Below are 120,354 nucleotides of genomic sequence, written 5' to 3'. Positions count from 1 at the left end.
ATTTTTCAAATTTTTCCCGTTATTCATATTTTGGAATTGTGGGCCATATCAACTGAAGCTAAATTATGAGCAGCTTGCAGTATTAAGTAAAGAAAGGCTGCTACATTTCGTAGATTTGCGCTGCAATAGTCGTGTAGGTACTCAAGGCTAAATATTCAATCTCCAATCTTGCTTTCTATCATGTTTAAATGACATACCAGTGCTTGAATACACTCTCTTATATAACAACATTTAAAAAAGAAAAAGAATAAGTAATGCAAAGTCAGTAAAAAAGAAAGGATAACACTAAAGTTGATAGTTGTAAGAATATTGAACATTTTACTTTCTGTACTTCAAAAAAACACTTCATTAGTACATTATATTAGGAATGTTTTCAATTTAAGCAATATACAATGCTCAACTGCAGCCGCGGCCATGATGATGGTAACAGCAAGGACGGAGGAACATTGCATAATAAAAGGTATTAATGAGTATGAATATAATAATATATCGAATAACAAAGTTAATATGTGACAAACTGTTGCATTTACAATAACACAAGCACATAAGCGACCACCAGATCTTTGAAATGTCTCAAATAGATATGTATGTCCGGATACATCTAAGTTATGACTGTGTTATGTCGGCCTCAAAGAATTCTCATTTCTAGAACAATAATTGAATTTATGCTAAACTTTGGGTCGAGGCGAGCTGGAATCACTTTACCACGTAATACTAGTATGCTATTCTGTGATACTAGTTTCAATATTTATGGTGAGTAATTCTAATGAAACAACTATCATGGCATAGTTTCATTTTTTGTTAAGTTCTTTATTTAAAATTTAGAAAATAAGAATCCCTAAAAAAAGCCCAACACGGCAAAATTGTAAATTTTACAGGCACGATTGAGCCTGTTCATGAACGGTACTGTAAAGTGCAAACTAACGTCCACGCCCCCTAGCCCGGCTTAATCAGAATTTAACATTGAAACATGAAATTTAAAAAAATTGAATTTAGAAAAACATCCGCAGATGTGTTCATACGACGGTTATCATGGAACCTTCAATGTGACACTTCCGTGCCATTCCATGAAAAGCGGCATATGGTCCCCCAAGTAATAAAATGCATCGAGGAACACTACAAACACTACACGAGCATTGACGCAACGAACTTTTCTCGGTTTTGTATAGGTATTTTTGATAACATTATAGAAACATTTCTTTACATTCAGGCTTCAGTGATGAAGTGGTAGAAATTCCAATCGATCCTCGGGATTCTCTTGATCTTGTCCAACAAAGATTAATTGAATTACCGGCAGGTGACACTGACTGCTCCCTGCCCATGATTGACGCAATAAATAAAAAGATTAAAGACATCGACGTGTTTGTTATCTATACTGACAATGAAACAGGGTGAGTAAAAGTAACAAGTTTACACAGTGAGCTTCTTTTGTTTCATTCTAAGTTATTCGAGTTTTTTTATGGAAGAACTTGCTGTGAAAAGGACTTAGAGATATTAATGCATTCATGCTAGGCAGTTGTCAAACTTATTTCTTGCTCCAGAAACAGTTGTAGCATTTTGGGGAATGAGATGAATTTTAAGATCAAATGTTCCGCATTGTCTTTAACTTAATTGGAATCACACAATTCTAATTTGGTTTTATTTCTAGGGTCGGGAAGTGTCACCCGTTTAAGGCACTAGAATGCTACAGGGAATACTCGGGAAAACGTGATGTCAAGCTAATTGTATGCGGAATGTCTGCAACAAGATTTTCAATAGCCAATCATGATGATCCTTACATGCTAGACGTGGTAGGATTCGATTCAGCCGTTCCATCTATCATTTCCAGGTTTGCCATTGGTCAGATATGAAGGATAAAAGGTTGCAAATGTACGACGCTCAATACTATCCATCCATTACAAATGATTAGAAAAGTTTATTTTTTATGTATTTTTCTCCAGTTAGTTTGTCAATGGTCATTCAAAGTTTGCAATTGATATGTGTTTGAATTTGTGTTTTTGAAGAAAATCAGCTGTTGAAATTATCCTATACGACGGTCTGAAATAGAAAAAAATCGTTAATAGTGCGAAAAATGGGAAAAGTGCGGGGTACGATAACTTACCGCATGAAGTTTTAAAGTTTCCCATCATAATCGATGTTTTGTTTTCATTGATTAGTTTATGCTTTAAAACAGGAATCATCCCAAGTATATGGCGAAAAGCATTTATTTCTCCGATACCAAAGGACAATAACAAAGACAAACGTGTACAACTAAACTATAGAGGTATTAGTCTGCTGTCAGTTGTTAGCAAAATGTATTCAGCGTTATTAAAAATAGATTACAAGAGCAAAATCTACTTGCTGATGAACAAAACGGTTTCCGTTCTAAAAGGTCATGTGAGGAATATGTATATACAGCTTGTACCATTATTAGAAATAGACTTACAGACAAACAAGATATTTTGGTACGTTCATTGATATACAGAAAGCATTTGACTTTGTTCATAGAAATATTCTTTTATACAAACTTCTGTCAAAAAATATTAATGGTAAATATTATAATTCTATTAAGTCAATTCTAACGGACACATTATCGTGTGTTAAACTTAACGGTATGTTAACAGACTTGTTCATAACCGTGTCAATGTCAGACAGGGAGACAGCAGTTCTCCCACAATTTTCGCATACTTCATAAATGATCTTGTTGAAGGCTTAAATCGTCTTAACAAAGTTGTTAAGTTTTATGATGATATTATATGTTGTTTATTATGACGATATTTTATTGTTATTTGAAAATGAAAGGGATATGCAGAATATGTTAAACTATATTAATGATTGGTGCAGAAAATGGCGACTAACAATTTATGAGTCGAACTCAAATGTTATTCATTTTAGATGCAAAGGAAAAAGTCAAAGTAATTTTACATTTCACATTGGTGCATCGGATATTTTGTTTACATCTGCTTATAAGTATTTGGGTGTTTTGATGCATGAACATTTAGATTTTTCGTACTCTGCTGATATTCTTTGTAAATCAGGTGGTCGAGCACTAGGTCCAATTATATCTAAAATTCAGAAATAAAGATATAGGCTTTAAAACATATACAAAAATATATTACTCTTGTGTTGTGCCTGTAACTGATAATTGTTCTTCAATATGGGTTTTAAAAAACTTCAAGAAACTAGATATTACACAGCATAGAGCAATCAGATATTTTATTGGTGAACATAGATTTGCTCCGATACTAGCAATAACTGGTGATATGGGGTAGATTTGTCGGTTAATATACTGAGACTATGGAATAGACTTGTACATATGGGTGATGATAGACTCACGAAGAAAGCGTTTTTGTATGATTATTTTACTGTTGGAAATACATGGTGTTCAGACGTTAAGCACATTCGTCAACAAGTTAATATGTCACATTTGTATGACAACAAACTTCCGGTTGATTTAAACAATATTGAAGACTTTCACTATACAAATCAAATTGGTCTGACAATATTACAAATGTGGCAAAACTGAGAACATATGTTACATTCAAACAAGACTTTGAAACAGATAAATATCTCATGTCTTCCTTAACTAAAGTAGAAAGGTCGCATTTAGCGGTATGCTTCCGCTCAAACTAGAAACAGGACGATATGTGGGATTACGTGTTGATGAAAGAATATGCACTCTTTGTACTGACAATGTTGTTTAGGATGAAACTCACTTTGTATTGAAATGCTCTAGATGCAACGATTTACGTGTTAATTTGATTTCCAAATGTAAAGAGAGTAGCAGTGACTTTGACAATATGTCTGATATTCAAAGTTATGTGATACAAAATCAATATGTAAGCGCTCCAAAGTTTATTGTAGAAAGTATGAAAAGAAGAAGGTTATATCTTTATAAATGAACTGATGTTTTACATAATAAAAATTTACTTGAAATTTTGATATGCTTTGCTTGATTATACAATTCTCATATACGGAATTTTAATGATTGACCACTGTATTTCCGATTAATTTTTCTATGCTTTACATGTTTTATTGTTAATCATTTATATGAATTGTATATAGCTTAAAGTGACTTATATGCCCAACGTACCCGGGTGTTATAATTTGTTACATGTATGATTATTATATTTTACATAACACAATGTCACTATAATAAAATTTACTTACTTACTTACTTACTGAATATGATTCTCCACCTTTTTGGAAAAGACCCAAACAAATTACATGATATCAAATTACAAGATTTTTTTTACTTGCAGTACATGTAAAATGCCGATTTATTTTATTTTTATTTGTTTCTTATTCTGTTTTCTTTGCGTATTGATTTTGTGTATGCATGATAATATTTCTAAACATAGCATTTCGTACCGAGCAGCCCGTTTAGCTTTTAAGGTCTAGGATAGGCCCACTCATTTTAACCACAATAATTTTCAGATAGTTATCTATAAATAGAATATATAGTCATATATGATTTCGTGGCGAAAATTTGCCGGAATTCCACCTAATAAATATTTAACATAAGATACTAATCATCATTTTATATTTAGCTTTGTTTTTTTCAGTATTTTCAGATATTGTTTTGATGTGATTGTACTATATATTTTTGTACAGTATTTTTCAGTTTTCATTTTTTACTTTTACTCTGGTAGTAATATATGATTGTGCTTTTATCTTCTTCTTTTGTAACTGACGTTGTTTATTTGTAAATACGGTACACTGATTGTGATAACTATACAGCTAATATGTGATTCTACCATGCTGTTAAAATATTTAGTTAAAAGGTTGTTGATTTATCTAAAACCTATGAATGGTTCTTGATCTGTGAAACTATTCTACTCATTTTCTTTTATCGTTGTTTTATTTTGTAAATTATTAAATGCTTTGTTGAAATGAAACGAGTTTGTTTGGTTTTTGAATAAACATGGAAGTTTGGTACTTACAATATGGAAAGATTCCAGAAAAATAAAAGAGAAAACTGCGATTATATCCAACCGTTACACTGGTAAATCGTACCAGTAATGTAGAGTTATCATAATTGAGATTTGGCAATTTTGTCTATAAGCTTATAGACACACTTTCATAACCGTTATTGGAATCAACCAGTACTGAGCAATAAGTGTTTCTTGTTAAAGGTAACAAGGACTTGCCAATGATGGGGTTTAAAAGCAGTGAGGCTAGCGATCATTAGATTACTAGTCCGACGCGTTAACCACTCGGTCATGCCGCCTCTTTCAAGTGCATGTAACTATATAGGGGTCGGTTTAGGGGATGACGTCACGAGCAACGCGGATGACGTCATTATTCTATTTTTAGAAAACGGTTTTCCCCCAATTGATTTTTGTGACGCAATACGTATAATTATCTGATGATTAATAATATCTGTATGACTCAATGGCCGATCCTTAATTCAGCGATTTTTCAACAGTGAATCATTGATAGCGTCCCTACGTTATAGCGTCATCTTCATAACGTCCCTATCGATTTTATTCAGCGTCCAATGAATTTAAACTTATCGTCCCTACGTGTAGCGTCATTCAGGATGAATCATAGCGTCCCTATTAATTTTTAACGTTATTCTTCGCGACGCGTTATTCATCTTCCAATGAAATTAGATGTTGTATACCTACGCCAATAACGCTAAAGTGGACGGGATTTTTTTTTAAATAGCGTCATTTAGCTACAAAGTTCAGTAACAATACTACGTTGGTTCCTGGTTAGTGATTTTAACTGGGAGAATAATTAATATATAGGGATTAACGAATATATAAATCTTGTAAGTAACACTTATTTTTTATGTTTTCATCGTAAATAAAAATTAGCAAATTGTTACATTTATTTCGCAAAAAAATATTTTGCAAACATCGTGTTTTCATTTGTGCGAATATAAAAAAAATATTTTACTGAGATAACCATAAACGTAACTTACCGAGTTTTATATCCAATTATTCGCCTATAATAACTTAAAATAAATCCGTTTAAATTTTACGCTATTTTATTTTTTTCTTCTTTTTATACATTTAAATTTCATTTTTATTTTAAAGTTTTTCTTTTTATTCCACTTTCCTTATCATCTACCCGTTTCAAATAAAAAAATAAAACATTTATTTTAAAGTTATTAAGTCGCAATTATAAAATGTTAAATAATATAAAATCACTATTTATTTATTTATTTATTTTATTTCTAATACTTAAAGTATTTGATCGCATTTATTAAAATTTTAATTTCAATAGTGCAAACAGTAAACATAATACATACTCAACTCCGTTACCCGATTTTTCAATCAATTTACTTTACTAGAACTATTCATTAGAATTTAACTATTAATGTATCAAACCGTCATAATCTTTTCTTAAAAATAGCCGTTTATACTAAAATTACTTTATTACATTAGTTATTATACCTATGTTATAAAAAATATACTAGCTATAGCGCGACCTTAAATTTAGAGTTTTATTACCGTCTAATGCTAAAATCGATAACTGTGCAGCGATTGCAGTTATTGGATGAATATAGGAACGTTACTGCGTTTCGGAACTAATCGATAAATAGTCTTATAATTTAAGTACTAATATAGACTCACGCGATGACGCATTCTTTTAATGATCCCTCATTAGTGAGTAACAGTTGACTCACGCGATGACGTCGTAGGGCCGGGGGGGGCAGAAAAAGCCGTATATACTAAAATTACTTTATTACATTAGTTATTATACCTTCGTTATAAAAAATATACAAGCTATAGCGCGACCTTAAATTTAGAGTTATATTACCGTCTAATGCTAAAATCGATAACTGTCCAGCGAATGTTTCACTAACAAAGTTTGCACTATTACCCTATGCTACGACCGGATGTAAACAATACGTTCGCACAGGGCATGCGCGGTGGTTAAATCCCACCCATTTTATTCGATTAAATTCTAGAACAACCACTACTTTCGGTTTCAATTTTGCTGACAAAGAACAGTTTGAGTCAACGTAAGTGTTAATTTTAATTTCAATGTCCAAAACTTTGCACTACACGGCAAAATTTTCATTACATATCCGTATTATCATCGTCATGGTAGTTTTTATTCCAGTCGGTCAAAATGACGGTACACATTTACATGTAAACAAACAGATTTAACTTCTCAGACAATCTAAATAAGGAATGGACACACGGTAAACTCTGTTGCAACGTAAAGTATATTCATAAACCTGTTTGAGAAAAATTGTCTCCGTGTTCAAATAAATTTCAAATACTGGAAAAAAATCAGTCTTTTACCGATACCCTGCAACAGAACCTTATTATTCTGATGAATTAAATTGACTTTATAACGCTCGTATACAATTATTTATTGATCGATTTTCATTATATTTATTTTGTAATACCTATCATTCAATATGCAATCAAACAAAACCAAGTTTTCCTACATTCAAGGAAACTGTTAGTTAGGACGAGCTTTTAAAACGAACAGGTAGCAATTTACAACACGCTTACCGAAACTCCAACATGGCGGCTCATTTGCATAATTTATTCATAAACGCAGGAGCATAGAACTTTGTTAGTGTGTTTCCCGGATGTAGTTATTGGATGAATATAGGAACGTTACTGCGTTTCGGAACTAATCGATAAATAGTCTTATAATTTAAATACTAATATAGACTCACGCGATGACGCATTCTTTTAATGACCCCTCATTAGTGAGAAACAGTTGACTCACGCAATGACGTTGTTGTATCGGGGCCTGGGGGTAGGACCAGGCATTCTGTTAATGATCCTTCATTAGTCAGTAACCGTTGACTCACGCGTAATACGTCATATACTAATATAGACTCACGCGATGACGCATTCTTTTAATGATCCCTCATTAGTGAGTAACAGTTGACTCACGCAATGACGTCGTTGCAACAGGGTCGGGGATAGGGCCAGGCAGTATTAATGCTTGAACACAATTACATTGTATATTATTCGTCTAAAATTCATTCTCTTTTAGAATTATTGAAAAATCGAGTCATTTAATAATAAGTAGCATCAATTTGACTTAAGAGCATTCAATACAATTATTAAATGCCTATATTTTATATTACGAATATATATAAATATTTACTTCTATTTTTGATGTTATATTTTCCGTATTCAAAATCAGAATGAGAAATATTTGGATTTTTTTATAGAATAATATTTATGTAAGCAAATAGCAATTTACCTAATTTAAGCAATTTTAACAAGAGTATCTCACCTGTAACAAAACAGTGTGCGAATACAGCACACAGTCATTTTCGGACTATGGCTATTGTTATTAGATTGTTATGTTAGTAATTTTGTTGTAAGGCGGTAACTACAAGTTGAACTAATTTTATCGATTACATGTTGTAGTCTCGCCTTTTTATTGTTAGTCTCGCCTTTTTACGTCTCGGCTGTATTTTTATATTTCTTCGCTGTACTTTTATTTGTTAAGATTAAATAAAACATGTTTATACTAGCAATATTATGCTTTTAAAACATACATAACATCGAAAAGCGCTCCGTACAATTATGTAAAGGAGAAATTTACATCCTATAGCCTTTTAATTATTTTTACATAAATATGTATAATAATTTTGTATTCATTCAAGATGGATAACGAAGTAAGAAAATTGATACAAGATGTACTAATAGTTGGTGTTAATAAAGAAGAATTCCTTGACTTTTTTGAATGTCTCGGGTTACAAAATCACCCGGCTGTAATTGAGGCATTGAACCAAATGTTACTAGAAGAAACAGTCGTTATTCACTTTATTTATTTATTTATTCATTTATTTACTTATTTATTTATTTATCTATTTATTTATTTATAATCAACCGATATTTCCTATGCTGTATGTATATTTATTGATACATACGATATATTTTCAGACGAGAACAAAATATTAACGCGCTACAGATAGAAAAGGGCGCTGCCGTCAATGTTAGCAATGCGATAAAAGATTTACGCTGAAAAACTTCGGAATGTAAGCTTTATAGAAATTTATTTTTTATTCTTAACCATACGAAATATATACAAGAGCCGCAAAATCAAGTTGAAAGTATTATTAATTTTAACTAGTTAATTGTTTATAGAGTTATAACAACCAATATGAAGACAACTAAAAAAAAACTATATTATGTTAAAAAACTTACAATTAATTCTCCGTCGAAGGATTTTTTCTGAAAAGATATATATACATGTATATAACAATTTTTATACAGCGACAAATGATAAAACATATATTAAAGATCATAAATTTATACGCTGTTTAATAAACCCTATAATTTAATTATTATCCGTTATCGTTATAATTTTTCATCATGAATTATAAAAGAAATAAATAAATTCCTGTATTAATACTGGAACACAATTACATTGTACCTACGCGATGACGTCGTTGCAACAGGGCCGGGGGCAGGGCCAGGAAGGGCCAGGGCAAGGCATTCTCCCCAAGTCTGCATCCTAGTAGTAAAATTTACTAACGATTGTTTCAGAACTAATCGATAAATAGTCTTATAATTTAAATACTAATATAGACTCACGCGATGACGCATTCTTTTAATGACCCCTCATTAGTGAGTAACAGTTGACTCACGCGATGACGTCGTCGCAACAGGGCCTGGGGGTAGGGCCAGGCATTCTGTTAATGACCCCTCATTAGTGATTATTTACAACCAATTAAGTACAAAGGTTTTTATCTTATCTATAAAATTCTAGCTTAGTATAAAATTGTGCACCACATAAAAATTGGTACCATTTTATCTTCTATCATGGCACAAGAACCAATATCTGATAATAAACACGGGCATTGCAGTTATTGCAATACTTGTTGTTTTATTGAGTGTAGCAAATGCTACACTATATTAAATTATCAGGGAGAACTGCATAACTGTCCCGATGGGGAGAATAATAATGACAATGACAATGATATTGAAGTGTGTAATGAATGTGATAACAGTAATAATGTGGAAATGTAACTTAGATAAAAATATGGAAAAAAACATAAACAATAAAAAATATTAAAAAAAACTTAACAAAACAAACTGGAAATCTCAATACAACATTTACCTAAATAATATGTAACATTAAATGGAATATTTTCTTTTTAGCAAAAAAATGGAGCAAATAGATTGTGCAACAATGGTTCCACAAAATATGATGTTTTACGAAGACAGACTTTCTTTTGAAGAATAACTACATGAACAGTGTTTATATATTACAGTTTTTAACAGAATTTAGTCATGACAAATCAGAAAAACTCCAAGAAACTGAAACTTAATATAAAAAAGCCGTACAATATAACTTTTCGCAAATGAGGAAATCTATGGAAACCCCAACCAAGTTTGAACTCAATACTGATAAAGGAATTTTTATCAGTGTCTAAATTTAATGAGCAACACTACATTCATATTCGTACCTGGACGGACGGGAAACCAACAAGAAATGGACTATCCTTTACTGAACAGATGTGGTGGGAAATTCAGAGATATATCTCAGAATTAGACAGTAACATTTTACAATTACAGCAGGGAAATCAGAATATAGACTATACCATTTTGAGAAAAACTGGTACATCAGTGTACAAAGTAATTACCCTTTTGTGAACATAAGAAGGTATTGGACACCACCTGGAACAATAAATATTCATCCAACAAAACAGGGACATATACTGTCCTTTGACATGTATAATAAAATGAAAGACTTATTTATGATAATGCAATGTATACCTAACTTTAATGAATTTCAACCATGTTAAATGCAAACTAACCATGCAAATGTATTCGGTGCATTATCTTGTTCTGTTTGTAATCCTTCAGGAAATAAAGATCACTAACTACAAATCATTGTTATTGTCTATAAAACTTATAATAATATATGAATCATATAGTCAACAAATAGCCCGTGGGTTGTGACTCAAGCGTGGGTTATGATTCGAGCGTGTCCGATATCTCTCGTAATTAAGTAATTTATCGAGTAGCTAATAGCTCGTAAATTTATAACTCGCATAATTCAGCCTATAAGTACTTACTTTTTTTCTTTCTTTCAGAAAAGATCTTTCGACAGGGAGATAATTGTAATTATTCAAAATTAGTTACTATTTGTCAAATATTTTTGTATGACCGATAAGTACACAACAGAGCCATTTATTAAATTTATTGTCACAGAAAATTTAACAGTGAATAAAACGTTTACAACAATAGTAAATCAATATGCTACAAGTATTAGGTATTACAACTTAATCTAATAAATCTGTGTGATCTTTATATCATTAAAACCCAAACGAAAAAATCAAACACATCGAATTTACCGTACATTTGATAAAAATTTATATGAAATATATAATAACTTTGACAGAAAACTGTTTACATAATTACAGAAAACTGTACAAAATGACATAAATCTGTCTTTAAAATGACACGAAACTTGATCAAAATTTATATGAAATATATAGTGAAAATGACCAAAAACTGTTCTAACATTTACCAAAAACTTGTTTGAGATTCGACTTTAACGCCCGTGCGTGTCTTCTTAAAGGATTTATACCCCCATTAGCTAACATTTTAGTCACAAGCGCGATAACTTCTACATGGTTGGAGGTAATATTATGTAACATATTTAGTTTTTCCAATGTCGTCCCGTCTACAAATTTGAATCGTTACGTTAGGTCCGCTCACGTCAACGTACAGCAAAGCTGTTTACGATGCGGCAGTTCATTTACCAGGGCAAAGAATTTAAAGATTCATCAATCCAAATGCCAAGGTTCAGTTACTTATACCTGCGAACAGTGCCAGCTTGTTTTTAATACCAGCCGTCAACTTCAAATTCACCAGAAACTCAAGCATAAAATGAATCCCGGAAAAAGACAAAATGAAGATAACAACATTACATTACCGGCCAAACGGCAACGTAAGGTTGCTTCTAAACCGGAACCGAATTTATCACCCAGACCCGAACCCATTACCTACAAATGTCGACTTTGCGACGCCAAGTTTCAGCATCGAAAGCAGTTGCAGGTTCATAGCAACAAGCAACACGGACGGATAAAAGGCGGTGCGAGTTTAAGACCCGTACCTAACTCCTATAAGTGTCGGCAATGCCCCGCCATTTTACCGAATAGACAGGCAATGCACGCGCATAACGTGAGTCGACATTATCAAACAGGCGCCGGATTACACCGAGAACCATTCCAACAAGGCCAGGAACCCTGGATCATCGAAAACGGTGCAATTGATGAGGGTCTGTGGGATTGTTACAGGACCTATAAAGCTCTGATTTTGGAGCGTTTTAAAGAGGGTACCGTAGAATCCTTAAATAATACTAGTATACCAATGTTTCCCGGTATGACTGATATAAGTCAAGAATATTATTTGTTTCACGCGATGACGTCGTCGCAACAGGGCCGGGGGGGGGGGGCAGCTCCAGTGGATCAAGGCATTCTCCCCAAATTTTTGGTAAATGTTATGAAATATATAATAACTTTGACAGAAAACTGTTTACAAAATTACAGAAAACTGTACAAAATGACATAAATCTGTCTTTAAAATGACACGAAACTTGATCAAAATTTATATGAAATATATAGTGAAAATGACCAAAAACTGTTCTAACATTTACCAAAAATTTGTTTGAGATTCACAAAATAACACAAATCTTGATTCAAAATAACAGAAATTTTGATAAAAATTTATATGAAATATATAATAACTTTGACAGAAACTGTTTACAAAATTACAGAAAACTGTACAAAATGACATAATCTGTCTTTAAATGACACGAAACTTGATCAAATTCATATGAAATATAAAGTGAAAATGACCAAAAACTGTTCTAACATTTACCAAAAATATGTTTGAGATTCACAAAATAACACAAATCTTGATTCAAAATAACAGAAATTTTGATAAAAATTTATATGAAATATATAATAACTTTGACAGAAACTGTTTACATAATTACAGAAAAAACTGTACAAAATGACATAAATCTGTCTTTAAAAATGACACGAAACTTGATCAAAATTTATATGAAATATATAGTGAAAATGACCAAAAACTGTTCTAACATTTACCAAAAATTTGTTTGAGATTCACAAGATAACACAAATCTTGATTCAAAATAACAGAAATTTGATAAAAATTTATATGAAATATATAATAACTTGACAGAAAACTGTTTACAAAATTACAGAAAACTGTACAAAATGACATAAATCTGTCTTTAAAATGACACGAAACTTGATCAAATTCATATTTGAAATATAAAGTTCAAGTCCATGGCTTTTATACATTAGGAAAATTGCCGGACAAAAAATAAAGTATGAAAATTAACAAAAAAACGCAATAACACAAAAATAAGGCAAGGCAGAGTAACCGGTTTTTGCACTGCACTTCTTCTTAATGAGATCTATCATCCTATGAAAGTTTTCAAGTCCATAGCTTTTTTAGTTCAAGAAGGGGGTGAAATGGCCCGGACAAAATTAAAGTATGAAAATTAACAAGGGGGCAATAACTCAAAAAAAATAAAACTGCATGAGTACTGGTCCTTTGTGCACTGCCACTTCGATTATGAAAGAAAGCATGCATACAAGTTGAAGTCAATCAGACTTATAGTGACTGAGTTATGGCTCCGGACAAGCTTTAGGGGACGCCGACGACGACGCCGACAACGACGCCGACAACGACGCCGACACAGACGCCGCCGCGACACCGCCGACAAAAATAACCCTATATGTCACCTTTTCAAGGCGACACAATAAATGCTCTGTTGCGTACTTATTGGTCATACAAAAATATTTGACAAATAGTAACTAATTTTGAATAATTACAATTATCTCCCTGTCGAAAGATCTTTTCTGAAAGAAAGAAAAAAATAAGTACTTATAGGCTGAATTATTGCGAAGTTATAAATTTACGAGCTATTAAGCTACTCGATAAATTACTTTAATTACGAGAGATATCGGACACGCTCGAATCATAACCCACGCTTGAGTCACAACCCACGGGCTAATTTGTGACCTAAGATTTCAAATTTTTAATAACCAAAAACAATAGATTTCCTATTAGTGATCTTTTTCCTGAAGGTTTCAAACAGAACAAGTTTTAATCACCGTTACATTTGCAGGTTTTTTGCTTTTAAAAGGGTTTGAAATTCATTAAATTGGGTATCCCTTTTCCCAAATCATAAATAAGTCTTTCATTTTTTATAAAATGTCAAAGGACAGAAATTGCCCCTGTTTTTTTGGGAAATGAATATTTATTTTTCCCAAAGGGGGCCGCCAAACCCTTCTTATTTTCCCAAAAAAGGGGTTTTATTTTACACTGTTTGTACCTTTTTTCCCTAAAAAGGTAAGTATTTTTTGATTTCCCTCCCTGAAATTTGGGAAGATGTTACTTTTAAATTTCCCGAATATTTTCTGAATTTTTCCCACCAAAATCTGTTCAGAAAAGGGATAGTCCAAATTTCTTGTTGGTTTCCCGTCGTCCAGGTACGAATATGAATGTAGTGTTGCTCATTAAATTTAGACACTGATAAAAAGTGCCTTTATCAGTATTGAGTTCAAACTTGGTTGGGGTTTCCATAGATTTCCTCATTTGCGAAAAGTAAAACATCATATTTTGTGGAACCATTGTTGCACAATCTATTTGCTCCATTTTTTTGCTAAAAAGAAAATATTCCATTTAATGTTACATATATTTTAGTTCCCCGGTAAATGTTGTAGTTGAGATTTCCAGTTTGTTTTGTTTAATATTTTTTATTTTTTATGTTTTTTTTTCCATATTTTTATCTAAGTTACATTTCACATTATTACTGTTATCACATTCATTACACACTTCAATATCATTGTCATTGTCATTATTATTCTCCCCATCGGGACAGTTATGGGCAGTTCTCCCTGATAATTTAATATAGTGTAGCATTTTGCTACACTCAATAAAACAAAGTATTGCAATAACTGCAATGCCCGTGTTTATTATCAGATATTGGTTCTTGTGCCATGATAGAAGATAAAATGGGCCCTACCAATTTTTATGTGGTGCACAATTTTTTAACTAAGCTAGAATTTATAGATAAGATAAAAACCTTTGTAATTAATTTGGTTGTAAAAATCACTAATGAGGGGCATTAACAGAATGCCTGCCCCTACCCCCAGGCCCTGTTGCGACGACGTCATCGCGTGAGTCAACTGTTACTCACTAATAAGTGGTCATTACAAGAATGCGTCATCGCGTGAGTCTATATTAGTATTTTTAAATTATAAGACTATTTATCGATTAGTTCTGAAACAATTGTTAGTAAATTTTACTACTAGGATGCGGACTTGGGGAGAATGCCTTGCCCTGGCCCTTCCTGGCCCCTGCCCCCGGCCCTGTTGCAACGACGTCATCGCGTAGGTACAATGTAATTGTGTTCCAGTATTAATACCAGGGATTTATTTATTTCTTTTATAATTCATGATGAAAAATTATAACGATAACGGATAATAATTAAATTATAGGTTTATTAAAACAGCGTATAAATTTATGATCTTTAATATATGTTTTATTATTTGTCGCTGTATAAAAATTGTTATATACATGTATATATATCTTTTCAGAAAAAAATATTCGACGGAGAATTAATTGTAAGTTTTTTAACATAATATAGTTTTTTTTAGTTGTCTTCATATTGGTTGTTATAACTCTATAACACAATTAACTAGTTAAAATTAATAATACTTTCAACTTGATTTTGCGGCTCTTGTATATATTTCGTATGGTTAAGAATAAAAAATAAAATTCTATAAAGCTTACATTCCGAAGTTTTTCAGCGTAAATCTTTTATCGCATTGCTAACATTAAAACGAAACTTTCTCGGCAGCGACCTTTCCTATCTGTAGCGCGTTAATATTTTGTTCTCGTCTGAAAATATATCGTATGTATCAATAAATATATATACAGCATAGGGAATATCGGTTGATTATAAATAAATAAATAAATAGATAAATAAATAAATAAGTAAATAAATGAATAAATAAATAAATAAATAAATAAAGTGAATAACGACTGTTTCTTCTAGTAACATTTGGTTCAATGCCTCAATTACAGCCGGGTGATTTTGTAACCCGAGACATTCAAAAAAAGTCAAGGAATTCTTCTTTATTTACACCAACTATTAGTACATCTTGTATCAATTTTCTTACTTCGTTATCCATCTTGAATGAATACAAAATTATTGTACATATTTATGTAAAAATAATTAAAAGGGGGGTTAATAGGATGTAAATTTCTCCCCCCCCTTTACCCCCCCCATTAATTGTTACGAAACGCCTTTTTCGATGTTATGTAGTTTTAAAAACAATAATATTGCTAGTATAAACATGTTTTATTTAATCTTAACAAATAAAAGTACAGCGAAGAAATATAAAAATACAGCCGAGACGTAAAAAGTCGAGACTAACAATAAAAAAGGCGAGACTACAACATGTAATCGATAAAATTAGTTCAAACTTGTAAGTTACCGCCTTACAACAAAATTACCAACATAACAATCTAATAACAATAGCCATAGTCCGAAATGACTTGTGCTGTATTCGCACACTGTTTTGTTACAGGTGAGATACTCTTGTTAAAATTGCTTAAATTAGGTAAATTGCTATTTGCTTACATAAATATTATTCTATTAAAAAATCCAAATATTTCTCATTCTGATTTTGAATACGGAAAATATAACATCAAAATATAGAAGTAAATATTTATATATATTCATTATATAAAATATAGGCATTTAATAATTGTATTGAATACTCTTAAGTCAAATTGATGCTACTTATTATTAAATGACTCGATTTTTCAATAATTCTAAAAGAGAATGAATTTTAGGCGAATAATATACAATGTAATTGTGTTCAAGCATTAATACTGCCTGACCCTATCCCCGACCCTGTTGCAACGACGTCATCGCGTGAGTCAATTGTTACTCACTAATGAGGGATCATTAAAAGAATGCGTCATCGCGTGAGTCTATATTAGTATATTATGACGTATTACGTGTGAGTCAACGGTTACTGACTAATGAAGGATCATTAACAGAATGCCTGGTCCTACCCCCAGGCCCGATACAACAATGTCATCGCGTGAGTCAACTGTTACTCACTAATGAGGGGTCATTAAAAGAATGCGTCATCGCGTGAGTCTATATTAATATTTAAATTATAAAGACTATTTATCGATTAGTTCCGAAACGCAGTAACGTTCCTATATTCATCCAATAACTACATCCGGGAAACATTCGCTGGACAGTTATCGATTTTAGCATTAGACGGTAATATAACTCTAAATTTTAAGGTCGCGCTATAGCTAGTATATTTTTTATAACGAAGGTATAATAACTAATGTAATAAAGTAATTTTAGTATATACGGCTTTTTCTGCCCCCCCCGGCCCTACGACGTCATCGCGTGAGTCAACTGTTACTCACTAATGAGGGATCATTAAAAGAATGCGTCATCGCGTGAGTCTATATTAGTACTTAAATTATAAGACTATTTATCGATTAGTTCCGAAACGCAGTAACGTTCCTATATTCATCCAATAACTGCAATCGCTGCACAGTTATCGATTTTAGCATTAGACGGTAATAAAACTCTAAATTTAAGGTCGCGCTATAGCTAGTATATTTTTTTATAACATAGGTATAATAACTAATGTAATAAAGTAATTTTAGTATAAACGGCTATTTTTAAGAAAAGATTATGACGGTTTGATACATTAATAGTTAAATTCTAATGAATAGTTCTAGTAAAGTAAATTGATTGAAAAATCGGGTAACGGAGTTGAGTATGTATTATGTTTACTGTTTGCTCTATTGAAATTAAAATTTTAATAAATGCGATCAATAAAGGATATTGAATGAGTGTAAGTTCAATACTAAATTTATTGCACGAGTTGAATAGAATTATATTATGCGAGCCTCTGGCGAGCATAATATTATTTAATTCAACGAGTGCAATAAATTCAGTAATGAACTTACACGAATTTAATATTCTATTTATCACATACCAAAAATAAAGACCGTTTTAAAGTGAAATAAGAGTCATTTTTTTATTGACGCGCCTATAGTATAACGCTAACATTAAGCGCGTCTTTACACTATGTTTGTATAACGCTTATGACGTCACGTCAAAATATATGCACGGCCGTGCAATACCATATTTACGGAGTCGCAAAATCGGCACGGGTGTCTGATAAAATACTTTAAGTATTAGAAATAAAATAAATAAATAAATAGTGATTTTATATTATTTAACATTTTATAATTGCGACTTAATAACTTTAAAATAAATGTTTTATTTTTTTATTTGAAACGGGAAAAGTAGATGATAAGGAAAGTGGAATAAAAAGAAAAAACTTTAAAATAAAAATGAAATTTAAATGTATAAAAAGAAGAAAAAAAAATAAAATAGCGTAAAATTTGAACGGATTTATTTTAAGTTATTATAGGCGAATAATTGGATATAAAACTCGGTAAGTTACATTTATGGTTATCTCAGTAAAATATTTTTTTTATATTCGCACAAATGAAAACACGATGTTTGCAAAATAAATTTTTGCGAAATAAATGTAACAATTTGCTAATTTTTATTTACGATGAAAACATAAAAAATAAGTGTTACTTACAAGATTTATATACTCGTTAATCCCTATATATTAATTATTCTCCCAGTTAAAATCACTAACCAGGAACCAACGCAGTATTGTTACTGAACTTTGTAGCTAAATGACGCTATTTCAAAAAAATCCCGTCCACTTTAGCGTTATTGGCGTAGGTATACAACATCTAATTTCATTGGAAGGTGAATAACGCGTCGCGAAGAATAACGTTAAAAATTAATAGGGACGTTATGATTCATCCTGAATAACGCTACACGTAGGGACGATAAGTTTAAATTAATTGGACGCTGAATAAAATCGATAGGGACGTTATGAAGATGACGCTATAACGTAGGGACGCTATCAATGATTCACTGTTGAAAAATCGCTGAATTAAGGATCGGCCATTGAGTCATACAGATATTATTAATCATCAGATAATTAAACGTATTGCGTCACAAAAATCAATTGGGGGAAAACCGTTTTCTAAAAATAGAATAATGACGTCATCCGCGTTGCTCGTGACGTCAACCCCTAAACCGACTCCTATGTAGTCATGTATTTCGAAATTGATGTTAGAAATTAACCATAGCTAGCTGAAGATGCACGAGGCTACCGAAATAGTCCATGCATTTTTTCTAGGGATATGGATAACATTTACTTAGTTTCCGCTTTTTCTTATGCGTAAAAAACGATTGGCAATTTTCCATCCTGGAAATAAATAAGAATATAACTGAGGTTAAAGCGCAATACGATACGAAACAGGTGATCCTTAACATCATATTATTCTTTTCCGAAACAATGCTGGGACTATTCCAATACCAAAATCTATACTCTATACATATTTAGCAACATGTAAAAGTGTAACTAGCTTAGAAATGATGTAGAATGGCTCATGTATATATATATATTGTTTTCCTTTGTCGTGTGCGAAAAAAATTGATCTAGAATCTGAAGTTTTATTGGTTTTCCAGAAACTGATATTTACTTAAAAATGAGGCAATGGGTTAAAAATCTGGAAAATGAGAAATCCCTGGAGATAAGAATGGCTATAATTGGTTTAAATCTGGGTTGATTGAGTCCGTTTTTGAGAGATAATAAAATGAGCAACATACTTCACGCCCCTCTCTAGCACCGGCTCAAGCGTTGTTCATTAATAGAATTTAAACCAATCTTTGAATGTACGCCTCATCTTATATTTAATCTATGAAAACATGGATATGCATCAATAAAATCGTATGTGACTAATGAATAAATGTAATGACTTTTCTTTGATGAATTAATACCCTTAATATTTACTTACTTTATGAAATCAGCTTAAAGCATCTCATACAATTACGCAGAAACTTATAAACGAAACGATATGAGTGTTGTAAACATATGCATTTAATCTAACTCTAATAAACAAAGGGCATATTGTAGATTTTGTATAAAATGACACGATATGTTTTTGCCTGTGCTTTCATAAATAATATCATACAACATTTGTCAGGTACATTTTTGACGCATTGGGAAAATAATGCATGTAAGTATTTCACGTATGTACTTTAATCATGGTTAAAAATCGTCGAAAACATATTGTGGTTTTGGTTTTCCAACGCTTGTCAATTTCACTGAATGTTTAAACAAACCATACAATTAAAATTAAAGTAGTGTGTAATTATACGAAAACCAAAACTTTATCAAACAACGATCCCCTACTTAAATCGTCACTGTATTGTATTTCCTTGTGGTAAGAGATACTTTGAACAACAATTCATTCTAGATATGTATCACTTAAGAGGAAAGGTCATCTCCGCATTTGCATATACAATGTAACTATAAATACATTTTAAAAAACCCAATCGTTACTGTAAATAAGTATTCAAAATCATAATAAAATCGTGCACTTCTATATTTAATTAAATTAATAACGAACTCTAAGCACTTAAAAGGCCATGTCAGTGTGATATAAAACAATCTTAACAAAAAGGGAAGATTCATATACCTATGTAATATTAGAAAATTAACGTACTTGAACATTTATAATTCTCCATCGGACAATGAGAAGTTTGTTATTGTTTTTAAGTTCTTGCGATACAATATAACAAAATGCATTGAACATAAGATATTATAAGAGGAAACCAAAACATTTATATTGTCAATCAAACTTGACAACGTGGACACACACCCAAATTACACGTGTCACATGCATGTCAAACTTTTTTAAATAATGATAACAAGGCTTGGCTCCATTATGTAGTATCAATGTAATATCGTAAATATATGTTATATGCTTCGTTTGATAATATAGTCGTTAAATGTGATGGTACATAATTATTCAGCTATAAATACACCATGGTAAACCCAGATGTTGCCATATATAACTAGTCTATTTTAAACAGCAGAAGTGTTCATTGAAAATTTAAATAAAAATATACATTTGTAAATAAGAAAAAAATCATACTGGTTGGAGAGAAGACCTTGACACAAAATCACAGATCAGTTTGCAATATGTTAAAGACATTGTGTACAGATTTAGAAACATTTATTCCTTTCATATAATTTTTTGTATGATAGGTACAATTTAATGACAAATTCAAAAATAAAAGTACAAATATATGTTGACGTGTTGGATATTTTTGTAAACTGACAGTTTCCAACTTTCCATGATAAGCGTATATCTAAAAACTGCAAAAAAACAAAAACAACAACACACACACACTTTCGCATGAAAAATAAAAAAGATATGACTGTCACAGCTTTTATTCATAGCTGATGAATTTAGACATAGATAACTTTATCTTTTTATTCTGTTTGAAACAAAAAAATGTCAATATTTTTCAGTGTTATGCAGTACTTCAAAACGAAGATTGGATGTTAAAGTCATAAATATATAGCTATAAATACACCATGATGTGTTACCATAAGATGAGCAGCATTAAGACATTTGTAAAAAGGGAAAGAGAAGAGAAAGAAAATATGAAAATGGATACGGGTACTTCTATGAAGTTCTTAATGAGATACCCAAAACATATTTCTTTTTACTATGATTGTAGACAAGTCAACAACTGAGGTCTCAACTAAACAAAAACAAGACGCTGGTCCATATAAAGGACAAAGTTAACTTTGAGCAAAAGTATAAAATTACTATATAAATAAATTAAAAGAGCTCCACTGAGGTAAAAATGTCTAAGACTTGTTCATTTTGCAAACGTAAAATAATTATTCTGGAAAAAACGCATTGGGGAAATAATCGGAAAATTTGAACACAAGTTAACCTACATTAAATGGTACACAAATTTCAGTTCTTTCATGTAAACAAATACTCAGTGATGTCCTGTGTCTGTCCTGCTTTTATTTTACCAGGTGACAATGCGATTGATAGTTGAAACACTTAATTAAATTACCAGGTGACCATGTGATTGATTGTTTAACAACTATATAACAAAGTATGGTGGCTGATTTACGCCATGTCATATTTTCGCTTTGTTACCTAGGAAATGCGAAAATGCGAAAACACGAACGGACGACGAAGTTCGCTTTTTCGCATATTCGAGGCAACAAAGCGAAAATACGTCAGAAGGAGGGCGAAAATACGACACATAAAATCTGTCGTATAATCGCATTCCATCTGTCGTATTTTCGCTTTTTTCGCATTGTTTCATTTTCGCATTGTCGCATTTTCGCATTGTTAAATTTTTGCATTTTCGCTATGTTACTTTTTCGCATTTTTGCGTTCCGGTTGCACATGCGCATGGAGGCATCAATCTGAAAATACCTAAACGTTACAGCTAATGACATTTTTTGTACCATTAGTTTATTGTTTCCCTGTGTTAAGTACTAAGAGAAACACGTTATAATACAATATGATCTTTATTGAATTTTTTACGAGTTTTAATGGTTCTCCTTTTATTGATATTCGTGCAATATTGGGAAGACGGAATGGCCACAAAGAGATCTTCGTTTTAAAGACTTAATATTTAAAAATGATTTTAAATATTATTATATAAATTTTAAATGAACTTAATCAAACATGCCATCTGACTCTATGTAATCAAATCAAGTATGTCTTAAAAACTCTAGTACTAGAATAACAGACATTATAAAATGTTTTCCTGTGAAAATATACCATCTACGTGAATACAATATATCTTATATAGGAATATTAAATAATATATCATTGTGATCAGATATTTACAAAACTTTAAAATGATGATGATGATGATGATGATGATGATAATAATAATAATAATAATATTAATAATAATAATAATAATAATAATAATAATTAATTGATGTCTCCATGCGCATGTGCAACCGGAACGCGAAAATGCGAAAATGTAACAAAGCGAAAATGCATAAAATGTAACAATGCGAAAATGCGAAATAGCGAAAATGTAACAATGCAAAAAAGCGAAAATACCACAGATGGAATGCGAATAAACGACAGATTTATGTGTCGTATTTTCGCCCTCCTTCTGTCGTATTTTCGCTTTGTTGCCTCGAAAATTCGAAAAAGCGAAAATACGAAGAGACGTCGTCCCTTCGTGCTCGAAGAAGCAAAAATACGACATGGCGTAAATCAGCCACAATAACAAAGCGTATCTCGTGGCATTGCAACAGGAGACAGTCAGTGACTTTTCAAATAACAAGTTTGAAATGCAATTCAACTGTACGCAAATAATAACAAGTTTAATGGATGCATTGCATTCATATATATATTTATCACACAAACCGCGGCGCAGGAGTGTAATAAAGTCTTTTAATACACTTGTTACTATATATAGTAACAAAATTGCCTATGATTTCAAATAACATTTGATGGGAAAATCGCTAAGTATCTGCTTATGTTAAGTTTCTAAAAATAACTTGCAAAAATAAATAATGGGAAACCAAATACTATTAAAGGTTTAGAAAACAAAAATAACTTGCAAAAATGAAAATTTGGGAAACCAAAAAAATAGAATTGAAACACTATTAAAGGTTAAGGAAACAAGAGATGCGCGCATTACTTAGACTATCTGTGAAAACAGAAGGTCCGTTTTTGATTATGTCAGGGCTACAGCCAGGAGAAGTTGTTTCTCAAAAACAAAAATTGTTCGAATCTTTGAAAGGAGGGGATAAACAAGTATGTAAAAATTATATATTCTGTTATAAGCATGAAATGTTTTGCCTTCCAAGTCTGATGCAGGGTCGCAATTTTAAATTAAATATTCTTTAGCTATATAATTAAAACTTTTCAGATAGCTGACTAACATTTACAGCCATATATCGCGGAATGGCAAAAATATAAATAAAACGAGCGAGGCATTCAATAAAGTCTGACCATAAACATATATGTATGAATATCATAATTAAATTTTTCAAATAATAATGGATGCATTGCATTCATATATATATATACGTCATACATGCAATGAATAAATAAAATAATAATAATAATAATAATCGAATGTCATTTTAAGTGGAGGCCCTGATAAGCTTCCGTAATAGCTCACGTAATTCAACAAAGTTTTTTTGCAATGACTAAAAACTTCTACGTATTACGTATTAATCATAACCTCTTCATGGAATGTTTTACATATTACGTATTAATCATAACGTCTTCATGGAATGTTTTTGGTCAAAACAAGAAGAGACAAGTTGACATGACGTGAAACGTTTAGATAAGTGGAGGCCCTGATAAGCTTCCGTAAAGATCATCTAAATAACATTTATTTTATTCATTTAATTAATATTATGCAAATTAAATGATAAATCATTTCAAATTCGCTATCAAATTGTCTTGAAAAGTGTCGTATCAAGAGATGCTTACAATATGTCCAATTGGTTCAAGAACTACGGAAGCTTATCAGGGCCTCCACTCATCTAAAAGTTTCACGTCATGTCAACTTGTTTCTTCTCGTTTTGACCAAATACATTCAATGAAGATGTAATGATTAATACGTAATACATAAAACATTCCGTGAAGACGTTATGAGTTATACGTAAAACGTACAAGTTTTTAATCATTGCAAACAACTTTGTTGAATTACGTGAGCTATTTGTCAATGCGAGTTACGTCTTTGCGTCTTACTAAATATTTCAGCAAAGTCGTGAAATCAAGAAGTTTCGACAGGATTTTTGTCGAAGAGACAAAAGGTTCAAGCAAATCGAGAAAAATGCAGTTGCAATGCCTAAAAGCTTCTCATATTTGTCAGTTAATTTTATTGAGAAAAGCAAAAACATCTTATCAATGCGAATAAAAATAAGTTGACTTTGCGCAAAACATCTCACCGACTGTAGGCCCTAATACGCTTCCGTAAAGAACAACTCAAATTAATACGGCAAAGCGTAAGGTTTTCTGTCAACCCTTTTAACTTTAATTATGGTAACAATATAAAAAGATTGAGTCTACAAAACACTGTTTAAGTTAAGTTAAGGTCGTTTTGTAAAATAATGATGAACAGAACGCGAGTAAACGTTCACTAACATATGGTGGCATATTTCTGCCAACAGATAACCATATAACTAACTAGTTAGTTAGTTAAGAGGTTAACTAGTTACGTAACTAGTGAACCTCTTAATATTTAACTGATAAAACAATGAAAGAATGGCAGTTGTAGGCACTAGCATGCATTTATTTCCCGTTATGATCTTTTGTTAATGGAAAAAAATTAACTAGTTACGTAACTAGTAAACCACATAACTAACTAGTTAATTAACCCATTACTTCATGAGCATTTTGTGAAAAATGGCTGTTTTCATTGAAAAGTCTCCCGTTACAAGTTCAAATTGCTATAATACTATAAAAACTGCTTCAACACTAATCAAACTTGGCACAAATGTTGACTGGACCATTGCCCTTGCAACAACATGCTCAGGCTTAAATTTTCTGTTACCATGGCAACGAGGGGACATCTCAAAATTGCCAAAAATCACTATTTTGCGTTGATTTTTTCCATCATAATTGATTTCAAAGTGCTGCAACTTCTCAATGGATTGAGATAGAGTCAAATGCTTTTCAGCGTTGGTTACACGTTACCTTATGATCAATCTGAGGTCATTTATAGCCTCTCACAAGTCCAAAATTTTCTTGGCGATGAGGGGGACTCCGCCCCCTTCAAACCCCCCCAAACAGAAGGGGGCACATCCCCCTTCTGGCAACCCCCTGATGTATCTTTTGGTTGGGGGCCGCGCCGAAAAAGTGGTCACTTTTTTTAACAACATTTCTCAAACAAAAACAAGTGTTGGGGGCCTAAATAAGGCATTTTTTCACCATTTGAGACAACGAAAAGGGGGGGGGGGGTGAAAAAGGCGTTAAAAGGCGTGTATATGAAGTAATGGGTTAAGAGATTAACTAGTTACGTTTAACTAGTTACGTAACTAGTTAACCTCTTAATTAATTAGTAAGTTATCTGGTTATCTGGTGGCAGAAATTTTCCACCTTACTAACAACAGAATGTTTTAAGTTAGATTATCAAGTTTTCATGACATTTGAATAAGGCATGTTGTAACGTTATGCACAGTTAGATTAGGTTTCCATTGTTGCTGAAAAATACGGAATGTTAATGGTAACATTTGCCCGCTTTTCTTTTGATACAGATAAATGATTTTATTAATTTATTAATAGGTGCGCAACAATGAAGATGGTTACGTACACAAGTTAGACGACTTAAAACGCTTACAAAGGTTTCTCATTATGGGAACTGAAGGCGGGAGTTATTACGCGAAAGAACAAACATTAACACGGGAAAACATCGAATGTCTCGACAGGTATTATACTCATCTTCACTTATGCTACATAATTATACTTTACGAAATTTTTAAAATGAGTTCAAATATGCCTGAAAAATCTATCCTCTATCCCCCAAAATTTATGCTATATCAATACGGAATATGTCATTTGTCTAATTCTGTCATCTACCTGAATGACTGTATGCATTATCAATATTGCTAATTAATACAAATAAACCGATAGTATATACTATATGTCAGTGAGAGTCAGTGAGATTTATAATAATTCATTTAATTTAAGTGAAAGTCTATTGTTCATTGTATGTTCATAATTATATTTGTTACTTATCTCACTGTTAACAAAAATTAGATTTTTTTTTAAAAAGTTATTATGATGCAAACTTCGTTAACATGTTTTATGACATTGCTTTTTGAAATGTTTAAACCCGATTAAACAAAGAATTTTCCATTATTTTATTAATATCACCTTTTTCTATTTCAAGGCATTTTGACTAACAAGAGCCAGCTGGGTGATTTCTTTTTAAATTTTGTGTATTTAGAAAAGCCTTGAAGTTTCATTACATAAGACTGAATTTATGCGCATTTTTACTAAGCCATTACTATAAGCTATTATTGCAGTTTTGCATGCTAGATTAAAAGCAATAAAATAGGAGTATCCGTGACCGGGTGGTTACTTCGTTGACTTTAAACCTCTTGGCCCTCTTGGCTTTTGGCTCGAATCTCGCTAAGGACTTTGGAATATTACATGCAAGGAAGTTATCCATCAAGATAATTAGAACGTCGGCGCATCTAGTATTAAAGTGTCCGCTTATGCCTGAAATAAGCCATGCAGACCGTCTGAGGTTTCGTCATGTACATTTTATCAATTTCTTAATTGTTCTCGTATCTCAAATATTATTGTTCAATGAATATCACACATGCTTACATTGATGTCTCGGTGAATGAATGTCAGGTATAAGTTTAACACTGTTATTGTTTTCTGCAGACTAATAAAAGATGGTAAAGGTCTACAAGCCGTTAATGAGATAAAAGAGGTCAGTGTTAACAGACGTAACGTAAAGCAGAATTCTGTATTACTTGCATACTCGATATGTGCAAGAAATAACGATAAGGACACAAAAAGAGCCGCATACGCCGTAATATCCGAAGTGTGCCGAATACCAACACATTTGTTCATGTTTGTCAAATTCTGTGAACAAGAAAGCAAGAATGACATAAAGGATGCAGGTATGGTACTGAACAAGACACACTTTGTTTTTCTACTCACATTACGGCTATCTAAATAGGGGAAATAGTTTGCATGCCAATGGCAAAAAGGCGTGATAATTCAATATTGAAATAATAAAGCATTTAATGCCTCACATGCTTTACATTTTTGTATATAATTCTGATATTTAACTGTTGGATTTGATATAAATTCTACAATTTTGTTTTTAATTTCAGTCTTTGTGGGATCAGGATGGGGCAGAGCACATAAGAGAGCTATCAGTAAATGGTACACAAACTTTGTAAATCAGCCCGAAAAACTGGCTCGTTTGGTCTCAAAGTTTAAAAATCGGGAAGGTTGGACTCATAAAGATTTGTTAAGGGTATCACACACAAGTACTCGAGACAGATCAGTTGGCTTTATTTTAAGGTACATGTAGTTCTATACTTGTTGATTTCTGACAGATGATATTAGATTATTTCATTATGTGATAATGTCAAAATAGTTTAGCGCATATTTACAGTTCATTTGTTACTAAAGTAAATATTCAATCGAGGTTAACACATTAAAAGAAGTAGAAGAAGTAAAAATAACAAGATCAAAATATTGATGCAGAAACATTGAGATTTGAACAATTGCGCTGACAATTTCTAAAATCATGCAAAACTTGTTGTGCACTTTCATATGAAAATTGTAAAGGAATGGTGATATGATTTGTGAAACGATTTTGATCGGATAATAGTACCAGATTTATTAGACTCCTGTATTTTTTCTATTTATCTGCATTATAGGTTCATTGTCAGAGGATTGGAAAAGGCGCGTGAAATGTATATTGACAATGCAATGGACACGGACAATGATACTATCTCACAACTTGACAGACTTGACAAACTATTCACAGCTTTTGAAAAGGCATCCAACTGTTCAGACGTGCAGGAACTTTGTTCTTTGGTCCGGGAATACGAGCTCACATGGGAACAGTGTAATTCCGCCTTGTTGAAGAGTAAAGAGGTCTGGATGGCTTTATTGCCTCATATGCCGATAGAAGCAGCCGTACGGAATCTTGGAAGAATGACAAGTTATGGACTGTTTACTGATAAAAGTGACAGCGAAAAACTTGTAATTATTTTAATTTTTTTAACAGTTAAGAGATGTTGTACACTAAACCTTTAGATATATTAAAACTGTTTTGTCAAATTGTAAAAATAGTCATTGGTTGTTCTTATTCGATGTTTAATATTTATTTAGAATAAAATTGATCAAATGCGATTTTCTTTCATAACAAGACACATTATCAAGTATATAAAACAAAAAGGATATATCACAATGGGCATAAATATAACACAGTTATATAAATTTGTGCTATAACATTTATGTTTTAAATATTTTAGATCCTAGAAAAGATTCTATCAATAGGTACTTTGGATGAAAGCGTTGCCCGCACAGAAAGTAAGATAGACACCGATGATTCTGAGGCCAAAGGGGATCAGAGCAGAGTTAAAGCTAAAAGGAAAAACTTGCTGCATCCGTTCAAAATATTATTGGCAATAATTACCTACAAAGCAGGTAAATTTTTATTTTGTTATAACTTATTATGTACACTTTTGCTAGATATAACACAAGCAGTATAAAACGCAATTGTTTATCTTCCATTACCCAATTTTACAAATACATGTGTATCACACACTTAATACACGGAAAACTAACATTCTTCTAGTTGCGTGTTTTGAAAGCTATATGAGATGTTATTTTTAATTGATTTAGAGGCTTTGTAATATGGTCATGCATTATTTCAACGCAATGGCGATTTTTGCCTTTTTACATTTGACTGTTATCATTGTTTAATTACGTATCTATGACACCTCACATGTTATTGGTTATTTAGGGAAAGGTGACAAAGGAAGTCTCAAGTGGATTCCAAACAAGAACATAATCATGGCATTGGATACAGCCTTTTATCAGGCCTTTGAAGGTGTTGAGCCCACGGGCAAGAAATTTTACCTTGGTGTAGATGTTAGTGGATCTATGTCACAAGGAGTTTTAGGAATTGAGTATGTCAAAATTACAATCTTGTACCAATACTTATCTAAATATGTGATTTGGCTTTACTATTTAAGTAGTTTTTTTGTAGCTTCATAAAACAATCGTTCTTTCAATGTTTTATACGAGGTCGAAAAATATCAACATCTATTTAATTAGTTAGAACAAACAATGTGAATAAATATAGAAAAGTATCTTAAGCGCTTGGACTAGTTTCCAAAATCACGTAAAATAATCTTATATGTATTTAGCCCAAAACAGAAATTCACCGCAACAATAGCGTTTTCCACCGATTCTCCACTCCCTTAAAAACGTTTCATATAGTTTCTCAATTGTTAACATAGACAAAGAAGGAAAATTTAAATTATTGAACAGAATTTTTTTTAACTTAGCATTTTCTAAAATATCAAAATTGAATCATTTGTTTGAGGAAAAATGGGTCGTCCACGATCATACTTTTTGAGTTATATGCCTTTAAAATGATTGTTTTAGGCACTTTTTTATAGGTTTGTTTCAAGTATGATTCTCTTTAATCATGCAACGTTAAAAACATTCTGTTCGCTAGTTAATTCATTTGATCTTTGTCTAACATAAAAGATAAAGAAACTATAGAAAACGTCCTAACAAGGACAGTTTTTATTTTGACATCGGTAGAGTTTATTTCTGTCCTTTTCATTTCTCTTCGTTATTTTATCAGGAATATGACGTGCGCAACAGCTGCAGCGGCCATGATGATGGTCACGGCCAGGACAGAACAGAATTGTATTATTAAAGGTAAAGTATTTGAATAGTTTAATTCAATATGTTTCCATGTTTCATATGTGTAAGAATTGTCTATGAGATCATTTTAAAATATGAAGTTTGGGGAACTTGTACGCTACTATTTATATGCACAAACCAAAAGTTTAAATCCCGTCGAAGAAACCATGATGAATAGCAATATGAATGACGTGGGTGATTATATAATAATGTAGCATAAGACATATGTCACGTAATAATCTTAGAATGCCTCGCTCCATTTAAAGATATAGTTAGATTTGATGATAAAATAATATTCGAATATCGAATACATTCGTCAGGAACCTCGATCAATGATGTAATGAACACCTAAATAAATCAGAAATTTATTCTCTAAAAGGAGAAATCATTATATTTTATATAGTTTGTTCTTTAAAAAAAAAACAACAAAAAAAAACATGATTAATGCGCTTAATTTCCTATTTACATTTTTACTAGTTTGTAAGTTATAGTACACGAAGAACCAATATTTATACCTAGAGAACATATATAAATAGTCTATTAACACAACAGAGTTTATTAAGACGAAATCACATGCAAGTGAAAGCATGTCCCTACTAATTGCTTCAACATTGCAAAAATGTCTTTGTACCTAAATTTCTTCATGTACTGCAAAATTAATTATAGTATTAAATATACCATTTATACCAAAGAATGGAAGAAAGGGTTTTGATTTAATGTATAATTATTTTGTAACGTTTTGAAAGTATGTATTTATATTGCTATGATTCGTTTTAAAGGCTTCAGTTATGATATGAGAAATATTGGCATAAAGCCAACAGATAGCCTTGCAGAAGTTGAGAAGAAAATGAATGTTATACCTATGGGGTCAACAGATTGTGCGAAACCAATGCTCGATGCCATGGAAAATAAAATTAAAGACATTGATGTGTTTGTGATTTACACAGACAACGAAACATGGTATTTGACTTAAACCTACTATAATATTTGATATCGAAGATAAGTAAATAAGTCGAAATATTGACAATAAAGAATTAAAAAGTCATCTATCAATGATTCAGTTTAATATCTTTTTGTTATTCAGATGGGACAAATAATTTACCTCTTGACATATATTACAGTAACTTTATTATGAATGATTTTTTATAGTGCCATGATAATTGTAATCGTCAACATTATTGTTAATTTCCTGGAAATTAAACTTAAATAATGCATGAAAGATCCAACCATACATTCCTTAACAAAATAGACATCCATTTTGTTATATTTTGCTTGATTCGTTTACAATATTTTACCTGAATTAAAAAAATCAAATTTATAGGTTCGGCCGAATTCATCCATGTGAAGCTATCAGACAGTACAGGAAGTACTCCGAGAGACCGAATGCCAAGCTGGTTGTTGTTGGAATGTGTGCCACAGAGTTCACTATTGCCGACCAAGACGACCAGAACATGATTGACGTAGTAGGCTTTGACTCTGCTGCACCAAGACTTCTTTCAGAATTTGCATTGGACAGAATATAAAAAACTGCACATTATACATATATTTTTAAATGATTATTAAATGAATCACATTCTATGTCAAATAGGTTAGTAGTTGACCATGTGTTCATTTTGCGGCATATAAAAAACTTTACTTAAGAAGGAGCGATATGTAAATAAGTTTACTAGGAAGAAGTATGAAAAAGAAAAATGAAATGCAATGAAAATGAGGAACAATATACTTTTTGTAGTATTACGATACACTCTATACTGAAGAAATGTTTGAAAATACGTATGCTGTAAGTTAATGCTGTTAATATCTTAAAATTGAACTTGTCACGTGTGTTAAAATGGGGATGCCAATAAATTACCTTAAAGTTTATAGATCTTGATAAGTCTACTTATTCAAGATCACTCAATGAATCTTTTACTGTAGAAAATGTTAATGACTATTCTGATTTCAAATCGTTTAAAGAATTAGTGGTTATTAAATATAAGTTTGAATATAGAAATCAACTCCAGTTTCAATTTAAAAATGTAATTATTTTATTTGAAAAATATACAACGTTTCGTCTCAAAAGTCTTCATCAGGTATGGTTATTAAATCAAAGTTGCATAACTCGATAAATAAATACTGGGTATTACAGCTTATTCTAAGATCAGGTTTTTCTATAAAAAAAGTAAAAAAATATTATAAATAGATGTACATTAATTAAAAGTAGTTCCACGTTAGATTAACTTAAACTAACAATATCATTTGTTGTTAAATAACTATATTTTTGATGTTTTGTTTTGTTGATGTTGCATACCATATACATTTGTATATATGTTTTGAATAAAAGTCCTCCACTGTATGAAAAAATGTTTAATTACTTTATTTACATGTAAATACTTTTTTGAAGAACATTTTGCCATAAATATAATAGCATAATAATTTGTAAATATATGCTTTAGCTAATTGTCTTGAACATAAGAAAAATATAAATTGTAATATGTTGCATTGATTGTGTAAATAAATACTTTACATCGTGTACATATTTGTTTTTTCTTTGTTAACTATAAAATATGAAAAACAAGATCAACAAGGAAGCACGGCATTCAATGACCCCAACAAAGGACGTCAAACAGGACAGAGTACACTTTCTTTTCTCTCTTTCATACATACTATGCACTTAATAGTACTATCAGTTTTTCTTAGTACTCATTTTCTTCTTTCAAAATCTTTTATAAAAAGATCTTAACATACAAATATACTTGTCATAATCTGATAACATTGATTTGACATTATTTTTTATGTATTCATTACATGTACTATGATTTGAATGTTTGTATATTTTGATTGAAAAATAAAAGAGAAAAAAAGGACAGAGTACACGGGCAAAATCATAGAAACCTACTGTGTAAGCAAAGATGAAAACTGATTAATGAAAATCAATTAAAATACATACAAAAGGACAAGGGCGGTGCAAGTGAAATAATTTTAAATGATCGGCAGTTTTTTTCTGTATTCAGATGGACATTGTCTCTCAAGTGCATGTATGTTTCTAAATAGCTTTCATGAAACGTTCATTCTTGACAAAATGTTCTTGAGCAAAATGACGAATGTGCACGAGCAACTTCCAAATTTAAACAAATTTAAATTATTATCCCGCTATTTCAGAGCGTTACAAGGAAAACGCTGAGTTATAACAGGCACAATTACAAATTCAGGATTTTAATACGGAGTTACAAAGGCAAAATTTACACGGACAGAACAAATTACCTTGCCTATATTTTTTTCAAACGGCCCGCATATTAAAGTAGTCGATAATGTTGATTAAAACAATCGCAACTTTTCGGCCCTTTCCGACACAATAGTATGAATGAATACACAGAACGGATACGGTATTTCGGTGTAACCTACGGTTAAAAAACTAAACATGTAAACAAATAGTAATTTAATACTGGAAGTTTTTGACAAGTTTATTTCCAATATATCAAGTAAACGTCCCCATAAAATAAGTGAATTCATACATAAAAAAGTAAACAATATATTATTTATATATTTATCATAATGGTTGTAAAAACCGAAATTACAAAATGCAAACCAGTTGACATTAAGTCGGATTTGTTTAAAATTGTACATCAGTGGGCAAAATTATTAAAAAGTGTTGTTAGACATATTTTAAACCATAATTGTACCGAAACACTTTATGTTCCTTTGTATGTTAAATATATCCATTCGTTTTACATTACACTATGTTTCTGTTTACATGTAGAACGACTTTCAATCCGATAGCCGAGGACGTTCCGATTGTGTTTAAAACAGCTATCGATTTACAAATGAAAATTAAATTTTGATTAATAAAGCATCTTATAATAGGATTATAATGGCTGGAATTCAAGAGGGAAACGTGGTGCCTCAGAATGAGAGATTGTTTGAATCGAGGAGTAATCCACAGGTGTGTAAACTTTAAATGAGTATATAAAATCGAAAATAGACTTAAACTAAATTTTCTAGTTTTATTTCCATCTTTAAATATTTGCTCAAATTATCATGAAAATATAAAAAAGGTAAAATATTTGGTTTATTTTTTCAAACACCAATAAATTTGCAATATTTACTGACCTACATTACCATTTAACAAAAAATGTACTTTCGTTTTCGAATCCGTGTCAAAACATGTTTAAATCTGAAACAATTTCCAAACATGACAGAATATGTTAAATTGTATGTTTATTCGCATTATAAGTTATCATTAAAATATATGCATTCATTTCTTATTGAAACTTTATCGAAAATAAATATCTAATTACCTCCTATTCTTTACATAAAATGTGAATTTGGTAATATCTTTACAATTAATGCTTTTTTGAACTTACAATATTGATTAATCTTCATTTGAGCATCATATTTATGATATAAAACCATAAAAATTAAAGTTACAGGATCTTTCGAGGCACATTTTGCCTCGGAATAACATTTTTATATTCTTTAGAAATGACAACGTGTGTTTAATATTGTTGAAATAGCATATTAAGTGTATGTTAGATGTTTTACAGCTTAAAAATGTAGCGCTGAATGTGTAGTAATGTGTTGTTAAGGTAGCAAAATGTAAACAAAGTTGTATTGTGACGTCCGTACACAATACTAATTCACTATGACTATACTATCAGAACTGAAGATGCAAACGTTTATGTATATACCAAATGAGTATGAATTTGGAAACTGTAAAAATAAATCAAGAAATTAACAGATTTAATTATCTTTAGAAAGAAAAATGATCATAGTATGTTTATAGCATGATTTGTCTCTAAATCGCAAGGTAGTGCTGAAACAGAAAAATCAAACAATGTGTATGTCCTTTTTTATTGAACATCATTTGTTGTTCGCTATCAGTTTCTCTACTTGTTATAGGGTTTGTAAGCGAACAGCAAGGATCCTGGTCAGACTGCATGGATGCGCAGGCTGGTCTGGATCCATGCTGGTCGCAAACGCACTATGTTGGTTTTGTCATGGCGAGGCTTATATACTTTAATAGCTCATATGGGTAATACTGATGGTGGTTCAATAGATTGTTTAATAAAAAAAACGTTTTGGTTTGATACCGAGTGGAGCAAATTGTTTAGCCTAATCATTTGATCATACGTATTTAATACTGTATTGTAACTGTATTGTAACTTGTTTTCAGATTCCGAACAATGTTGGAGGTTTTGAATACAAACTTGATGACATGAAACATTTACACAGATTTCTTATCATTGGGTCTGATCGCACACATTATGCCATAAGAAAGGAGCTAGAAATTGAAAACAAAAACACGATTAAAAGGTATGAATGCTTTTGTTTTTTTTAATAATATGCCACAAACAGAAGAGTTTGACAAGACTTATTATTTTTTTATCTGTTTCAGGATTGAAAAATGTGTTTAGGTAAGTCAGTTTCGGCAGATAATATAGAACAGTTTCGTTCATATCGATGCCATGAGTATAATCACCGCTTTACTCATATTATGAAATTCTCTTAACATAATTGCTAGAGATATAAAATATGTAAATTTTAATAAATTGGTGCTCTGTTGTGGAAAGACAAGAAATGAAAAACGTTTGTCTTATATTGCTTTTTTATTGCTTTGTACATATAAAAAATTTAATCAAAATTTCCCTATTCACTGCAAAATGTTTAATATATAAATTTTGCATGCTTATGTTATTAGCCGACTTTTTTATTAAATATATTTTACTTTTGGTGTTGGAACGTTTTCAGACTGATACGAGAAAATAACGGGGCGGAAGTTGTCAAAACAATCAAGGAAATCAGCAAAAGTAGGAGAAATGTACGTCAAGATGCTCTCTTGTTCGCATTCGCCGTTTGTGCGAGGTCAAACGACACGAGTACTAAACGTGCAGCATATGCAGCACTGTCAGACGTCTGTCGAATACCAACACACCTTTTTATGTTTATTAACTACTGCGAGGAAGTGAGCAGCGAGGAACCGTCAGACACTACAGAAGAAAGAGAAGCCGGTTTGTATGCTATTATTTCTTTAATCAAAGCATGAACGATAGGATAGTATGTCAAATTGCAAATAATGGGATTTTTTAAAAACTATTATTTCAATTTAGCAGTTGTGACAGAAACTTTATTTTAGATAAAAATCCACAAGCACTGATTATAAAGATTCTACCAGATGATTTGATTCGGATTCAACAGTTACTATTTCCTATTTTATGTTTGTTAGTGTCTTACTTTCTGTATCCAATAAGGGAAAGTAGTAAGCTATTATGATATCTTTGTAGCATGTGTTGCGAAATACATGATTATTATTTTTGAATGTATTGTTTTTGTCTGAAAGGAACCACCGGATGGGGAAGGGCACATAAGCGAGCAATACAATCCTGGTATACAAAGTTTGAGCAGACTCCTGAAATACTAGCTCGGCTTATAAGAAAATACGGTAAAGGCGACAAATGGAAACATAAAGATGTCATTAGGTTGTGCCATGCAAAAACGGATGACAATGTTATGAAGTTCATATTCAGGTACAAACGACATAAAACATTTAAACTTAATTCTGCTTCTTTGAAATAGTAAAATAACTTAATGTTTTTCATAGATTAAAGCATAACGGCCTTTCTTCTGTTTGTACCTCTAAAGACGTAACGTTACGTCGGTGCATGGAACTAAATCCAATCCTGTATTCATGTTCACAATCGTACTTTCTCATGTCTATCATATGGAACTGCAAAGGATTAAAACAAATACGAAAATCTCGCGCTGAGATGTTTCGGATAGATGATCGATTTTCTTTGATGTAAATAGTGTACCTGAAGAAACGTGAATATTTAAGTATATGATAATTTTGGGCACTCAACATTGATTATTTTCTTTCAAGTTAGCAGAGACAGATAATCTGAAAAGGGTCGTCTTATCTTGACTACCTACACAAGTAAAGAGACAAAACCACATTTTTGGGGACAGTTACACTATAAACATTAATTTGTATATCTATCATTTATTAACAATCATTTTTTATATAAATACATTTTTATTTCAGCTATATAATCAAAGGGTACCAAAAATCTATGACCGAGTTTTATCAAATCATTTTGGAAGCCTCAGATGAGGAAAAGGCTAAGCTGGAAAATATACGCGATTTGATTACAGTTTATGACGATGCCTCTCGGTGTCAAAATGTTCAACAACTCTGCCATATGATTAGAGAACATAAACTTGCATGGGAGCACTGCAACCAAACGCTCATTAAAAACAGAGATGTATGGCATAACCTCCTTCCTCATATGCCTATAGAGGCCTTAGTTCGGAATCTTAGCCGAATGACAAAGTATGGATTACTTACAGAAAATAGCGAAGATGAACAAATGGTAAACTGAGATGGTTCCTTACCTATCTGTTTTCCTTTCGAATATTTTATTCAATGCTTAATATACATTAAGTGTTATTTTATGTGGGGTATTGTGTGCAGCTTTTTTCAATGTCGATAGAACATAAACCATTACTTTTTTCTTATATGTATTGAGATACAAAACAGAGTGCCTGTAACAGGTCGAACAAATTGTAACAAAGAACAACCCTAGATATAATAAGGAAGAATCAAATATTAATATGGTTTAAAATCTTCTATATACTACTTGTATAACAAAGGTATGATTATTTCAGTTGCAATATTAAAATACAAACATGATTATTGTCAAAGTAATGAGGTACAATGTGTATTTGATTTCAATTCAAATGATTTTGATAAAAAATTGTCTCCCACAAAGGTACTTGATAAGATAAGATCTATCAACATTCCATGCGACCCTAATAGCAGTCAGGAACTTCATGGAGGACCATTATCTGTTGATGAGGAAATGGAGGATGAACATCCATGGGGAATGGGAATGAGTTGCAAAAACTACCTTCATCCGCTGAAATTGCTTACTGCATGGCAAGCCTACAAAACAGGTTTATTTTTTCAAATAATCTTTAAAAGATTTTATGGCAAACATTTATTTTTTGTGTTTAGAAAGAGTTATGCAAATCTGAGAAATATATACTAACGTATTCATTTGGACAGTATAATTAACACAAGAAACATGTGCATGACAATAAATCTAAAATATTTTTTCATGTACATGATTATGTTTTACAAATAAACAACTATAGAATCAGAAACACATTCAAATTTATTTGAAATGTTTCAAGTTAATACTGTTTACATCATCCTGTTAAGGGAACGCCTCGAACAAATTGAGACTTTCATGTTACACGTTGGCTTCTTTGACATTAATATTAATAATGAACAGTAATGAAACATAGTTACTAGTAATTGTTTCACTTTAACACATTTATTTTCTTGCATGTACGTATTTAATAATCAATAAATCAGTAGCATATTCCTTTAACAATACAATAGCACTTGCTAGATATTAAATGACGAACACAAACATTTATACGCCATTAACAAAACAGAACAGATATAAAATGTTTTGGTATAGACTATCCAGCATTAGATAAAGTCAATTACGATATACGATATTGTATAACGCAGATAGTTAAATGGAAATGAAGCATGATACTTAAAATGCAAAACTAAGCATCAGTGAAATATAAATAAGACAGGGACGATATTGCAATATTCTTTAATTAAGAGAAAAATAGCACGCTTTAAAATTCACCAATTAATTACAATAAAAAACAAACAAAACAAACAGATGAATTAAATAATTTCAGGACATAGTGAAAGACGTGACAGTCAATGGACACCGAATCAAAAGGTAGTCGACGCTTTAGAAGAGGCATTTTACAAAGCGTATTCTGTTATTGAAAGAACCAATAAAACATTCTACTTAGCAGTCAATACCAGTGTTTCAACAAAGACTTGTATGTATGATAGTAGGTAAGCTATTCAGTTTTAATCACGAGTATACAAATTTTTAAATTGACTTTTTTTAATTAACTACAGCCGGCGCTAAGAAGTATTTTACCAAAAACAGCGGTATGCATTTTTTAAGGCACATTTTGCAGCTTTTTTACTTAAAAACCGCTTATGTGACACGATAAGTTATGTTTTGAACATTCCATTTAGAGTTTCATGTTGAAAGTAATTTGAAACAATCTTTTTTCGCAATTATCAATTACTTTATGAGCGGTATTTTTTCTTAATATTTATGTTATTCATTCCCCATTAGATGATTGTACTCAATCAAATTAAGGGATACAACGATTTTTTTTTCAAAGTATAACACATTCGATGGCTGCTGCTGCAATGCTGATGTTGTTTGCAAGAACGGAGGAAAACTGTATTATAAAATGTATGTTCTTTCATTTTCTGTTAATCAGTATACACACAATAGTCGAATTTGCTTTAATATTGCAGTTTCGTTTGAAATTCACATATAATGACACAAGAAAATGTATCGTTTATGATTTCTTTAAAAGAAAGGTGATTTTACAAAGTATTGCATGCATAGATACATTAATGAATTTCAAAATAAAATGAAAATGGTGATTTAACAATATCCAAAAAGGAAAATATAGCACGATTAAATTATACCATAAGTAAAGGTTTTTGTTTGGAAACTAGGTAATGTATTTAGAGATGATTTTCAATCCAAACCGCAAAAAGCAAAGATGCATCATCAAGTCAATTAAAAAAGCGGCTAATATGAGTGCATTTTTTCATTATAATAAAAAGCTATTATTGACTTATATTTATCTTATTTCATTACAGCATTTGGTGGTGAAAGGGTTGAAGACCTTGGTATTTTGCGAACGGACAAGCTTGAACACGTGGAACAAAAAATTAGAAATGCAAATCACCCACGAGTTAATGACTGTGCACAACCGATAAAAGACGCAATCGAAATGCAAAATACAAACATTGATGTGTTTGTTTACTACACAGATAGTGAAACTTGGTAAGAGTTTTCGTAGACAAATCCAATCAATGCGAGTCCGTGATATTCTTTCATTTGCTTTATCTCATCGTTGCCTTTTAGGAATCTCCAATTTTTCGAATTTAAATCGTAGATAAACTATGGAATATTGTTAGGTTTTGTACCAGATTTTAAAACGTAATTGCCATGTGCGGTTAAAGTTGAAACATATTGTTTGTGTTTTTGTTTTTAGTGGTGGGAATGTGCATCCGTATGAAGCCCTCATACAATACAGAAAACACTCTGGAAATTCAGAAGTTAGACTGGTTGTATGTGCAATGAATGCTACAGATCTCACTTTAGCAGATCAAGAGGACCCTTTAGTGTTGGATATTGTCGGGGTTGACGCCAACACCCCTTGGGTCATATCGGAATTCGCAAAAGGACATATATAAGACAAAGACACATCATAAATCATGGCCTTCTTATATCATATACTGTATATACTTTTAGGTTACTTTCATTGATTATGTTAGTAACAATGTACCCACATTATGAATAGTTTGGCACAAAACCTATGTTATTGTAAAATAAGGTAAAGGACTTCTACTTATTGATTATCTTGTTTTGTGATATATTTGACTGCTGCCATGAATTCCTCGAACGCAATGTAAAGTTCCACATCTTTAATGATATTGCTGTTGAAAACGTTGGATTTCATTAGATTGTGTTTACATTTGTATTATTCATATACACAGCATCGGCAAATTGTAGAATGACTTCTTGATAAGTACTTTGGCTATGTAAAACGGCTATGTACTCCGTGTTCTTGCAACCCTTGAAAGCAGACAAAGCAACTTAATAAAAATCTTGTTTGTACTAATAATTAACTTCCCTAATTGCCATTGTTAATTATATAACATTGATTCATTTAGATTTCTCAACATACCGCTTGATTTGTAGGGTTTGTATATAATACTCAGTGTGTGTTATAACATCTGTAAACAAGGGTTTTTACTATTCCTATATGTACGAAGAACCGGGAACTATATGTTCTTACCACCATTTGGCAATACAACCATAGTATTAAGATTTGTATGAAAACATTTCTTTTTATATTATGCCGTACATGTGAATAAGGGAACAATGAAACGGAATGATAATTAGTCATCGATATCAGTGTATCAATTGTTAATTTGCATATTTGATCTTTTATCCGCTATCATTTAGTTGTTTTTATTTCGTTCAGTTTGTATCCAGTATTAAGGTTCCATAATTACCGCCATATCAGTTTTGTGTGATTTATAATTTTAAATATGTCTTTAATCTTTAAGAGATGAGTTCAGCAATTATATATTATCTATCTCTTCTACGTAGCTGACATTTATCACTGCCATTCATGAACAGGTGCATTCAAATTTATTTCACAACATTTCATTTTTACTGTGTTTTGCAATTATTAAGGCTTTCATATTGTCTACTTCTTACGTGAACAAGAATATGAACAATACAAGATATGTTTGTAAAACATGTATGCCCCCTATCAGCAGCTAATTAGTCATGTGATAAGGTTATTATGCATGACTTCTGACCCAGTGATCAAACAATTAAAAAGGATTATCAAGTATCTACTGGTCATGACCTTAACCTTTGACCCCTTGACCCAAAACTCAATAGGGGTCATCTACTGGTCACGACCAATCATCATACAAAGTTTGAAGTTCCTAGGCCTAAGCGTTTTTAGTTAATTGATCAGAAACCGTTTTTACCTTCAAGGTCAATGTGACCTTGATGTTTGCCCACTTGACCCCAAAATCAATAGGTCATCTGCTGGTCATGACCAATCACCATACCAAGTTTGAAGTTCCTAGGCCTAAGGGTTCTTTAGTTATTGATCGGAAACCGTTTTAACATACAAGGTCAATGTGACCTTGACCTTTGACCCCAAAATCAATGAGGGGCATCAGCTGCTCATGACCAATCACCATGCCAAGTTTGAAGTTCCTAGGCCGAAGGGTTCTTTAGTTATTGATCAGAAACCGTTTTACTTACAATGTCAATGTGACCTAGACCTTTGACCCCTTGATCCCAAAATCATTAGGGGTAATCTGCTGGTCATGACAAATCACCATGCCAAGTTTGAAGTTCCTAGGCCTAAGCGTTCTTAAGTTATTGATCAGAAACCGTTTTTACTTACAAGGTCAATGTGACCTTGACCTTTGACCCCTTGACCCAAAACTCAATAGGGGTCATCTGCTGGTCACGACTAATCATCATACAAAGTTTGAAGTTCCTAGGCCTAAGTTTTTAGTTAATTGATCGGAAACCGTTTTTACCTACAAGGTCAATGTGACCTTGACCTTTGACCCCTTGACCCCAAAATCAAAAGGTCATCTGCTGGTCATGACCAATCACCATACCAAGTTTGAAGTTCCTAGACCTAAGGGTTCTTAAGTTATTGATTGGAAAGCATTTTTACCTACAAGGTCAATGTGACCTTGCCCTTTGACCCCTTAACCCCAATATCAATAGGGGTCATCTGCAGGTCATGACCAATCACCATACCAAGTTTGAAGTTCCTAGGCCTAAGGGTTCTTTAGTTATTGATCGGAAACCGTTTTTACCTATGAGGTCAATGTGACCTTGACCTTTGACCCCTTGAACCAAAATCAATAGGGGTCATCTACTGATCATGACCAATCATCATATCAAGTTTGAAGTCCCTAGGCCTAAGGGTTCTTTTGTTATTGATCGGAAACCGTTTTTACCCAAGAGGTCAATGTGACCTTGACCTTTGACCCCTTAACCCCAAATCAATAGGGTCATCTGCTGGTCATAACCAATCACCATACCAAGTTTGAAGTTCCTAGGCCTAAAAGTTCTTTAGTTATTGATCGGAAACCGTTTTTTGCTTACAAGGTCAATGTGACCTTGACCTTTGACCCCTTGACCCCAAAATCAATAGGGTCATCTACTGATCATGACCAATCACCATACCAAGTTTGAAGTTCCTAGGCCTTAAAGTTCTTTAGTTATTGATCGGAAACCATTTTTCCTTACAAGGTCAATGTGACCTTGACCTTTGACCCCTTGACCCCAAAATCAATAGGGGTCATCTACTGATCATAACCAATCACCATACCAAGTTTGAAGTTCCTAGGCCTTAAGGTTCTTTAGTTATTGATCGGAAACTGTTTTTCCTTACAAGGTCAATGTGACCTTGACCTTTGACCCCTTGACCCCAAAATCAATAGGGGTCATCTACTGATCATGAACAATCACCATACCAAGTTTGAAGTTCCTAGGCCTTAAGGTTCTTTAGTTATTGATCGGAAACCGTTTTTGCCTACAAGGTCAATGTGACCTTGACCTTTGACCCCTTGACCCCAAAATCAATAGGGGTCATCTACTGGACATGACCAATCACCATACCAAGTTTGAAGTTCCTAGGCCTAAGGGTTCTTTAGTTATCACTCGGAAACCATTTGGTCTACGGACCGACGGACCGACGGACCGACGGACCGACGGACCGACAAGTGCAAAGCAATATACCCCCTTTTCTTCGAAATGGGGGCATAATAAGGGGCACACATCTGACATGTTGGTTATTTAGCAATGTCATCAATGAAACTGTAAACGTGTAAAAATTGTGGTGCCTTGATTTTAAATGAGTAACATTTGTTATTTCAATTAAATTTTCATGTAAGCGGTCCATGAAGAGTAAATAATATGTAAGACATAAATATGAGCAATTTTTGCTTTGAAAACTAAAGCTTGCATAGATATTGTTTTTTGAACTTGTGTCTGATTTCACAAAGACTGCATCTGATATAATTTGTAAACATGCTCCATTGAAAGAAAGATCAATTACTGTTAGACCCAAACTTCCATGGTACTCTGGATATCTTAAGCAATTAAAACAGTACAAAAGATCAATAGAGAAAATATACTTAAAGGACAGGTCAGATCTCACAAAAATAGTGTACAATAATGTAAGAAACTCCTATACTGCGGCAATAGCATCAGCAAAGGATGGGTTCTATCAGAGTAGAATTGGAGAGGCTGAAGGGAATGTGAAGAAGTTATATAGCGTGACTTCAGACTTGCTTGGGCGTTCGAAGGATAACCCACTTCCACCTCACACCAGTGAGACGGCACTTGCAAACGATTTCTTGCGTTACTTTAGTGACAAAATCCTTAAACTTCGTGATGATCTGGATAACATAAACACAGAAACATCATCTTCAGTGATTGATAGTATTATGGCATCTGATGTACCATCAAGTGAAAATATCATGAACAAATTTATACCGCTAAATGAAAAAGACATAATCAAACTTGTGAGTGAATCAAAGTCAACAACATGTGAGTTGGATGTTATGCCAACACCAAAGCTGAAAGAAAATCTTCATTTGATTGCACCTGTTGTGACAGAAATCGTAAATCGGTCATTGTCTTCTGGTGTTTTTCCAGAGACGTGGAAGGGCGCTATTATTAAGCCCCTTTTGAAAAAGAAAGGCCTTCCCTTAGAATTGAAAAACTATCGGCCTGTATCAAACCTGTCATTCTTGTCGAAAATTCTTGAAAAAGCTGCAATGAACCAAATTTCAAGCCACATTGAGTCCAACAATTTGTTACCATCTTACCAAAGTGCATACCGTAAATTTCACAGTGTTGAGTCTGCTATGATGAAAATGTACAGTGATTTGCTAGAAACAGCTGACAGCCGCCATGTGACAATAGTTGTAATGATTGATTTAAGCGCCGCCTTCGATACTATCGATATACCAATATTACTTGAAATCCTACAGAAAGACTTTGCCATACAGGGTATTCCATTAAAGTGGATCGAATCTTATTTAACCAACAGAGATATGAAAGTTGTCATTGAACAGTCTTCATCGGATACTGAGCCACTGAGGTTCGGGGTTCCCCAGGCTTCTTGTGCTGGACCGGTGATATTTACTCTCTATATAGCTGCCCTTAACAAAATAGTCCAGAAATATCCGGCGGATTTGTATGGATATGCAGACGATCATAAAGTGGCATTTAAAATTAAAGCTGGTGACCATCACAGCGAAGAAATCGTTCGCCAAAAACTAACTGACTGTCTTAATGATATTGTGTCATGGATGACTAGATTTAAGTTAAAAATGAACAATAGCAAAACAGAAATCATCATTTATGGTACAAGACATCAGCTGAAGAAATTGAACATTTCCAGTGTCAATGTTGGTGGGGTAGAAGTCAATTGTGTTGACAATGTGAGAGACCTTGGAGTACAGATGACCAGCACTTTAAGTTTTGACATCCATATTCAAAAGAAGTGTCAGATTGCACACATGCAGTTAAGAAATTTGAAAACAATCAGAAAACATCTCACTCAGAAATCTGCAGAAATCCTTGTTCACGGTTTGATTCATTCACATTTAGACTTTTGCAATGGATTATTCGCTGATATTCCAGCCTATCAACTTGATAAATTACAACGTGTGCAAAATTATGCTGCTAGAATTGTCACTGGAGCTGCTTACTATCAATCCAGTGCTGAAATTCTTAAATCACTCCACTGGCTTCCAATTCGAGCAAGAATCATGTACAAAGTTATTGTGACTGTGTTTCGTGTTGCAAATGGCACCGCTCCATTGTATCTTCGTAAATTGTTCACTAAATGCCAGAGTCAGTACAGGACAAGACTGAGATCCTCATCATCTAGCCACATTCGGTTTGATATACCATCAACAAATTCAAAACTTGCTGATAGATCCTTGGCCATTGTGGGACCTAAATGGTGGAATTCATTGCCAGACTATCTGAAGGACATTACCAATGAAAATCAGTTTAAGGCCAAACTTAAAACATACTTGTTTGGACTGTTTTTCAACTAGAGTTGTAGATTGGCTGTGCCATCGAGACTGGGTTTGGGAGTGTCTTGATCAAGCATATGTGTATATAGTCTTAATAATGTACAGCGCAATCGAATATTTAATACATTTTTGCGCTATATAAATGTCTTGTATTTGTATTATTTATTGTTTTAATATATTACCTACACAATTGGAGTTATGTTGCAAATAACTACAACTGAGCACAGATTAATAAAATTATGTTTGGAATATGTAACATATATTGTTGTAGTTTGATTCTATGAAATTTGATGATTAATATTCAAAATCATCTACTCTATCAAAATTTTTAAATATTTGTCATTATTTCTATCCCTATCTGAAGTTTTTTTTTAAGAGTACGCGTAAACATATCAGTGCTTATCTTTATAGCTGCACATCCTTCTATTATTCAAAACTGTATTGATTTCACGTTTCAACGTTGTCAATTTGCAATGTATTGTACTACTAGCATATCTTATATTTAAAGTGACGTTTTTCTCATTCTTTCATTGTAAAAAGTAGTTATGTACTACAGTTTTACTCTCACGATTGAAAATAATTGATAATGAAATATATGTATGATGACAATATTAAACTTCCTTAACTATATGTATAAAACGACTGCCCCACTCTTTTGTATAAAATGAAAATCACATATTTTTACAGATAAAATATGTGGGTCACGGGGACATTGACTATTCAATTGACGTTTATCATTAAATTGAAAACACTATGACAAAATGTAAAGTTATGAATTAAACCTGTATTCTTGGATGGACATGATGTTATTTTAAAACCACATTTGGATACCACATTTGGATCTCATGTATGTTTATTAACAATTACACAGTTTCATACATATTCATTTGCGAGTTTTATGTATTAATTAATGCATTTTTAAAGTTATGTTTGATATATTTCCATGTGCTAAACAGGCTGTTCAATATGATTTACTTGTCTTGTTCAGTTCGCTTGAAATCTCAATAAAAGTATTTGTGTAATTATGCACACCTCATTTAATACACTTATTTACAGAAATGAGCATGAACGATTTTACGTTAAAATTCCTTTTTATTATCATCACCATGCACAGTTACTGTAATAGTTATTTAGTTTATAAAAGATCGCAAGCTTAAAATCACGTCAAAAGGGCTTTTACATAAACCCGATGGCAAGTACATTTCGTCCAATTTCTTCATTATTCTCTTGAATGATATTGTTGAAATTACATTGAAAACCCTTCTTTATATTTTACTTTGGCTTAAACCTTTAACATATTATGTTGATTTGATATAAAACACTGGTAATAAGTTCTTTTCTTTAAATAATCAGTACGATACCAAATTGAATATTTATTCACAAGAACGGGGATTTGAAGCGATTTGTTATCTCAGTTATTATCTCAGTTAGGATAACGTTAACAATACATGCAATAGAAATGTTTGACATTATTTACACAAATTAGCGATATTTGCGTCATTTACAAACATCTTTATTCAAATGCTCTGAACTTCCTATTATAACTTTTGACCATTTTGCTTCGCCAATTTGACTGGAATAATTATGTGTTACAGATATTGAAACGTTTGTAAAATGATTCTTATAATAAAAAATGTCCAATTTGATTGCGAGATATCAAGTTTTCGGTCATCAGTCATATAAACTGGACACTCAGGGATAACATATGCTTTAACATATGCATAAACTACTAAACTTTTGCTAAGCACCATAAATTCATTTTTATATAATAACAAGTATAAAACAGATTTATTTCCATTGTTTTAAAAATTTTGATTTATCAATGTTTTGAGATGGTTCCCAGACATGAAACCGTGTTGACTTATCCGTTACAAAACCGTCTAGGTAACATGGAAAGTATGCACCCACATATTTTCATGTTTTTGGGATGTTTAATCATATGTATTTTGTTATATGGTGACATTCCCGGCTAATTGTCATTCGGTGGCTTATATTTTCTTACATCTGTCACTTCGATATGGCGAATGCTACCATAAGGCGGCATTTGAGAGAAGCAGAATTATCGAGGGTTGTATGGATGGTGCAGCAGGGTGGCACCTTCTGCCAGGCCCGTTTGGAATGGACCATGTAGCATACACTGTTGACCATGCAACACTGTGGACACGTTCGGTTCACTGATGAGTCCAGGTTCTGACTAGACTTCACAGATAGGCGTTCTAGAGTCTGGTGAAGACGAGATGAACGGTTTCAGGCTGCAAATATTGCTAAGCATGACCGCTAGTGAGGTGGGTCAGTTATGGTGTGTGTGGGGGGGGAATGGCTTGGAAGGACGAACCGATCTGGTTGTGCTTAATAGAGGCACATTGACAGGTCAGCGATACATAAACGACATCTTAGACAACAAGGTTAGGTTGTATGCTGGATCAGTCTAATTGACAATAATGCTCGCCCCATAGGGCCAGTGTTTTCCAGGACTGCCTAGAGAGGAAGTCTATTGAGCGCATGGACTGACCAGCTCGCTTACCTGACATAAATCGTGGAATAAGCTGCAGGTTAAAATGTCAACCCGTAAGCTGTAACCCGGAACCATCGAGAGCTTGGAGCCATGTTAGTCCAAGAATGGACCGCCATACCCGTTAGAACGATCAGAAACCTAAAAAGGAGTATGAGAAGGCGCTACCAAGCTGTCATTGATAGTCACACACAATGTATAAAGTCTAAAACTGTTACAAAAAAAAAGAAGAAAAAAATCACACATTTTGAAAACACGCTGCATGTTCTGAAATCTTCAAAGAGGGCGACAATCCACTTCTCTAGCACAACATCAGTGTAAAACTATTTTATAGGGTTAAATTTGTCCTTCAGTTGAATTGATAAATAAAGTTTAATCTGTTAGGTCACAAAACAAAAGAAACTATATTCAGTTTGAATTATAACATTTATTGGTTGTTGAATTATGAAACATTATTGATGAAAGTCTTAAATTTATAGCATGTTAAGATGATATAATGATTATATAATACTTGCATTTCAACAGTTTTTGATGTTTGTTATTATCGGTTATCAGCATTTTCTTAACGCAATACTTGTCTTACACTCCATGTAATGCTGACTTTCAAAGTCTTTGAGGGGCGTCCGTGGCCGAGTGGTTAAGGTCGTTGGCTTCAAACCACTTGCCCCTCACTGCTGTAGGTTCGAATCCCGACAGGGACTTTGCATTCTTTCATGTGAGGAAGGTAACCAGCTTGCTTACTTCTACTCAGGTGCCCGTTCATGCCTGTAATAATGCACGGAAGGGCTTTTCCACCAGTAAAACTCGAACGTCGCCAAATGACCTATACTGTGTTGGTGTGACGTAAAACCTAATCAAACAAACAAACAAAAAACAAACAATCAAAGTCTTTGATACTGTATATATGCATTTGCTACTTATATATCAAGGGAGGCAAGTCTGTCAATATCTTAAAATTTGTTATTTTAATATCAAGGGTTTGAAAAGAATGAAGCTGAACAACACTTAATATATTCCTTCTCCCTTTCTATTATTTACAGACATCAAGATTAGTTTATCTAAAATAAAATAAATTTGGGCACGATACATGTTCTTTCAAAATAATTATAATATCCGTATAGATATCCAACAAAAAAGTATAATGTTAAATTGTAAACAAGAATGTCATTCAAAGGAACACAAACTAGAACAATCACAAAATGTGATTTGTACCCCCCCCCCCGCAAGACTGTTTCGGTAATGAGGAAGTTACTAGTAACAGAATACCTTGTAAAAGAATTGAAATAGAGTTATGGTTGTGGGCAATTAAAGATAGTTGGGTTTTTGTATGTTGCATTTCCTTTTAATCTGGTTGATGAAGTTTTATTGAATATAATCTGTAAAAAGTCCAGAAAAAAAGTTATGCTTCTTGAGCACTGCACTTCCTTTCATTGCGCTTGACCTTTGTATGAAGTTGCATTGAATTCTAAACATTAGTCTTTAAGTTATGCACCGGACAAGGAAAAGGAACAAACGGCAATCACTGTACAAATACTGATGATGGAGTTATGGTAATTGTACACTACACTTCCTCTCATTGCGCTTGATCATTGTATTAAGTTGTATTAAATTCCAACAACTAGTTTTCAAGTTATGCACTGGACAAAAAAGTAACAAAGGACAATAACTGTAATTAGTCTAAATAGAATTATGATTCTTGTGCACTGCAATTCATCTAACTGACCTTGACCATTGTATGAAGTTTCATTGAATTCCAACCATTATTTTTCAAGTTATGCACTGGACAATAAAAAGTAACAACGAGCAAAAGCTCTTAAATGAGTCAAGAAAGAGTTATGGTTTTGTGCACTGTGCTCTCTCTCAATATGTTGACCATTGTATGAAATTGAATTCTAACTTGTAGTTTTCAAATTATGCTCTGGACAAGAAAAAAACAATGGAAAAGTAACAAATGGCAAAAACTCTACAATGACTCTGGACAAAGTTAATGTTCTTGTGCACTGCACTTCTTCTTATTGTGCTTGACCATTGTATGAAGTTGTTTTGAATTCCAACCAGTACTTTTCAAGTAATGCTCCGGACAAGGGAAAAGTATCAAAGGGCAATCACTCTATTATTTGTCAAAATGGAGTTATGGTTCTTTAGCACTGCACTTTCTTTTAATGTGCTTGACGAAGTTGTATTGAATTCCAGCCCGTAGTTTTCAAGTTACGCTCCGGACAAGAAAAAGTAACAAAGGGTAATAACTCTGTAATCAGTCAAGATGGAGTTATGGTTCTTTTGCTCTGCACTTCCTCTCAATTATATGAAGTTGTATTGAATTCCAACCATTAGTCTTCAAGTTATGCCCCGTACAAAAAAGCAATTTGGAAAAGTAAAGAAAAGGCCCAAAATGGACTTTGTAAATTACTTTAAGATATAGTTATGGGTTCGGTGCAACTTGCACTTTCCTTTCAATGTGTGTCTTGATTTGTTGAAGTAAGTTTGTATTGGAATTCCAACCATTAGTCTTCAAGTTATGCTCCGGACAAAAAAGCTATGGACAAGTAAAGAAGGGCAATAACTCTGTAATTACCTTAGATAGAGTTATGGTTCTTGTGAACTGCACTTCTCCTTATTGTGTTGTGCTTGATCATTGTATGAAGTTGTTTTTAATTCCAACAAGTAGTTTTCAAGTTATGCTCCGGACAAAGAAAGTAACAAAGGGCTATAACTATGTAATTAGTACAGATGCAGTTATTGTTCTTTTGCACTGCACTTCCTCTCAATGTGCTTGACCATTATATGAAGTTGTATTTAATTCCAACCTTTAGTCTTCAAGTTATGCTCCGGACAAGGAAAATGCAACGGACGTCTGGACCGACCGACCGAACAACCGACTGACCACAGGGTTACTCCTATATACCTCTCAAACTTCGTTTCGGTGGTTAAATTAAGAGTAGAGATTTGAAAGTGTTTCAGAAAAAGAAAAATTGTTCTGACAAAGTAGACAAATAATTATGTCCAGAAACACCTTCAAAATCCATCAATAATTAGCAGATATTAGAAATAAATAAATGAAAAGAAGAATTGTTGTGTAAATTTAAAGCTTTTTGTTAAAGGGGTTTTCTCTATTCCAAAATTTTTAAAAAAGAGTTTTTTAAAAACAAAAGGGGAAATTTGGGGGGTGGACTTTTAGGTAAAAAAGGGAAAAAAGGATTTAAAAAAATTTGTTGTCTTCCCTGAAGGGGTTTTAAATTAATTTACGGAACTATGAAACGAAATAAATGCGTGGGGCAGATAACAGAAAGATTCTTTAAAAACAGCAATAACAAAAAAAGGGGATGTTCGAAAAAAAATACTTTGTTTTAAAACTGGGGAACTTTCAATTTTAAATAAAAAATTTATTTTTTTTTTTAAAAAAATTTCCCAGGGTAAAAACAAATAATTTAATTTAAAACCATTAAAATTTTTCCAGAATATTTTTTAAAGGGATCAAAACAATCAATTACGATTTTATCAAGGCACCAATATAAAGTAGCAATGGAATCCTTCATATCACTTTTTATTCTTGAAGACCAAACAAAGTTCGTGAGCAGTTAAATTATAGATGTAGCAGCATCGCAAGAGGAAAAATACTTCATGAAGAGATGTTACCAATGTTTGAATCCATTATCACTACCCAAAACGAATAATGTTATAACGTATACATAAATTATAAGATTCAAATTCACACATGCACGATCTTGAAAACAAGTGTCCTATGGAATGACTTGATCGAGATTTTAAGTTACAAATACTTGATTTGTTTAGTCACACTATATTTTAAACTCTTTTTAAAGGTCTTAACATAAACAAAAAACGAAAACAACAGACAAACAGAAACAAAAAACAATAACATCAACATTTACTATAAGTAATAAAACAGAAAAGAACATTATAAAATTATAAGTAACAAGATCTGTTACCCAAGTGGCGTACGCCCCCGAAAGGTTTCTTAAGCTTGCAGGTATTTTGAAAAGAAAAGAGAATGAAAGTAACTACTTGCTTAATAATTAATATTGTTCTTTGTTTAACTGTACCTGTAATTTCTAATTGTGATAGCGTGAACCTTCAAAATATACGTATGACCTTGACCTTTGAAGGGGCGTCCGTGGCCGAGTGGTTAAGGTATTTGACTTCAAATTACTTGCCCGTCACACCTGTGGTTTCGAATCCCAACAGGGACTTTTGATTCTTTCATGTGAGGAAGCTATCCAGCTAGCTTACGGAACGTCGGTGGTTCTACTCAGGTGCCCTGTCGTACCTGAAATAATGCACGGAACCCAAACAAACAAACAAACAGAAGGGACGTGGTTCCTGGACGCAACAGAATGTTGTTATGAGATAGAAATTTGTGCCAAGCTATTTCAAAATATCCCACAATGCATGCCAAAGTTACAGTCTGACCATGATTGTTGTGTAAGTGGGGACGCACAGACGGACATGAGCCTTAGCTGCGACACATTGTCTTGATGTGGTAGACATGTGTGCCAAGTTATTTTAAGATCCTTCCATGCATGACATAGTTACAGTCCGGACACGATTGTATGTACCTATTAATTCTAATTATGATAATGTGAAACTTCAAAATGTTAGTGTGACCTTGACCTTTGAGGTAGAGACATAACTCTTGGACATTCGATGTATGACAAAGTTACAGTCCGGACACGAATGAAGTAGGGACCCACAGACGGACGTTCTAACAGGACAGTTATAATGTGGCTACTCTATTGGTTTCTCTATTGTTCTTTTAAGCCACACAAAAGAAAATAGCCACATAAAAGCATTACGGAATGGATGACATCAAAGAGAAATAACAGTTCCCGTGAGAACGGATGAACAGACAGACGGACGTTCTAACAGGATAGTAAACATGTGGCTACTCTATTGTTCTCTCTATTGTTCTTTTTAGCCACACAAAAGAAAATAGCCACAAAAAAAACATTACGGAATGAATGACATCAAAGAACAGTTACCTATTATCCCGCTAGCCACATAATTACTGTCTTGTGAGTGCGGACGGATGGACAGACAGACGGTGCGGTTTTAATATGCCTCCATTCGGGGGCATAAAAATCCGACTTCAGTATTAAGTCCAATTTTCTTTCACCCCTACCCCCTTTTATTTATAATTCAAATATTTGCTTTTCTAACATGATTTCACTCAATTTGCTGAAAAAGTCTCTTCCAGATAACACTTTCTTCTCGTTTTGAAACCAAACTGATCTTTTTTATTTCTTTTGTTTCGTCATACTCCTTATTTACTCTCATACAACTTGTTTCCACACAATTATGCTGTTGATATTTCCTTAACACACAATTTCTTGCAAGTTGATTTAAATATAAATATTTCTGCCTAAAATATTTAGTAATTGCCCATCCCCCAGATTGTAATTGATATTAGGCATGAACTCCCCTACTAAATATTTTGTTCCCATAGTCATTTTAAATGTATTCACACAATTGATGTGTAAACAAACCGCTAAGCTTAAGCGCGAAACCTTTATCTATATATATAGAGCAGACGAGTAGCTATTCTTTCGGGCATTAGCTCTACATTAATTTTATGTTGTTTAACCTAGTTGTTTCATTACATTTAGTTGTGTTCACCCGTTGTCAAACACGTAACCGTATTCAAAATGGCGGAAATAGTACAATGGAAAGAAAGCCGGAGTAAAACATTAGTTAGTGACATTCAACAGACCTACATAATTTAACCAGTTTAAGGTAAAATCTAACTCATTTCGTTTTATACTTTCGTCAATTATTGTCATTATTTGTTAAAAAATATAGCTACAATTGATTACAGGTGATATAAACCCGGAAGAAAAATGTATCTATGTCTTTGAAAAATTTCATATTCAAGCATTTTTACTTTTTAAACCCTTTTATAATATAATTTACTACGAATGAATTATAACGAAAAATGGTAGGTATGTCACATTTTTAACTATTCAAATTAAACGCATCAGTGAAGTTAGTATATATCGGGTTATCTCTTTATTCGTTAACGCATATGTACAATGTGTATCAATTACCCTGTTTGTAATAGTCACTGAAATATATTTGAAAAGAAAACGGGCACAATTACAATAACGTTCATATAGGAATAGATTTTAAAACATTTTGGTGATTCAACTACAGGTTGTATTGTAGCAAAATTATAACGGTTATTTTCTATCGTTTCTATAGAGCTAAATAATTCATCCAAATTTCCAGGGTCGGATTCGACAAAGGTTCATTCTTGCACCAAAAGTTAAAGAAAATTCAATATTTTATTTTTTTCTCAAGAATTTAAATACGGCTTTAGGATTTTTGTCAGTTAACAATTATCTGTATTCTTACTATACAGAAATACTACAACACATCTTTTTCTTTTATCTAGAAATTTGGAAAATATACAATGTAAATATAATTTATGTAGATGGTTTGGTTTAAACATATTTATTTAAGCTCGATTGCGAAACAAATTCTTGCCACTTATATCAATCACTATTGAGTCCGCTTCCTGGAACCAACCAGTACTGGTGTCATATGAAGAAACATGGTCGTGACCCGAGTAAGGTTCGAACCCATGATCTCTGGCTTGAGAGGCAGACACCTTTACCACTAGGCCACCGCTCCCCTTAAAACATAGTTCAAACAAAATAAGTTGTTTTCTTAAGAAATATAAAAGCTGTTCGAAAAGAATTGCTTATCACGCTGTAAAAATAGATATTTTAAGTGGAATTATAATTGTTTAAAGTAATACTTCGCTGTCGTATGACACTGTTTGTTGGTTGAAAATGGAATTTGAATCCGGCCTACAGTTTGTTGAAAATGCACCAACATGATACAGACCAAAGCGTGCGACCGCAATAGAAAACAAAATAAATCAATTAGAAAGATCATAGGTATACGACACGTGATAAAGCACAAGTGGTAGGTACTATATCAGTATCAAGTGAATTATTTATTCAAACGAAAATAATGACTTGTAAGAAAGGTTAGTGCTAGAGTACTTCATTTGTTAACAGATGATCAAAAGAGGCAACGGGTTAAAATTGCCAAAAGACATCTGCAAATATTCTTAGCATACGGCCAATCCAATTAAGCTAATGTAGTAACTAACTGGAGATGAAACGTTGATTCTCTTTTTGAGTTAGTATGAAAAGAAAGTAATGAAAGTAATAAAATATGGGCCATTAGAAACTGCAAAAAAAATATTATTGCAAAACGCCAAGACGGTTTTGTACGCAATTTTCGTTTTAATTAAAGGCATTGCAATTCAAGTTCCTGTCAAAAGGGGTTAAATCACAACAGGAAAATACTACAAAGACGTTGTGTTGAATAAACGGAAAATCTACAACTAAAAACGACATCATGCCACAGGGCTCAAAGGCGTTCGTCTGCTTCACGATAACGGCCAGGCAAAAACCTCTGCAATAGTTTCCAACTTTTTAAACAAGAGCAAGTCAATGTTTTCCCCAAAACCAGTGTTTGCTCCCCGAAACTTTTTTTCTCCTTCCAAATCTGAAAAAATTCCTTGCTAGTCGAAAATATTGGTCAAGACAGGACTGTTGTCTAGTACCCTAGCACTATACCAAAATCAGCGAATCCTGAGGCTTTTCGAAAATTGATTTATCGTCTTAAATTATGAATTTCAAGTCAATTAGAATGCTTTGAAGGTATAAAGATAAATACGACTAAGTAATACGAAAATAATGCAAATTTCTTTTCGAACAGGTCTCGTATCACAAAAAACGAATATAAATAATTTTATTCTTATTTCAACTTTTTCTATTAGTGTAGATTAAACGTCTTGTAAATAACATTTATTATTTGTTAAATATTCAGATCGGTATTATAATGTCTACGACCGGGACAGAAAAACATTGCAGACTGTGTCTAATGCTTAGCAAAGGAGGAACAAAGGCATGCTATCATCTCCTATTAAAACGTGTTGAAGAACTTAGTCCAGTCGATCACCAACCATACCCATGGACGGTCCAACAATTTTTGGAAAGTAAAAAGGATGCAATAAAAAAATCGAAACTTTCAAAGGAAAAGTTTGATGTCCTCTTTCCAAGACACGGTGTCACGGAACTTACAAAATGGGATTTATCCCTTTTTTGCAAAGTTTTAACATTATACTGCAACTTAAAACTTTTAATCCGACAAGATATAGAACAACTGTTAAGAATGCGGAACGATCTCTGTCACATGAATGAACCAAGCGTTACTGACGTACAGTTTAAGGATTACTTGGAAACTATACAAGTGACAGTGAGTCGAATCATGCAGGATATAAACAACCAAATGGTAAAGTCTGAAATAGATAAGGACATGGATCAACTAGAAAATGGACCTCTGGCGCTCAACGAAACGCTAAGGGAAATGCGGACATTCTATTTAATGGAATTTGATATAAACAAAAAGTTGGAACATGTAATAGACGGTACGTTTTTGGTAGATAGTTTTCATGATGTTTTAAGAATTAAGGTTAAATAATACGATCCGCTTAGTTTTAAAGTTTTCGATATATAGCGATCTATTGCTCGCTTAACTTTTTCTTGAAACTCATGTGTCTAACTATATCATGTTTTAAATAAAATTCTGCGATTGCCAATCGCTTATTATTTTTTCTTTACAAGTAAATGAAACTGTTTTGAAAAAAAATCGAAAAGCTTGACGACAGACTGGAACTCATTTATAGCAGGCCCTGACTTGAAAGATAGCTCAACACTAGTTGCAGCGAGAAACAATTTCTTACTTCCCGGTAAGATAATTTTTTATCGTGATAAGGTTACATTAATATTATCGATATTCACACAATTTAAACTTAATCGTGATTGGAAAAGCGTTTTCTTGTTTGTTGTTTTAATTCTTTGAAGCAAACGTTCATTTGCAGCATTACATCTTTCTATTGGTATCATTTTTTTCCTTGATGCTTGTTCCTTTATTACAGTATATAAAATATATAGTTCATTAAAAGTAAAGAAAAAACAGAATCCCCAAATAATGCTCAAAACAACAAAATTAAAAATGGTGCAGGACTTGAGTATATTTGATCTTCAATTCTCTTCGAACGTTGTCTTTAATAAGTGTTGTTACCCTATTTATTAGTTTTAAAATGTAAGTCAGTGTAAGTATGTTTATTTGTTCGCCTGGTTATATGATTATTTAAGTTATCAAATTATCTATTAAGAATCATCAAATATTCCCACATGTAGTTCCTTTTCTGGAATAAAAACTTCTTGATAATACATCAACATTACTATGGAATCTTAAACTATGATAACTTAAAACTTGTACAAGTCATAGTGATAAAAAATAAAGATAATATATTATATCCAATTCAAACAGACAACCCACATATAAAGCAGCTAATTTGATTGTTTCAATACGATTTATACGCTGGAAAAATATTGTCGTAATGGCACCTGTCAGCCCGTCTATCTATCTGTAAGCAATTTCGTGACGTTCTGTATCTTTTGAACTGATGGATAGAACATTATAATTTATATAACAACTTGGCAGAAATGTTAACCAGAATGAGACGGTGTGCGGAGTGCAAGTTTAAGCTGGTCACACAGTATATTTAATTTCCAAATTCCGTATTTGGGCTGTATTATTTAAACTGATAGAAGGAAATACATGTATTACTTATAATGATATGATGTGCAAAACGCTGGTTTGGGCTTTCTAAAATTAAAATTGGCCCGCCCCGGGGGTTACTTGATTTATATGGACATTATATACAGGACAAGGAATTTAACTTATTATGTTAGAGTATTATGCCCACAGCTTAAAATCTTGGCATATAGTATTGGCTTGTTGACCTTCACGAAAATTATATAAATCATGTCTTGGGGTCAATATTTGCCCAACCCCGGATTTGTATAGTAAGAAAACATTTAACTCTTATAGTGCGAAACTACTATGTGAAGAGCTCAGATTGTCGGCATGTAGCATTGGCATGTGGACCTCTACAAAACTTATATACACCATGTCCTTTTGTTGATATTAGCTCCTCTTTTAGGATAACTTGATTTATGAAGACCTATAAAGGAAATTACATTTATCTTATTCTTAAAACTACAATGCACAGAGCTTAGCTATCATAGATTTCATCAAAATGGACATTAATTAAGCCCATTTGGTCACATTGTAACTTCACACGTGACAGTTATTAACATTTTGTGGTAAATTTCAACCACCGTTTATACAATCAGTTACTTCTGATCAATTAGTTTTTGTAGACTTATATGCACAAATCTTGAATTATATCACTCCTAAACTACAAAGACCCACTACTTGGATATTTTCTTAGATATTTGCATTAATATTTAGTTTTCTAAAACGTTACATTAACCATGACCTTGGTGTCAAAACTGACCTTCCAATGGGATCACGGATAAAAAACTTCAAACTGAGCATTGATTTGGTATTATAAGGATAATTTAGATAAAGGTTTTTTTTCGGTCAAGCTTCTCAGATAAATTTTCATTCGGACCAATATTGCATGCGTCATTGCGGTGCTCCTGTTATATTTTAGTTTTCATTTTGCAGGATTGGATATTTTTCTGGATCTCAATAATGTAAGTGAAGACGAAGAAACCAAAATGTCTACCGTGTTAGAACAGTTGTTTGAGGAGGTGATCAATGGAGACAATGATTTCAGATGGCAAACCTGCGAATCATTGTAGACTCGGGGAAGCAGTCAAAAAAATTTCAACTATTCTTTCAAAAGGCTGGAAAAATCAACATCTAAAACATGATCATCAATTCATATTAGATGCCCCAAATTTCAGATCGTTTGCTGCTTTGTTTGAGAACAAATACAGGGACTTTAATAAGCTTACATATCTAAACGGGGCATTAAAGACTGTTTCAAGGGGAGAGTTTTTGCGTTTTTAAAAAACTCCCATTTTAAAAAGAGGGGTTTTTGGAATGTTATAGTTAAAAATAAAGTAAGACGTTTTTTTTAATTAAAATGTAAAAAAATATTGGTCTCTTGTTTGGCTATTGATAAACGAATATTCCTATAAAGCACGTTTCCTTAAAATTAAAGTCTTACTTAAATGATGTTGATAAAGCAATCAATCTTTCATATTTTAGCTTGATAGCTTGATAGCAAAATCGGATAAACAACTCTTTTATGTCCAATGTACAATAAGAAAGAGTACATCATCTCGCCTATAATAGTTGACTTAATATTATTTACAGCATACATAACAAGTAATAATGAACTACATGAAAATATTGAAGAAAGTATTGTTTTGCATTGACATCAATAAATTATGTGCAAAAGTTGCTGTCATTTCTGTAATTTTAGTTTCCTGTGTCGAAGAGTTTTTAACAAAGCACAACATCGACTCTGTTAACCCAAATGATAACGAAGACATTACCCCCGATGATAGCAGACATACACTATCACTATTAGCAGAATATGTGAGACCCGAAATCAGCGAATCACCCGGAGCAATGGGCAACAATGAGCTTGAAACTTGCCTGCAGTTAATTAAAACAGAACTGAAGTCAGAATTCAATGCACCGCATTTATCTATCATAGCAAATTGCTCGTCGATTGTTGATCATGAATCTTACAGTAGGTATCTTATTGAACATTATGATGTTCTATTAATGAATGATTCTTATGCGTTTGCAAATGTAATGAGAATTTTATCATTGCGAAATAAACGTTTTGCCAAATGTATGCTTTTTGAATTGATCCAATTGATTAAATTATAAATTGTGATGCTATTAAAAATAGATATGTGCAGCGACGACAAGGTTGAAATACCGGGGGGACAAGAACATAGGCAAACAATAAGAATAAGTGATCATCAGAGTTCGAAAGTAGATAAAGAAAAAAAAGAAAGTACTAAAACTTTGATAGATGAAAAAGGCGAAGATGTCGAGAGAATCATTAAGGGATTGTCTTTGAAAGAGATAGAGCCAATGACTGGGACACGTGTGAAACAAAAAGAACACAGTGGTGAAGAGACAGAAATTTCGGGTCAGGCAAAAATGTATGTTTCTACAGCAATACCCATAGCGACTTCAGCAACGGATTCGAAAGAAGCTTCTGTAAGTAGGAAATCTAAAATTATGTTTCAAATATAAAAATGTCATGTTAATTGAAAACATCTGCCTTACATTACATTTTATGCATAAAATCGATAGCAAGTTTGTACTATATCATTTTATAAAACGCTATTTCTAGTATCTGATATTTATTATGTTTGCTTTATCAATACAATCATTCAGAAACAAATCATTTGGTCATTGTGATTCAATTCCTATTTAACTTAGCCATATACTGACTTTTTACAAATATTAAATTTATAAGAATGATATTTTCATCAAAAACATTGTTGGCAAATCCCAGAACGATACATTTTTATTATTTTTTTATGAATTCTATAAAAAATTCTATTAATTACGTAAAATACTTGATTATCTTAAATACTTCAACATCTCTTTACCAATATTTGTTTTTTATTAAATCAGGTAGAAACTGAAGGTGCCTTACACAAGAATGCGTTACATGCAATCTTGTATTCATTGAATGCTATATTAGTATACCTTGAACTGGCCAGTCTTACGTTGATTGAAAGGGATCGATCATTATTGGTAACATTACTTGAACATTTTCTTACCACTTATTTGATTAAATATTTACCCTTTTTAAACATTTTTTAAACAAATTTTTGATCAATATCTGACTTCAATTTAAACAAGATATGTTTGTAAAACATGTATGCCCCCTATCAGCAGCCAATTATTCATGTGATAAGGTAATTATGCATGACTTCTGACCCAGTGATCAAACAATTAATAAGGGTTATCAAGTATCTACTGGTCATGACCTTGACCTTTGACCCCTTGACCCAAAACTCAATAGGGGTCATCTGCTGGTCAAGACAAATCATCATACAAGTTTGAAGTTCCTAGGCCTAAGCGTTTTTACTTAATTGATCAGAAACCGTTTTTACTTACAAGGTCAATGTGACCTTTGACCTTTGACCCCTTGACCCCAAAATCAATAGGGGTCATTTGCTGGTCATGACTAATTACCATGCCAAGTTTGAAGTTCCTAGGCCTAAGGGTTCTTTTATTATTGATCCGAAACCGTTTTAACATACAAGGTCAATGTGACCTTGACCTTTGACCCCAAAATCAATAGGGGTCATCTGCTGATCATGACCAATCACTATGCCAAGTTTGAAGTTCCTAGGCCCAAGTGTTCTTTAGTTATTGATCAGAAACCGTTTTTACTTACAAGGTCAATGGGACCTTGACCTTTGACCCCTTGATCCCAAAATCGAAAGGGGTAATCTGCTGGTCAATGAAAAATCACCATACCAAGTTTGAAGTTCCTAGGCCTAAGCGTTCTTAAGTTATTGATCAGAAACCGTTTTTACTTACAAGGTCGATGTGACCTTGACCTTTGACCCCTTGACCCAAAACTCAATAGGGGTCATCTGCTGGTCATGACCAATCATCATTCAAAGTTTGAAGTTCCTAGGCCTAAGCGTTTTTAGTTAATTGATCAGAAACCGTTTTTACCTACAAGGACAATGTTACATGACCTTTGACCCCTTGACCCTAAAAACAATAGGTCATCTGCTGGTCATGACCAATCACCATACCAAGTTTGAAGTTCCTAGGCCTAAGGGTTCTTAAGTTATTGATCGGAAAGCATTTTTACCTACAAGGTCAATGTGACCTTTCCCTTTGACCCCTTAACCCCAAAATCAGTAGGGGTCATCTGCTGGTCATGACCAATCACCATACCAAGTTTGAAGTTCCTAGGCCTAAGGGTTCTTTAGTTATTGATCGGAAACTGCTTTTACCTAAGAGGTCAATGTGACCTTGACCTTTGACCCCTTGACCCCAAAATCAATAGGGGTCATCTACTGGTCATGACCAATCACCATACCAAGTTTGAAGTTCCTAGGCCTAAGGGTTCTTTAGTTATTGATCCGAAACTGTTTTTACCTAAGAGGTCAATGTGACCTTGACCTTTGACCCCTTCACCCCAAAATCAATAGGGGTCATCTACTGATCATGACCAATCACCATACCAAGTTTGAAGTCCCTAGGCCTAAGGGTTCTTTCGTTATTGATCGGAAACCGTTTTTACCTACAAGGTCAATGTGACCTTGACCTTTGACCACTTAACCCCAAAATCAATAGGGGTCATCTGCTGGTCATAACCAATCACCATACAAGTTTGAAGTTCCTAGGCCTAAGGGTTCTTTTGTTATTGATCGGAAACCGTTTTTACCCAAGAGGTCAATGTGACCTTGACCTTTGACCCCTTGACCCCAAAATCGTTAGGGTCATCTACTGATCATGACCAATCACCATACCAAGTTTGAAGTTCCTAGGCCTTAGGGTTCTTTACTTATTGATCGGAAACCGTTTTTTGCTTACAAGGTCAATGTGACCTTGACCTTTGACCCCTTGACCCCAAAAATCAATAGGGGTCATCTACTGATCATGACAAATCACCATACCAAGTTTGAAGTTCCTAGGCCTTAAGGTTCTTAGTTATTGATCGGAAACCGTTTTTGCTTACAAGGTCAATGTGACCTTGACCTTTGACCCCTTGACCCAAAAATCAATAGGGGTCATCTACTGATCATGACAAATCACCATACCAAGTTTGAAGTTCCTAGGCCTTAAGGTTCTTTAGTTATTGATCGGAAACCGTTTTTGCTTACAAGGTCAATGTGACCTTGACCTTTGACCCCTTGACCCCAAAATCAATAGGGGTCATCTACTTGTCATGACCAATCACCATACCAAGTTTGAAGTTCCTAGGCCTAAGGGTTCTTTAGTTATCACTCGGAAACCATTTGGTCTACGGACCGACGGACCGACGGACCGACGGACCGACAAGTGCAAAGCAATATACCCCCTTTTTTTCAAAAGGGGGCATAATCAATCAAAGTTTGGAGAAATTTACAAGGAGAGTTCGAAAACAATTACTTGCTTATTTCGTATTGAATAGGATGTTTTAGATTCAAGTTCAATAATTTTACCATTCCCTCGAAATACTCAATTATCATAAAAATGTTCGTTGATTGATCCTTTTCCGGGAAAGTTTGCATTCCGTTAACAAACCGAAAAAAATGGTAGATCTAAGCGTCAGACTTGTAAAGTATCTACGTGCAACGAAGATTTTATAATTTCTGAAAGTCTTTTAGTTCATAAAGGGCTAAGCTACGATCTGTTATTTTAATCTGGTAAATCGGCACCATATATTTGTTCCATGAACATTTTTTCTTTCTTTTTTCACTGATATCTGCATTTGCTAAGGGGAGAAAATTTCTTCATCAATCAATTTGCACTCAACAAGCGTTTAGCAATTGCTAGTTTGTAGCCCGTATCTTAAATAATAACATTTCGATTTCCGTCTGCTGTGTTATAGAAAACAAAAGAGGAATTGTAAATATCAGATTCTTCAGCAAATATTTCCTTCAAAGAATAACTAACCTTAGAACAAGCTTTAAAATAAGCCAATATTTCTTTTCTCTTATCAACGTTTTAACCAATCAATTTTACTGCGGTACTTAAAGAATGCGAATTCGATTTCAAAAACGTTATTGTTCACTAGATATAGCTACATGTAAACATTATGTAAGTATTGGGCAGCTCTATACAGTTTTGCATTGGCATGTTGCTATTTCCTCGAGGATTTTGAGCAAAAGACCTGTACGCAATTCTTTTTGATCACTCCTTGTAGTAAGCTGGGCATTTTACTGGTTTAGCTGATTATTAAATGGCGGATAATGATTTACTCCTAATCATCGCTAAAAGTAAGAAAATTAATATATGACATCGATTGCATTTAGTCTGTATACATCAATGTATTGAAAGCTATACTGATTTTGTTCTATTATCAAAGTAACACGGTTAGAAGTGGAGTACATGTGCATACAGAAGAATGTATAATGTATTTATGTTTGAATAAATGTTCTTTGTAGTTTCACAGTAAATATGCCTACTATTGAAAGACTATCTGACAATTATCATGGCAATTAATTGATTAATCACACTTAATTTTTCATCAACGAATGACATATACATCTGTGTATTTTTTTCACCTGTCTTTTTCGAACACTAAAGTAATTCTTTTGTATGATATAACATAACATACTAAATTTGGTTATATGCAACATATTTAAAAACGTGTAAACAATCGTTTTATTCTATTTAATAATATATAGAAAACATAACACGCTAATTAAAAAATTGCATGATAATGATTAAATGAAATAGTGTAAAAAAAACAACAACAATATAAATAACATGACACAAACAAATAATATATAATTTAGGATGACATGTATGTGGAAATGGAACAAGTACACATCACTGTTGGTGATATTTGTAATAGGATTGCACTCACTGCACAAGACATGGATGATATTTTATATGGTTCGGCGTTATACTATACAGTAAGAGTACTTTTTATCTTATAACTGTCTTCTACTTTACATAATAATCACTGCTTTATTTTAATAAATCACAGAAATACTGATAGAATAGTTTAAGATTTTTTTCATTTGCAAGAAAATACATAATACTATGTATAATTATATATCTGTTCAACTGGGAAGATATTCTTTTCAGCATTGACACTGTCGGTGGAAGAAATTTGATTTTGCGAGAAGTAACATCTCAAACCAAATAAAAAAAACTGTCACACTTCTTTACTAACACTTTTATGGACACATTTGTCAAATAACATTTGAACGATTATTCAATTTAACAAAGTTACTCATCGCTATTTCAAATTCCTGACCACAAATAACATTTTGAAACGTTTCAATTTGGATGTGAAATGATGAGCCGTTATCAGCGAATACACAGTGATTACAATATAATGACAAACTGCTGATTTGATTGAGATATAAAACATTTTTTGCGATGAAAAGTGACATCATATCTTTCTACTTTTATAATTAAATAAAAGCGTTTAAAAGTTCAAAGGCCTTTTCAGCATTAAAGGAAATGTAAATTCAATCAGTTTTAGTATACTGACTTTTTTACACATAAAATAGATTATCACACACACGTTTTAAAAAACGTTTGCTGCTGAATATCAAATCCACATAATTAGTTTTAAAGTCACTTTATCACATAACAGCCTGATACGGAACAATGTTGATTATAATTTGAAAGCCTTTGTGATTTGTCTATTCAATTTCAATGTCAAAAGAAGTTATAACCTTAAGTTAAACAAGAACTGTCGGGGGACAGTAAGGCTCGACTATTCGAAAAAGTTGTCACAAGGGTGTTTTATTAAGTTTAATAATGCTTACCTATGAATACATATAATTGTTCGAAAAGGTAAAAAGGCTTGTTATTAAGATGTTTTATTAAGTAAATCACTGCTTTTTTATTATGAATGCATAGAATTGTCCCCAAAAAGGCACAAACGCTTCAGTAGTTATTGAGATAACAGCTAACAAGCAAAACTTTACCATGAATTTCTAAGTTGAAAAAGGGGAGAAAAATCAGCCTAAATGCAAGACAAAATTATGGATCTTGGTCAGTGACCTAAAATTATGACCATAAATGCATATGTGAAGTTTTAAATAAATATCTTTAATAGTTATTGAGATATGTAAAACTTGCATGTAAACATTAACCAAGAGACTAAGTAGAAAAAGGGAGATAAATCAGCCTAAATTAAATGCAAGATAGAGTTATGGAACTTGGTCAGTGACATACAATTATGACCCGTCATGCATATGTGAAGTTTCAAATCAAAATCTTTGATAGTTATTGAGAGATGTAAAACTTACATGTAAACATTAACCAAGAGACTAAGTAAAACAGGGGGAGATAAATCAGCCTAAATACATGACACATATATGAGTGCTGTTCAGTGATCATTATTCATGACCACAAATATACATATGAAGTTTCAAGTTTGTATCTTTAATAGTTTTAGAGATATGCAAAACTTGCATGTTAAGCTTAACCAAGAAAAGGAGAATTTTTTAGTACAATTCAGTCAAAATACATGGCAGAGTAATAAATCTTGAGATTTGACCTTCAATTATGACCCTAATAAGGACATGTGTAAAGTTTCAAGTAAATATCTTTGAAGACCTTTAACAAAAATTTCTAAGTTTCAAAGGGGGAAATAATTCTGCAAATATTGCAGGCAGAGTTATGCAACTTTGCAAACTGATGTACATTGTTACTATAAAAAAGTATTGTAAATTTAAATTGAATAGCTCAAGCAATAATTGAGATATTTGACTATACAAAAAAATTAAACCAAATTTTCTAAGTTAAAAAGGGGCATAATTCTGTAAATATTGTAGGCAGAGTTATCCAACTAGTCAATCTGATGTACATTGTGACTATAAATAAGTAGTGTGAGTTTCAATTGAATATCTTAAGCAATAATTGAGATTTTTGACTTTACAAAAAAAATTAACCAAAATTTCTAAGTTAAAAAGGGGCATAATTTTGTAAATATTGTAGGCAGAGCTATCCAACTTGTCAATCTGATGTACATTGTTACTATAAATAAGTATTGTAAGTTTCAATTGAATATCTCAAGCAATAATTGAGATATTTGACTTTACAAAAAACATTAACCAACGCAGACGCCGACGCCGGGGCGACTACAATAGCTCTCCATATTCTTCGAATAGTCGAGCTAAAAATGTGTCACAACTATTATTCAATATCAATATTAATATATTTCGACGGAGAAATAGGTTAAAAGAATAGGATCATTCTATTTACTTCTGCTAAATCTGCCTTGAAGACGAAAATGCTTAAACGTGACACGAGAAATACCTTTTGATGCTTAAACAAACAGGATCCCTGCAACGTGGCTTAAAAGCTTGGCATAATTGCAAGAAAGTATAAGTGCATATTATGCTTCTTAGATGTGCAAATGAACGAACCTGGTCTAAACTAACTATGATTGTAAGAAAATAACCATACAAGCACAAACAAACAAACAAATGTAGCAGGAAACACATAATTTAATTTTTCATGACATTCTTTCAAATTTAATTTTTATGATATTCTTTCAAATATTTTATATTTCTCCCATAAAAGTGACCAAAATCAAATTCATTTACAGTAAACATGTATTTTCTGTCATATTTATATGTGAAGTCAAATGTGACTTAGAAATTCTTGAACAAATTGGCCAAATAATGATAATTACTGTTTTTTGCGAAATTTTGGCGGCCATCTTGGACGTCATCTTGGATTTCTTGATTATCCGACGATTTCGGTTAAAACGAAATACCGTTTTGTGTTCTGCGAACCCTTGTGAATCTTTTGGTATAAAACTTACTGTTCCTAGACATAGACTAGTTGACCCCTAACATATGCATGATTTACAGGTTCATTTCTTACACTAAATGTAGATTGTTTCAAGGAGTCTTATTCTGGATCTGACTGATTCGCTTTCACATTTTATTAATGTGTATTATATATTACATTGAAATTAATCTAGAATATGAAGATGTCTGAAATGTATTTGTTTAAAATTATTGAAACTGATTGGTTCTAAGAGTAGCATTGTTCATCTTCAAAAATAAATAACATCACAAAATAAGTAGCCATCACTAGTTTTGTGCTCCGAAATTTTAATATACACGGACATAGTTAAAAACAATACCTGTCCGCGGAAAGACCGTTCCACTTTCCTCAGTGCAAGACAGTTTTAAAAAAGACAACACATAAAGGAGCAAAATCCTGCAAACATGCTTATCAGGCAAAAATACCTGCTCGTAATAGTCAACAAGTATTTCAAGTTTGAAGTGAATATATGAACTGTTCTGTAGCACAAGGCAAACAGTCCAAGTATAAAAAGAGGAAAAATTGAGCAAAACTGGCTTATTATTTTCCCCTTAAAAACGCAACTTAAAAGGAGTGTACAAAAAAAATCAAAATCAAAAAGTGTATACATATCTAACAAAGACATAATAAAGTTAATGTCCTTAAGAAATGTATGCCAATTAAACAGTGAAAACGTTTTTAAGGTTTGAAGTAATTAACTCTTACAATGTTTGGGAAATTGATTTTAGAAAAAAATAAGTAAAGAAATGAGCATAATTTTAGAAAATATAATTTTTGATTATCTGCATGACATATTTTGAATGTGAAAAGTGTGTCAAGTTTGTGGTAAATTGTAAAAAAAGGTTTGTGGTAAATAACTATGATTGCTTCTGAGAAATGAAGCTAGACAAAAAGATTTTTGGTTTCGAAAACTGGAGTAAAAAACGTTTAAATTGCATATTTTTTGCATTTCTGAATTTGTTTGTCGAAAAGAAGTAAATCAGAATATTTTTATGCATGTTTAACAAAGCGATTCAAAATGATCAAATTTAACTTACACACATGAACTTATACAATATTCTATCATTAACAAACATGTTATACCTTGGGGAACTGTTTCTGAAAATAAATTGGTGTATGAGCTTTATTTTGTCCATTATTTTAGTTGAAAAAGCAAAAAGCTAGACAATGTAATTCGGAACTGCCTCGGCTATTATCTATAATAACATCGGAAACAAAACTGTGTGAAAATAGTTCTACCACGTGGTTTCTGATGTAAACAGAAACAGAGATAATGTAAAACGAATGTTTAAATTTGACATTGAATACCTGTTCCGGTACTCTTATGCTTGAAAATATGTCTTGCAACAATTTGTAATTTATATAAGCCCACTGATGTTCAATTTTATACAAATCCAACTAAATGTCAACAGGTTTTTTTGTATTTTCGGTTTCTACAGCCATAATAATAAATATATAAATAATGTATTGTTTGCTTTTGTACCTATGAATTCACTTATTTAAGGTGGACTTTTACTACATGTCCGTGAAGTACGCGGGCTAACGGGCTAGCAGTCTAGCGGGCTAACAGTGTGAACTGAGCGGAATAGCAGTCTAGCGGGCTAACAGTGTGAACTGGGCAGGGTAGCAGTCTAGCGGGCTAACAGTGTGAACTGGGCGGGCTAGCAGTCTAGCGGGCTAAACTCTAAACCTTTACAGATTAAACGATACATATCCTAGCAATGTAAAGTGGGCGGGCTAACAGTGTAGTGTGCAAGCAGTGTGAACTGGGCGGGCTGGCGGGCCAGCGGTCTAAACTTTAATACTTAATTGAATCAACATTAAAACCTCATGATACATTTTCTAGCAGTGTGAAATGGGCGGAACAACAGTGTAGCGGGCTAGCAGTGTGAACTGGGCGGGCTCGCGGGCCAGCGGGCTAAACTCTAAAACTTAACCAATTGAACATGAAAACGTTATGATACATTTCCTAGCAGTGTGAAGTGGGCGGGCTAACAGTGTAGCGGACTCGCAGTGTGAACTGGGCGGGCCAGCGGTCTAAACTTTAAAACTTTATTGAATGAACATGAATACGTTATGATACATTTCCTAGCGGTGTGAAGTGGGCGGGCTTTAAGTCCGGAGGCTAGCAGTGTGAACTGGGCGGGATGGCGGGCCAGCGGGCTAAACTTAAATACTTAATTGAATCAACATTAAAACCTCATGATACACTTTCTAGCAGTGAATAAGTGGGCGGGCTAACAGTGTAGCGGGATAGCAGTGTGATCTGGGCGGGCTGGCGGGCCAACGGTCTAAACTTTAATACTTAATTGAATCAACATTAAAACCTCATGATACATTTCCTAGCAGTGTGAAGTTGGCGGGCTGACAGTGTAGCGGGCTAGCAGTGTGAACTGGGCGGGCTGGCGGGCCAGCGGGATAAACTCTTAAACTTAACCAATTGAACATGAAAACGTTATGATACATTTCCTAGCAGTGTGAAGTGGGCGGGCTAACAGTGTAGCGGGCTAGCAGTGTGAACTGGACGGGCCAGTTGGCTAAACTCTAAAACTAAACCAAATGAACATGAAAACGTTATGATACATTACCTGGCAGTGTGAAGTGGGCGGGCTAACAGTGTAGCGGGCTAGCAGTGTGAACCGGACGGGCTGTCGGACCAGCAGAATAAACTTTAATACTTATTTGAATAAACATTAAAACCTTATGGTACATTTCCTAGCAGTGTAAGCTCGTTGAGCAAACAGTGTAACGGGCTAGCGGTACAAATTCAGCGTGCTAGCAGTCTAGTGGTCTAAATTCCATACTTAAATTATTTTAACACTAAAACGTTATGATGCATTTGGTAGCAGTGTTACCTCGGCGGGCTAACAAAGCTTGTTTCATATGGTATACACGATCCTTGAGAATTGTCACAAATATGTACACTTAATGTTTTAAAGTCCGTATTGATATTCAAGTGATGCATGATATACAGAAAAAAACGACAATATTAACTGAAACAGAAAAAAAACACTGCAACATAAGATTTTAGTAGTAGGGCACCTCATGTAGTGAAGCAGAAGATGCACCAGAGGTACATATATATAGCTGTATATTTCGTACAATGACAGACATGACAGAAGCGTGTCCATAAATACAAGGATATCTAGGAATCGAGCGATTTTTTAGGAGCGGATCTGTGGTATGGTGGTTAATACATATATATAATCCAGGGGTCTTGAGTTCGATCCCCCGCTCCTCCCTAACATTACCAACAGTCTTTCGGATGGGACTTTGAGCGAGGTCCCGTGTATCGGTGCTTTACACCTAACACATAAAAGATCCAGGTATGCTTCTGAATTTGGCCATCTTCTGTATTTCCTGCACTATCTTCACAAATCTAATTACGAATGTCAAATTGTGAAAAACCACAAAGCGACGGCATACCGATACCGACAGATGTACCATCAGAGTTTCCTCACTATATGGGGATTTTACGTAGAATTGGCCAGCCAAACAAATATTAGCGATGATTGTAGCATTTTTGCGTGCCAGTGGGGATTTCACTATGCTACACATGTTTGTATCGATAAATAACGGGGTGTTAGAGACTCTGACACGTGATAATTGGAACGAAAACAAAAAATCTTTTATTTGAAACAACCAAGTATATTTGCATTAACAACTTTCTCAAAATCTGGAAAACATTTGACCCGGTCTTTTGCGCAATTAAGTCCAGGTTTCTGATTACAGTGTACAGCGTAAAATGACACTCAATACGGCATACAAAAATGTGAGTGGCACATTTAAATATCTGTATTAAGCAATAGCAGACATTTGCTGATTTGTTCTAATATTCATCATTGCTCAATGAAGTACTGAAACCAAAACAGTTATACTTTAAGCCCAGCCAATTCCACATAAATTCCCATATAGTAAGGAAACTCTGATGGTACATCTGTCGGTATCGGTATGCCGTCGCTTTGTGGTTTTTCACAGTTTGATATTCGTAATTAAATTTGTGAAGATAGTGCAGGGAGTACAGAAGATCGCCCATTTCAGAAGCATACCTGGATCTTTTATGTGCCCGGTATAAAGCACCGATACACGGGACCTTGCTTTAAAGTCCCATCCGAAAGACTGTTGGTAATGTTAAGGAGGAGCGGAGGATCGAACTCAAGACCCCTGGATTATATATATGTATTAACCACAAGACCACAAATCCGGCTAGATTCCTAGATGTCCTTATATTTATGGACAAGCTTCTGTCTTTGTACGAAATATACACCTATGTAGGTATCTCTGGTGCAGCTTCTGCTTCACTACATGAGGTTCTACATTTGATTGCCCTACTAAAACCATATGTTGCAGATTTGTTTTTCTGTTTCAGTTAAGATTGTCGTTTTTTTCTGTTTATAATACATCATTTGAATATCAATACGGATTTTAAAACTTTAGTGTACATATTTGTGACAGTTCTCAAGGATCGTGTATTCCATATGAAACACGCATTGTTAGCCCGCCGAGTTCACACTGCCAGCAAATGCATCATAACGTTTTAGTGTTAAAATAATTAAGTATGGAATTAGACAACTAGACTGCTAGCACGCTGAATTTGTACGCTAGCCCGCTACACTGTTAGCTCGCCGAACTGATAATGCTAGAAAATCTATCATAAGGTTTTAATGTTTATTAAATTAAGTATTAAGGTTTATCCCGCTGGCCCGCCAGCCCGCCCAGTTCACATAGCTAGCCCGCTATACTGTTAGACCGCCCACTTAACACTGTCAGGTAAAGTATCATGCATTTTCATGTTCAATCACTTAAGTTTTAGAGTTTAGCCCGCTGGCCCGCCAACCCGGTCAGTTCACACTGCTAGCCCGCCACACTGTTAGCCCGCTCACACTGCTAGGAAATGTATCATGAGGTTTTAATAAAGTATTAAAGTTTAGTCTGCTGGCCCGCTAGCCCGCCCAAGTCACACTGCTAGCCCGATATCCTGTTAACCCGCTCATTTCACACTGCCAGGTAATGTAACATAACGTTTTCATGTTCAATTGGTTAAGTTTTAGAGTTTAGCCCGCTGGCCTGCCAGCCCGCCCAGTTCACACTGCTAGCCCGCTACACTGTTAGCCCGCCCACTTCACACTGCAAGAGAATGTATCATGAGGTTTTAATGTTGATTCAATTAAGTATTAAAGTTTAGCCCGTTGGCCCGCCTGCCCGCCCAGTTCACACTGTTAGCCCGCTACACTGTTAGCCCGCCCACTTCACACTGCTAGGAAATGTATTATGAGGTTTTAATGTTGATTCAATTAAGTATTAAAGTGTAGACCGCCGGCCCGCCAGCCCACTCAGTTCACACGGCTAGCACGTTACACTGTTAGCTCGCCCACTTCACACTGCCAGGTAATTTATCATAACGTTTTCATGTCGAATCAGTTAAGTTTTAGAGTTTAACCCGCTGGCCCGCCAGCCCGCCCAGTTCACACTGCTAGGAAATGTATCATGAGGTTTTAATATGGATTCACTTAAGTTTTACAGTTTAGCCCGTTGGTCCGTCAGCCCGCCCAGTTCACACTGCTATCCCGCTACACTGTTAGCCCGCCCACTTCACACTGCTAGAGAATGTATCATGAGGTTTTAATGTTGATTCAATTAATTATTAAAAATTAGCCCGCTGGCCCGCCAGCCCGTCCAGTTCACACAGCTAGCCCGCTATACTGTTAGCCCACCCACTTCACACTGTCAGGTAAAGTATCATAACGTTTTCATGTTCAATCACTCAAGTTTTAGAGTTTAGCCCGCTGGCCGCCAGCTCGCCCTGTTCACACTGCTACCCCGCTACACTGTTAGCCCCGCCCACTTCACACTGCTAGAAAATGTGCTCATGAGGTTTTAATGTTTATGCAATTAATTATTAAAAATTAGCCGCTGGCCCGCCAGCCCGCCCAGTTCACACTGCTATCCCGCTACACTGTTAGCCCGCCCATTTCACACTGCCAGGTAATGTATCATAACGTTTTCATGTTAATCAGTGAAGTTTTAGAGTTTAGCCCGCTGGCCCGCCAGCCCGCCCAGTTCAAACTGCTAGCCCGCTACAGTGTTAGCCCGCCAACTTTTACACTGCCAGGGAAATGTATCATGAGGTTTTAATGTTGATTCAATTAAGTATTAAAGTTTAGACCGCTGGCCCGCCAGTTCGCTCATTTCACACTGCTAGCCCGTTACACTGTTAGCCCGGCCAGTTCACACTGCCAGGTAATATATCATAACGTTTTCATGTCGAATCAGTTAAGTTTTAGAGTTTAGCCCGCTGGTTCGCCATCCCGCCCAGTTCACACTGCTAGGAAATGTATTCATGAGGTTTTAATATGATTCAATTAAGTTTTTACAGTTTAGCCCGTTGGTCCGCCAGCCCGCCCAGTTCACACTGCTATCCCGCTACACTGTTAGCCCGCCCACTTCACACTGCTGGAGAATGTATCATGAGGTTTTAATGTTGATTCAATTAAGATTAAAGTTTAGCCCGTTGGCCCGCCAGCCCGCTCAGTTCACACTGCTAGTCCGCTACACTGTTAGCCCGCCCACTTCACACTGCCAGGTTATGTATCATAACGTTTTCATGTTGAATCAGTGAAGTTTAAGAGTTTAGCCCGCTGGCCCGCCATCCCGCCCAATTCACACTGCTAGCCCGCTACACTGTTAGCCCGCTCACTTCACACTGCTAGGAAATGTATCATGAGGTTTTAATATGGATTCAATAAAGTATTAAAGTTTAGCCCGTCGGTCCGCAAGCCCGCCCAGATCACACTGCTAGCCCGCTACACTGTTAGCCTGCCCATTTCACACTGCCAGGTAATGTTTCATATCGTTTTCATGTTGAATCAGTAAAGTTTTAGAGTTTAGCCCGCTGGCCTGCCAGCCCGCCCAGTTCACACTGCAAGCCCGCTACACTGTTAGCCCGCCCACTTCACACTGCTAGGAAATGTATCATGAGGTTTTAATGTTGATTCAATTAAGTATTAAAGTTTAGTCCGCTGGCCCGTCCAGTTCACACTGCTAGCCCGCTATACTTTTAGCCCGCTCATTTCACACTGCCAGGTAATGTATCATAACGTTTTCATGTTGAATCAGTTAAGTTTTAGGGTTTAGCCCGCTGGCCCGCCATCGCGCCAAGTTCACACTGCTAGCCCGCTACACTGTTAGCCCGCCCACTTCACACTGCTAGGAAATGTATTATAACGTTTTTATGTTCAATTGGTTAAGTTTTAGAGTTTACCCCGCTGGGCCGCCAGCCCGCCCAGTTCACACCGATACCCCGCTACACTGTTAGCCCGCGCACTTATACACTGCTAGAAACTGTATCATGAGGTTTTAATGTTGATTCAATTAAGTATTAAAGATTAGACCACTGGCCCGCCAAATTCACACTGCTATCCCTCTACACTGTTAGCCCGCCCACTTCACACTGCCAGGTAATGTATCATAACGTTTTCATATTGAATCAGTTAAGTTTTACAGTTTTATCCGCTGGAGCCGCCAGCCCTCCGAGTTCACACTGCCAGCCCGCGATACTGTTAGCCCGCCCAATTCACACTGCTAGGAAATGTATCATGAGGTTTTAATGTTGATTCAATTAAGTATTTAAGTTTAGCCCGCTGGCCCGCCAGCCCCCCCCCCAGTTCACACTGCTACCCCGCCACACTTATAGCCCGCCCACTTCATACCGCTAGGAAATGTATCATAACGTATTCATTTTCATTCAATTAAGTTTTAAAGTTTAGCACGCTGGCCCGCGAGCTCGCCCAGTTTACACTGCTAGCCCGCTACACTGTTAGCCCGCCCACTTCGCACTGCTAGGAAATGTATCATAACGTTTTCATGTTCAATTGGTTAAGTTTTAGAGTTTAGCCCGTTGGCCCGCCAGCCCGCCCAGTTCAGACTGCTAGTCCGCTACACTGTTAGCCCGCCCAGTTCACACTGCTAGAAAATGTATCATGAGGTTTTAATGTTGATTCAATTAAGTATTAAAGATTAGACCGCTGGCCCGCCAGCCCGACAAATTCACACTGCTAGCCCGCTACACTGTTAGCCCGCCCACTTCACACTGCCAGGTTATGTATCATAACGTTTTCATATTGAATCAGTTAAGTTTTACAGTTTAGCCCGCTGATCCGCCAGACCGCCGAGTTCACACTGCTAGCCCGCGACACTGTTAGCCCGCCCAATTCACACTGCTAGGAAATGTATCATGAGGTTTTAATGTTGATTCAATTAAGTATTTAAGTTTAGCCCGCTGGCCCGCCAGATCCCCCCCAGTTCACACTGCTACCCCGCCACACTTCATACCGCTAGGAAATGTATCATAACGTATTCATTTTCATTCAATTAAGTTTTAAAGTTTAGCACGCTGGCCCGCGAGCTCGCCCAGTTTACACTGCTAGCCCACTATACTGTTAGCCCGCCCACTTCGCACTGCTAGGAAATGTATCATAACGTTTTCATGTTCAATTGGTTAAGTTTTAGAGTTTAGCCCGTTGGCCCGCCAGCCCGCCCAGTTCACACTGCTAGCCCGCTACACTGTTAGCCCGCCCAGTTCACACTGCTAGAAAATGTATCATGAGGTTTTAATGTTGATTCAATTAAGTATTTAAGTTTAGACCGCTGGCCTGCCAGCCCGCCCAGTTTACACTGCTAGCCCGCTATACTGTTAACCCGCTTACTTCACACTGCTAGGATATGTATCGTTTAATCTGTAAAGATTTAGAGTTTACCTCGCTAGCCTGCTAGCCCGCCCAGTTCACACTGTTATCCCGCTAGACTGCTAGCCCGTCCAGTTCACACTGTTACCCCGCTAGACTGCTATTCCGCTCAGTTCACACTGTTAGCCCGCTAGACTGCTAGCCCGTTAGCCCGCGTACTTCACGGACATCTTTTACTACATATATTGGAAATAAACTTGTCAACAAATCCCAACATTAAATTACTATTTGTTTACATGTTAAGTTTCTTAGAGTAGGTCAGACCGAAATATCGCATCCGTTCTGTGTATTCATACTATTGTGTTCGAGGTCGTTATCCGAAGACTGACGGAAAGGACAGAGTAGTTGCGATTGAGACAATGTGTTAAAGTGGTAATGTTATTGGTGATGAATAAAAATGCCATTTAAAGATAAAAAATAGAAGACAAATGAACTAAAATTGTTGACAATCCATCCCAATGATACGTCCGTCCGTCTGCCCATCAATAATTCCTGACAGTCATGATTTATGACTTCCTTTTGTACAAAACATTTGTATTAAATGTTCATGTTTAAAATCCAAGGAAAAGATAAAAAAAGTTAAACCAAAAATTCTCAAGCGTCCATGTCTAAGAAGTGGTGTGATGAATAGGAATGAGAGGATTAGTAAGGTTCAATACATTCTTTTAAAATAATTTGTTCTTAAGTTGATGTCCTTTATTACTAAAAGGTACTTTTGTAAGGAAATTTATTATAAATATAATTTTTTACTCTTGTTTTACACATGACTGGTTGGATTAAAATGTTACTTAGCTCATCAAATGTTACACTCGGGTTGCGCGTTTTTACTTTTGGTCCTCTGAGACTTAGAAAAGGTATTTGTAGGAAAAATGTACAATCTCAATGCTTATGTACTAGATGTCAACATTTCTTGGCATAAATTTGCCTTTCAATAAGGAAATCTGCCACATCATATTTCACTGACGCCTATTTGTGTTTTTCTTTGGTCTTAGAAACAGCCTTGTAGAAGGAATCATTTTTCCAGAACCAAATATTGATTTGTTTTGTTAGATATTCATTCTATGACAAACATTGAATTAAAAAAAGTCCATTATTTTCCGCAGAGCTATTAGGTTTTATCCTTCAACATTTTGTCAGTGACCTAAACCTTTAACCTAGAGACCTGGTTTATGCAAGTGACACTGCTCCTCATAGTGGTTAACAGTTCTATGAAGTTTCATTAAAATCCTACCATGCGTCAAGGAGATATGCTCTGGACAAAGTTTCTATATTTTGTCATCTTTAGTGAGCTTAATCTTGCATATATTAACCTAAATTACATGTTTCACAACGGTAGTTATAAAAATGAACATTTGTGTTTCATTCCCTCAATAAAGGGTTTTACTAAATGGTCCGAAAACACATTTTCATAGTTTTATTTGAACTTTGACCACTGTGCGTGATTTTGGCCTTAGCCAGAGGGACCTACATTTTATAGGCAACACTCTGCCTCACAATGGTTAACATTTGTGCTAAATTATATTAAAATCGGCTTTATGCATGTAGAAGTTTTGCTCTAGCCAAGTGTTTTTCAAAGACCTCTAAGTGTGACATTGACCTTCAACCTAGAGAGACCTTATTTTTGCACATGACACTGCTTCTTATAGTGGTGAACATTAGTATGAAGTTTCATAAGAATCCTTTTATATGTATAAGAGATCTGCTCTGGACACTATCTCTATATTTCATCATCTTTGTTGACCTCCATGGTCACTAGTCACAAATCGGCATCGGACATACAAAACAAATACATGTAAAATGCGCTTTTAAATATTATGTCTTAATGTGTCCTATATTCTAAGACCAACCGGCATTTTTTCATGTTGTAGAAGATGGCAGCCTAGCAGTCTGAAGTTGGCAGCCTAGCAGCTTGACAGCGTAACAGCCTAAAGAAAACTAATGATAGTACAAACATGAAAACCGTCGTAAAAACATCAGTAGCACTTCCTTAGATCATTCCACGCCTTTTTTTAATATCGTGATCTTTATTTTGTTTGATGTTGAACTTTATCTTATCATTTTTTTTTCATTCTGACGCTTCGAAATTTGTGAAGTTAGCAGCCTAGCAGCCTAAAGAAAACTAAGGATAATACAAATATGAAAATTGGAAATGAATCGGTAGCACACACTTAGACCATTCCACGTCTTTTTTTCAGAATCGCGATCTTTATTTTTAAAAAAAGAACTCAATTTTTAACATTCTGGCGCTTCGAAATTTGTGAAGTTTGTGAAATTTGTGAAGCCTAGCAGTCTTAAGAAACTAAGAATATTAAAAACATGAAAACCGTCGGAAATGAATTGGTAGCACATACTTAGAGCATTCCACGTCTTATTAATGTATCGCGAACTTTATTTTTTAAGATATTGACCTTTATTTTTTTATCATTTTGACGATTCGAAATTTGTGAAGTTGGCAGCCTAGCAGCCTGAAGTTGGCAGCCTAAAGAAAACAAGAATAGTAAAGTCATGAAAACGGTCGGAAATGCATCAGTGGTACTTAATTACAGCCGACCAATGGTCAATGTTGAGCGCAAGAAAGATTTTAGTGTTACTTAACGAACGTTCACCGCTAGCACTAGAATCTTGCATTGCTAGAACAAGTGCATACAGCTGTTTACATTTTGATAAAGCTCTGTCGGTATATATTTTGCAGCACATATTCTAGAGTGGACGAAGTTTGCAACAGTGAAGACTCGCACCGTGTCTTCCAGCGTCCACATCCGCGTATAAAAGAAAACTCCAAATTACATAGGAAGTAGTCTTAGTCTTGGTACATTTTCTCGGCGGAGAAAATGGAGAATAAGCAACGTCATGTGTGTTATTTATGATATGCTATTTTGTATGGATAAGTTTATCATGAAGTTGACGATGTTCAAGGCATATTTACTTAAGGTTTATAAATGTGTTGAAACGTGAAGAGATATACAATGCATATGTTTAAACGAACATAAAATTAACATAAAGATTTTCTGAATTTAGGAACAATAACCATTTGCTCCATGGTTGCCGCATCCGTGGTCTTGTAGACGATTAAGCCAAATAATGAAGCGGCGTGTATGCCTCTTCAACAGTTTTGCTGATAATTTTACTACATATGAATAAAACAATTTACTCGATAAATGTTACGCACATAAGTGCGTTACGCTAGCTACGCTCCTTGTCAGGGTATCGTACAGGAATGTTGAGAATATCAGTTTAATATCTTAATTTTTTATATTCTGACTTTCATTTCATTTTACTTTGTTAGAACAGGCTATTGTACATATTGATAGTCATTTTACTATGTTCGTTGTTGTAATTTTGAGATTCAACAATACAATACAAAAAAAATGAAATCTGAAAAAAAAAACCCAAAAAAAACCCAAAAACCGCATCATTATTAAGATACCACAAGTCATAGAATAACGAGTAATGATGCGGACAAATATTATTATCATTGTTAGTTTTCTTTCTTTCTTTATTTATTTATTTAAATACAAACACACCAACACGACGCGACTTAGTTTTCTTTAGGCTGCTAGGCTGCCAGACTGCTAGGCTGCTAACTTCATAACTTTTTAAGCGCCAGAATGAAAAAAATTATGTAAAGTTCAACATCTGAAAATTTAAAAATCACGATATTGAAAAAAGGCGTGGAATGATTTAGGAAGTGCTATTGATGTATTTCCAACCGTTTTTTTGTTTGTACTATTCTTAAATTTCTTTAGGCTTCTAGGCTGCCAACTTCAAGCTGCTAGGCTGTCAGGCTGCTAGCCTGCTAACTTCACAAATTTCAAAGCATCAAAATGAAAAAAAAGTTCAGTTTAAAAAGAAAATAAAGATCGTGGTACTAAAATAAGACGAATAATGCTCTAAGTATTGGTACCGATCCACCTCCGACGGTTTTCAAGTTTGTGCTATCCTTATTTTTCTTTAGGCTGATAGGCTCCCAGGCCGCAAGGCTGCTAACTTCAGGCTGTTAGGCTGCCAACTGCAGGCTGCTAGACTGCCAGACTGCTAGGCTGCCAACTTCAGGCTGCTAGGCTGCCAACTTCACGAACATCATTTTATCAAGCATTTTCATGTTTGTAATATTCTTAAATTTCTTGAGCCTGCTAGGCTGCCAACTTCATGCTGCTAGGCTGTTAGGCTGCTAACTTCACAAATTTCGAAGCATCGAAATGAAAAAAAAAATCAGAAACATGATTCTAGGACATTTGCCCCCCCCCCCGAATGTTTGCCACCCTTATTGATGTGGTGCACATTTGCATATAATTTTAAACGGGAAGACGTTTGCCCCCATAAAATTTCTGTAGGGCAGACATTTGCCCCCTGTATAAAACAGTTTTTTCAGTGATCTTAAACAAGTATCTTATTACATGCATCATAATAATCATTTTTTTTATCTTCGCTTTACTGACCCGACAGCTCGTTTTTTCGGGAAAATGAAAAATAATAAGCAAAAAGATAAATGAAAAATATAGAATTCATTCATATTTTTGCGGTGAAATATGCCGCAAAATTAATGGAAATATTAATGTCATATCAGAGATCTATATCATCTTTGAAATATATTTAATCATGACTTTAATTACTGCTCGATAGTTTTGAAGTTCAATTTGTGTAAAACTAAAAAAAGTCAACGAAAACAACAAAAAAGTAGAACAAGAGGGTCATAATGGCCCTGAAATCGCTCACCTGTATATAGGCACCTATTTGAAGATGTTTCATGATAAATATCTAAGCTCTAGCTCTAAGAAGTTTTTAATTTTTACTATACACATATAGGGAAAAACAATGACCCCATCTGGGCGGGCCAATTTTGTCCCCAGGGCTTTTATTTGAACAAAGTTGGTAGACACTCACTAGAAGATAATTTATGCTTAATATCTAAACTCTAGCTCTTTGGGTTTTCTAACAGAAGATTTTGTAAGTGTTTAATATATACATATAGGAAAATCAATGATCCCCGGGGCGAGCCAAATTTAACCCCAAGGCCCTTATTTGAAAACAAAAATGCTAGACACCCAGAAGAAGATGTTTCATGTTAAATATCTTAGCTCTAGCTCTTAAGGTTTTTTAAAAGAAGATTTTTTAAATTTTTAACTATATATATAAAGGGAAAAACAATGACCCCCTGGGGCGGGGCAAATTTTGACCCCAGGGCTTTTATTTGAACAAACTTGGTAGAAACCCACTAGAAGATGTTTCATGTTTCATAGCTAAGCTCTAGCTCTTTGGGTTCTTTTACAGAAGATGTTTTAAATTTTTACTATATGCATATAGGGAAAATCAATGACCCCCTGGGGCGGGCCAATTTTGACCCAAGGGCTTTTATTTGAGCAAAATTGGTAGACATTCATTAGAAGATGTTTCATGCTAAATATCTTAGTTCTAGCTCTTTGGGTTCTTTAAAAGAAGATTTTTTTAAGGTTTTACTATATGCATATAGGGAAAACCAAGGACCCCCTGGTACGGGGCCAATTTTGATCCCAGGGCTTTTATTTGAACTAACTTGGTAGACACTCACTAAAAGATGTTTCATGTCAAATATCTAAGCTCTAGCTCTTTGATCTTTTTAAAAGAAGATATTTAAAGTTTTTTTTTCTTTCGGTTGCTAAGGCAACCAGAGTTCTACATGGAATTAAATTCTTTGAACAATTTTAAAGGTGACTACCAAAGGAACATTCCCGTGAAGTTTGGATGAAATTTGCCTAGTGGTATCGTATATTAGTTGATAAAGTACTACAACGTTGTGTCTTCTTTTCTCAGTTTACTACAAGTATCTACCTCAAACAATAACAACAACAATAAACAATAATAATGACGTCACAAACGTCAACGTATCACAAAGCGCCATTTACATACAAAGTTGCGCGGGAAAGTATAATGTATATCTTCAACATCCTGGGGGCCGCAAAAAGTAATAAATTGCACATGAAATTGCACATATGTTGTCAATGTTGTCAAATTTGATTAAAAAGAAATGCATTACTAAATAAGAAAATGTTCATCATAAGAAAATGTTCATCATTTAAATCTGAAAGTCTCTGTTAACGCGGTGCATTCCTATTCTAGGATATTTAAATGAATAAGTGTAGTTTTGAGTTTTTTTCAGTAAGCTATTCTAGAGTCTCTATAAAATCTTGAATAATTTTCACAATTTATGAAGTCTTTCTTTTCGAAACATTTTGTTAATCACAGTCTCTATTGTCTATTACTTCGAGTGGATATAGTTTCACAATCGGTCTGGTAGCGTACAGTCCATTGCTAAAACGAATTCTAGCTGCCCGAACCAAGCCATCCCTCCCGATGATAAGGTTATCGACTACTGCCAGCTTCCAACGAGTTCGTGGCGAATCTTCATGGACCCGTACCACTTCCCCGGTAGAGATAGTTTGTGAGTTATTTCCGGGTTTGTTACGTCGCTCATGGAGTGCTGTGAGATACTTCGTTCTCCAACGTCTCTAAAAAAAGTGCAGTAATAATCCGGAACTGGTTCCTAGCCCGTTTAGAGATAATGTTGCGTTCTACAGTTGATGGAATTCTGGGATCAATCTCCGCTCCAACGTACAGTAAAGACCTAATCTTGCAACTATATAACAGGTGCGCTGGGGTCAATGGCTCAGGGTCTTCAAGGCTAGATGAAACAAACGTCAGAGGTCGATCGTTTAGCATGGACTCAATTTCGGTAACAATGGTTTGTAGAGTCTCTAAGTCTACCATTGCACGGCCAGGATCTTCTTGAGAGTTTATTTTGTACCTATCAGCCGCTCCCACCAACCTCCGTACCATGGGGCTCTCTCAGGTATAAATTTCCAATCAATGCCAGTATTTGCTAGAGACTCTTTGACGACTTGGGAGTCGAACATGGCTTTCAAATAAGTAGACGCCGTCTGGAACGTTTTAGCGTTGTCTGAAACTATGAGCTTGGGTTGCGACGTCTGGCTTGAGAATCGTCGTACAGCTTGTAAGAAACAGTCTGCTGATAAACTTGTAACTACTTCAAGATGAACGGCTCTGGTAAAGCACATGTAAATAGACATATGTATGCTTTTTTCTCTGCTCCAGAGGGTTCTTTAATATATAATGTACCAGTAAAATCTACGCCGGTAATGGTGAAGGGCGAGCTTCCTCTACTCTAAATTTTGGCCATGGGGGAATTTCAGGTGACTTGTATGGAAGTCCGTGCACTTAACGACATGTGACACAGTTTCGGATTACGACATTCGCGCATTGTCGTATCGCTGGTATCCAAAATGACTGTCTAATGCTGGTAACTGTAGCATTTAAACCACCATGGCCAAGTAATTCATGCGCATTGCGGACTATCAATTTAGTAAGTCTAGACTTCTTTGGTAGGAGGTACGGGTGCTTTGTGACGTCATCTACGGTCGCGTTGTTAAGTCTTCCGCCGCAACGGATACATCCGGTTTGGTCAAGAAATAATCGAAGCTGCTTTATTGATGGTGTTTTGACCTGGTTTCTCACTAATTCCTGTATCTCTGTACTGTACACATTTGCTTGACAATAGTGTATCCACCGCTGCTCTGCTTGCTTTAGTTCACTAGAAGAGAGATGCTCGAAGTTTCGTCTGGACAGGTCGACCTTGCAGTTTTGAATAAATCGGCGAATATCAGCTGTATCGCGAAGTAGCCGACATAAATTGCTGAATTTCTTAATGTCAATAATATTCTGTATGCTATTACTGGGTACTTGATGTGTAACTTTAGATATACTGTAAAACACTTATTATTCGCGAGAAATCTATTTTCGCTAATATTCGCGAGTTTTCTTAGACGCGAATTCATATTTCTCGCGAATATTTCACTTTGTCTATACACTTGTCCAAAAATGAACACTATCCGAAAATGCGTACACATGGATATATATCTGCGGGAAAGTATCGAAACCAGTTCTAGTTACATCATGTAGCTATTCAAGTGTTGCAGCACAGATTACTAGAATGAAATATTTACCTGTAACAATTTGGTATTATTGAGGAATTGGAAAAAAACTTCTTCGCTGCATATTACCTGTGTCAAGGAAGGTAACTGTGACTTGCACTAGAATTAAGTATAAACAAATTAATGCGTCTTACAAAATTTTAATGGTATTTCTACAGATTGTTCTAATTAATGTGAAAATCGGTCCATCTTAATGGATTAATTAAATTTCCAACACAATTTATCAAGGTCAATGTCTATTGAACAATATACCTGTGACAAACACAGTGAACACATATCAAATAATTATCAATTTTATTGACATATTTTTAGACAGACGGTTTCACTTAACAAGAAGATTAGCAAGCTATCAGAAAAAACGATACAGATATAAATGCATTCGTCGCACAATTCACGACGCAAAGTTAGTGAACGGACAGGACAGAAAATATCTGAATGACATCGGGTTCCGGTTTCACATTTTTGGGGAAGACGCGAATTCATGTTGACGCGAAATAATTATTTTGGACATTTTGCCTCAAATTCGCGAAATAAGGTTATCGCGAAAAATAAGTGTTTTACAGTAATTTGCTCGTCTATCTCTGCTTGCTGACTTCCGATGGCTTGCTATTCAATTATCTATCTATTATAAATGTGGCAGCAGTGTTCAAGTCTTTAGCTAGGCTTGGCCATGACTGTTGAATATTTTCTGAAAGTGGTACATCCCAGTCGTACTTTTGTTTCCAAATGTCTTGCAACAGAAGTTTGGCTCGGACGCTAACTGGGCACAGTATTCCAAGGGGGTCGTATATTTGAGATGAATATTTCAATATCACTCTCTTTGTAACATTAGTAGAGGGATATCTCTCTTCACATAGGTCACTTCATCTGTTGACGGCTCCCAACGTAGACATAGGACTTTGGTGACGTCGTCAGTATCTAATATGTTTACTCTGCCGGCTTCTTGTTGTAACTTGTTGCTGTTGGAGTTCCAAGATCTCAAATTCATTCCGACATTAGACATCAAGGTGCATTCTTCTTCTTCTTTGAAACTAGATATGACGTTATCGATGTATAAATCTCGACGTAATATTTCTGATACCGTCGTATGTGGATTATTGTCTAAATGTTTTTGTATCGTTGCGTTGAGTATGAATGGTTAACAAGTTGCACCAAAAAGCACAAAACGATAAATTGAAAAGCCACTGTTGGGATCATTCGGATCTTTCAGCCATAGAAATCTTGTCATATCTCGGTCATCTGTATGTAATCCTACCTGCAAAAACGATTTTTCAATATCTGTTGTAACAGCGAACGCATGCGTACGAAATCTCAGCATATTTGATGTAAGTTCATTTAAGACTGGGGGTGTTGACTGTAGGCAATCATTCAGACTTGCATGGTGTGGCGTTTTACGGCAACTACAGTCGTATACAATTCTTATAGGCGTAGTTGAGGTATTTTTCTTTATACGGTGATGTGGAATGTAATGATGGGCTTTTTCGTCTGGATCTCTTTCTCTTGAACTCTTTCAATGAACCCTCGTCTCTCTTGTTCTGCAATGATATCTCCATATTTTCTTAGCATATCGGGTTCTCTGCTTAATCTTCAGACTGTACTTTCAGTGCGTTTTAGGACAATATAATAATTTGTAGGTAGTTCCGGGTGATCAGTTTTCCATGGTAACCGTGCAGTATACTTTCCATCTTTGTAGGTAGTTCCGGGTGATCAGTTTTCCATGGTAACCGTGCAGTATACTTTCCATATTTGAATTCAATTGACGTCAGCTGATACTGTTGTATTTCGTCTTGTAACTTCCGGTCTGTGTCATCTGATGTTATTCCTATATTTTCTAGACTCCAGAAACGTTCTATCGATATGTCCTCTGGTATGTGAACACCCTCACGTTCAAAATCTGTTCAACACTTCTGCTACTTTTACTGAAATTGATCGGTCCAGACAGAAGGTATCCAATTTTCGACTTTACGGCAGTAGGCCCGGTTCCACGTATAATCTCGTCCTCAACAATATCCCAGTAAAAGTCGGCTCCGATTAGCAAGGAAATAGCAAACTCGTTACTGGATGTGCCAATTATATCTTTTAAGGTAAGGCAAACTTGAGATGTCGGAGCTATGTGTGTTATGTATAGGAGTCGCTATAGTCGGGACAATCAGAACTTTCAGTGGTATCTTCTGTCTTCTGTCTGTAACAAGATTCACTGTAGCTTGTCCAAAGTGTTGCATCTGATTACTTTTGCCCCCAAACGCAGATATTCGGATTGTTTCGGATTTTTCCCTCTCTAATTGAAGCTCGTCTGCTAGAGATTCGTTGATAAAACTTCTTTGTGCTCCTTTGTCAAAAAGTATGGTTGCTGGGCTACATATATCTTTGTAAAAAACGTCAGCCATTGCTTTCTTTTACAATACCCCGGATCTAAATTGATGCGCGGAAGAATACATCACTGTAGCTTCAGATTTGTGTTGTGTAGAACTTTTTGCACTGGAATAACGACCGCTATCAGACTTACAGATAGTTGTGTGATGCTTTCTGTTACAATTCTGGCATCTCTTAGTGGACTTACACGTGAATACTTGGTGTTAACCTAAACAATTATAACACAGTTCTGTCTCCTTAATAACATTTAACTTTGACGCTACATCAGGATACTTCCAGCTCTCTCTGGCTCTATTGGGATTCCTCGCAAAAGGTGCTCTTAATTCCAGTTCTTGTCACATACGCACTGTTCGAATTTCTGGTACTTCTTGCCCCAGTAAATAATGATGTAGTAGATCCGTAAGTTTCTACTTCCGGTTGAATCGAGTTGTATGATCCGGCTTCCATAATATTAATTTCGTTGTAAATAGCTCTACGTAAGTCACATAACAACCAATTCCTGTCACCGTGACCTCTCGCGAGATTTTTTCTTATTTCTCCCGGAAGTTTGTCGAGCACAATAGGCACGAGTAAATCGCCGTAAGATTCTAGTTGCTGGCCCAAACTCTTCAGTGCACGAAAGTATGTCTCCATTTTATCATAGAATTCTCGAATATAATGTTAAGAATTTTTTGGGGCTGGTAGTTGAAGCAATGCTTACATTGTTGCATGTATTATTTTATGCCTTTGGCCATATCTTTCTTTCAAAAGTTCTGTCGCACGTGCATAGTTTGTATTTTTGAGTACATAACTATCAATAGTCCGATCCGCTTCACCTTCAAGCTGACTCTTCAAATATGAAAATTTTTGCACATCCGTTAAGTTATAGTTGAGATGAACAGTTGACTCAAACGAGTCCAAAATGTCTGCCAGCTTAAAATGTCGCCATTAAATTTCGGTAATGACAGTTTAGGTAACCTCTGGTACTGTGAACTTGCTGACATAAAAGAGTGATTGTTACCTAGGCTGTTCTGTGAACCAGCAAAGTGAATATTTCCTCTCGGAAGTTGAACGTTGACATGACTTTCGGTCTCTCCACCGTCTGCTCCATCAGTAAAATTCACCCGCATATCGTCTGCTCTTATATGACTATTTACTTCATGATTCTCGGTATTTTCACTCGTACGACCGTCTGTCTGTGAGTTCCTTTGACGATACGCTCTAAGTTTCCGTAACTGAATCTCGAGTTCAAGCTAATATTCTTCAGTGGTAATGAGTTCTTCTTCGATATCCCCGACTCCAGTTTGAGATAGAATCTTCTCATCGAGTGCATCTAAGGTATTTGTCTTCGATTCGAATTGAATTCTATTTTGTCTGATTTCTCCTTCGTTTCTTCGATTTTGCCCAAAAGCTTCGAAACAACGCTTCTGTTGCCGCTACGTACTAAAATTAACATCTGTAGGTTCGTCTTTTTTGAGTCACGGCACCAATATCGTATATTCGTTGATAAAGTACTACAACGTTGTGTCTTCTTTTCTTAGTTTACAAGTATCTACCTCAAACAATAACAACAACAATAAACAATAATAATGACGTCACAGACGTCAACGTATCACAAAGCGCCATTTACGTACAAAGTAGCGCGGGAAAGTATAATGTTAATCTACGACAAGTGGTTTAGATGTCATTTAAAGTAAAAGTTTACGGACGGACGGACGCCGGACGAAAGGCGATCACCAAAGCTCACCCTGTCGCTTTGTGACAGGTGAGCTAAAAATAAAGTTCAATGTTTTAAAAAATAAAGATCGCGGCACTGAAATAAGGCGTGGAATGATTTAAGGGAGTGCTATTGATGTATTTCCGAAGGTTTTCATGTTTGAACTATCCTTAGTTTTGTTTAGGCTGCTAGGCTGTCAGCCTGCTAGTCTGCCAAGTTCAGGTTGCTAGGCTGTCAACTGCATGCTGCTAGACTGCCAGGCTGCTAGGCTACTAACTTACGAACATCATTTTTTCAAGATTTTCTAAGAGACCCAATTTCTAAATATAGTATGTTAGTATAAGGGGTAATAAATGGTGATATTTCAAGCTCATGAAAATGATCTCAGTGATTTGTAACATAGACGCATCAGTGCACGTGATTCCAGAAAGTTACGTCCTTCCAAAGGAGCCAAGGGAAACAAAACTAACAAGAGCCATGTCAACATGGCCATCCCCCGCCGAATGTGTTTGCTCATTGGAAGAATGTATATGTAGTAGAGCAGAATAACTCCATTTTAAGAGGTCTTTTGGTAATGAAAACTGATGGCTATAGTGATTACAGATTTGAAACCTATGTGAATACTGATGGCTGAAAATAACAAAGGGCAATAACTGAAAAATAATGCAGAGTAGGTTACCATTCTTGTGTGCTGCATTCCTCCTCAGTAAAATCTATCCACCTATGAAGTTTCAAGTTGATACCTCAAATACTTTTTGAGAAAAAAATTGAATTGAAAAATTAAGTATGAAAAATAACAAAGAGCAATAACTCAAAAATTATAAAAGGTTAAAAGAGTTATCATTCTTGTGCAGTGCACACCTCCTGAGTGAGATCTATGCACCTATGAAGTTTCATTTTGATATCTCAAAGGCTTTTTGATTTATGCGCTGGACAAAAATTAATTTTGAAAAATAACAAAGGGCAATAACTCAAAAATAATGCAGGTAGAGTTATCATTCTTAACCACTGAACTCCTCCTCAATGAGATCCATCCACCTTTGAAGTTTCAAGTTGATTCCTCAAATACTTTTTGAGATAAGCTCTGGACAAAATAGCATGAAAAAAAAACAAAGGGCAATTACTCAAAAATTGTATAGGAAAGAGTTATCATTCTTGCGCACAACATTCCTCCTCAATAAGATCTATCCACCTATAACATTTCATGTTGATATCTCAAACACTTTTTGAGTTATGCTCAATGAGGAAACAACAACAATGGCGGTAGTAAGTCGCTGAAAATCTGAGCTTAGCAAAAATGTTGGATAAATCAATCAAAATATCGATATTATAATTTGAAAAGTAATAAAAACTGTGGATATATCAATAATATAATTAAATACAATCGAAAATGGATTATATTTGGTAGAATATTGGAATTGATAGATATTTAGTGAATATATCGAAGCGCGCGAAAATTTTCTTTGTTGTTTCCTTTGTGTTTTCGAGTGAACGAATGTCCATTTTTGATAACATTTATTTGTTCTATTACTTGTATCATACCATGGATTAACATATATTGTGAACGATGGCACATTTAAAACAATCTAACGACCAAATGACACCAGATGCCAGTAGAAAAAGGAATATTATGGAGACTGTAAGTCCATCAGATGGACCTGACGGAGAGTACGTAAATTCCCCAAATCCTGTAAGAAGGAAAGAATACAGCTCACCGGATGCAGGCGGCGACACAAATTTTATTGTTGAAGGTAAATCTTTTGATCTAAGTGAACTGGTAAAATCTGCAGTATGCAGCCAAGAGGTCATGGATGCAATTTCCGCAGCAATTGTGCCATCATTAACGGTTGTGTTTAATAAAATGCTCAAACCAATTAATGATAAACTCGATGACCAGAGTCGTCGTTTGACAAACTTAAACGAAAAACACGAAAATCAAAAGAAAACTGTGGCAGATCTAGAATATAAGAATCATAAATTACGCTCCGAGCTCCGTGAAGCTGATGAGAGAATAGACTCCTTAGAAAGAAGTCTCGACGATCTGGAGCAATATGGAAGGAGAACCTCCATTCGCTTCCATAGGGTTTTACTTTATCCCTCTGGGGATTCCAACTCTTCAAGTCCTGCCGGAAAAAAATCGTCTAGTAACCCTCAAGGCTCAAACCCAGGATCCAATACTAATACTACCAACAAGCCAGATACGGATAAAATAGTCCTGGATATCTGCAATAATATGATGAAGGTCACCCCTCCTATATCTGTGGACGACATAGAAAGGTCCCACACAATTGGTCCGGTGCGTGGCGCCTATGGGCAGATTCTGTGTAAATTCAAGTGCTGGAAAACTAAAACTAGGGTTTTTATGGTGAAGTCAAACCTTAAACATCACAGTTCCACTGGGTTCAAAGTCTTTGTAACAGAAGACCTAACAAGAAACGAAAGATAAAAAAATCGAAAGTTTCTGGACCTCAGATGGTCGAATTTTGTATAAAAACAATCCAAAAGACAGAGTGCGATCTATTAGATCAATGAGTGACATTGACTTTTTGCTTCCGGATCCGACGGACGAGATGGTGGAGTAGGGGCAATCCATTCTTCAAATCAACAGCGGCGAACACAAGTGGTATGGACTAAATTTGATGTAATCATTACATGTTATTAAGATGTTATTAAGGCGAGACAATCTAAGTCACTCTCTCACCACTTGTTAACAAAGATTGTCTCCCCTTATGTATAGATATCACTTACCTATCATATCCATTGTCATGTTATAGTCCATCTAAATTATATTAGAACCAGCTTATCTATTGTATACACTAGTACAAAAGTACTCTCTAAATTAAAAATACTCCTAAATTTCAATTAGCCCTTCGTATGTACACTTCATGCATAATCCTTTATGTTATATGCACAATCAATGTCCTGATTAAAAATACTCCTACACTTAAATATGTCCCTCGTATGTACATACCACACTATATATTTGTACTAATTGTCATGCACGAGTCAGCGAGTTGACCTATTCTGGTCTAGTCAAACTACCCACGTTTACCGTACACTACTTGTATTGTTATCAGTTAAACAGACAAACCGAATACTGTAACATGATTTTGTTTTTATTTATTTTTTTTTTTTTTACATAAACACCATGTTGTATGAATAACTGGTCTTTGATAAGCAAACCGTCCGATTGTTTTTAAGGCCAATGAAAACTGATTAATACTTCTATATATAGAGTGTTATCATATGTATATAATTAGAAATAATTGTATTCCAATTTGTGTATAGAATGATATATTTTGATTTATTGGGTGCTTGTCTTGTTATTTTAATACATGGTATACGAGATACGTTAAAGTATCATTTGCTTCGTTTTTCGATGTTGTTCACAAATCATGTAAATCGCTTTGTGAATTATCATATTATGTGCCACTTGTTATCTTTCCATGACACCAGCTGATTTGTTGATGTTTATCTAAAAACCTATCACGCGTATTAAATGTAAAACAGTGTCTGTCACATGACCGTATCAACTCGAATACAGGTTTGTTTACAAAATACTGTTCTGATCCGCCCACGCAATTATATCGCGTCCATACCTATAGTCTGTCTCAAAAAACATTCAATTTTATTTGAAATTTTTTAAATGCACCGGTGAGATATGTTTTAAGTTGTCATCACTACTGTCAATACATATATATTTGTCATGGAAAGACGTATTTATGCATATCAGGATTTTGTTGCTTTGTATTTATGTACATGAATGTGTGTTTTACTCAAATAGTGTTTATATGTGCATTCATTAAATAGTATCAATGATTATACTGTACATATTTTAAGGATTTTGTTGCTTTGTATTTATGTACATGAATGTGTGTCTAACTCAAATAGTGTTTATATTCATTAAAAAGCATCAATGATTATACTGTACATATTTTAAAGGCTTAAACAATTATGTTTCCTGTTGTATAGTATTTTGTTTTGCTTTATAAAATAAGTTTATGCAGATACTTAAAATAAATCTATTCATAATGGAATCTTTTTAAAAAAAGTTTGCCTGGCATAATCTAGATTAAAAAAAAATAATAATAATAATTTTTTCTTCATTATTTATTTACATTTTTGGAGATTGTCAATTTCTTGAAGAATATAATAACATTAACATGATTAAAGATACCAAATCAATTTCGATCTATCTTATCTTACTATCAGGCAGAATATTACTTATGGATCACATCAAATCTTAATATTTAAGAGTATGCATTGGAATATATTATTGTTATACATACAAACAGTCTGATTAAGAAATAAGAAAAATTGTTTTAAATTATCAACAACCAACATTTTTGCTTTGAGCAAAACTTTTCTCTGAAATGGAAGTGTATTTTTTTCTTTGTCTTTTTTCCTTCATTGCTATCACTACAAATGTAAAATGTTCAGGATTCAGTATATCGGGGAAAGGGGATGTCACGGAATTAGTACTAGGTTTAACTATGCATGTCTACATAACTAACCTGTCGTCGTCGGTCATGCGTATGGATTCGTGCTTACTTCTCCCTAATGGGTAATTGTACTGTGGCATGGCGGATGGCGATTGGTTTATTCTACAATGGTACGCAAGGGATTAAAAAGTCTCAAATGATAATTAGTTATCCGTTCTTAATTTTGTATTACAAGCTAATGCTTATTCTATTAATGTTTAAACGTACGCTAAACTCCTTGATCAGTTTTCTGATGGTATCCGTTAATAATGTTAGCCTATCTTCTGTAGCTGCAAGTGTAACCGTGTGTAAACTATTTGAAACATACAGTATGGAAATATATACGACTATCGATAACTATCTTAGCCCCGAGCTAATATATGTCACTCCTCTATTGTTGTCCTTAAGTGGAGATATTGAAAAAAATCCTGGTCCAGACGAATCTAATGATGATTGTCTATCTATCCTTAGTCAAAATATAAGAAGCATTAGGAATAAGTTAAATTATGTCAAAGATAACTGGCTTGATTTTGATATGCTTCACAGAGACACATCTTGATAACATAGTTTCGAACGACGATATTAAACTAGATAATTTTTCCACGTTTTACCGTAAAGACGGTACACGTCAGTCTTGTGGTATACTAGTATATGTTTCAGACCAATTTATCTAGAAACGAAAATTTGAATTAGAGGACTATTTACAAGAATAACTTTGGATTGAATTAAGAAACAAGCACACTAAGCAACATATTTGTACTGTTTGTAGACAACCAAATGCCCCGTCGAATTTTGGAATAAAATGAATATTTGTTTAGAAAAAGCCCTTGAACAATGTAGCCGAATAATTTTAGTTGGGGATGTAAATGAAGATCAGTTGAACCTTAATAATCACAAACTTAAAGATGTTTTAATATTAAACGACCTTAAGAATATAATTAGAGAACCGACTCGAGTAAATGCAAACTCCTCAACACTAATTGACCCAATAGCAATTAGTAATAATATTCATGTTTACGATTCTGGAATAATCCCCACACCGCGCGACATCAGTGACCATTTTGGAACCTACCTGTTTACCAAATATATAAAAGAATCATGTAAAACATATAAAAGACGTGTATGGAATTATAATAGAGGAAATTTTCAGGAACTTAATAATCTCATACAAAATAATGATTGGTCATTTCTTAATTTAAACTCAGTACATGAAGCCACCGAATTGTTTACTTCTAGTATTCTTAGATTAGCCGAAAACTGCATTCCAACGCGATTAGTAACTATAAGACCTAAGGACAAACCGTGGTATGACTCAGTAATTCGTAGAACTTCCAGACAACGTGATCGCTCAAAGAAAAAAGCAGTTAGAACTAATTCGATTTTTGATTGGAACACTTTCAAGCATTTAAGAAACAAAGTCAATAATTTAAAAAAACATGCTAAAGAACAATTTTTTAATAATCTTGAGTATTCGATGGAGGAAGCAAGTGTAAATGATCCAAAACTTTATTGGAAAACAGTTAAGTTATTAATTAAAGAAAATTCAAATGCGTTTAATTCAATACCAACCTTATTAGTAGATGAAAATGGTAATGAACAACAATATGAAACTGATGCCGAAAAAGCAAATTGCTTAAACGAATATTTCATATCAGTGTCGCATATTGATACAACTTCTACTCAACTTCCGGTATTTATTCAAAAATCAAACAACGATATTGAAAATTTTACAATTAATTACCAAGAAATAATTGATATATTGTCATTATTACCCATAAACAAGGCGGTTGGGCCGGATGATATAAGTCATAAAATTTTAAAAGAAACAAAACTAACTATTTGTAAGCCATTATGTATATTATTTAATAGATCTCTTCGAGAAGGTGTTTATCCTAATATATGGAAATTTGCAAAAGTTATGCCCCTTTTTAAAAAAGGAAATAGAAATAGTCCTTCTAATTATCGCCCAATATCATTAATTAGTTGTGTAGGTAAAGTGATGGAGCGAGTAATCTTCAAACATATATACAACCATCTACATTCAAACAATTTGATATATCCCTTACAGTCAGGTTTTCTCCCTGGACATTCAACTGTTTATCAACTAATAGACATCTATCACCAAATTTGCGAATCCTATGACAAAAAGCTATCGACCTGTATTATTTTTGTGATATATCAAAAGCATTCGACAGGGTATGGCATCAAGGTCTGCTTTTTAAACTAAAACAATATGGTATTAAAGACCAGCTTCTCAGTTGGGTTACTGATTATCTCTCTGAAAGGAAACAATCGGTCTTTATAGGCTCTGAATTATCTTCCATCCTTAATATATCTGCAGGCGTGCCTCAAGGCTCAGCCCTTGGGCCTCTATTGTTTTTGATTTACGTCAATGATATTGCCGAAAACTTACTCTCTACTACTCGTCTTTTTGCAGACGACAGCTCTTTAGCTGTTTCTTCAAACAATATCGGCCTCATTGAAACAACTTTAAATCGTGACCTTAATATCATTAATGAATGGTCTAATCAATGGCTTGTGAGTTTCAATCCCAATAAAACTGAAGTTATGTTTTTCTCTTCAAACACAAATCCTAAGCCAATTCTATTCTTTAATAACAATCGTCTTGACTTTGTTGATCATCACAAACATTTAGGCTTGACAATTTCTCATGATCTCAAATGGCATGAACATATCGAAAAAATAATGTTATCAGCGTCAAAAGTTTTAAGTACAATGCGTGCATTAAAATTTAAACTTAAACGATCTACTATGAATAAAATATACATCTCTTATATGCGTCCGATTTTGGAATACGCCTCAGTAGTGTGGGACGGTTGTACATTAAACGAAAAGCAATCACTTGAACAATTGCAATACGAAGCCGCGCGCGTCGTTACTGGGTTAACTAGGTCTGTATCGATAAATTCATTGATTAAAGAAGTAGGCTGGGTATCTCTTTCTGACAGACGTAAAATTCAAAAGTTAGTCACGGTTTACAAAGCAAAAAATGGCCTTGTCCCTCATTATCTTGAAGATCTCTTCCCAAGTACTGTTTCAGAAACATCAAACTATCCACTTCGAAATAATAACAATTATGCAACATTAGCTCGTCGTACTGAAACGTATAATAGATCCTTCTTACCTTCAGCAATTGAACTTTGGAATTCACTTGATGCTAGTATTCGTAATGCGGAATCACTAAACATATTTAAAACTAGAATGAAAGAAATGTTCAAAGCTCCTATTGTACCTAAACATTTTTTAATAGGTGAAAGACTATTATCAGTTTTACACTCACGTATAAGAAACAATTGCAGCGACCTAAATGGTGACTTAGTTAGAAATCATCTTAGTGAAAATCCCACATGTCATTGCGGAAATGCAGTTGAGAATGCTGAACATTTTTTCTTTAAATGCCCGAGTTATCAAACGCAAAGAATAACACTCTTTACAGAAACTAGGACGTTCCACCCACTGAATACAAATCTACTGTTACTTGGTAGTGATAGCCTAGCATCGAAAGATAATGAAGTTATATTTACTGCTGTCCATAAATTTATTAAAAATACAAATCGATTCACTTATACCTAAACATTAAACCTTTATTGTAATCAGTTATAAATGTACTTAGAATATTATATAAGAAGTAATTACAAATACCCAGTACCCAATATAAAGTAAATGCACATAACAGCCTTAACGAAACCCGTGACACTTAGGGGTAGGGGGTGGGGGGTAGGTTATACTGAATCCTTAGATCATCCATATTATAAATTTATAAAATACACGAACGTTGATTTCTATCTGTTCGATTACTTTATTGTATATTGTTAAAAATCGTTTCTTACGATTCATTCCATCAGCAATTATACATGATATACACTATGTTTATGTTATATGCCATTAAGTATTGAATATAGTTTTTTCGTTTCATTATTTACCGGGGAGGGCCGACCGCTAATGTTGTAAGAACTTGGGCCCAACCCGTTTGCTTTTGCTGTTTGAAATACATATGAAATTTGTATCTGTATTGTATATACATGTATATAGCAATAAAATATGATTAAACAGTTATGCTCCACTCAGGTGAAAAATTAGGTATGAAAAATAACAAAGGGCAATAACTCAAAAATTATGAAAGGTAGAGTTATCATTCTTGTGCACTGCACACCTCCTGAGTGAGATCTATGCACCTATGAAGTTTCATGTTAATATCTCATAGGCTTTTGGAGTTATGCTCTGGACAAAAATCAATTTTGAAAAATAACAAAGGGCAATAACTCAAAAATCATGCAAGGTAGAGTTATCATTCTTGTGCATTGCACTCCTCCTTAATGAGGTCTATCCACCTATGAAGTTTCAAGTTGATAACTCAAATACTTTTAGAGATATCCTCCGGACAAAAATGTCGGACGGAAGGACGGAAGGTCGGACGGACGGACGGAGACTATTTCTATATCCTCCGCCGAAAATTTTCGGCGGGGGATAAAAATAATAGTAAATAGTCTGAAGAAAAGGTGGCTTGTGCATGCATACTATTCGCTCTCCTAAAACTTAAATACAAGAAAAAAAGTAAATTTTCCCCAAACAATATAACATTTTCGCAGGAAAGCTAATAGATACACACCTGTTCAGCAACATGTGTACGCGGTAGAACTAAATCAGGGGGTCAAACGTATAGCGTTGCGATACTTTTTTAAACGAGATGAAATCGTGTGATACGGAATTATGGCGGACTTTAGACTATAAACGCACGCCAGAGTGTGTATATTTTATAGTTACTGTAGTATAGTTATAAAAGTAACAGTCATTGACTATTAAAATTGCAAATTTTATGTGGAGGAAATGGGACTCTGATCCACATGTATTTCCTCGAAATCATAGAAGTTTAAGCACAAAAGTTAAAAACTTATTGAAGTTAAATAGGCAGTAACTGATTTTGTGTCCACGACGAAGTCATAGAATTAAAGCCAATATTGAATGTTAGATGCTATTTCTACTTGAAACTTACGAAAATACTCATTTTTGAGCTGTATAGCAAAAAATTACTGTGCAAAGATATATATTTACGCATTGTAGTCAAAAAATGTATGTGTACGATGGGTTTTGGTACGATAAGATGACTGTATGCCAAAAACGTCCGCAAATTTGACAGTGCTAATAGCTACTTAAATATATACCATAAATAATCTTCTTTTTTTTTCTTTTTTTTTGGGGGGGGGGGGGGTTACTGATTACTGACGGCATTCACCATGCTTACAATTGTAAGCACTTACATAATTTCGTCACCTTTATTTCAAACATTACCTTCCCTTTGATCTCTGATACCTGATAAATGGTTTTATTCATACTGAGATTTTATCTCTATTTTATTACTGAAAAATAACTTCGAATTATATGCTTTTTATTGGAGTGCAAAACAGATTTTTAATTAGACAATCTAAATTTCACTTCCATTGCTCATGTCTGACACCATTTCTCCTTCGTACAGAATGGTAAAATATTTATTATAACTGAATTTATATCCTTCTTTACTAAATAGTTTTTTTAAAATATTTCAGTTAATTTTGAGGCATTTAGGATAATGTAACGAAAATGGGAGTGCAATCTGTTAGAATGTGTTACAAGGTTGATATTCCTTTGTTAGTTTAAGGACATACCAAGGGCATGCTACTTAGTTAATCAAAAGAAAGAACTCTATAGTTTTGACATTAGACAAACATCTCAAACAATACTGAACATAAATACAAGGGAGAGAATGTGTACAATGTATAATTATCCGTTTTGGATAGTTTTCAGTTCGATTGTTGTGATGCTACAACTCCGATTGTTCTTCGTATATACTTTAATTTAAATGCTACACACTTATGTTAATTCAGTCACATTTTACACTTGAAATAAATTAATCCTCTGGTTGGTGTTTTTATAAATCATTCTTATAAAATCTTAATCATGTATAATGTTTTCTAGCTGACTTCTGGAATTCCGGGTGAAAATGTCCTTCCCTGCTAAATATTATACTATATTTTTTAAGATCTTCCACAATCAGGTTAAAACATATAGTAGGCCAATATATACTGCCATGTTTGTCTAACGGATCCTTCGTTAACTTGGGCATTTCAAACACGTTCCACCATCTTCAGTATGAAGCTGTGTCTAGATTTACGCTATTTTCACATACACGCACACCACAACTATTTTACTGAAAATAAACACATATCGATTAAGAAAGTATTCTAAATTTCACTGTATCATTAACACTGAATTAGAAATTCCTTATATATCCATTTTCAAAATGATATGACTGTACACCTAATTTAACTATGCTATAGTTAACTGTTCACCATACCAGTAACTAATTGTTAATGCGTAGTGAACAGATATCAATTGATCAGACGATCATGAAAACGCATCGAAAGGAACAAAAATATTGGCGTACAGTTAGTTTATCGGACCAGTTATCATGCGTACAGTAAGAAACACGGAAATATTGTAGATATATGCGAAATAGATAGTTAAATCTTTTCGTGTATTCTGTTTGCTATTTATAGTTGCTATAACAAATCAAATATCTGTTCTATAACGTCTGTTATTGTTTTTTTGTTCTGTAAGTATATCAGGTTGCCGGTGACATTTGAAGTAGCAAATACCTCTATCACTTTCACCTTACAATGAAATAGATTCTTTTATATAGACCATCATATACAAATATATCTTCCGCTAAGCATGCACTATATTATTCGAACAAAAAATAAAAATACAACAAATATCTTAAGCAAACTGGTTCTTACCAACATTATTTGTCACTTTCCGCCACCATTTTTCTGTATTGCCATATTTAACATCCCTTAAAAATAAGGCACGGCTATACGTTCTCCCCCCGTAAAGTTTTAGCTATGTCGAATATAATCTGAAACAAGAATTTTATTGACAAAGCCTGTGTCAAAAATTCGCCCTTGACCTCAATCATGTGATATTACATACTCGTAACAGCATTTATATGTTTTATCATAATTTTGGACATAAATATGTAAACCAAAATATTCCACCTTCGAAATAGCTTTGGTAGTTTAGCACGGATGAAGGTAGTCTAGTACTGGTGTAACTCTCCAGGAACGATGGTTAGGAAACTTCCCGCCTATATGACCGAAAAACTGTTGGGAAAAGGCGTAAAATGAAACAAACAAACAAACAAACCTTCGAAATAACATTCAACGATTTCTACAGTCAAGAAAGTACAATAATCGATTCATAGTAATGTTGCGGTACCATTTAAGTACACCTTTCTTTGTATCTAGAATTGGCAATACAAAATCAGTTACGGGTAGAAACTCTTTAAAGCAGAGTGCCTCCAGATTCATGTTATTTTTTATGAAAGTTTTGAAAATGTTATTAAAATAAAACTGTTGTAAATGGAGCAAAGAATGTGATTTTGACATTGTTTACGGAACTTAAAATCCACGTAGCAAATATGCAAGAATAGACATAACTGTTATAGCTACGTGGCAGAAATGTCGCAATGTATGATGCAAAATCAATCGAACTTACCATGTAAATGTTTGCTTTAATTCCGAATGTGTTTACTTTCTTAAGATATTAGTACATTTTTGATTTACTTTAAATATTTTGCCTCATCTGGGGTCATGCAGCTTTAAGATCAGATATGAAGAGATGACTTTTCTGCTATCATATACAAAAATTACAAAATAAATGTTTTTTTGTGGATTGTTATATCTAAAATGCTGTTTTACATTTAGAAATATTGATAAAAAATGTTTTCAAGCGTACTCTTAGAGAACCATATTTCCGAATTTGTACTAAAAGAGGTCTTTCAAATTTTAATTGACAATATTCAGTTCACGAGGTCGGTATATATTTGCATATAAATATTTTTTTATGTAAGGCCTTAATTTTGTTACTTCGTTATAAATATCTTTAGAGTTTTTCCCAACATTTGACTTTTGCTGGTTTTATGTTTAACCGAAAAAAACAACAAACAAACAACAATTATACCCATCGTATTCCTAGGTTACTGCAAACAAAATGTCAACTTCCTTTTTAATTGTTCATGGAAATATTGACAGGAGTGAGATGTTACTTTTGTTCAAAATTGAACCCTTCTTTCGATAGAAAATGTCAAATGCTATTTTGTAAATGTTGACATGTACATGCAGATGTTGTATTGTCTTAACTGTAAAGAGCAAATTAAACGCACACTTTATATCTATATGTGAACATATTTTTATCATCTAGTCTACCAAATTGTTAATTTTTTGCAATTCACATACATTTGAAAATTACAATATATAGTGATTGCATAAAAATAACAGCACTGTAAACACTATATACATGTTTCTATATATTGAACAGTACATTTATAGAAGAATGGACTATTTTGAAAGGATATTTGAAAAAAATGAAACCCAAATAAAGCGAACGTAAGTAACATTAAATATGATTTAGTGATATGTTTGTAATTTTGATGAAACACAAACTAACACACAAATTAAGAAGTTATCGACATAAAAAAGTTAATTATATATACATAAATGATAATGTTTGCGAAAACAAGAAAAATAAATATCAAATATATATTTGATATACTTCATATACCGAGTTAATGACTTAGGTTTATATTTTATTTGTTCGGGAATTTGGGGATGGGAGTGTGTTTTTGGCGTTTTCGCCACACTAACACAGATGTCATATTGCAATTTTCCAATTTTACTGGTGAGCGAAGATTTTAGTTGCCCTTATGTGCATTATAGCAAGACAAGAGTGGAGTAGAATCACCGACATTCCGGATAGCTTCCTCACAGCCGTAAGCTAGCTTGAAAGCTTCCTCACAGGAAAAAATCCAAAGTCCATTGCGGGATTAGAACCCATAGCGTTAAGGGGCAAATGGTTTCAAGCCAACAACCTAAACCAGTCGGCCACTGACTGTGTTTTTATTACTTTCTTTTGAAGGAACCTATATTAACGAAATAACAATATATCATCATTAAAATCACTTCTACGGTTATAAATGCGTTATCTCTCATTCTAGTGTGATTTCAATCAAACTTGAATTTATACTGTGATAATTTATGCCAAATATCGGTGAACCTGTAAAGAGTAGAACATTAAAGGAAACATGGTTAATTAACAAACTGTCACTGATTGTGAGATTATTTTACATTCAAAGTTGATCAGGTATCAAAGCATCTAATCAAGTGTAGTCTATTTACTTTTCACAAATAGCATACTTGAACAATTCATATTGCTGAATCTTTAATTTGCACTTAGCATCTTAGAAAATGATGATACAATACAAATTATTCAAGTTCAGATTTTTGCACTTTCTGCATTGAATTTAATGTAATGGATGCATAATTTGAGCCGCGTCATGACAAAACCAACATAATGCGTTTGCGACCAGCATGGATCCAACCCAGCCTGCGCATCCGCACAGTCTGATCAGGATCCATGCTGTTCGCTATCAGTTTCTCTACTTGTTATACGGTTCGTAAGCGAACAGCATGGATCCTGATCAGACTGCGCGGATGCGCAGGCTGGTCAGGATCCATGCTGGTCGCAAAGCCATTATGTTGGTTTTGTCATGACACGGCTCATTTATTTTATAAATTATAAAAACAAACATATAATTCTTGCTTATTTTGTCTCACCTTTTGAGCTAATTTGCCATCTTTGTTGTTTATCCTTTTGAATTTTTCGAGTAAATATTACATTATTTTCTTTGAGTAAATAATCAGTTTATAAAATGATAAAAATAGGTTTCCATTTTGCTAGCTTAATGATAATTAAATCATGAGGGTAAATATGAATATATACAAATAATATGCTGTTAGAGCGGACGAAATTGTCAGAAATCATCCGATAATACATGTATATTCGAGAAATAAGTTATTGCTCGATTAAATATGTTGGTCTTATTACATGACTTTTTCAAATTATACAGAATTATATGGAAATAAAATGCGCTTACTGCCTCTGTATATAGAAATAATTGTCATAACATGTTAATGAATTAACTTGAGAACTCATGATGGAAACGCACAATACTGTTTGAATATAATCATAATAACCAAGAGAAATATTGTTGTTGAACAATTGATATAATTTCTTTTCAGTGCCGCTCTTTTAAATGACAGCGTTCGGAAAGTTCTTGAAACACTTTTAGGGTTAAAAGCACCGGTGGAGCAGATGGCGAATCAGTCAAAGGCTGCTTATGATCATTTGCAACATTTACAACAGCTCTGTAAAGATGAAGAATGTTTATTAAAAGAATGGCAACGCAATTTGAAAGAGAGTGTTCCTTTGTCTAAAGAGGAGACAAAGCAAAAAGAAGAAGCTGAGGATGCTGATATTAAGGGTGACAAAATACAGTTTTCAGGAACACAACCCGACAAAAAAAGAATATATGACGATTTGGGTACATCTGAGATTTTGACACAAGACAAGATAAGACCTTCAGAGATCCATTTATGGCACGCAAAGGATATGGCTTTGAAAGAGTATGATGGTATGTATTAAAATGTAGTACAATTTTACATTTACCGACATTGACAAAACATGTTTTAACAAAAAGAAAAAGAATGAACTTTCATAATTATAATAGATATAATAGTAATAGAATTACTATTCAATCGGTTGGTTTGTTTAAAATTTGTATGATATTAGAATAATTACAGCTTATTTGGTATTATGTCTGTACTACAGCACTGGTTAAATAAAATATAATATAACGATACAGTGTTTAAATACGTCAGTGCCATTATTTTATCCACTAGTATTTTGGGAAGCGCATATAGTTTGGACAGCGCCCGTTCTTCCTCTCGTCCGTCTGTCCACACTTTAAGAACGGTTTATAATTTTGTCAGTTATAGATGCATTTTAAAATAAATAATTCTGCAACGATATGAAGTTGATTGAGATTGTAACGCGCAGAACGCTGTACCTTGAATATAATGTAACACAACACATTGTCAAAAAAAACTTGCCGTAAAATCGTACCTTGAGTCGTTCCCGGTCAAAACTCAACTATGTCATTTCTTGATTGATTAAATATCTATGCGTAAATTGTTTGACATATGTCGTGCACAATACTATGTCTCTACCTTAAAAAACTCACGGTTACTTTTGATCGATAAAGTCATGATATGAATTTTCATAAAAGATTATTGATAAATAAGTAAATAAATGACAATTCGCAACGTATGTGTAGAGTAAGGTCTCTTGCTTAAAAACCAATGTCACACTTGTTACTCCAAATTTACGATATGGAATTAATAATAAAGTGCATGGCTTGTGATGTTATGGCAACAATTTTGTCACTCCTAGATGGATTCAAAAAATAATTTGCTATTAATATGTTACACATCTTGACACCATGTTGCGCGAGAATCAGGTGTCGCGCTCAGAGTTCAAGGTCACATAATATGACGTTTTCATAATAGTGTACTGATGGTCTTGCCAGATCAGTTATTTTCAGGATTATAATCATTTGGCATAAATGTACCGGATAATCGGATATCATGACATTGTGTCGCGCAATTTTTTTAGCAATTTTACGCCCATACAGTTAAAGTAATACATCCAAAGTCTTAATATGACATTGAATAGTTGGGCGTGTCTGTTGCATGACTTTGTGTCCATACCACGTAACTTTGCGGGTACGGTTCATACAGACTTTTCATCGATTCAGGTATGTTTTGATCAATAACTTTGCTGATTCACGGTAAGTTGAAAACCCCTGAATGGTTTTGAGTACAGTTTTGTTTTTATAGGCAGGACTGAGAGGAACGGTACACACTCATTTATCATAACAAGCGATTTCTAGCAAGTCGTCCGTTCTTTTTCAGTTTTCCTTAAAAAAAATGTGAAATCTTACAGATTTACTATGTCAAATTTATCTAGTGAAATGCTTGAAATCGCTTGTTGTGATAAATGAGTGTGTACCGTTCCACTCGGCCCGACTAACTGTACTCGAATGTTCTCAAAAACCATTCAGGGGTTTTCAAAATTTTGATTAAAAAAAGCTAATATAATTACGGGTACTCTACGCCTTAGCTGAACAAAGTCGGTTGAGTAACATCAAAGTTACTAATAAAAAAATACTTGAATCGGCGAAAAGTCTGTACAATAAGTCACGTGGAACATGTAGTTCTAAATTGTTTGTTATTCATGAAGGATTTTTGAATAATTTTGGCGCACGCTAAAACAATATTTGAAGACTTAAAACGAGGTCGCACTAATACTTGAACAATTTAAAATTGAAATTTATCCATGTACATGTCCGATTTACAACCCTGTCAATTATTGAGGGATTCCATAAGTATGTTTCATTTTAAGTCGATTAAAATTAGATCTTCAGCTCAAAGGTCAACGTCACACATGTTCGCCAAAAGCCTTGATCAATAAGACCTTTCACGAGCAATTGCAAGTTTGACATTAAAAAGGTGATGGTAATACATGTACTTGGATTTGAAAACAGTTCATTAGTTGTTGTGTATGGAAATGGTTCGTCAATTCATCAAATATTCACGGATGTCTCTTGAATTAATTGAGTAAACTGGTAAAATAGAAACCGTTCTGTTTCTTGAAGTCAAAGGTAATGTTCCTTTACTTTAGATAAGCTTCCGGGGACATTTATCTGTTTATAATATGTGTTGTTGTTATGTCAATTTACAGAAAAAACACAGCAAACCTTGACAGAAATGCTCCGACCAGGTCCTGCATTGCTAGTTGAAAGTACTGACCTAAAATTTGATGAACAGACAATCAAATCTCACTATAATATATTGGTTTCCGATCAACTTTTTGAGGTTAGTTGCATGATGTTTTGTATGATATTATGATGTAATATTTTATGATATTATAATTATTATTGAAAATGAGTTGATTCTTACCTTCTATTATTAACACAACGAACACTTGAGATCTCGACCCCTAAGATATTTCGACGCATGACACTTAGACCCCTAAGAGACTTTAAATTGACTTGAAATTTCGAAAACCTTATTATATAAAGAAAATGAAGCCGTTACTTTCGAAAAAAAAAGAATGTGGATAAAGACGTGTAACATTTTATTAGAAAAAGGTGTCTTTATAACTTTGATTATTATATATCATTAAATAGATATACTTAATTATAAGTGAAATCATATCGAGTGGTTATTTGTTATTCGTAACCATTCTTCAAGTCAAATAATGTATACAAGGAACAGTAACACATTTAAACAGAAAATATATTAGGTATATTTGTATACATATTATCATAAAAACAGTAATTAAAATATATATTTTAAACGTTTTATTTTTTAATTGTAATTCACTTTTAGTCTAAACAAATATTGTCATTATCTCCATGTGCACTTGTTACTTTCAGTATATAGAACTTCAAATATCAGGAAATCTTAAGCTAATTGGTTCTTATACTATATTTTAAAAATACATGTATGAGTTAAACATAAAAAGGTATACTATCAGAAACTGAATGTCTTACATCATGTTTTATTACACATTTTTTATGCCTCGGATATTTATGAACTAAATGTGAAAGTAATAAAATGGCCATAAGAAAAACGCTTTTAAGTAAAAAAAAATAAAAAATGAAATCCATTACTGGCACTGAATACATGTACAAAATCAAAAATTCTCTAATACCATATACCAGTACAGTATTTATTTATCTCATGCTTTATTTGACCACCATCATTTAATGTATGGCAATGAATATGTAATATGTTTAAATGCTAATTAAATAATTGAATTAAAAGTAACGCACAACAATGCCTTTCCCAATTAGAAAACCCCGTTAAAATGAAAACAACTACTGTTTAATTAGCACTGTAATAATTTTGGTGATTCGCAGGATAATTTAAATAGGTGTTAAATACAGATAATTAAATCACAAATGACACTTTTCTGATGTTTATTTGGCACGCATTTTCACACGTGAAAACATAAAGATTGTTTTGAAATAACACCGAATAATTGATTGATTGGTATTTTGGTTTTTAATTCATAATGTAAATATAATAAACATGAAATTATCGCATCATCGAACTACAGACAAGTCAATAAATATGTAACATTGATTAAAAGAAATGTAAAATTATTTATATATATTATATATTATTTTTAACATACAAAACATGTGTTTCATACCGAAAACAATAAGTCTTTACAAACTTATAAAAATTATAGAATAAACACGCAATGCACAAATCGCGCAAAAAAACAACATATTATTACTGTTATTTTGTAATTGCAGCCAATGCTACATAACTATTGTTTTGCTAAGCAACACAACATTATAATATAAATCGAAAACAATGTTGCTTTATTGCTTTACCTTAAGTTTATAATATTTTGTTATGAAAATAATTAGAAGATTTGCTATTTGATTAAATTATTTCTCGAATATCTTAGCTTCTAAAGTACAAAAGTTTATATAAGGGTCGAAATGTCTTACACAATAGGAGTCGAAACGTCATGTAAAAAGGGGTCTAAGTGTCAAGGGGTCTAGAAGTCATCATAATATCCTTAAGATTAGAGAAGTCAATGGGGTCTAAGTGTCTTACTTGCCCTTGACCTTTAAATATTAAATTTAGCTTAGATTGTCATAACTTTGTCATTTGTTTACACAAATTTAACTTAAACAAAAGAAACGTTTTTGCCATTTTATGTATGTTCAATGATTGAAAGACCTTTACATTTAAGACATTAAACTGACCTTAACCGTCAAGGTCATATTGTTGAAACTTGCTTTAATTGTCGAATTTTGCTATTTAATTACAAATTTGACTTTGAGAAAAAAACATCTATGACAAAACCGACATGTTCAATTATTCTGATATGACTTTGACGTTAAATTAAAAATTACTTTAAAGGTCCTATTATTTGCTTGAATTGTCACAACTTTTTTTATAGATTTATACTTTTACAAACAAGGGTGCCATAGTCACAAAATACGCCCGTTTACGAAAGCTTTAGATGGAGATGGGGGCATTATGGATAAGTGTTATCTAGCAAGCAAGTTTTTATTCTTGGCACTGTGTTGTTAAATGAACCTTAAAACAAATCAGTAGGGAATATATGCACAGGATGTGTGACCTTGACCTTGGTCGCAGGGACCTGAATTTTATGCACGGCACTCAGTCCTACAATGAAGAACATTTGTGCCAAATTATATTGAAATCCCTCTATGCATGTAGAAGTTTTGCTCCAGACAAGCGTTTTTCTATGACCTGAATTTTGTGCGCGACACTTTGCAATGAGCTCTAAGTGTGACCTTGACCTTTGACCTAGAGACCTAGTTTATGTGCGTGACATGGCTTGTCATAATGGTGAACATTTCTATGAAATTTCATTAAAATCCCTCCATGCGTGTAGGAGATATGCTCCGGACAAAATCTGGATATTTCATCATCTTTAGTGACATTGACCTTGTATATATTGACCTAAATTATATGTATCACAGCCATAGTCTTGATAATGACCATTTGTGTTACAATCCCTCAATAAATGATGACTAAATGGTCCATATACACACATATTTTTATTAGAACTTTGACCTCTATGTGTGACCTTGACCTTGGCCGCAAGGACCTGAATCTTGCGTGCGACACTTCGCCTTACAATGGTGAACATTTGTGCCATGTAATATTGAAATCCCTCTATACATGTGGAAGTTTTGCTCCGGACAAGCATTTTTCAATGAGCTCTAAGTGTGACCTTGACCTTTGACCTAGAGACCTGGTTCATGTGCGCCACACTGCTCTTCATAGTGGTGAACATTTCTGTGAAGTTTCATTAAAATCCCTCCATACATGTAGGAGATATGCTCCGGACAAAATTGGACTCCCCGCCTGCCCACCCGACCGCCCGCCCGCCAGGGGCGTTCCCATAATACGTCCCGTTTTTCAAACGGGCGTATAAAAAGGACAAACGACAAGACCGACAAGTTTAATGATTCAAATATAATTCTGACATTGAAATGACATTGATAATTGACATAAAATTATTAAATTTTGAATAACTTGTTAAAATGATTTACAAATTTGATAGATAGTTGAACAATTTATTGTTTTACTGAACTGACAAGCTAAAAGATATGAATTTGACCTATAAGTAGCCTTGACCATTAATTGTTACAACAGTTACTATGTTTCTGATTTGCTTGAACATAGAGCTGATATGATGATTAACTAAATCTGACCTTGATCTCTGAAGAACCTTGACAGTAAACATCTTATTATCAAATTTTGCTTAAATTGTTATAAAAATAATTATTATCTATTATCATGGGCAGATTTGATTGATACTGCATAACAATATCAACATAAAGAAAAAATTAAGTGTTGCATTGATATGTCAATTGTCTTGCAATTGTTTATTGTCAATTTTTAAATGTGAATTATATATTGACCAAACATTCAGTTTACTCTGAATAATTTTTACTACAATATTCTTCCTAAAATATGTTAAACAAGCGTTGCACGTGCTAAGCGCTGAATTATTTTCAGGTCATTGTTTTAAAATAAAAACATTGAATAAGAACATTGATGAAATCAATGTTCAAAAGTTTCCCTGTGAAGATAACATTATAAGCCTAAATCTATATTTTTTCCGTTTTTATTTCATTTGTCATAAAAATCTAATTTTCTTTAATTAATTTATATTGAAAGAAATTTGCCTTTATTGCTTTTTGGGTATTTATAGGTCTCTCTGTGAAATAAGTCCTACAGTATTTATCCATTTATAAGGAACAACAAAATTTGTACATCAATAACGATGTCATCAGAATACCTACTATCCTCACAATTTTGAAAGGTTAGGAAAATAATTAAATGAACTGTTTGCTTGTGTCTTAAAACTTTTTCTCGACTGTTCTGATGTGTTTTATCTCCATAGCGGGGAATAGACCCAATAGTTAAAAAGCTAAAACATGTACGGCAATGTCTTTTTTATAGTTCTCGGGCAACATATTAAGTATTACAGTAACTGTCATTGTCATATAATTAAAGTAAGATATTATACAATTATGAAATTATTCATTAAACTTATTAGTAAATGTTATATTATAGTTGTTAATAAGGTACATGTATTATTGAATCAAAAGTTTGGTTAAAGAATATATTATTAATCTGTGCGGGTAATCAAATAATCTCGTGTTTGGTTTACCAGACGTTTCAGTCAACCTAGCATAAAACTATACATAATTATACTGTCTTGCATTGCCAATGCTGACACATGTTATACTACCTGTCTCAACATCTTTTATTACGTATTACTGACCTCTTTAATTTGTAGAAACCTTTTAACATAAAACAAATATATAGAAATATTCCTGTTACTTAACTGACAGGGGTTGGCCTCCCAACATTTGAAAATTTTGAAAACTCAATTTATTATAATTTCCCCCCATTCATGCCTATAAAACTATGAAAGGAGTTTCATTTAAATTTATATTTTTCGGATATAATTTTCTTACACTATTTAAAAATAAATTATTGTTTATAATGGTATTTGCTTCATAGTTCTATATCAATTTCGTAATTAATTTTATTAAATTTCGTTTTTATTTATTCTGCTATTATTTTAATTTAAAAAATACATGTAGATGCAAAGAGTTTCCTTTATATTCTCTGAATTAGCCTTACCCCAAGTTTTATCAGTTTCAGCATTGCGATTTTTAGACATGGTGTTATATTTTGATCCAATCGTAACTGTTCGACCCTTTCCATTAGTCTTCGAATATGGACCTCGAACACAACAGACTTGACGGATAGCTATTTCGGTCTTACTTACTCTAAGAAACTAAACACGAAACAAACAGTAATTTGATACTGGGAGATATTGACTAAATTTTTCCAATAAATCGAGTTAACGTCTAACTACATTAGGTACATTTATAGATATAAAAGTAGAAAGTACATTATTTATGTTCTTATAAGTATGGTTGTGTTGTAGAAACCGAGAGTACAAAATAAACATTCATTCGGATTTGTTCATAAGTCTACATCAGTACCGATTATGATTCTTAGACATATTTTCAATCATAATTCTATGGCAGAAATATACCTACCTTTGGATGTCAAATATATACATTTGTTATACCTTATCAAAAGACTAACCCTCTGTTTTTGTTAACATTCTTAACTACCGTGGTAGAACTACGTCCCCCAATCCGTATTAAGTTCCCCCGAGGTTAATTATTGAAATAAGCCGAGCTGTTCCGATTGATATTGATCTAAATTGACTTTTTGCATTTTTATTTGTAACTTCTCAAAGCATAGATGACGGTTAGAATTTAAGATTAAGCATGTGTAAAAACATTTGCTGAAATTGTCTTTTTGTCTGTTTTGTTGGGTTTTATATCACACAAACACAGTAAATGGCCACAAGTTTTGCAGGCAGCGACCGTAACCACATATTCCCTCTTTATTGTCTGATTTATAAAGATTTACTAATTCAAAATTATATTATACTATTTTTCACTATGAAAATAAAGATTTTTTATGTCAAAAGAAAGTATTTAGATTCCACCTTTCATATTCAGATTATTTAATTGTTTACAAAAGAACTAAATTTTCTATTCTATAACCTGAAGTTATTTTGGAATACTTCTATTTAATATAATTATCTTTAATTAATTATTATAATAATTTTCAAAATCTACTGATGGGTAAATAAAAATATTCAAATCTCTGCAAATCATCCCATTATTAGAACCATTGCATATTTTTCCCGAGTGATTCAGGGCTTTATTAGTAATATTAAAACAGAGAAGAAAAATAGCAGATACTAAAGAAGCATATTGACTTTTCACAACATATCTTTTGAAGATATTCAATCCATACATCGATTAAATGCAGCTTTTCCTTGTATAAATAATATGTTTTCTGAAATTCCTACTTTAGTTAATATCCATAGATATGTGTATTATCTTACTTCAGCGTGACGCAATTATTGTGGAAGACATTGAGGCGTTCTTGTCAGAGTTAACTTCCAATCGTGAAACGAAACTGATTGAGGATCCTAAACTACAAAGTAAAACAGAACAAGCATCAAGAGTATTCCTAAAGCAGCCAAGTGCAGATGAACTAAAACGCAGTATGTCTCTTAAACTACATAAGGAAAAAGACCGAGAAGAGAGCAGACCTATCATAGATTATGACGAAAATGTTTGGATGTCTTCACAACTACCTATCAAAAGTCAAGACAAACAGATTTCGACTGCGTCTTTACAACAGCGAGGTAAAATTTTGTTGATTAAAAATCTATTCAACAGCTTTCAAATTAAAAGTGATTTTATTTTCAATTTTTTTTTTTTGTGTACATTATTTTGTCTTTACAATCGTTTAAATAGAATTGTTAAAACAACTTTTTGATTTATTTATTAAACATGTTGTTTCCGTAACTTTTGTCTTTCTTTCATATAAAGTATTTATTTAATATTATCTAACTTTTAAGGCAAACATATAAAATAGTATTTCTGCCCACTTTGAACTCAATTAAAACTATTCTTTAACATTTCTATCATGCATTCCATTGGACATTGAATTGTGATTTTAATGTAAAGCTATTTGTATGTAAAACTATTTAGTCGTGTGAAAACAAATTCAGAAAAAATTCAATTTGTTCCCACTCACCAAATATTATTTAATTGAATTAGTTCATAATCAAATCGACAAAATGAGGTCATTTTACATGTTTTAGTATACAGCATTGTATCGTAGATACAAGATTGCAATTAATCATTCACAGTTTAGATTTGCTATAATATTTCTATAAGCTGTCAACGGTATATATTTCTTGAAAATATACACAAAGTGCTTACAAGTGGTTATTTTGATCACACGAAATAGCATTTCCTCCTTAACAACATACATTTGACTAATGTCAATAAGATTTTTTAAAAGGTGACCCTCTACAAAGGTTATGTAAAAAAAATCCAGGCTTATGCTCTCCACAACCACTGAAACGCTACAATTATATTTTAAAACGAAATCGTTCAATATGCTCGTCCTTAATATTTTCAATATGTCACTGTCTTGTAAAGCTTTACTTAAGCTATACACAATCTCAATACAAGTAGGTAGGATCCACTTTGTTTTATTAAGAATGGATATTCCTTTGTGAAGTTTATTCAAAGAGTAGATAATTGAAAACCATGTACTTATACAAAACATTCCACTTTATATCAACAACGGATTATGTAGCTTACAAAGACATATTGGAAATCACTTTTAAAAAACCATATGCTAACTTAATGGAAAGTTAACTCGATTTTTTATTTATAGACATTGCTTAGTAGACCCCTAAAATAAAACAATAAATATGATATTACTTAAACTCTGTATGTAAAAGATTGCTACTCTATTTTACCTTTGTCACAAAGACTTTAGTAGAAAAAAAACCTTTGTAACGCTTTTTTGTTTTAGAAAATACGAGTATCCCTATCATTTAATAAAAGAAAAAAGAGAATCTTAAACTTTAAGTGTTTTATTGCAATGATAACACTATGACTTTCGGATTGATGTAATTAATATGTAGGGCAATGCGCTTTTAGCGTAATCTTTTTTTTTTTAAAATTCTTAAGCTTTGAAGTTGTATATTATAGGTGGACGTATAACATTGTGGTGTATTCAACGGATACAAGATCATTTCGAGTGCATAACGGTCCAACTGAAACGGATAAGATTATCTCTCTCTCGAGTGTACAAGAGTTTAAATTACATTGAAAATGAAAATAAAAATACCATCCGAAAATCCTTGGATCTTCCAACTTTAACAAAGGTTCGGTTTATTTTGACGAAGCATTTTACATGTCGATACAATATTATTAAACATTTTTTATACAGCAGATTTGTGTTTTTATTAAATATATTGTTATATTATCCTGCTGCTGCAACATTCTTATAAAGTATGATTATTTGTGTAATATTCCCTGACATGTAATTGTATTAATATAATGATATGTATATATCTATGAATACGTATATGTATATTTTCCCCCTGACGTACTAGTACATATTTGTTATATCTGCTAGCATCAGTAATCGATTATTGTATTTTGAAAAATTTACCAATATTTGGAAATGTGAGAAAGTCTTAATGCTCACTTCCATAGCATAGGACACGTGTTCTCTAACTTGTTTTTTAATGGATAAAAGTTGTTTGTTGTATTTTTAAAGTAATCTTATTATTTACATTTTTTTTACATTAAAGTAACAAATACAATTTCTTGAGATACATTTCATGTAATGCGTGATCATCGCATTGTTGTCAATTTCAGGAATGGTCTCAAGTTAAACAGCTTGCACGGGATTGCCAAAATTCAAATGATATGATGAAATATACAGACATACTGTCTAGATATCAGCTAGATAAAAGAGTGGAATTGTTAAGAGATATATTAAAAGAGTTGGAAACAAAAAATTGATCGATTCATTTTTACAAGAAAGGAAAAGAATGGAATAAGACTGTTTTCTAAAAAGGACCAATTTAAAACACAAATAAGACATTTGTACTTTTTAGTTTTTTGAAGCAAACTCGAAGGCGATTTAATTCAAGTTTCAAGAGCTTGTTTTATAATCAAGCTTTAAATTAAATATGATAACACATTAAGACTGGGTTACAAATTGGCATACTTACATATTATTTGTATTCAGAAACTTTCTAATGTTTACACTTCTTGCATACAAAAACTATAAATGCTTTTGTTTTGTTATAAAATGTTAAGCTACTTGTAGCTTTGATATAATGATGATTGAAAGCTTTGTATATATTTGCATTGCGTTATATGAATTATGAATAAACGATAATAGATGTGTACGAGTAATGCATTTGTAATGGGTAATGGTTGATTAATTACTTTTTGTGGTTTTTGATACGTTTGTCATAATGCACTTTTGTTTTGATACTATTATAGATTACACATTTTTGACTGAGTTGCATATATGATGCTGTCTGGATTTGTTTTATCTGTATCAGTTTGTTAAATATTAATCAGAAAAGGGTATTATTTGAAGAAGTTTTTGATTCACACATAGCTAGCCTTCTTCTTAAGATGATAAGATAGTGCCCAAAATGGGCTCAAATTATTGAAACGCTTGAAATATGATGTAAGAATCACGCCAAGTAACATATACGTTACATCTATGTAACACATATGAGAGCTCTAACACTTAAAGCTACATAAGATAAAAAAGTAAACATATTTTTTCTGTCGGCTTAAAAACAAGCATTCTATAATTTTGTTAACATTTTTAGCAGTTTTGTTGTAAATCTCATTAAAAAGTGTTCATTTTAAAAAGAAAACCTACGGTAACACTAAAGTTCGTATACGAATTTTAACATGCAAATAAAGACTTGTATAATTAGTGTATGCGCTACGTCACAATGGTAAAATCAATTGTAACCATGCATGTGGATCACAGGAAATATGAGATATTCTTGGGCAAACAAACTTTTACCGTTTAAGTTTCCCGATGCATTGGCTCTGTCGTTTACAAAAAAAGTAATCATCTCATAAAATGATTGAATTTGTATGAAAACATCCGTTATATAATGCGGCAATATACCGTTAAATTCGGACTGCTATTCAAATATGTTTGTTGCTTTTTTTTGATGTACGGATGACCCAAAGGCAGAGTTTCTCATGCAAATAGAAATTGTACTACCGATTTCGCCACAATGAGGTTGTAGATTTATGGCTTATAAAACTCGTTTTAGGTGTCTGGACGGGAGTCGATATGAAACATATTTATGAAACATATTTAATTAACGAAATGTAGATATTTCTTTTTTATGAAATTTATTTTATGTAGCTTTAATATGACACACATCTATAATGAGATAAAAAAATTAACAATTAAGAACAAAATGCTCATTTACTCACTTTAATAGGAAAAAAATCTATAAACGCTTTGCTTATATCATTTGACCATCGGAGTCCCATAAATAATTTTTAAACATCTCATTACGGAAACAGTGAAATATGTTTATACAATGTGCGATTCAGAGCCATAATGGCTCATTTATGTAATTCATTCATAACAAAAGTAATTCACATTTACATAACAGTCATAGTTTACGATAAAATATCAACACATATGTTACAATAGAATCTATATTAATCTACAAAATGTACCAGCTGTGCATTCATTCCAAATACCTCATACACCATACATTCAAAATCATTCCTTACCCTTTGAATAAAAAATAGCAAGTACATAGGGAAACAAGGAAACAAAACATTCACATACACATCCATTTTAAATTCTTTTTATTAGTTTTATGTTTTAATTTACATTGTTTTATTGGTTTCATCCTTGTGTTAATATGAAACAGTGTTACAGTTACTCCTTTTTTGTCTGTGTTATTTAACTTTGCCATTTAACAATGTTATATCCTCTTCAATTTCTATTCTTTATAGCACAAAGTAATATGTTATGAAAATAATGATATAATTCTGCTACTGAAACATTATTTTTGATACTTTTAGATTGAGTCTATTCTATAAGAAACTTATATTGATACTTATAAATATTTTATATTTATATAAAACATACTGATTTCTTATTAGTTTTCACTTCATTGTGTTAACAATGATTGAAATTCAAAAAAAATGTTCAAAATGAAAAGTAATTTTGATTAAACATTGATATAATTGAAACTGTGTTTTGTATTGATTGTTCACACTAAGTCTTGCCGTTACTATGTTTTCTAATTAGCGTTTGCATATCCTGCAGGGCAGCGAAAGAATAATCCGAATTTTTAAAAGATAACTTCAAAAATGTAGTTGATTAAGAAACTTAAGTTATGACAAAAGCGATCCTTTTGACGTGGCGGCATAGCCGAATGGTTAACGCGTCGAACTAGTAATCTTTTGACAGCTAGCCGCATGGGTTCAAACCCTGTCAGGGCAAGTAGTTGATTCCTTGAACAAGAAACTTTACACTCCTTGCTCACTACTGGTTGGTTCCAGAAACGGATTCGAAAGTGTGTCTTTTAGCTTATAGCTTCCTACACAATCGAACTAAATAAATAATTAGATAAGAATAAGAATAAACCAATTCTTTTGGCGTTCTGACATGCAGCCTATATATATAAATTTAAGAAGTCCTCTAACGATTTCGTTAAGAAGTATAAGATAGAGAAGTAAGAACCTTAGAAATAGCCATGTCATAGCAAGTACAAAAGTAAATGGTACAGATTCGGAACAAATGTAAATTCTTCACGTGCCACTGTTAAGTACTGTTTTAATGAAACCAATGAATATTTGTTTATAGATAAATAAGAAGAAACACGAAAACTAGTTGAAAAGGTTAAAATAGTTTTATATGAGATTAAGCCTACTGTATGACTTTGTTTTGTAAGGGTTGCTACCTGTTATGTAGGTGTGGCCTCAAACCGGAAGTGACGTTCATATATCCATATGAAAGATATTGATTGTCCATAATAACGATATAGTGCAGTATTTCTCGCAACATGACTTACATTTAAGTACATGTTATGGATGAACTAACTACAAAATTCGCTGATGGTGATCCGTTTGTAGTCAACGTTATATGTTTGAACCTCAGCCACCGACATAATCCCTTTTTAGACGATCTCGGCGTCCCTAGCCCTTGTGCAGAATAAATTTTCAACCAATGAAGTGAATAGACTTATGAAAAAGAAACAGTAAACATTATTTACATGTTTTACATCCAATATAAAACGATCACTTTTCTTCAAATAAATATATTTTTTAAAACAATAACTAACCGATTCCAAGGATTTATACGATAAACCAGTTTATTTAAAGTGTCACAGTGCCGTCGGTTTATGTACGAAAGTCATCGTATACCCTTTTTTAGTAGGTCTTAAATTGTATCAATTGAAACTTATTTCAATAACTGACGAGCCCAAGCGATTCAAAATTACATTCAAAATCACGTGTCAACCCAGTTTGCAGTTTTGATTTTACAAGAATAAGCAAATGGAAAACAGAATGTTGGTAAAATTGATGAAGATATGAAATCATTATGATTTCCATTCAGATTTGATGATTTGCCTAAAATTTCATTGACCTTGGCCGGTGTGGTTATTGCAGTTCTATTTTTTTGTTAATTACCAACCATGAATAAAGGAATTATCTTTCGGAAAACAACTTGATTGGATTGCAAAATAAATGTATGGAAAGATCTGACTGCCCCCTAAAATATGTTGACCCCAAACACTTGTGAAAAACATAATCATCAAATGTCATTAATTGCGTAACATATTACGCATAAGGAGGACAGAACCTTTTGTTTAAACAGTTCTTAAATCACAGCGAAATAATTGTATAGAATGGTCACATATAAGACTAAGGGTCAAAGGAATCTTAAGTTATTGGGCAGACAAGAAAAAACCGACGAACAGCCGGACGGCCGGACGGACGGACAAGCTGATTCCAGTATACCCCCCTTACAACTTTGTTGTGCGGGGGTATAACAAAACAACAACAACAAAAAACAGAAAACTTGATACAATTAATCGATAAATACACCATAGCAGTTCTTTTGCTCGGTTCGGATAAATAAAGGACGGGATATCATTTTATTTATTAAGAAAGTAACTAAATATATAAAATTGTTTTCCATTCACCATAAATATGTGGAAAAGAACAGCTGTTTATGCTTTTGCATGTTTACATTTGACCAAAACAATATGATTGACACAACTTATTTCATCACTGTGACAGTGTTTGGTTGTGAAAAGTTTTAAGATCTTGCCTACGGACAAGTTTGAATTCGTGGAACAAAATATAAGCAATGCAAATCATCCACTAGTTAGTTAATAACCGATAAAAGATACAATCGAAATGCACTATACACATATCGATATGTTTGTTAACTACACAGATAGTAAATTTCGTAGAAAAATTCAATCAATGCGAGTCTGTTATATTTTTTCATTTGCTTTACCTCATCATTGCCTTTTAGGAATTTCGACTTCTGTTTGTATTTAAATCGTAGATAACTATGATGCATTGTAAGATTTTAGTACAAGATTATAAGACGTAATTGCTATGTGGGGTTAAAGTTGAAACATATTGTTTGTGTTTTTAGTGGTGAAAATGTGCATCCTTATGAAGCCCTCATAAAATACAGAGAACACTCTGGGAATTCAGAAGTTAGACTGGTTGTATGTGCAATGAATGCTACAGATCTCACTTTATCAGATCAGGAGGATCCTTTAGTGTTGGATATTGTCGGGGTTGACGCCAACGCCCCTTGGATCATATCGGAATTCGCAAAAGGACATATATAAGACAAAACACATCATAAATCATGGCCTTCTTGTATCATATACTGTATATACTTTTACGTTACTTTCATTGATTGTTTTAGTAACAATGTACCCACATATGAATAGTTTGGCACAAAACCTATGTTATTGTAAAATAAGGTAAAGGACTTCTACTTATTGATTATCTTGTTTTGTGATATATTTGACTGCTGCCATGAATTCCTCGAAGGCAATGTAAAGTTCCACATCTTTAATGATATTGCTGTTGAAAACGTTGGATTTCATTAGATTGTGTTTACATTTGTATTATTCATATGCACAGCATCGGCAAATTGTAAAATGACTTCTTGTAACACCAAAGAAGACAGTAACAAGTATAATATTAGTCCGCTATAACGAAAGCTGATAAGTACTTTGGCTATGTACAAATGGCTATGTACTCCGCGTTGAAATCAGACCAAACAACTTATTAAAAATCTTTTTACTAATTAATTAACTTCCCTAAAAGTCAAGGTTTTGCTATTGTTTATAATATAACATTGATTCATTTAGATTTCTCAACATACCGCTTGGTTAGTCGGGTTTGAATATAGTACTCAGTGATAAAGAGTGTGTGTTATAACATTTGTTAACACGGGATTTTACTATTCTTATATGTACGAAGGACCGGGAACTGTACATTCTTACCAGCATTTGACAGTACAACCATAATATTAAGATTTGTATAACAAAGTTTTTTAATATTTTGCCGTACATGTGAATTAGGGACCAATAAAACGGAATGATAATTAGTCAACGATATCAGTATATCAATTGTTTATTTGAATATTTGATCTTTTATTCGCTATAATTTAGTTGTTTTCTACTATTTCGTGATCTTTGT

At 33.5% G+C, this 120,354-nt stretch overlaps 4 protein-coding genes and 1 long non-coding RNA gene across 5 annotated transcripts; all 5 read left to right on the top strand.

Annotated features, from left to right (window-relative positions):
- Positions 1 to 383: 383 nt before the first annotated feature.
- LOC132745930 (RNA-binding protein RO60-like) lies at positions 384 to 4,877 on the top strand (the record flags this gene model as incomplete). Its single annotated transcript, XM_060734947.1, is given in 3 exon segments — positions 384 to 460; positions 1,211 to 1,391; positions 1,649 to 4,877. Coding segments are annotated over 3 exon segments (460 nt in total), but the record flags the coding sequence as incomplete, so codon positions are not given.
- Positions 4,878 to 23,550: 18,673 nt separating this feature from the next.
- LOC132745929 (RNA-binding protein RO60-like) lies at positions 23,551 to 31,861 on the top strand. Its single transcript, XM_060734945.1, has 10 exons — positions 23,551 to 23,705; positions 26,190 to 26,332; positions 27,300 to 27,541; positions 27,758 to 27,950; positions 28,313 to 28,640; positions 28,913 to 29,087; positions 29,407 to 29,572; positions 30,259 to 30,335; positions 31,100 to 31,280; positions 31,642 to 31,861. The coding sequence occupies exons 1-10, from the start codon at positions 23,577 to 23,579 to the stop codon at positions 31,841 to 31,843; spliced, it is 1,836 nt and encodes a 611-aa protein (XP_060590928.1). The 5' UTR covers positions 23,551 to 23,576; the 3' UTR covers positions 31,844 to 31,861.
- A 2,236-nt stretch (positions 31,862 to 34,097) lies between these two features.
- Positions 34,098 to 40,780, top strand: LOC132745928 (RNA-binding protein RO60-like). The gene is made up of 10 exons (XM_060734944.1): positions 34,098 to 34,242; positions 35,473 to 35,612; positions 36,048 to 36,307; positions 36,637 to 36,823; positions 37,339 to 37,666; positions 38,066 to 38,249; positions 39,018 to 39,183; positions 39,525 to 39,598; positions 40,018 to 40,204; positions 40,416 to 40,780. The coding sequence occupies exons 1-10, from the start codon at positions 34,171 to 34,173 to the stop codon at positions 40,615 to 40,617; spliced, it is 1,800 nt and encodes a 599-aa protein (XP_060590927.1). The 5' UTR covers positions 34,098 to 34,170; the 3' UTR covers positions 40,618 to 40,780.
- Positions 40,781 to 54,157: 13,377 nt separating this feature from the next.
- LOC132745925 (uncharacterized) lies at positions 54,158 to 59,228 on the top strand. Its single transcript, XR_009627917.1, has 4 exons — positions 54,158 to 54,289; positions 56,399 to 56,999; positions 57,196 to 57,320; positions 59,114 to 59,228. It is a non-coding gene; the product is annotated as an uncharacterized LOC132745925 (long non-coding RNA).
- Positions 59,229 to 59,788: 560 nt separating this feature from the next.
- Positions 59,789 to 116,429, top strand: LOC132745926 (uncharacterized). The gene is made up of 10 exons (XM_060734943.1): positions 59,789 to 60,152; positions 60,318 to 60,634; positions 61,058 to 61,180; positions 64,897 to 65,016; positions 101,553 to 101,620; positions 103,313 to 103,704; positions 105,873 to 106,006; positions 112,145 to 112,445; positions 113,812 to 113,987; positions 114,487 to 116,429. The coding sequence occupies exons 1-10, from the start codon at positions 59,789 to 59,791 to the stop codon at positions 114,631 to 114,633; spliced, it is 2,142 nt and encodes a 713-aa protein (XP_060590926.1). The 3' UTR covers positions 114,634 to 116,429.
- The last annotated feature ends 3,925 nt before the right edge of the window (positions 116,430 to 120,354 follow it).

Source organism: Ruditapes philippinarum, unplaced genomic scaffold, assembly GCF_026571515.1.
Source record: "Ruditapes philippinarum isolate M1 unplaced genomic scaffold, ASM2657151v2 ctg1847_1_1_1_1, whole genome shotgun sequence".
In the NCBI taxonomy this organism is placed as follows: Eukaryota; Metazoa; Mollusca; class Bivalvia; order Venerida; family Veneridae; genus Ruditapes; species Ruditapes philippinarum.
This window is presented reverse-complemented; position numbering and strand designations above follow the sequence as displayed.

What these genes read in the sequence shown, in the direction of transcription:
- LOC132745926 (XM_060734943.1), top strand. Translation starts at nt 59,789, where the DNA reads ATGAACTACATGAAAATATTGAAGAAAGTATTGTTTTGCATTGACATC. An exon ending in CGGATTCGAAAGAAGCTTCT is followed by an intron (nt 60,635 to 61,057) that starts GTAAGTAGGAAA and finishes TTATTAAATCAG; the next exon opens with GTAGAAACTGAAGGTGCCTT. An exon ending in TGCGTCTTTACAACAGCGAG is followed by an intron (nt 112,446 to 113,811) that starts GTAAAATTTTGT and finishes TGTATATTATAG; the next exon opens with GTGGACGTATAACATTGTGG.
- LOC132745929 (XM_060734945.1), top strand. Translation starts at nt 23,577, where the DNA reads ATGCGCGCATTACTTAGACTATCTGTGAAAACAGAAGGTCCGTTTTTG. An exon ending in TGAAAGGAGGGGATAAACAA is followed by an intron (nt 23,706 to 26,189) that starts GTATGTAAAAAT and finishes ATTTATTAATAG; the next exon opens with GTGCGCAACAATGAAGATGG. An exon ending in AATAATTACCTACAAAGCAG is followed by an intron (nt 29,088 to 29,406) that starts GTAAATTTTTAT and finishes TTGGTTATTTAG; the next exon opens with GGAAAGGTGACAAAGGAAGT.
- LOC132745928 (XM_060734944.1), top strand. Translation starts at nt 34,171, where the DNA reads ATGGCTGGAATTCAAGAGGGAAACGTGGTGCCTCAGAATGAGAGATTG. An exon ending in GTTATGAAGTTCATATTCAG is followed by an intron (nt 36,824 to 37,338) that starts GTACAAACGACA and finishes TTTTTATTTCAG; the next exon opens with CTATATAATCAAAGGGTACC. An exon ending in GGAAAACTGTATTATAAAAT is followed by an intron (nt 39,599 to 40,017) that starts GTATGTTCTTTC and finishes ATTTCATTACAG; the next exon opens with CATTTGGTGGTGAAAGGGTT.